General features: G+C 40.7%; 1 protein-coding gene across 1 annotated transcript; it reads right to left on the reverse strand.

Moving 5' to 3' along the window:
• Window positions 1-7,938: 7,938 nt before the first annotated feature.
• Window positions 7,939-8,820, reverse strand: LOC104216737 (uncharacterized). Its single transcript, XM_070149106.1, has 2 exons — window positions 8,509-8,820; window positions 7,939-8,382 (listed from the first exon to the last, which is right to left on the reverse strand). The coding sequence occupies exons 1-2, from the start codon at window positions 8,818-8,820 to the stop codon at window positions 7,939-7,941; spliced, it is 756 nt and encodes a 251-aa protein (XP_070005207.1).
• Between the last annotated feature and the right edge of the window lie 135,359 nt (window positions 8,821-144,179).

Below are 144,179 nucleotides of genomic sequence, written 5' to 3' on the forward strand. Positions count from 1 at the left end.
ACTTGCCTTTCTTCCCAAATCTCATAACACCCTTCATGGGCGAAACCTTCAGCAAAACCTTCTCACCGACCATGTAGGACACATCTCGAACCTTCCGGTCCGCATAACTCTTCTGACATGACTGCGTTGTACGAAGCCTCTCCCGAATCACCTTTACCTTCTCTAAGGCATCCCGAACCAAATCTGTCCCCAATAGTTTAGCCTCGCCGGGCTCAAACTAACCAACCGGAGATCTACACCGCCTCTCGTACAAAGCCTCATATGGAGCCATCTGAATACTCGACTGGTAGTTTTTGTTGTAAGCAAACTCTGAAAGTGGTAGAAACTTATCCCATGAACCTCCAAAGTCAATAACACAAGCACGCAACATGTCCTCCAATATTTGAATAGTACGCTCCGACTATCCGTCCGTCTGAGGATGAAACGCTGTGCTCAACTCTACCTGAGTACCCAACTCTCTCTGCACGGCTCTCCAAAACTGCGAAGTAAACTGAGTACCTCTATCTGAGATGATGGAAACAGGAACGCCATGCAACCGAACAATCTCCCGAATATAAATCCCTGCCAACCGCTCTGAAGAATAGGTAGTACACACAAGAATGAAGTGCGCAGACTTGGTCAGCCGATCCATAATCACCCAAATAACATCGAACTTCTTCAAAGTCCGAGGAAGTCCAACCACAAAGTCCATAGTGATTCTCTCCCACTTCCACTCGGGAATAACCATCTGCTGAAACAAGCCACCCGGTCTCTGATGCTCATACTTCACCTGCTGACAGTTGAGACACCGAGCTACAAATCCCACGATATCTTTCTTCATTCTTCTACACCAATAGTGATGCCTCAAATCCTGATACATATTCGCGGCACCCGAATGAATGGAATACTGCGAGCTATGGGCCTCCTCCAAAATCAGCTCTCTAAGCCCATCCATATTGGGCAAACAAATCCGGCCCTGCATCGTCAACACACCATCATCACCGACGGTCACATCTCTGGCATCATCATGCTGGACTCTGTCCCTAAGGACAAGCAAATACGGATCATCATACTGGCGCTCTCTGATGCGATCATATAAAGAAGACCGAGAAACCACACAAGCCAACACCCGACTAGGCTCCAAAATATCCAACCTCATGAACCGATTGGCCAAGGCCTGAACATCAACCACAAGAGGTCTCTCCCCAACTGGAATATATGCCAAACTCCCCATACTCACTGCCTTTCGGCTCAAAGCATCGGCCACCACATTGGCCTTTCCCGGATGGTACAATATAGTGATATCATAATCCTTAAGCAACTCCAACCATCTCCGCTGCCTCAAATTAAGATCCTTTTGCTTGAACAAATGCTGAAGACTGCGATGATCAGTGAACACCTCACAAGATACGCCATACAAGTAATGCCTCCAAATCTTCAATGCGTGAACTATGGCAGCCAACTCCAAATCATGAATGGGGTAGTTCTTCTCATGGGGCTTCATCTGCCGAGAAGCATAAGAAAAAGCTCTACTCTCCTGCATCAACACACAACCAATCCCAACTTTTGAAGCATCACAATACACAGTATATGAACCTGAAGCTGATGGCAAAACCAACACTGGAGCTGTGGTCAAGGCTGTCTTGAGCTTCTGAAAGCTCTCCTCACACTTGTCCGACTATACGAATGGAGCACCCTTCTGAGTCAACTTGGTCAAGGGCGATGCAATGGTTGAAAGTCCCTGAACAAACCGGCGATAATAGCTTGCTAACCTAAGAAAGCTACGAATCTCTGTGGCTGAGGACGGTCTGGGCTAACTCTGAACCGCCTCTATCTTCTTCAGATCAACCTATATACTTTCGCTGGACACCATGTGCCCAAGAAAGCCACTGAACTGAGCCAAAACTCACACTTGGAGAATTTTGCTTAAAGCTTCTCCTCCCTCAGCCTCTGCAACACAACTCTCAAATGCTCTGCATGCTCCTCCTGACTATGCGAGTACACCAGAATATCATCAATGAATACAATAACGAACGAATCCAGATAAGGCTGAAATACACTGTTCATCAAATGCATGAATGCTGCTGGGGCATTAGTTAGCCTGAGGGACATAACAAGAAACTCATAATGACCATATCTGGTCCTGAAAGCAGTCTTAAGAATATCTGAATCCCTGATCTTCAACTGGTGATAACCTGAACGGAGATCAATCTTGGAGAACACCCTCGCTCCCTGAAGCTGATAAAATAAATCATCAATGTGAGGCAAATGATACTTTTTCTTGATTGTCACTTTGTTCAATTGCCTATAATCAATGCACATTCTCATCATGCCATCCTTCTTCTTCACAAACAAAACCGGTGCACCCCAAGGGGACACACTAGGCCGAATGAACCCCTTATCTAGGAGTTCCTGAAGCTGTTCTTTCAATTCCTTCAACTCTGCTGGTGCCATACGATATGACGGAATAGAAATGGGCTGAGTGCCCAGCACCAGGTCAATATCAAAATCAATATCCCTGTCCGGTGGCATGCCCGACAGGTTTGCAGGAAAAACATCGGGAAAATCCCTCACAACTAGGACAGAATCGATACTAGGAGTCTCAGCTCCAACATCCCTCACAAATTCTAGATATGAAAGGTAACCCTTCCCAACCATACGTTGGGTCTTCAAGAAAGAGATCACTCTACTAGGGATATAATCAGTCACACCATGCCACTCGATCCGCGGTACACCCGGCATAGCCAAAGTGATTGTCTTAGCATGACAGTCTAGAATAGCACGACACGGAGATAGCCAATCCATGCCCAAAATGACATCAAAATCCACCATGCTCAATAGCAATAGATCCACTCGGGTCTCTAGACCCCCAATAGTCACTACACATGACCGGTACACACAGTCTACAATAACAGTATCGCCCACTGGGGTAGATACGTGAATAGGTAAAGCACGAAACTCACGGGGCGTACCCAAATAATGAGAAAAGTATGATGACACATAAGAAAAGGTGGAACCGGGATCAAATAATACAGAGGCATCTCTGTGGCAGACTGAAACAATACCTGTAATGACAGCATCTGAAGCAATAGCATCTGGCCTGCCAGGAAGTGCATAGAAATAAGTCTGACCGCCCCCTGATCGACCTCTCCCTCTGAGGAGACCCCTAGCTGCATGACCTCTACCCCTAGCTGGTTGGGCGGGTGGTGAGGTAACTGGAGTAGTAGTCGAGGGTTGACCCCTCTGCTGAGATGAACTAGCCATACGATGAGGACACTGCCTCCACACATGTCCAAACTCTCCACACTCATAACAACTCCCAGGTGCTGGAGAAGGGGACTGAAGGGAACCCCTCATACCGGAGTGACCAGCTGATGCACTCGGCATAGAAGAACCCTGAGCTGACGGGGCACAAGATGAACTCTGGGCTGGAAGGGCACTAAGTGATGACTGGCCCCGTTGAGATCCATGATGACCATGGCCCGAAGATGCCCCGCGATACTCTGGGCAGGCTGATTGAGCATGCCTGAAAGAACGGCCTCTACCATGCTGAAACTGGCCCCTCGAAGAAGCACCACTATAACTGCCAGATCCTCGAGGCTTCTTGGCCTCCCTCTTCTCTCGATCCTGACGGTGAACCGTCTCAATCTCACGAGCGATATCGACCACCTCCTCGAACGTAGCACCCAACACCCTCTCTCGGGTTATAAGAATACGGAGGTGATAGTTAAGGCCATCAACAAATCTTCTGATCCTCTCACGATATGTCGAAACCATCCAAATGGCATGACGAGCTAACTCAGAAAACCTCGACTCATACTGTGACACAGTCATATCCCCCTGTCGCAACCACTCAAACTGTCTACGCAGCTCCTCTCTGCGGGACTGCGGCACATACTTCTCCAAGAAGAGAGTGGAGAACTGCTGCCAAGTAAGGGGCGCTGCTCCAACCGGCCTACGCCTCTCATACGCCTCCCACCATGTGAAGGCAGCCCCAATAAACTGAAAGGTGGTAAATGCCACACCACTAGTCTCAAGAATCCCTGCTGTACGGAGCATCCACTGACACTTATCAAGAAAACCCTGGGCATCCTCGCCCTCGGCACCACTGAATGATGGAGGCTGGAGTCTACCAAACCTCTCAAGACGACGTTGCTCATCATCCGGCATAACTGGCACAACAAACTCCTGAGCTGGTGCAACCGGCTAAGCTGGAGGTGCCCCCGGTATCTGTGGTCCCTACACTACCTGCTCAAGTGTGCGAGCAGCGGGGGTCTGATTGCCTCCCCCGGCCTATGAAGAAGCTGCTGCTGTATTGGCTGAAACTGCCTGAGCCAAGCCAGTGCAAACTGATAAGATCTGTGCCAAGGCCTCCTGAAGACCCGGAACCACGATAGGCACAACTGGTGCCTGAACTGGTGCTGCTGGAGCATCCATAGCGGGAGCCTGATCCGGAGCCGCAGCCGGTGCATCAACAGGTGCTGCCCTCGCTGCTCTGCCTCTGCCACATCCACGACCGCGTCCACGATCTCTGGTGGCCTCAGTGGGTGGCACTGGTGGTCGTCCACCTCATCCGGTAGCTCACGTCCTCACCATCTGTGAGAGAATGGAATATTAGAAGTTTAGTACTCGGACCAACAAGTTCACACGACAAGAGTTTCAAGATTATGAAATTTTTCCTAAAGGTTCTCCAGCCTCTCGAGGATAAATACAGACGTCTCCGTACCGATCCTCGAGACTCTACTAAACCTGCTCAAGACTCGTGAGACCTATGGAACCTAGGCTTTTATACCAACTTGTCACGACCCAATCCCCGAACCCGGTCGTGATGGCACCTCTCGTGAAGACAAGGCCAGCCAGACCAAAACGGAACACCTCTTTTAAACAGTTAATCATCATAAACAGTAATAACATATAATATAATGCTCATAAGTTGCGGAATTTAACGATAATAACAGCAGGAACCATCCCGACACAGCACAAACCGGGGTGTCACAAGTCATGAGCTACTACAGAATCTGCTATAGGTCTACAAAGTACGAAATCCGATACAACATTCTAAAAACATAAATGATAGAGGATAAGAGAGATAAGGGGCTGCAGACGTCAACAGCTACCTCGTAACTCCAAATCACTGCCTAGCCTGGAAGGAATCAGCGCTCAGGTGCGGACTCTGCTATACCTGAATCTGCACACACGGTGCAGGAAGTAATGTGAGTACTCCGACTCAGTGAGTAATAATTACAAATAATGGCTGAAAGTATGAAAACACGTAAAGGCACAAAGCAATTCCATATCAAATAGTAAAATCACTTAAAGCAATAAACCAGTGAAGAAATCAAATGATATTCCTTTTTAACAAGTAAAACAGGTAATTTAATAGGTAATTAACAAGTAGAAATCCGCCCATCGGGCACAGTATCAATCGCTCAGCATAGTATCAGCCCTTCGGGCTCACTCTCAGTACAGTATCAGCTCCTCGGGCTACCTCACAATCACTCAGCATAATGGTCAGCCATTGTTACCTGACCAAATTGCATCATACAATCTCATTGTTACCACTGTTTCAAATCACATGGGTACCCGCGCTCACTGTGGGTGTGCAGACTCCGGAGGGGCCCCTTATGGCCCAAGCGCTATATCAAGCCACCTCGTGGCATCATCACTCAGCATATCCTCACATCACGCAAGCCACCACATGGCGTAAATAGTATCTCAGGCCCTCGGCCTCATATCACTTAGCATATCCTCACATATGGCCCTCGGCCTCACTCAGTCCAGAAATCATCATAAGCCCCTTGGGCATTAGTAAAACAGTAGTTCTCAGCCCAAAACATGATGTAGAAATATCATTTAAGTTTTAAATCTGAGTAAAAATGGTTGAGTTTGTAAAACAGTAGATATCAACAGGACTGAGTTTAAATAATAAGTCAAGTAGTAAGGAAACAGTGATAAAAATCCCCGGAGGGTTCAAAAAGTTGGCACGAAGCCCAAATATGGCAATCAGCCCAAATCCTGATGATAACAAATGAATTTCAGTCAAATATTCAGTAAAGTCATCGATCGGGATGGACCAAGTCACAATCCCCAGTAGTGAAAGACCCCACGCTCATCATCCAGCATGTATCTTGCCTCAATTTAGCACTACGATGTGCAATCCGGGGTTTCAATCCCTCAGGACATCATTTACAACCATTACTCACCTCGAACTGGCTAATTCTCTAGCTCGCGATGCCTTTGCCCCTCGAATTGGCCTCCACGTACGTCAAATCTATCCAAAATCAAAACGATTATGTCACAATATGCTAAGGGAACAAAGCCCAAGCGAAAATATTCGATAAATATCAAAAATCTCGAAATTAGCAAAACCGGAGTCCCGGGCCCACGTCTCGAAATCGGGTAAAATTTACATTTTTAGAATCCTCATACCCTCACGAGTCTAACCATACCAAAATTATCCAATTCCGATACCATTTGGTTCTTCAAATCATCATTTTACATTTTTGAAAAGTTTCACAATTTTCTTCCCAAATTCCATCTCAAATCACGAATTAAATAATGAATTCAGTGATAGATTCATGTATTCTAGCCAAATCTGAGTTAAAATCACTTACCCCGGTGAATTTCTTGAAAAACCTTCGAACAATCGCCAAAATCGAAGCTCTCTAGGTCAAAATATTAAATAAAACCCAAAACCTCGTATTTATAGGTACCCCTCAGGTATCAGCTACCGCGGGCCGCACCAAAACTCACACGGTCCGCGCAAGCCAGTGCGGTCCGCGCAAAGGCAACGTGCGGCCGCACAGGCCTCCCTCTACAGTGATAGGCTTTAGTATGTTGGCCATAACTTTTGCTACAGATATCCAAATTGCGATATCTTTACCTTTCTGGAAACTAGAAACGAAAGTCTATAACTTTCCTTTTTAAATTACCTCAAAATTCTTTATAGATTAAAAGATATAATCTTCCGAAGTAGGACCAGCAGATCGTTCCCCACTCGGCCGCACACCATTTTGTGCGGTCCGCATGACACCTACTGCGGTCGCATCCGCTTTTGTGCGGTCCGCACGGAACTCACCGCGGGTGCAATCATTTTTCTGCGGACTGCATGGGTGAGTTCTGGGGCCTGCAACCCCTGTAGGCCTGCTACAACTATGATTTTTGCACTAAAACATCCCGGAACCTACCCGAAACTCCCGGAACTTCAAACCAATTGTACCAACACATCTCATGACATCGTTAAAACCTGCTCAAAACTTAGGAACGCTCACAACAACATCAAATCACCAATTTAACATAGGATTCAGGCCTAAGAACTCCAAGAACTCTTAAATTATCCTTTCGATCAAAAGGTCTATCAAATCTCGTCCGAATGACCTGAAATTTTGCACACACATCTCAAATGACACAATGAAGCTACTGCAACTCTCGGAATTCCATTCCGACCCCTATATCAAAATCTTGCCTATCAACCGGAATTTGCCAAAATATCAATTTCGCCAATTCAAGCCTAAATCTTCTCTACAACTCCAAAACCCATTCCGATCGCGCTCCTAAGTCACAAATCACCTCCCGAAGCTAACCGAACCATCGGAACTCACTTCTGAGCCTTCTAACACATAAGTCAACATCCTGTTGACTTTTCCAACTTAAGCCTTCTTAAAATGGACTAAGTGTCTCATTTCTTACCAAATTCTCTCCGAACTCGAACTAATAAACTCGATCACATATTACATGGATAACGAAGCATAAAGAAGCTGAAATGGGGAAAATGGAGCGGTAACTCATGAGACAACTGGCTGGGTCGTCACACAATATATGAAAGTATTATCTCATTATAGAAACATCCTAACTAACTACATTATGATCTTTAAAAAAACCAACGATTACACATCAACATCTGTTATCCAGAACTAACCAACAAATTTTCATCAAATATTCTGTTAACTACATAGAATTTTATTTCATTTTGGGTGCATTCTTGCAAGATCTTTTGTTATGCCCTTCTCCTCTGCAGTTGCCGCATGAAACCTTGTACTTCTTTGAATTTATTTCATCATATATTTTGTATCTTTCTTTCTGAGGTCTTCCTGGCTTCTTTTTCCCTCCTTTAGGTGGATTTACTACTTCTTCAGTTATATGTTGTGACACATTCCATTTTCTTTCATCTAGCAGCAGATTTACTGGTATTTCATATGTACGCAAGAGGTTTTCCCTTGTGTAATAAGGAGAAAAATATTCTTCAAAGGACTCATCCCTTTGTCTTAAAACAGCCAAAGCATGTGGATAAGGTAGTTCATCAAGCTGGAATTGCCCACAACTACATTTCTTATTTTCAAGACAAACAATATAGCGCCTCACACCATCTATTACTGTATGGATGTAGTCTGTTGAAGCCCTCACCTACGAGTACATTACAAACAAAAAAACAATTCATGTATGGTTAAAAACAAGTTATATAAAAAATATCTACAAAAAAACTACATTGTGCTTTTTATTAATTTGATTCAATAAATAATCAGATCTTACTCTAAGCTTGTGCGACAATGTTCTGTTGTCATCCAACTCTTTGTTGAATTTGTATCCAAGGTATGTGAATGTACTCTTTGCTTTCAATAATTTTTCTTTCGTCCAACGTTCAACAAGGGTCCTCATATACTCTAATAGTTCTACTATCGGCAGCTCTCTTGCATATTTTGTTACAGCATTCAACGACTCTGCAATGTTTGATGTCATAGTCCAAATTCTATTTACCATTGCATGTACTCGAGACCATCTATGATATCCAATATCGTATAAGTATGCTGTAACACGGGGGTCAATCTCCTCAATCTTTGACATCCTCTCATTAAATTCATCAAGTGTGTATGACCGCGCCGAGGCAAAGTATAATTCACTTAGCTTAAGATGTCCCTTCTTGAACTTTACCCGTATATTTGTCCAAATATGCTACATGCATGAATAATGTGGCATGCCGGGATAAACAATAGATGTTGCCTTCAAGATACTCTCATTCCAATCCGAAACAACACACATGTTTGCTCTTTCACCATACGCGAGCTTGAATTGCTCAAAAAACCACTTCCATGATGCGTCATTCTCTGAATCAACAACAACATATGCCAATGGTAATATGGTACCTACATTATGTGGCAATAAGCAATTAATTGGCTGCAGTAAAAATGCAGAAGAAGACATATGTATACAAACTATAATTATTCTATAATATATCTACAACTAATCTGCAAGTACTAAAAAAAACATACAAGCTACAATATTTCTACTAATAAAACTTCAGTACCTGCTGCATCCATTGTACTGGTTGTTAGCATTATTCCCCTGTACGCTGACTTTAAAAAGGTCCCATCAACTACTACAACTAGCCTACAATATTCCCAACCACTGATTGACGTACAAATCGCAACAAATACATACAAGAAACAGTCATCGTCTGTCTTCTTCAATTTAACTACAGACCCCTGATAAGTCTTCTCTAGAATATATAAATAACTAGGCAATTTGCTGTAGGAGTCAGCAAGATGACCTCTCAAAAACTGTAAAGCCTTTTCCTTTGCTCTCTAGGCTTGTATGTAGGTTAGATTCATACCGTGTTCAAACAACATGTCAAATTGAATGTCTTTGGGGTGTAAATTGTCTTAAGATTAGAATATTTTGGAATAACCATGCTACCAACTACCATGGCAGTAGGTTTGCGTTGTATGAATGTATTGTCCATTAAAGAGCATGTGTGTTGTTTGTCGAAATTTCTGACCTTGAACATTGCAGAATCATTTATGCTAGTTGCCTTGAAGTGCCATGTACAGTTTTCACCAACACATATCAGCCAATAGCTATAAAATAAATATATTTTAAATAATGGGTTAAAATTTAGATTAAAAAAAAACTTGTTTTATATTAAACAATCACATTATACAATAATAAATACAATATAACTACAATTTAACTACAATTCTGCTAAACATTATCACAAGGAAAATTGAAGAAGTAAAAAATTACAAATAAACTACAAAATTAAAAAAATAATAATATTTGACTATTCATATGTTCATACCTTCTAGCACTAGATCTTTTAACCCTGGATTAGAACTTGTGCATGACAGAATAGTGCTTCATTGCAGTTGCAATTGTTTCCTTGTCTTGGTATACTTGTCCTACTTCAATAGAACTTGATGTACTATTTGTTATTATTATACTTTCATATTCTTCTATAACGGGAGATGTTGGCATATCAAGTAACTTTAGTATTCCAGATGAACTTGCATGAAAATAAATATAAATATTGTTATCACCAGTTTGTATAAAATTTGTAGATAATTTGTAGAAAGGTTGAAATTCAATATTTCATATTAATTTTTCAAATTTTTTGTAGTTTTAATGTAGAATAAATATAGAAATTTTGTAGCTATTACAGCAATCCATACTGATATATATATATATGTATAAATTTTGTAGATATTACAGAAATCCATATATATATATATGTAGTTTATTTGTAGATACAATGTAGATAAATTGTAGTTCATTTACAATTTACCAGAATTTTATAGAAAAAATAATATCGCACACCTCTAGTTGTGTACTCATTGGTGATACTCAATTTCATATTGAAATCGCGAACAATTATACATAGCGGATATGATCCTAAGTTTTTGTTTTCCTTTTTCATCTCCATGTATACACGAACACCCATATCGTTCCTAATTTTCATTAGAGGACAATGCTCGTTGACAATGTATTTGATTTCTATAATTTTTTCGGATGTATCAATCATTAATTGCTATGCTATTGTAGAAATCAATAGACTATAAGTCGCATCGTCATCGACTACAATGCCATTGACCTCGAATTCTCTAAATCTCTCATAGTTATCCCAATTCTCATTCGATTGGAGTATAATTGGTATTTTCGCCATAATTGCTTTTGTTGCAGAAGAATTGTAGAAGATATTGTCTATTTTTATTTGTGAAATCAGAGAAAATGTTGAAACAGAGTTTAGCGCAAAAAACAGAGTACCAAAAGTTTGTAATGAAGTAGACGATAGTGATTACTGTGCGTGATTTGCGTTGGAAGATCTGGAAAATATTTAATTCCCCTTTTTTAGCTCACCTAAATAAGGAATCCTACAGCTATAATGATTCCTTATTTAATGCATTGTATATATTATGTAGAAATACTATTAGCATAAAGGGTAATATGCAAACTATGAACATATTTAGTAATATAGTTCCCTATATGGTATAGGAACGAAAATTTCCCAAAAAGAAAATAAACACATATGCCCAGCTTTGTGCAACTTATGATTCTAATTGGTGATTAAAATAAGGAGACTAATCCTCATAACATACACAATAAGATAGTTATTGCCATTCTGCTATTAAATTTCGACAGAGACGAAATTGACGCAATTGATTTTGAATGCAAGAAAAAAATGTTTAAAATAGCTGTAGCCCTTTGAAGTTTTGTGAGTGGCTTCTAAAATAAAAAAAATAAAAAAAAAGGAAGAAGATCTTTTCAGTTTAAACAGCACCCGAAAGCACTTCTCCACCAAAAATACAATCTTGACGAACTTACGAAAAAAAATTGGTTAAGCTTCACACAAAATTCTTTCAATTTCAATAATTTCGTTGTCGAAATGCGTTTTTGTTTTTCCTTCTAGTTGTCTAAATGCCTCCTTAGCACCTTAACATTCTCAAAAGGGTCTCTCTCTGAAAGTATCTCATTTATCGGACAAAAATACGAAAATTTTCTTGTGGCATCCAGTTTTGTGCCGCCCATTGAATTTGTACCTACTTTTTTTAAAAAGTTTAATTGATACTCAATTTTTAGATAATTTCAGATACATACTTTTTTTTCCTTTTTTTTTTGGTAAATAAAGACATTTAATTAAAACATAGTGCTTAATAGCCATTACAACATGAGATTTGTCTAGGCCACAAGGTGCCTATTCCATCTCTATCAAAAACTGAAATAGCAAAAACAGGTGGATAATAGTACAACATTAAATTAGCAAAAGAGTCCAAGTTGCATCCATTCTTGGCTAATGTATCTGCTACTCCATTAGTTTCTCTGAATGCATGATTCAAAGTTGGCTATCCGCCTCAGATAATAGGAACCTGCAGTCATCAAAAATATTTTGATAAAGACAGTTATCATTATTTATTAAGTTGATTAGTTCCTGACAATCCGTTTCAATGACTAGAGGGGTTAGTCTTTTTTGGATGGCTAGTTTTAGACCCTGTAGTAAAGACATGGCTTCCATTTGGATATTTGTAGCATGAATAAAGCCCATATTGAATCCTAGTATCCAATTGCCATTACTATCCCTGAATATTCTTCCTATTCCTTCCCTTCCTGGGTTTCCTAGGCAAGAACCATCGATGTTTAGTTTAAATAGCCCCGTGGTAGGGGGTTCCAATTTTATATGGATGGTTTTTTTAGGTATATTGGAGGGGCTCCATTTGCTCAGGAAGAGGAATTCCTGGGCACTCTTGGTTGCTAGGCTAATATTGGGATATGAGTTATTTTTTTGAAAGATCTTTTCATTTCTGGTTGTCCATATATACCAGAGGAGGAAGGGTAGGAAAACTGGCAAGCTGATGTAGTGATTAAAGCATTTATTTGATTTTAGTTGGTGTTTTAGCCAGGCAGGTAGTGAGCTCGTTGTCCGATTGGGGATAGTTGTGCTTTATGTGGCATTGTACACATATTGCCCATGAGTAAGTACGTCTGAATAGCAAGTGTTTGATATCCTCTTTTTCCAATCCACATATGCTGCACGTGTCAGAAGGACAGATCTTGCATTTTTCCAAAAGAGCGGCAGTTGGAAGTTTATTAAGGATGAGCAGCCACATGAAGTATTTTAGTTTGTTCAGGGTATTGTTTTTCCAGATCCAACTAAAGTCTAAGTTGTTGTCTAATTCAGTGTTGTCTTAGTTAGAGAGGACATCATAGGCAGCCTTGATGGAGAAAGAGTTGCACCCTGGAGAATTCTATGTAATTTTGTCCCTACTTGGTTGGAATTGTTGAATATAAGTGCTGTGGATTTTTTGAATTATGTCTTCCAGGAGTTCGAAAGATAATTTTGAAAAGTTAAAGTAGACGTCTTGTATAATGGATTTTACATTCATATCCAATTCTTCTTTTTTGAGAGGCTCCTGGATAAGATTTCTGAGTATGTCTCCGTGACTAATCCACCGGTTGTCCCAAAGTTTGATATTCTCTCCATTTCCTATGAGCCATTTGGTGCCTTTCTCACAGACCTTATTTCCTCCTGCAGATCTTTTTCCAAATGTGGGATGCCGAAGGTTTGGAGTTGAACTTGTTGTTTGAATTAGTTCTACTTTCATATTTGTTATGCGTCACTTGGATCCATAAGGCCTCCTTGTTACTAGAGTATCTCCATGCCAAGCTAGTATTGAAAGCATCTTTTTTTGCATTGAATTTTATATAACCCTAAGTCTCCCTTGCTTTTTGGCTTGGTGACTTTGTTCCAATCTAGGAGATGGCATTTCCTTTTTTCGACCGTACTTTCCCACAAGAAGTTTCGCTGTATGGAGTCAATCTTATTTAGGGAAGCTTTTGAGAGGCTGAATATTTTCATAGTATGATTAGGAATGGTTTGAAAGGGTTGCTTTAATGATGGTGGTTCTTCCTACTAGGTTTAGGAAGTGAGTTTTTCAGTCCTTTAGTCTGTTGTTGAGTCTATCAATGATGAATTGGAAGTATTTTTAGAAAGTCTTGAGTTTGTCATAGGAAACCCCAGGTATTTTCCCACTGAATCTGAGATTTTAATGTTGAGGCAATTGCTAAATAAGGATTGTTTGTCAGGTGGTGTATTTTTTGAGAAAACACCCTAAATTTGCTAAACTTTATGAATTGGCCAGAGAAAGTGCAGAATTTGTTGAGAGTATCTATGAGTAAATCACAACTTTTCTTATTAGCCTCCATCATAAGGATGAGATCATTTGCAACGAATACGTGAAATAGTTGGGGGCCATTTTTTGACAGGACTATAGGGTCCCATCTACAACAGTCTACTTCGCGGTTGATGAGTCCAGATAGCATTTCTATGCATATTATGAATAAATAGGGAGACATGGGATCCCCTTGCCTAATGCATCTAGTAAGGTTGAAGAAATCAGTTTTTGATCCGTTAATGAGTACGGAGGTGGAGGTGGAGGAAACACAGAGCATTATTCGTTCAGTTAGGTCGTTTGGGAAATTTAGGGATTTTAGGGAGAATATGATGAAAGACCATTCTAACTTATCTAAAGCTTTTTCTAAGTTAACTTTTACCATGATTTTCCCTTTTTTCCCCTTAGAGTTATTAAAGAAATTTTGAACTTCATGAACTATTGTGGCATTGTCTGAGGCTCTTCTCTCTTTTATGAAACTGGTTTGGGTTGGATGAATGATTTTATTCAGAAAGGGTTTGATTCTATTTACTATAATTTTTGTAACAACTTTATAGGCAGTGTTGCAAAGGCTGATGGGCTTATATTGCTTTAAGGACTCAGCATTCTAGTTCTTTGGGATTAAGCATATGAAGGTGCTATTCATATCTTCAGTCATTTTCTTGTTCTTAAAGGAATCTTTACAGAAGTTGATTAGAAGGTTATTTGTTTCTCCTCAGAATTTTTGGTAAAAGAAAGGGTGTAGCCCATCCGAGCCAGGTGCCTTTAGAGGCTTAAAGGAGAATAGTGCTTCCTTGATTTCCCCTCAGCAAGTTCTCTGATGAGAAGAGCATGATCATGAGGGCTAATTGAGGAAAGTGCAGGCATGTAAAGGTTTTTCTTATGGGAGATAGTATGCTCTGTGGTGTATAAATTTTTGTAGAAGTTCGTAATGATGGACTTTAGTTCCTTGGGATTATGGAACCAATTTTCTGCCTCATCTCTGAGACTAAAAATCCCATTCTTCCTTCTTCTTTGCATAGTTGTGAGGTGAAAAAAATTTGTGTTAGCATCTCCTTCTTGTATCTAGTGAATTCTTGATATTAGTTTCCAGAATTCTTCCTCAAGCTTGAGAATTTTTTTGTATTCTTCTATGAGATCACATTCTAGGTTAGACAAAAAAATACTAGTCGTGTAGTTAGGGGATTTTTGAATACCGTCTAACCTAGCAAGGATTTCATTATTTTTTTAATATGTTTCCAAAAGTATCTTTATTTCAGGAAATAGCCTTGTTAGTGAAGTTGTCAATAGCATGATATATTTTGCTGACTGATCCAGCAATCCTTTTACTAGCCTCTTAAAAGTGGGGTGTGATAGCCACATAGTCTCTAGTCTAAAAATATTATTATTTCGATTAGGTCTTTTAATAAGTTCTAGATGGATGGAGCAATGGTCAGAGTGAGTTCTTGTTAGATGTTTTACACAAGCTTCTTGAAATATATTGATCCAATCTCTGTTAGCTACAAATCTGTCTAGTCTTTCCATGATGAAAGTGTTCTTTTGTTTTTTCCTTTTGTTAGTCCAGGTATACCTGGGACCTTTAAAACCTAGGTCTAGTAACTTGCTATAGTCGAGGCAATAAATAAATCTAGATATTCTATTGTTATTGACGGGTAATCCCTTCTCACTAGCCCTATTAACTTCATTAAAGTCCCCTGGTACTAGCCAATGTCCTTTATAGTTGTTTGAAATAGTTTTTAAGTTATTCCAAAGGATTATTCTTTCTTCTAGTAAACTACTAGCATATATAACTGAGCAAAGCCATATTTTAGGAAGATTTTTTACCTTAACCATTGTATGAATCTCTTGGTCTGTCCCCCCAATTTGATCTACGTTGACCTCATTACTGTTCCATATTAGTGCCATTCCTCCCGAGTTACCTTGTGCTTCTACCTGAAAAACCAAAGTCCTCCGTTATGTTATGATGATCAGTTAGCCTTGTTTCCAATAGTGCAGCCACAGTGGGTTTGTGGTAATCGAGCATTGATCTAAAAACTCTCTTAAAATTAGCATTCCCCGCTCCATGGCAGTTTTAAGATATGAGACTCATACTAATGTTTCTATTGTTTGAACTCATCCCCTGATTGGGGGGAGAGTTCCCCATGCTCGATGTTCCTTCCTGGTTCATCCAAAAGTTGGAAAACATTGTCGGAACCAGCACCATCGCGTATTGGTATATCCCTGTCGCCCTCAGCTTCTTTATAATTATTGAGTATCTCCTCAAATCCAGTGGGCAACTTAAGATGTACCTTTTTTCTTTTCTTACTTTGAACACTAGGGTTTTTGGTGTTCTTAATGCCCCATGCTCCACCACCCTTTTCGTTGGAGATTCTTCCTCTTCTTCCTCCTCTTCCCTCTGCGCTTGGGCTGGGTTGATCTGTTGTATGGGCGGGGGAGACAATGCTGGAGTATTATTATAGGGATTCTAGGTTCTTGGGGTTGGTATCATCGCTGGTGCATGGCTCATTATCAAGCCATGCATACTCTGAAAAGTAGTAGTTGGGTTTGGGGGTGGTTGGACGTCTGGAAATAGAGGTGAGTTCGAGTTTAGGAGGTTGTAGGGATGGGAAGGTACCCATGGCTGCTGGTTTTCCCATGCATGGTGACTCCATGGTGATGGTATCCCTTAGTATATGGTTGTGGTATGAGCTATCCATGGATTGTTCATTATATTTCCCATAGCTATTCTCAAACCTTCAGCAACTATTTGAGCTAGATAGCATGGGTCCTCGATCTGAATGATTATGTCCTCCCCGTTGATTTTTTGGCTCAAGCTCAGGCTGTGACCCATTAGACCCTTCTCTAGCCAGATTTGGGGAACATGATTTGGGTGTAGTGGTAGGGTTGTGAACAAGGTTGGTGCATGAAGAGTGTGTAGTGTTGTTTGGGGTGGATTGATCACATGGTTGCTCCTTTGGTGTTGGTCCCTTACCCACACATTCCTCCTTGTCCTTACATTCCTTCTTTGGTAGTTGTTTGGAAGTCTCGTCATCTTTGGTATAGTTAATGTTAGATTCAGGAAAATTGTTTGAGTTTTTTGTAAGAGGTAAGAGGAGTGAGAGAGTGGAATATAAGGGGTTATTTTGATTTGGGGTAGTAACCACTGGAAAGTTTAAGCAGTCTTGCTCATTAATGCTCTCAGGTATGTCCATATTAATTGTATTATTGGGATTAGTATCTAGGGACATGGGGGAGTTGGATTGATGTGAGGTTCAGGGGGTTGCTATGGTGGAAAAGCAATTATCCAAGGCTATGCTGCCGATTTTTTGGGTAGTACTAAGGTACTTTGTTCCTAGCTGTTGACTTGTAGTATATAGGTCCATGGAAAAGACTTCATAGTCCATTGATATGGGGTAATGGTGAGGGGCATGTTGAGTGTTTCCCGTGTTGGTATTCCTAGGTTCGCTAGTTTGACTTGTTTTGTTGCTAGTTTGTTTGGCATGAATTGATTAAGGGGATGTTGTAGGGTTTTGTTTCTTGTCCAGTGGGTTTTTGCCATTTTAGACTAGGGTATTATGGTGCCCTATACCATTTGGAGGGCTTACGTCTGAGGCTTTTGTCATAGGGTTAGGTTTGTATTGGTTTGGGGTCTTTATGAGAGAGTGGTCTTTACCTTTTGTGTGCAATTGATTTTTTATGATCGGGGTATCCTTTTGTCCAGTGGGTATTTTGTTTGGAGTTTCCCTTGCACAAAGCCTGTCATTTGTTTCCCTCGTTCCTGTTTGTTTGTGCTTCTCATTAGTGAGATGTTGAGGGTTATTGGATTTCCAGGTGCTAGATTTCTCCAGCTCTAGATTTGTTTTTCTTCTTTGGTGAGAGACAATGGTCCAATTTTCAACTTTTGTGGTGATGGAGTCTATGTCCTGGGTGGTCCTTTTGTTAGGGATATTAGGGCAGTTTTCGCTTAGGGATTCCATTTTCTTGTTTGGGCATGCTGGTAGGTTGCGACCTAGGCGTCCACAGTTGGTGCATAGGACATTAAAACCTTCATATGCAATCTTTTGATAGTGTTTTCCTAGCACAATGTGAGTCTTGAGAGGCTTCTCGATCGGTAGGAATGAAAGCCTAGCATATTTCCCTCGAACTGCTGAGGAGCTACAGGCGTCGATACAAATGAGTTCACCTAGTTTATTCCCTATTTTTTGAAGAATGTCGTAGTTGTAAAACTCCGTAGGGAGCTTAGGCAATCTGGCCCAAACGGCCGAGTAGGTTAGAGAAGCTTCCGATGCCACAAATCTAGGTTCCCATTTCCTAACAGTGCGGAATTAGTTTCCTATGAACCAAGGTCCCTCATGAAAGCCTTTTCCCAAAGACTTTGACGATAAGGGCTATTTCCTAGTTTTTATAAATGCGCTCTTTGTCCTCGAAGGTTATAGGGATGAAGACATCGGACTCTTCTTCAAAGAAAGGGTTTTCAGTTTCATCTGAGATTATTAGGTTGTCATTTATGTCGTTTTGCATACAAATGTTGTTTGAGTAGCTAGAATTTTGAAGGTTGTTGTTAAGAATGTTTGGGAATGTTGGTTTGTTCGTGAGAGGATGCCTAAGTTATAAGGGTTGGGTAACGTCCAAATCTAAGTTCGTTTGGTAGTATGTATTAGGCGAGATGGAAGCACCACTGCTTGAAAGTGCAGTTGAGACCTCCATGTGGTTTGGGTTGTTCATGGTAGGGGAATTTCATGGTTTTGAGAATTAGAGATAGTACTGTGTAACATGGGCTTAGGGTTTTGCTAAGAAAAAAAAGGGTAATGGATGGGGTCTTATTTTAGAGAGAGGGCAAAAGATTTCTCACTTTAACCCATTTTTACGAAGCCTACAAAGTATAATAGCTAGATACATACACTTTCTCGTCTTCTTTACTGTTATTTTCTTCTTTGTGCTTAGAGTTTCTTCTTCTTCTTAGTTGGAAAATGAGTTTATTAAATTTATTGTTGTTTTGACAATTTAATTATTGAGATTTGTTCTTTATAATATTTGAAAGTTATGTTTCAAAGTTGAGATCATTTGGAGTAGATTTTGGGGTTGAATCGTGTATCGAATTTTAACAATTGGAAGAACAAGTTTATGTTTGAGAATTTAAGATTTAAAATCTGAAGTTGCATTCAATAGATTGAACTACTTAAGAGTCGTATTCTTGAAGTTTTATCTGAAAGAAAGAAGAACTTCATATTTAATTTCTGAAGTTGCATAGAAGAGATTGAACTACTTCATATTTGAGCGAGTATACTTTGTAAATTTTGTGCACTATGGGTATAACTTCAATGGTAACCTAAAAGTGGGTATAAATGAAAATACCAAAAAATAAATAACTAAGTTGCTACCAAAAATGGGCTATTAATATAGTGATCTCTTACAAGGGATTTTTACCTAGCTATATTATAATAGAAACATATTTACTACCTTTATTTAGGTTCTTTATTAATTACTTTATATACCTATATTTACTAGTTTTATACTAAATCATAAAAAAAAGGAAATGACATACCTTAAATATAGCGTATCAGTTACACATAATCCCCTACATTTAAGATTCTCTTCATTTTCCGAAAGGATTACAAAAACATCTTCCAATTTTGTAATTACTCGCCGTAAGAATTCTCCCTTACCCACTAATGCCCAAAATCTTTCTAACCAAAAATCTTGCTTACTCACTCCTCTTCCAAAGCTTTTGATATCCAATTTCTTTCTTTCAATCATTCACTGTTTTCCCCCCAAAATTGCATATTCTTTCTTCTTCCAAATCTTTTGATATCCGATTTCTCTCTTTCAATCATCCAAAATCTCAATACAGAAGAAATTCAAAAATTTGCTCTACAATCAAGTTGTGGGTAAGTTGTGGATACAATACTAATATAATTATAATACTATTATATTAAATTTTTAGTGTAGAGTTGTGATTGAAACTTGAGGAAAATAAAGTTCATAATTGTGTGACAATTTTTTAGAAATGTATGTCGATTGTATTATAATTGTATATGTATCATAATTGTTACAGGAATTGTATTACAAATATATATGATAATTGTATATTGTTACGAGCAGTTGTGAATTTGTGACGAATTTCACAATTTGTATCACAAATATGATAATTTTATATTAATTTATTAGTATTGTATCAGGTATTATTTTGGTTATTAATGTACCAGATACAAGTTAGATACAAGTTAGATACAATTGTGATACAAGTATGATACATTTATGTTTTAGGCATTGATGTATCTGCTATAATTCAACTACAACTATGATACAATTATCATACAATTTTTGAATATATTTTAATAATATAAAGTTGTAGGCAATGGTGAAGAGAGAAGATGGAAATTCTGGACATAGATTAAGGGATTTTGATTTTTTTTTAAAAAGGAGAGAGAAGAGGAGAAGGGAAAAAAAGAGAGGAAAGGATGTTTTGAATCCCTTAATTGAAGACACTAATAATGGGGTGAGAGCCTTTTAAGAAACAATGTATACAAGTTGTAAGAAAACCTAAATACTTATTAACTACTGCAAAACATAAAAAACATAGGTAAATAAATTTCTAATATAGTATAACTAGGTAAAAATCCTCTCTTACAAGAAGTGTACCAGCCCAGAAGAAAAACCTACAATTGTTGGGCTATGGGCCACACTCATACACCGTTACACCAATCATGGGCTAAAAAAGTTTGGGTCAACCTCTTGGGCAAAGCTCTTGTGTCCTCGGTGGTCATGTAACCTTTTCTTCTTTACTTTTTAAATTTTTATTTTTAGTCCGTGTCAGAAACTATTTATATTTGATAGTCGAAAGAGTATAAAAATTATATAATTTTTGCATATAGTATAAAAAATATATATACATACAATTTTTTTCCTGCTATTATTTTGAGAGCGGTTATACAATATCATTTTTCTCTTTTTTAAATGTAAAATTACTGCTAAAATGCAAACTAATTTGAGTAATGTATATTTTCAGCCACTTCTAAAAATAATAGCTGACAATATATATTTGTGTGTATTATATTATGTGTGTGTGGATTATATACAAATAATATACGCATTTATACAACTTTTTATTATAGGCTCGAACGTAAGGTTTTACTTTAATTATGTATTGAGTTCTTCTGAAACGGAGACTCGCTGTTGTATAATATAACAGATCAAATATATGATTTAGCTTATGACAAATGTTTAGGAGAATTTTTGATAAAATCAGTGTATACGGGTGAACTCGGGGTCGGCACACACCCCAAATTCTCAACGAATCAAACGAAGTACGAATATATGAGATAGAGACCGAATTTGACAACTCTTTGGTTCGAGCCTGGAACGGATACTCGCCACCGGGCCCGATAAGACAACACCCCCTGAACCCGAAACGAGTTCCAAGACCTCAGAAAACATCACAAATTGTTGCACACAATTAACAGAGGGTCGTGATAATATCTGCACCCAACAGGATATCACGGCACGGATCTCGCCTGATGCCGGTAGCGTTTCAGTGATTGATGTGCAAGGAGGTTTTTTTACCTTTTTAGAATTGTAATAAGGGTAAAACTCCCCTACTATATAAAGGGGAGGTTTCTTATTCAATAGACAGGTTATAAGACGCTTATACGGGCAATACAAACTTCTTTCTCTGCTTTCTAGCTAGAGAAATATTCTTGTTTTAATCATAGTTCATCATATATATATATATATATATATATATATATATATATATGGCTTCGAATCGAGGGTCCGATCTGGAGCAAAATCATTGTTCAGCTTAAACTGAGCCCGAACTCAACGTTACAACTGGTTTGGTTATTTATTTTATCCTTAATTTATTTATTTAGCATTCTCGATTTCTTGTATTGAATTAATCCACATATCCTCAAATTTAATTGTTATCCGTTTTAAGGGTAAACAGTTTGGCGCGCACCGTAGGGCTAAGGATAATAGTGGTGGTTTAATACAAATCTCCATAACATACCCTATTTTCCACGTGTTCTTTAAGATCTCAATTTTAGGCCAGCCTAAAAATGTCAAATTCTCAACCTGCTCACTTGAACGTTGAGGATGGGTCTGGCTATCATGGCGAAAACTACAATTTGGCGCCTATTAATGAGGTGCCCCTTGCTGATCCCAACGGAGTCCCAGTTACAGACCCAGTCGATGCTAACTCATAGTGTTCATCGACGTTGACCTGCCTACCGACCCTGAGAATAGTGTTCGTGGAGGAGCCCGATCAACGGCCTGAGCTGCACCACAAATATGAAGGCAACAGGATCAGTCTGCGATTGATCTTCGAAATGTTGCAGGCCCAACAAGCGGAGATATCGTAGCTACAAAATAAAAGTCGCGCCCTATGTAGGGTTGAGCCCAAACCATCCCGGGAAAACACCTGAAGAAATGAGCAGATCACCGAAAGGCTGGGTGAAACTAAGACCGGTGTCAGCCCCGAAGGAATGAAAATGCTTGAAGCATTAGCAAAACCGGTAGATGTGATGGCCCGATAGGTCATCTATGGTTTTACCTTTTATTTCTGTACTCCAAAGGCCTTGAATAGCTCCGATTAGCCTTCCTTAATTTTCGTGCATAGTCTGTGTCTCTTTCCAAAAGGTTTTTATGTGAAAAATGATGAAAATGTATAATCGTGCCTTAAAACTCATTTGAGTTGACTTCGGTCAAGGTTTTAAGCAAATGTATTTGGATTAGTATTTTGACGGTCCCGATGGATTCGTATCACGATTTGGGACTTGGGCGTATGTCCAAAATCAAATTCGGAAGTCCTAACTTGATTTATCGTAATTTGTTGAAAACTAAAAATTTAAAGGTTTAAAGAATTCATAAGTTTGACCGTAGTTTGACTTTGTTGCTATCGGGTTCAGATTTCAATTTCGGAACTTGGTATATGTTCATTATAGTATTTATGACTTGTCTACAAAATTCGGTGCAAAACAGAGTTGATTTGACGTGATTCGGACGTCCGATTGAGAAATTGAAAGTTCTTAAGTTTCATTAAAATTTCATTCCTTTTGGTGTCTGATTCATAGTTCTAGGTTTTATTTTAGTTGTTTGATCGCGCGGGGCAAGTTAGTATGATATTTTTACACTTGGTTGCATGTTTGGTTTGGAACCCCGAGGACTCGAGTGAGTTTTGAATAGGCTACGAATAATTTGAATTAAGAAGATTGTTGGTTTTTGAGCTTCTGCTGTCACCTGGTGCTTTGTGCTTCGCAATCATGAAGCCACTCTCACGATCGCGAAGGGAAAACTGGGGCTGGGGTGGTTTTCTTCATCGCAAACACGATAGCTTGGTCGCGAACATAGAGCATTGGGGGATTTACACTTCGCGAACACGTCCAGCTTCTCACGAACGCGTAGGGGTTAGGGGCTTGGAAGGGGGGAACGAACAATTACTCTTCGCGAACACGGCATTACGACCGCTAATGCGAGGGTAGGTGGGTGTAAGCCTTTGCGAACGCGTAGGCCAATTGGGCCGCTATGCATCGCGAATGCGGCAGCCATTTCGCGAACGCGAAGAAGGCCTGACGCACAGATCTTAAAACATTTCAAATACAAGATTTCACTCATTTTCACCATCTTTTCATTAGAGCTCGGCCTAGAGGCGATTTGGAGTAGAAATTTAATCACCCTTTCATAGGTTAGTGTACTTTAACTTATTTTCTTCCATTTCCACTATCATCCATTAATTTCTAGCCTTGATCTTTGTTTTTTCGTGGTAGAAAATTAGGGATTTGGAAAGAATTCAGGATTTTTGCAAATTTGGGATTTAAACCTCAATTTGGGGTCAGATTTCAAAACTAATTACATAATCGGGCGCGGGGGTAAATGGGTTTTGGTTCGACTTGGGTTTTGACCAATCAGGTCCGGGGTTGACTTTTGTTGACTTTTTGAAAAAAGAGTAATGATCTTAATTTTATGTATTGTAATTGATTTCCCTAGCATTATTTAATATTAGTGAGTCAATTTTGGTTAGATTTGATTGGTTTGGAGGCAGATTTTAGAGGAAAGACCCCGGTAGAGCTTTGATTTGCTTGCAGAGTGAGGTAAGTATTGGGTCTAACCTTGGATTGAGGGAATTAGGAACCCTTGAGCTATGTGCTATGTGAAATTCATGTGTAGCGGTGTATGCTAGGTGACGAGTGTATATATACTGTCAAAATACTTATTTTCATGCTTTTCCGTATTTCATTAATTATTTTATTCCATGTCTTAACTGTTACATGCTTTAATTGCTTCTTATACCTTAATTTGCTACTTATCATTTATTATTCTCGTATTAAAATGTTAGTTTCTCCCATGCTTCCATATTTAATTGCTACTTGCCTTAATTGACTTACTTGTACCCTTTAGTTGTCAGTTATTTGACTTGTCTTGCTACTTAGTATTAATTTTAGCAATTCTTGATTTGGTACAAGATTTCCCTTATGGTTCTGCTCTCATATTTGCTAATCGTAGAGATTCTTGTGATTCGAGTTGTTGAATTAATTTCATTTATTGATATGGTGGGATTGGGTTGCACCCCGCAACGGGTGGGAATAAGGAAGGATTGATATGGTAAAATAAGAGAGGATTATGATATTGATTTTGATTATATAGTAGGATCGAGTTGCGCGCCGCAACATATTTTTACTTGTTATTATTGACATTTACATGGTGGAATAAGGGAGGATCGTGTTTGTACGATAGGATCGGATTGTGCGCGCCGCAACGGTTTATGTGTTTTGTATTCCTTGTGGTATTGTGTTGGCTTCGGTGTTTTCATATGAGATTCTGAGGATTTGGTATTTCTGGTTTCACTGGTTTTCGAGAATTGAGTTTATTATCATGAGTTAACTGCTTTATTTTCCATATTCCTTTCCTGTCATTATTATTACACTGCGTACAAGTTATTGTAATTGACCCGCCTTAGCCTCGTCACTACTTTATCGAGGTTAGGCACAACACTTGCAGAGTACATGGGGTCGGTTGTACTCAAACTACACTCTGCACTTCTTGTGCAAACTTTGGAGTCGGTCACAACGACGGTCAGTAGGTTGCTCGGATCGGGCAACTGACGGAGACTTGAGGTACAGTTGCTCGACGTTCGCAGTCGGGAAGTCCCCTTCTACTCTATCCTAGTTGTTTACTTCTTCTCAGACAGTTTTACTTTTATTTTGACCATTATATTCAGTATTTTAGTCACTTGTGCACTTGTGATACCAGTTCTGGGTTGTATTTAGATATTTCGGTTGTTATGAGTTTTCACACTTTATTTTAGTTCTATTACAGTTATTTCAGTTTAATTGGCATCGGTTAATTTGATTTGATACAAATGGCATAAAACTATTCTAACGTTGGCTTGCCTAGCAAGTGAAATGTTAGGCGCCATCACGGTCCCGAAGGTATTCCCGGCCGTGACAAGTTGGTATCCGAGCACTAGTTTGCGTAGGTCTAACGAGTCACGAGCAAGCTTAATAGAGTCTGGATGATCGGTACGGAGACGTTTGTGCTTATCTTCCATGGGCTATGGAGTTTAGGAACAATTTCACTTCTTTATTTCTCTATCGTGTGATTTTTTTTCTATCATTGATGATTGAACCATTCTATTCTTGTTCTTTCGCATATGGCAAGATCACGCACTACATCTATAGCCGGGCAGGAGCTGGAGCCCCCTGTGACAGCTACTACCAGGGGTAGAGGCCGAGGCAGAAGCAGAGCTCAGCCTAGAGTTTGAGCAGTAGTGCCCGTAGTGGAGCCTTATGTAGATTTTGAGGAGGAGGTTCCAGCTCAGACTATACCCGTCGGACCAGCTCAAGTTCTGGTGGGGTTCATAGCCACTCCAGTGCTTTAGGATACGCTAGTCCATCTAGTGGGCCTTCTGGAGAGTGTGGCCCAGGCTGGTACATTCCCGGTGGCACCAGCCGTTTCTCAGTCTAGGGGAGGAGCACAGACTCCCACTACTCTCACTTGGGAGCAGGCGGCTCCCAATGTATCAAACTCCAGCAACCCCACCAGTTGGGGTAGTTCAGCCGGTTGTTGCGGCACAAGCCAGTGACAGGCCTGCTATATCTTCCGAGGCTTTGTTGAGGTTGGATAAGTTTACCAAGCTCTTCCCTATTCACTTCAGTGGCACATCTTCTGAGGACCCACATGATTACCTGGACCGTTGCCATGAGGTGTTGCGCAACATAGGTATAGTTAAGACCAATGGGGTCGATTTTGCAGCATTTCAGAAGACTGGTACTGGCAAGAGATGGTGGATTGATTATATGTTGGCTAGACCAACTAAGTTGCCTGCACTTACCTAGAATCGGTTCTCATAGCTATTTCTAGAGAAGTTCATTCCGGTCACCCTGAGGGAGGAGTACTGCAGGCAGTTTGAGCGTCTTCAGTAGGGTAGTATGACTGTTACCTTGTACGAGATCGATTTGTGGACCTAGATAGCCATGCCACTATCTTTCTTCCTACAGAGAGGGAGAGGGCAAGGATATTTATTGATGGGATCACTTACACTATCAGGATTCAGATGTCCAAGGAGATAGGGAGTGATATTTCTTTCCAAATAGCCGTGGATATTACTAGACGGATCGAGTTGTTTCGTGCTCAGGAGAGAGAGTCGGTGTCAGATAAGAGGCCTCGTCATTCCGGTAGTTTCAGTGGTGCCTCACTTGGAGGCAGAGGTACTTATGGTATGGGCCATTCTCCTAGGCCATTTCATTTAGCGCTTTAGACATCTCACAGTGCTTCATGGAGTCATGGTCCTTATGTGCCCTACTCTAGGCAGCCAGCATACAGTGCACTATCAGCTCCTATCAGTACACCTCCGATTCAGAGCTATCATTATGGTTATTAGGCCCGTTCAGCTTCAGCTTTAGCAGCCACAATAGTAGGATGGGTGTTTTAAGTGTGGTGGTATTGGTCATATCAGGAGGTTCTGTCTAAGTTTATTGGGCAACACACCACAATAGAGTTCTCGTGCCATAGTTCCACCAGCGGTTGCTCCACCGCCTGCTCAGCCAGCTAGAGGCAGAGGTCAGGCAACCAGAGGTGGAGGTCAGGCCATTAAAGGTGGAGGTCATGCCGTTAGAGGTGGAGTCCATCCAGCTAGAGGCCATCCCAGCAATGTAGTTTAGAGTGGTGCGGCCTAGCCCCGATGTTATACTTTCCCAGATAGGCCTAAGGCCGAGTCATCTGACACCGTTATCACATGTATAGTTCTAGTTTTCCATAGAGATGCTTCAGTTTTATTTGATCCGGGATCTACTTATTCCTATGTGTCATTAATAACTAGGGATTCTAGTCTAGTTTATGCTCCCTTTTACTTGAGTTTTGGACTAAAATGTGTACAAGTATTCCCCAAAAGCTAACTTGTTGTGCTTGTTTGCATTGTTTGATCAAAAGGAGACAAGGATGTCATAACCAGCTCAAAAAGGAGTGAAACCTGCACAAGTTCAAAACCAAGTCAAAGCAGTGCTACAATGGAAAACCCACCGCAGCCGCAGAAGACTCTCCACGCCCGATGTCCTTTTAGTGCGGTCCGTGGTGGCAAGGTTCAGAGAGATACCAGTTGAGGCATTTCAAGTTACCGCGGTCCGCGATGATTTTATGTGACCGCAGTACCCCTACCGCGATAGCGGTCCTTTTACTATGGTCCGCAGAGGAGAGATTCAGAGAGCCTGGAGTTTGAGCAAAAGCGGAAGACTGCGGTCCGCGGTAGCCTCACCTCTGCAGCGGTCGATTTTCTGCTGTCAGTGGTACCTCCGTCGGGAGAATTTTTGTCCGAAAAATTTAGTTGTATATAAATACTTTCTTTTCAAATTTTTAGGCCATCTTACGTTAGCTGAGCACGTGAAACGCCGTATTTGACTATTTTGAGTAATTTTGTAGCTAGTTTAGCAATTAAACTTAGTTTCTTCTCTTGTAATTACAATTTATGGGTTATTCTTCATCTCAATCTATGATTTATTTTTCAATTATGAGTAGCTAGACCCATTAGCTAGGGTTGTGACTCAACCCTAGTGTGGGTATTTAATGAGTCTTTTATTTTAGGGCTTAGATGTTTATGGGTGATTGTTATTTGACCTGATTTATGCTTTCCATGTTGAATTAGTGGTTGCAGATGCTAATTTGTGCCTTTTTGACTTAGGCTCTTCTTGAGAAAGAGAGACTAAGTCTAGGAATTTCAGGCCAACAAAGAATTGGGGTGTATTCAAGAGATTGATAGCCCCAATTAAACGGTTAAACCTAGAGATAGTAATACCCAACTTGAGCCAAAATTGCTTGCACAAATTGAACACCCAATTGGGCTTGAGAAAGGCAATTAGGGCAAAGTCACTCTTACTACCAAGAGGTGTAGAGTGAGTAGCTTCGTGCATTGGCTATAGCATAATCCCAACTGTAACATTATTGCCCTAAGTTCTAGATCCCATTAGATACTCACCTAGGAGTAAGTCACTTCCCTAGTGCCTCTTTATCCATTTAGAAAACCCTACAAACATATCTACTTAGCTTAATTTCGCACATCTATAGTATAAAATTAGAAGTAACAAACAAACAAGAATTATTGGAAGTATAATTAAGAGCACTACACACTGCTAGGTTAGATAGGAATCCAACTCCAAACATTGTATTAGCTCCCTGTGGATTCGATCCCTACTTTCTCAGGTAAAAACTGCATCAACCGCTATTGCCACTCTGTAGTGGTGTAGAGTTGGACCCGACAACTTTTTGGCACCATTGCCAAGGTGCTAACGGTTTTGGATATCAATTTAAATAGTTTTGTATCTTGTTTTTCTTTCCTTCTGTGGTACTAATTTGTGTGTGTCGCCAATTCAAGTACAAAATGGCGAACAATAACAATGACCCTCTTGGAAATGCTATTCCGGGGGACGAGGTAGATGACAATATTGATGATGAGGTACCTATAATGCCTCAAGCTCAAAAGAGAGGCCGCCAGGCTAATGATAATATTCTAGACCCTCCCCCGCCACCTCCAAGAGTGGCTCCTCGGGTGCTTCCAAACCAAGGATATGCTAGTGCAACTGTCCCATCCCGGATCTAGGCGGGCAATTTCCAAATTACAAATGTGATGTTGACTTTGTTGGAGTAGCGAGGGTATTTCACATGTGCTCCCCATCAGAATGCTTATAAACATCTTAAAGGCTTCGTGGATACCTGTTGGGGAAGCAAGCAAACAAATTTGTCAGAGGATGCACTTCGGTTGAGATTGTTCCCTTTTTCACTTAGAGGGAAAGCTTTGGACTAGCTTGAAAGGCTTCCCAACCATTCCATCACTACTTGGGATGAGTTGGTGGACAAGTTTATAGCAAAGTTTTTCTCGCCGGGGCATATGGCAGCTTTGAGAGATGAGATTTTGGCCTTCAACACGAACCTAATGAACCACTTCATGAGATCTGGGAGAGATATAGGATAATGGTGAAAGAATATCCGAACAATGACATAACCGAAGCAATGATTTAGCAGAGATTCTACCGTGGCATTAACACAACCAATCAGTGTGTAGTGAACCAACTAGCAGGGGGAAATTTTATGAACACACCTTATGATCAAGCGTGTGAGATATTAGATGAGATGGCAGATACTTCCTCAGCTTGGCAAAGTCGAGCCAATGTGCTACAGGGTGACCCCATTGTCATCCACTTGCACAAAGAGCTCCATGATCATGGCCAGGCAATAACAGAGTTAACTACCACAATGAACCAGTTAGCGAAAGCTCAATTGCAACAGGTTCAATCTCCTAGACAAGTAAATGCTATGGAAGGTGTCAACATGTTGGCCAACAAGAGGCGAAAAAGAGGTCAACAAGGTCAAGGTAGTCCAGATCAATATGACCAAGGTAGTGGTGGTTTTAATCAAGATTAGGGCTATGATGAGCAAAATGAAGAAGTGCAATATGTGAACAATTACCAAGGACAAATGGGCAATGCTCCTAATCAACAACAACAATGGAGATCCCAAGAAAATTGGGGGAATCAAAACCAATAAAGAAATAGCAACTGGGGGAACAATAATCAAAATCGGGGCAACCAAAACAATTAGGGTAACTAGAGTGGCAACAACAACAATTGGGGAGGAAACAACAACCAAGGGGGTTTGAACAACGGAAATCAAGGGAATCAGGGGCAAGGCTTTCAAAGGCCCCCGATGTATCAACAACCAAATAACCCACCTCCATTTTCGTCCCAAGGTCCTAGCTCGTCAAACAATGAGATGGGAAGGATCGAGATGATGTTTGAACAAATGATGAAGAAGAACGCCGACTCCGATGCCTAGTTGGCATCCCACAATACTTCAATCCGGAATTTGGAGGTTCAACTTGGCCAGATTTCACAGTCTTTAAATACTCGCCCTAAGGGGGCTCTACCTAGTAATACGGTAGTAAACCCAAAGGGTGGGAACAACACCGGGCATGCAATGGCGGTGATTACTAGAAGTGGTCGAGGCGGTGATGTGAATACCTCCAAGCAAAAGGAAATTGTGAGTGATGAGATTCAAGTGCAAGATGATGATATTCCTTTAGTTGATGATCAAGTGAGAGAAGAGAATGTGAATGCGGAAGTGAGGATTGATGTTCATGATGATGAGGTGGAGACCCAAGATGATGTGAACCCATCTAGGGAACATGTAATATACATGCCGGAAATGGTAGTGCCCAAGGTTAAGGCTCCCTTGCCAAAGCCTCCTCCACCTTACCCTCAAAGGCTTGCAAAGCAAAAGAATGAGAACCAATTTAGAAAAATTATTGACATGATGAAGAGCTTATCAATCAATGTTCATTTGGTGGAAGCTCTTGAGCAAATGCCAGGTTACGCCAAGTTCATGAAAGACTTGGTGACTAAAAAGAGATCCATAGACTGTGAGACCATTAAAATGACTCATCAAGTAAGTGATTGTGCACTCGATGGCTCCAAAACTTGAATATCCCGGTGCTTTCACCATTCCGTGTACCATTAGGAGCGCTAATTTTGCAAAGGCATTGTGCGATTTGGGTGTAAGTATCAATTTGATGCCTTACTCCGTGTTCAAAACTTTGGGTATTGGGAAACCGATGGCTACTTTAGTGAGGTTTCAAATGGCAGATAGAACAATGAAGATGCCGCTTGGTATTGTAGATTATGTTCTTGTTCGGGTGGACAAGTTCATTTTGCCCGCTGATTTCGTGATCTTGGACTGTAAGGTTGATTATGAGGTTTCGATCATATTGGGAAGACCTTTCCTTGCAACTGAGAAAGCCTTAGTTGATGTAAAAGCAGTGGAATTCACCTTTCGGGTGGGTGATAAAAAAGCGGTCTTTCATGTGTGCAAGTCAATGAAGCAGCCCAACAATACTGAAGTGTGCTCTTTTGTGGATCTTGTCACGACAGTGATAGTTGATGATACCAGTGCAATGATCAATGTGGAAAACCCTCTAGAAGCGGTATATTTCAATCTTTATGTAAATGAGGATGAAGGTCGGGTGGAGTATGTCAATACTTTACATGGAATGGGCTCTTACTCTTATGAGCCTCAGAAGCTCTCTTTGGATCTTGAGAATATGAAGCCTCCACCAACAAAGCTATGAGTATGGATTATATACTTATTTTGTGAAACCAATCATTTTATATTTACCTAGTAAGACCCCAGGAGTGTGCAAGTCAGTAGATGACGATTGAAAGGAGTTATATGAATGCAGTAGTTTACAGATTCGGGTCATATTTTTATTTGAATCAATTTCATTAATTGTAGATAATTTGATATTATGAATTTGAGATAAGAAAGTATGAACTTCAAGTAGAGAAGACTATTGTATGATGATTCCTTTAAGTTGATGATTGAACCTGTGGTAGTAGCTTCCTGACATGAGAAACGTGACTTGAATTATTAGTCTCTAACTGATTTGAGCTTCCAACTTCAGGTAGGTATACCTTTGGTTCCTTGTTGCCCATTTAAGTTTCACTCTAGGTTTAAATTAATTATAAACCCCTTTGAAGTGCTCATACAATTGTTGCTTCAAGTGTTACAATTAGGTAACATTTACAAAACCAAATTCGTTGGCAATTAAGTTTCTATTTATCATATTGTTGCTTCAAGAGAAGTTGGTCCAGTGGCGTCATTAGTGTGGCCTTAACAAAATTGTTGTTGCTTTGTTCTTCGATAATTATATTTTGCCAAAAGTAATTACAAAGTTAATCCTCCCATAACAATCTTCCATAACTTTAGTCTTACAATAATCTCAAATATAGGAAAATAATTATGAACATTCGTAGCTTTGCTTTAGGCGCGATTAATAAATTATCGTGACTGTGGGTACGGTTCCCGTGATATAGTTATGATACCTAATTCCCAAATTCGTGTGTGCATTTCATGTGACCCAATCATAACAACCTTGAACATTAATAAAAATAAACATATCGCGAATCACGGGCGCATTTCATGTAGCGTGGTTTGCGGTGTGTCCCAAAACGGCAAGTATACGACAATCGTAACTTGTTCAAAAAATAATTTCATAAATCCTAAAAAGCGGTTAAAATAATTAAAGAGCGGTTATAAAGCTAAAAATGCACAATATGCTTAAAATGTGTAGTAAATCAGATAATAGGCCAATTATTAATAGTTTAAGCGATCGTGCTAGAACCACGGAACCCGGGAGTGCCTAACACCTTCTCCCGGGTTAACAGAATTCCTTATCTAGAATTTCTGATTCGCAGACTTTTAAATAAAGTCGAAAATTTCCTCGATTTTGGATTTAAAAATAAACCGGTGACTTGGGACACCAAAATAAACTATTCCAAGTGGTGACTCTGAAAGAATAAATAAAATAATCCCATTTCGAATAATGTCACTTAAATTGGAAAAACTCTCTTTATATCTCCTCGGGTGTGTAAAAAGGAGGTGTGACAACCCTCAACTCAAATGCATTATCATTAGCACCATGGCTATAGTGTGAAAATTATCAAGAGTTGACTTAACTCATCAAGGAAATTCTTTTGTTACATTGGTCGTTGTGGAACCTAAACTCATACTCCTCAACTCTCCATAAGTAAACCTCACTTATAGATTGTACCACTCAGAACGGGGATTGTAGAAAATACACTCATCTCTCTCAAAGGAACGTCGCAAGTCCAGCTCTAATTACCATAAGCTTGCCTTATGTGAGTCACCACTAATGTAAGCTCACCCAACTCAAGATCATATAGGGCTTTTGTGGGAATGTAATGAAGGTTTTTGGTTCAAGGTAGGACGTATTGGTCTAAGAAGGTTTCATTTTCCCTTAAGCACTTCATTTTCTTCATTTTGGCACACATTTTCTCGACTCTTTGAGTCATTTACTTCTTCTTTAGGGGTTAGAGAGACACACTGTCTCTCTTTCTTGTTCATTTCAATTCTTTTCTCCTTTCAAATTTTTCCATATTTCATCTTTTGCTTTCGTTGAATCCCTTCATTTCTTCTACATTGTTAATTTTTTTTTAATCTTTGGCTTTTCTTTCTTTTTCTTTTTCTTTGCCTTTCCTTTTCTTCATTTTGTACCTTTTATCACTTTTGCATTCCTCGTATCTCCCCCCAAACTTATGTTTTTGCCATGTACTAAGGAAAGATAGGGTACCAAGAGAGGATCATTTAGAACGGATAAAGGTTTGTATCATGGTTATTAAAAGAATAAGGGCTAAGGCTCAACGAGGTTGACTAAGGATAACATCATTGGTAGGCTATAGATATTTTCAAGTTTCAATTGGGATCAAGGAGAGCCTATAATCACTTCTCAAGCCGAGCTACACTTAGCATTTTACCTAGACAAACATTCAGGGCAAGTTCTAGACTCATTGGCACGGGACTTGGACTTGCAAATCAATACCTCACCACACAAGCTATAGGATTGCTAAAGAAACAGAGTCGGGAGCCCACAACAACCATAGCTAACACTACAAGAAAAGTGATCTTTAGCGAGGGAAAATCCAGTCGTTAAAAGCCCAAATATGATCGCTATAGGCCATTAACGACTGGGCAAAAACTGGTCGTCAGCGGTCACTAAATGCGCCGTCGTTAAAAGTTAACGACAGTATTGGAGGTCGGTCATTAAAGATTCTTTAGTGACGACATAATTTATGGTCATTATACCTACTCTATTGTGACTGAATTTTTCCCTCGTTGATTTGTCATCCGGTCATTAAAGCTCTTTAAAAGCAACTACAAATTTGATTACTATAATTACTTTTAGCGACCAGAGTTCCCCGTCGTTAATTTTATGTTACTTTTAACAATAGTATTTTTAATGGCCAAATTTATTTTCGCTAATACCTATTTAATAATTCAATCGTTGCTAATATGAATTTTAATAAATGCAATTAGATAATATCATAATTTTTCCGGTGTTTGCACAATAATATTCATTATTCCATATACTTTCACACACGTATCAGAAAAAATAATAAGTAATCAATATATATTCACATAAAATTAATATGTTAATTAGAAAGAACTAAAAAAACACATTACTAGAATATATACCCATCTAAACTGTATGACTTTCTCGCTATCAATTCCCAAAAGAGAGAAAATGAAATAGTAACATATGTACAAATGATAACATCCCTACACAACCGCTAAGAAAGCTATAAAATTTATTATGCATAACTTGCTTTGCACTTTCTTCAATGACATCTTCATAATTCAAAATTTTGATATGCTAAAAGAACAAGTTCATGTCAGTTTAGCAAAAACTTCTCTAGCTACTTTATTTGAAAAATAAATGAACAACTTTAATCAGCATGTTGATTGAACAATTGAAGTAAATAAATCAAGCTTGGCCATTATAAATATAAATGATAAGAGATTTCCTGGAATTCAAATAACCGTGAGTGAAAAGTCCCCAAAAGCGAAACTACAGTCAAGTGTAAGAACCATCTCCGGTAATGGTGTGCCTTTGTTAACACTTTTTCTTTTTTTCCTAATACCAAAGAGGGGGAGGGGGCAGACAACAACAATGAAGAGACAAATTCCTAAAAAAAAAGAATCTTAAAAAGCAAACAAATCATATCAGTACACATAATTACATTGAGAAAAAATACCAAACAAACTAATTTATAAAATTTCTGTCATCTTTTTCCTACTACTGTTATGTCTATTTGTATTTTAAATGAGACTATCTAACACTAGTCAATATCAATAAAGAGTCGAAAAGGAAAATGAAAAATGGCGCAACTACATATGGTAGAGACACTACCATTTATTTTTGTACCTAGAAGTAGTTGCTACTAATTTTTTATATAGTGCTAATAAAATAATATGCTAAAGCATACAAGAAAGTTACACTTCTAAAGAACAAAATAGAGATCATCTGACTAGTTGACTGCTATCCACTAATATGCCAGTAGATTAGAATTTTCTAGATACTTGAAATAAGCTCATTGTCTATGCAAAAATATTTACAGAATTTTTATAGCACATTGTTGAGTGTAGAAAAGTATCAAAATTAGATAAAATATCATATAATCTTGTTGATTTAACCCAAAAGAAAAGGGAAAAGTTCAGCAAAGGACAAATAGATTCTATAAATGATCAAGAAAAATGGATTAAGAAATATAGAAGGCTTTCATAGTGAAGTAGGATGGTGATCACTCAGTTCATGAAAAGCAGTTATTTATTTATTTCATCCTTCAACAACAAAGAGCGAGGCACATGAGTTGTTGACATGAAATATAGAAGAAAGTTTTGTTTATTCATTTGATTAAGAAATACTCATCATATCATAAGTGAAATTATAATTTGCATAAAGAAAGATATGGCGGTAGAAAGTGACAGGGTGACTAGCTAAATAAATGAATATGACATATGATAATTGTAAAGGTTGGTAAAAAGTTTACTAACCTGTCAGATGCCTGTATCTGATTCACTTGAAGATGGTGTCGATAAAGGCTGACTAGAAAATTTGCTTGCAAGTTGTGCAACTGTACTCTCTAAGTTATCTAGGCGTCTTTTTAGTGATAGGTTTTCTTTTTGAGTTGCATTCAACTCATCCAACAGTGCAGCTTTAGAGGAGTTACCGCCTTTCAGCTCCTTAGCGGTTATTCCACCTCTAAATCCAATCACATGACTCTAGCATTGAGGTCCAAAGTACCTTTCTACAACCTCAATATTTGTAAGGGACGGCTCAGATCGTACCAGCTCTTGAATTTCAGCCTAAAAAATTATAAGCTTTGAGATAATGCAATGTTTTTAGTCAAAGGAAGGGGTAAAATAAAATTTATCAATAAACATACATATTTTTCATTAGTTTCAGGTTCGACAAGTTTATCGTCGTTCTTATGAGTTTCAAAGAAAACAGTTGCCATATCTTGTGGATTACCATCTTTGCCTCCCTTCGCGTTTAAATAAACAAGTCAAACAAATCATTTAAACAAAGAAGGGGTTTCTTAACACAATAGCACGATTTACTTACCAGTTCATAAATGATCTTTCTGATAGGCTTGCTGCCCGTACGATGAGGCATAATCAACTTAGACCTATTCATTGAGTTTCTTGTACTTCTTTCCTATATTAACAACAGAACATAGAAGGTATGGTCTGCCGCTTAAAAAAACTAAGATTCTATAAATTGTTATGAAGCCATACCTTAAACTTTTCAGATAAGAAGTGCTCCTTGACCAACCATTCCCAATCACTCTTGTCGACCCCCTCCGGCACATCCTTTAGAACGTCGCGCAATGGCTTAGATTTTACAATCATGTGCAATGATCCTCTCCAATTATTCCATAACCTTTTCATATATTTCAAGACATGATCTCTTTGACCATTTATATCAGCACTATCAAATTTGTCCTATAATGAATATCATCAAACATAAAACTCAAAGGGCTTTAACTAAACAAAAAAGAAAAATTCAACCAACAATATTAACAGCTATGTTGGAATATTGCACATACGACCAAACAATGAGTGCTGAAATGCAAATGATAACAGCTATGTTAACATCAACAGGTCCACATTAGAAATAGATTCAGAAGATAGCCAGTGATTTGGCCAGTGTTAGGAGCATATAAGAAATGCAATATCTGTCATCACAGATAATCCCAGGTACATTACTGATTTTCAGAGGGCTTCGAAATGAAATTCTGCTGCGTGTCTGAGGCAAATTATCTAAACACTGTTAGATTGACTCCCAGTAGTATTAGCATGTTCTCATGCTCAATCTGCAGGTGATCTTATGGTGCAAGGAGAAGTATTTCAAAGCAGCAGATGCAATGTCAATGCACACCAAAAGCCCAAACAAACATCTTATGATGCAATTGTCTACAGAAAGATGAAACAGGATACACAAAGGTAATGGGTCTAATAAGGAGAGTTCAATTATCTAGTTGATGCTTTCGTACCTTTTCTACACTCTTTATGATTTTGTAATAACTGGATTCTTGTTTTGGATTATTATTTATATATTCACCATAAGGCATCAAGCCGAATGGTTTATTTGCCAAAAAAAAAAAAACTGAGCGTTACTAGTGACAAATTAATTGTTAGAACCAAAACACTTTAAGATGAAATCCTTCATCTTTTAAATAATAATTATTTTCTTTTGAATGTTATATGAAAGAATTAAACTATAATAATAATATTTTGGCTGTAGCCATACATGCCAGAAACGATGCCAACAACATTAAATTACTGTATCCAAAGATTAAAGAAGAAACAAAATACACCTTATGCCTGAATGGAGATAAAATCTCCCAAACATTTAGTTTAGTTTTTTACGCTGCAAAAGAGCTTCCTTTGCCTATCTTGATTTCATTCTTCCTTATTTCTTTTAACACACAAAATTTTAGTGATCTAACTTCAACCAAAGCAGAAATCTTCAAATGGCATATAGACTGAAATCTTATGTCGCAAAGCGACAATACACCTTAAGGAGGCCATGCCTCCATTCCCGGCGATATCATGCTGTAGATGTGCCGATCAAACTTTTATTGCTATTATTAAAATTAACAGCAATCAAAAAAATTAAAACTAAAAAGTCAAATTCTTTTCTAGCAGCAAGCATAAAGAGGCAAACATCCAGCCTTTATTCTAGAAGTATCTGTGCTGCAAAATTAACTGCTCTAAAATATATTTTCTTTTTATTACTCTTAAACTAAAACTCAATGATTTAACATGATTATTATGTAAGATTATAAGGTTCAAAATTAATTTTTCTTTTCATTTGTGAAAGAAGAAAAGAAAAAGACAAAACAACAAAGTAATACTTTAAATTCTTACAGTAACAGCTTCCCACATGTAGTCTAGCTTATATTCTTCGATATCCGTCCATGAGTGTACGCGCAATGGATACATATTACGATCACGAACTAATATACCTAAGTGTCTCACAAATGTGGCTGAATGCTTCCCAACAGCTCGATTGTGGTAGAAAGTGACGCTCAACTTTTATCCAGCTTTGAGTCCTAGAACATTTTTACATCTGTTCTTTCCTCTCACTTTTTTTGTCTTTTCAGATTCACTTGGACCTGCTAATTTCAAATTTAAGTTAATCACAAAAAAGGGCCAGTCCAATAACAGCAAAAAACATATTACAAACTGAGATAGAAAAATACTTATTTTGCTTATTTGAGTGTCTTGCATCACTTCAACTTCTTGAGGAAGGGAAACATCATCTTCTAGTGGATCAAAACCAGGAGGTGCTAGATTCGTATGCTGAGCTAGCTCATTCAGATAAGAAGCTGCTGCATTACGATTTTTACTATTTCCAATCGGGAGTCTCTGTTCAGCATTTACCCTTACTGAACCCAAAGATCTAAAGCTTTGCCCTCGTCCCCTTGCTAAGGCACCTGGCACAACGTATGAATGCTTAACAGTCTTTGAAGTTGATTGCATTTCAAACTTCCGAGATTTTGATGGATTCATGTCAACCTAATACAACAAAAGAAAGAAGAGTATTATTAAGCTACCCCAACAAGAAAAATATTTCAGCAAGTTGTCAATAAGAAAATGAGAGCACATTCCGGCCTAAATGTATTAACTAGAAACAATATCTGGAAGATACAATATGCAAAATAAGTTTTATATTTCGACGAACTTCGATCTTGAAAGATGCTTCTTCAGATGAATCATCCTTATGTGAATGGCTTGAAAATAAACTAGAAGGTTGGCAGGCAACAAACATAGTTGTACACATGTAAACTAACCCCAAGTGGGCAAAAGAAATGCTCTAAGATGGAAAATACATTTTCTTATTCCAGTCTTCTATGTGAAGAAGAACACACACTGATATTATCTGAAGAAAATGGTGATGAATATATACAAATTTTGATCGATAGAGAAATTGCCAGTTTTGGACTCAGAGGTCAAAAATCTTCACATGTTACCAATTTTGACTGGATTCAACAAGCTCATTTGGCAGCAGTTCAGTATATTCTTAAAACAGGAGAATCATTTGGATTTAGATTCCAAACAGTTTATATAGCAGTGACATATTGTGACGGATTTCTTTCAAGAAGGTTTCTAGATGATTTTTGTAGGGTGATAAACAGTGGGCGGTAAAGTTACTAGCAGTGGCATGCTTATCTTTGGCTGCAAAAATGGAGGAATGCAAAGTGCCAACACTAACAGAATATCCCAGGGAAGAATATATTTTTGAGAGCGGAGTGATTTGGAGAATGGAGCTCTTGGTACTTAATACACTGGAATGAAGAATGGGGTGTATCACTCCTTTTAATTTCATAAATTATTTTGTATCAAGATTTTGCATAAATGATTCAAGGAAATGTGTGATCTCCAGAACTATGGAAATCATCTTTGGTGCTCTCAGAGATATCAAGTTAATGAGTGTGAGACCATCTGTACTAGCAGCAGCGGCTACATTATTGTTGTTGTTGAGTAGCTAACTGAGATTAATATAATGAAATAAGTCTGTATGTTCCCAACATATACAAGAAGTAGTGCTTCGAGTTATCTTTCGGCACTTTGTAATAGTAGATATACATAGGACATCAAATAGTTAAGAAAATAAACTGAATTTTCTATTTCAAAAGCTATCTAGCTGATTTTTTCCTATCGAGTTTGGGAGCAAAATATTTCTAGGATTTTCATTCTGTCCATACCTTATACAAAAGTAAGAGGGATAACACCATATTTATTCACATAAAGAGAACAAGGAGAAGGAAAATAACATACCAGGAGGATCCAAAATCAATGCATAACCTTAGCTTTATCGATATGACGATAATGATGACCCAGATAATTATATGGTTTTAATGGAACTGTATTTCTCCTAATTTTGCTTTAAAAATGTTTTACTTTTGCACACCATAATATAGACTTCTCCTACAATAATAATCTTATTTGAAATAGAAAGGCAACTAAAGTTGTGACGACCCAAAGGGTCATCACCTGTTTTCTTACCCATTATGTGCTTCCGAGGCCTTGAAAACCTCATTTAGAGTTGATTTGATTTGCGTGCGCAGTCCGGGCGCGTAGCCGAAAAGCTTAAATATGAAATTCTGTGAAAAATGCTAAGTTTTGATATTAAAATGAATAAAATTTGACTTCGGTCATATTTTGGGTAAACGGACCCGGACCTGCGATTTGACGGTATCGGAGGGTCCGTAGGAAAATATGGGACTTGGGCGTATGCCTGGAATCGGATTCCGAGGTCCCAAGCCCGAGAAATGAATGTTTGAGTAAAATTATTTTCTGAAATTGTTAAGGAAAATTGAAATGAAAATTGATTAGAACGTGTTGGTATCGGGCCCGTATTTTGGTTCCGGCGCCCGGTACAGGTCTTATATGTGATTTAAGAGGTTTCTGTAAAGTTTGGTTAAAATCGAACGTCGTTTGACGTGTTTCGGACTTGAATTCCTAAATTTGAACTTGATGGAGTTTTTGAAAAATTTCATTGATCTTGAGGTTTAATTCGATGTTCATGATGTTATTTTGGCGATTTGGTTACATGAATATGTTCGTAGAATGTTTTGAGGTTGTGTATATACTTGGGTTAGAGTTTCGATGGGTCGGGTGAGTTTCGAGTAGGTTCCGGGATGCCTTAGGAAATATTGCAGGTCTCTGAACCCTCTTGCGCGGTCCGCGAGAAATCGCGTGCGGCCGCGGTCGCCTTTGTGCGGTCCGCGGTGGGTGCTGTGCGGCCGCGGTCAGCTTTGCGCAGTCCGCGCGGGGAAAAGATCTGTAGGTCTTCAGGAAGGGCCAGCGCGGCCGCGTTCGCCTTTGCGCGGTCCGCGGTAGGTACTCTGCGGCCGCGGTCGGCTTTGCGCGGTCTGCACAGGGGGCTTCAGAGGGGTATAAATACACGTGCATTTCAGTTATTTTTACACTTTTCAAAACCCCAAAACATAAGAGGCGATTTTCTAAACAACTTTTCTTCTCTAAAACGATTGGTAAGTAATTTCTAACTCATTTTCTTCACTCTTTAACATCTTTTAACATGATTTCAACTTCAATCAATGATTTTCATGGAGGAAATTGGGTGTTTTGGGTAGGACCTAGGTTTTTCTAAAATTGGGGAGTTGAACCTTAATTTGAGGTCCGATTTCAAAACAAACCATATATTTGGATTTGTGGGGGAATGGGTAAACGGGTTTTGGTCCGAACCTCAAGTTTCGACCATGTGGGCCCAGGGGTGATTTTGACTTTTTGAGTAAAACTTTGGGAAAACTCATTTTCATGCATTGAAGTAGATTCATTTAGCACTTATTGATGTAATTATGTAACTTATGACTAGATTCGAGCGGATTGGTGGTGGAATCAAGAGGTAAAGCTATAATTGAGACTTGAGTGGTGTTCAAGGCATCGAGGTAAGTGTTTGGTCTAACCTTAACTTGAGGGATTAGGAGTGGAGTTATATTTGCTACTTGCTTCTTGTTGAGTACGACGTATAGGCATGGTGACGAGTATCTATACATTGGTGTCGAGCATGACCGTGAGTCTTAAATTGAAAGTGATTGTGTCCTTAAATGACATTTCAGATGCTTTAATTAATGATCTTTTATATTGCGCAAAGAATTGTTTAATCCTCGCAGATCTTATTTATGTTTGAGCATTGTCATTATTTGGGCCGAGTACAAGCTAAGTTAAGATTGGTTATAGCCGATTCTCCCTTGCCGGGATGATTGTTTCGATATCTTTGTTCCCTTGCCGGGAAACTATTATATTGCTTTTGTTCCCTCGCCAGGAGGTTATTATATCGCTTATGTTCCCTTGCCGGGATTTCTTGTAATTGTGTGATGAAATGGGAGCGAGTGGTACGCCTACCACAAGATATTATGAAATGGGAGCGGGTGGTACGCCTACCATAAGATATTATGAAATGGGAGCGGGTGGTACGCCTACCACGAGATATAATGAAATGGGAGCGGGTGGTACGCCTACCACGAGATATGAGAAATGGGATCGGGTTGCATGCCTGCAACAAGATGAAACTGACAGTGAAAGTTGCCTTTATTTCCTTCATTTGTGATAGGAGTTATATTGCTAGCTTCCTTATTATTCCCTGTTATTTTCTTTTAACTGCTATCCCAGAAGCATGTTTCCCTTCCACAGAGCTTTAACTGCTTATTACTTGTTTACTTTTTCGCCATATATTGTATAACTGCACAGGTTTATATGGAGTCTAGTCCTAGCCTCGTCACTACCTTGCCGGGGTTAGGCTAGACACTTACCAACACATGGGGTCAGTTGTGCTGATACTACACTCTGTGCTCTTTTGCACAGATCCAGGTCTTGTACAGCAGCAGTAGCGCGGGAGCCAGCCTTCAGTCCAGTGAGACACCGAGGTAGCCTTGCAGGCGTCCGCAGGCCCGGCGTCTCCTCTATCTTTTATTTCAGTCTGTTATCTCATGTATTCGAGACAAACAGTTTATATTTTCTTTCAAACGGTTGTATTTAGTACTCTTAGAAGTTCGTGAGTAATGTGACACCAGTACTTGGGTAGAGGCATATGTCGATTCTCGTATTATTGTTTCGTCTTCTTTAATTTAAGTCTTCTACATAATTATTTAATTCCGGTGTTTTCATGTTATCACTGATAATTGTTAAAAGAAGTAATTGTTAATGAAGTAAGCAGTTAAGGATTGGCTTGCCTAGCTCACATTAGTAGACGCCATCACGAATCCCGAGGATGAGAAATCCGGGTCGTGACAAGTTAGTATCAGAGCTCTAGGTTACATAGGTCTCACAACTCACGGACAAGCTCGGTAGAGTCTGAGGGATCGGTACGGAGACGTCTGTATTTATCCCCCAGAGGCTATAGAGTTAGGAAAATCTCACATTTGTTCTTTTTTGTCGTGCGGATTCGTTCCTCAAATGCTAATTGAACTTCTACTCTGTTCCTCGCAGATGGCGAGAACACGCGCTTCTTCATCTACCGCTCAGCAGCCCGAGCGCCCTGTAGCAGCTCCCACTAGGGGTAGAAGGAGAGGCAGAGGCCGTGCTAGAGGCCGAGGTAGGGGCAGAGCTCAGCCCCGAGCAGCAGCACCAGTGGCGGAGCCTCAGGTTGATTTCGAGGAGGAGGTTCCGGCCCCAGCAGTTCTAGTGGGCCCAGCTCAGGTCCCAGAGGGGTTTATTGCCACCCCAGTTCTTCAGGACGCTCTGGTCTGATTGGTGGGCCTTATGGAGAGTGCCACTCAAGCAGGTTTGCTTCCAGTAGCACTAGCCACTTCTCAGGCTGGAGGAGGGGCTCAGACTCCCGCTACTCGCACTCCGGAGTAGGTAGCTCCCCAGATTCAGGTTCCAGCGGTTCATCCAGCAGTGGCAGTTCAGCTGGGTGTAGTGGCTCAGACCGGCGATGGAGCGGCTATGTCCGCCGATACTTTGTGGAGACTGGACAGATTCACCAAGCTCTTCACTACTACTTTCAGCGGAGCTTCTTCTGAGGATCCCCAGGATTTCCTATACAGCTGCCATGAAGTTCTCAGGAACATGGACATTGTTGAGACCAATGAGGTTGATTTTGCTACCTTTCGACTGCCTGGATCCGCCAAGACTTGGTGGCGGGATTATTGCTTAGCTAGACCAGCCGATTCGTCATCTTTGATATGGGAGCAGTTTTCAGTGTTGTTTCTGGAGAAGTTTCTCCCCATGACGCAGAGAGAGGCCTATCGGAGGCAGTTTGAGCGCCTCCAACAGGGTTCCATGACGGTCACACAATATGAGACCAGGTTCATTGATCTAGCTCGCCATGCTCTTGTCATACTTCCCACTGAGAGAGAGAGGGTGAGGAGGTTTATTGATGGTCTTATTCAGCCGATTCGTCTTCAGATGGCCAAGGAGGCCGAGAGTGAGATCACATTTCAGGAGGCGGCCAATACGGCCCGTCGAGTTGAGATGGTTCTGTCACAGGGAAGTGGTCATGGGTCGGATAAGAGGCCCCCTCATTCGGGCAGATTCAGTGGTACCTCGTCTGGAGGTAGAGATTCATATGGTAGAGGCCATGCTCCTAGGCCCTTTCAGTCAGCTCTTCAGGTCTCCCATGGTACTTCAGGTGGTCGTGGTTCTCAGACGCACTATTCTGATCAGCAGCCTTACAGTGCACCATCGACACCTATCAGCGCACCGCCGCTTCAGAGTTTCCAGGGTCGTCAGCCCAGTAGCCGAGGGCTTGTTTTACTTGTGGTGACACGAGGCACATTGCTAGGTATTGCCCTCGAGCTTCGAGCAGTTCTCCGCATCAGGGTTCTCGTGCTATGGTACAGGCACCAGATGTCCCACAGCCTGCCCAGCCAGCTAGAGGTGGGGGAAGAGGTGTTAGAGGCGGAGGTAGAGGTCCTAGAGGTGGAGCTCAAGCCGCCAGAGGTGGAGGCCAACCAGCAGCAGGCCGTCCCAGAGAGGCAGTTCAGGGTGGTGGGGCCCATCCCCGATGTTATGCACTTCTAGCTAGGCCCGAGGCTGAGGCTTCAGATGCAGTTATTACAGGTACTATTCTGGTTTGTGATAGAGACGCTTCAGTGTTATTTGATCTGGGGTCTACGCATTCGTATGTGTCAACTTATTTTGTACCGTACCTGGTCATGCCTAGTGATTCGTTGAGTATGCATGTTTATGTGTCTACACCGGTGGGTGATTCTATCGTGGTCGATCAATTTCATCGTTCTTGTATTGTAGTGATTGGAGGTCTTGAGACTCGTGTTGATTTGTTGCTTTTAGATATGGTCGATTTCGATGTTATATTGGGGATGGACTGGTTATCCCCGTACCATGCTATCTTGGATTGCCATGCCAAGACTGTGACCCTAGCATTACCGGATTTGCCCCATTTAGAGTAGAGAGGGACTCCTGGTCATTCTACCCGCAGTGTTATCTCGTATGTGAAGGCTCGGCGTATGGTCGAGAAGGGGTGTTTGGCCTATTTGGCGCACGTTCGCGATTCTAGCGCGGAGGTCCCTTCTGTTGATTCTGTGCCCGTTGTTCGGGAGTTTCCTAAGGTTTTCCCTTCAAACCTACCGGGTATGCCGCCCGACAAGGATATTGATTTTTGCATTGATTTGACTCCGGGCACCCAACCCATTTCTATTCCGCCATACCGTATGGCCCCGCCTGTGTTGAAAGAATTGAAGGAGCAGTTACAGGACTTGCTTGAGAAGGGTTTCATTAGACCCTGCATTTCCCCTTGGGGTGCGCCGATGTTGTTTGTTAAGAAAAAGGGTGGTTCGATGAGGATGTGCATTGATTACCGACAGTTGAACAAGGTCACAATCAAGAATAAGTATCCACTGCCAAGGATTGATGATTTGTTCGATCAGCTTCAAGGTGCCAAGGTATTTTCAGAGATTGACTTGAGATCTGGCTACCATCGGTTGAGGATTAGGGCATCCGATGTCCCTAAGACAGCATTCCGTACTCGGTACGGGCATTATGAGTTCTTGGTTATGTCATTTGGGTTGACCAATGCCCCAGCAGCCTTTATGGATTTGATGAACCGAGTGTTCAGGCCTTATTTGGACTCGTTCGTGATAGTATTCATTGATGATATTTTGATATATTCCCGCAGCCGGGAGGAGCACGAGCAGCATCTTAGAGTGGTTCTGCAGACCTTGAGGGATAGTCAGTTATATGCTAAGTTCTCGAAGTGTGAGTTCTGGTTGAGCTCAGTTGCATTTCAGGGTCATATCGTATCCGCAAAGGGTATTCAGGTTGATCCGAAAAAGATTGAGGTAGTCAAGAACTAGCCTAGACCAGCATCAGCTACAGAGATTCGGAGTTTCTTGGGATTGGCAGGCTACTATCATCGGTTCATGGAGGGGTTTTCATCTATTGCAGCCCCGATAACCAGGTTGACTCAGAAGGGTGCCCAGTTCAGATGGTCAGACGAGTGTGAGCCAAGCTTTCAGAGGCTTAAGACAGCTCTGACTACGGTACCAGTGTTAGTTCTGCCCACAGGTTCAGGGCCTTACATAGTTTATTGTGATGCTTCCCGTATTGGGCTTGGTGTAGTGTTGATGCAGGATGGCAAGGTCATTGCCTATGCTTCGAGGCAGTTGAAGATTCACGAGAAGAACTATCCGATTCATGATTTAGAGTTGACAGCCATTGTTCACGCATTGAAGATTTGGAGGCATTACCTGTATGGCGTGGCATGTGAGGTTTTCACGGATCACAAGAGTCTTCAATATTTGTTCAAGCAAAAGGAGTTGAATTTGAGGCAGAGGAGGTGGTTGGAGTTGTTGAAGGATTATGACATCACTATCTTATATCATCCGGGGAAGGCCAATGTAGTGGCCGATGCTTTGAGTAGAAAGTCAGCCAGTATGGGTAGTCTTGCTTATATTCCGGTCGGTGAGAGACCGCTTGCTTTGGATGTTCAGGCCTTGGCCAATCGGTTCGTGAGGTTGGATATTTTTGAGCCTAGTCGAGTATTAGCTTGCACGATAGCTCGTTCTTCTTTATTGGAGCGTATCCGTGATCGGTAGTATGATGATCCCCATTTGTGTGTCCTTAGAGACACGGTGCAGCGCGGAGGTGCCAAGCAGGTCACCTTAGATGATGATGGAGTTTTGAGATTGCAGGGTCGAGTTTGTGTGCCTAATGTGGATGGACTTCGAGAGTTGATTTTAGAGGAGGCCCATAGTTCCCGGTACTCTATCCATCCGGGCGCCGCGAAGATGTATCAGGATTTGCGACAACATTATTGGTGGCGTAGAATGAAGAAAGATATTGTGGCATATGTGGCACGGTGTTTGAATTGTCAGCAGGTTAAGTACGAACATCAGAGGCCTGGTGGTTTATTTCAGAGGATTGAGCTTCCCGAGTGGAAATGGGAGCGGATCACTATGGACTTTGTAGTTGGACTCCCGCAGACTCGGAGGAAGTTCGACGCAGTATGGGTCATTGTTGATATGCTGACCAAGTTAGCGCATTTCATTCCTGTGGCAGTCTCCTATTTATCCGAGAGGTTAGCTGAGATCTATATCCGGGAGATTGTTCGCCTTCATGAGGTGCTGGTATCCATCATTTTGGATCGAGGTACGCAGTTTACCTCGCGCTTCTGGAGAGCTGTTCAGCGACAACTAGGCACTCAGATTGAGTTGAGTACAGCATTTCATCCTCAGACGGACGGGCAGTCCGAGCGGACTATTCAGATTTTGGAAGATATGCTCCAACCTTGTGTCATTGACTTCAGAGGATCGTGGGATCAGTTCTTACCTTTAGCAGAGTTTGTATACAACAACAGCTACCAGTCGAGCATCCAAATGGCTCCCTATGAGGCTTTATATGGTAGGTGGTGTCGATCTCCGGTTGGATGGTTTGAGCCGGGAGAGGCTCGGTTGTTGGGTACAGATCTAGTTCAGGAGGCCTTGGGCAAGGTCAGGATTATTCAAGATAGACTTCGTACAGCTCAGTCCAGGCAGAAGAGTTATGCAGACCGCAAGGTTCGAGATGTGGCTTTTATGGTTGGTGAACGGGTGTTGCTCCGAGTGTCGCCTATGAAGGGCGTGATGAGATTCGGGAAGAAGGGCAAGCTTAGCCCTAGGTTCATTGGTCCATTTGAGATCCTGGATCGAGTGGGAGAGGTGGCTTATAGACTTGCATTGCCTCCTAGCTTATCGACCGTGCATCCAGTGTTTTATGTGTCCATGCTTCGGAAATATAGCGGTGATCCACCCCACGTGTTAGATTTCAGCACTGTCCAGTTGGACAAGGATCTGTCATACGAGGAGGAGCCGGTGGCTATTCTAGACTGACAGGTTCGCCAGTTGAGGTCGAAGAGTTTTCCTTCGGTTCGTGTTTAGTGGAGAGGTCAGCCTCCTGAGGCCTCGACCTGGGAGTCCGAGTCCGATATGCGGGACCGTTATCCTCACCTTTTCCCCGACTCAGGTACTTCCTTCTTCTGTCCGTTCGAGGACGAACGATTGTTTGGAGAATGTCACGACCCAAAGGGTCATCACCTGTTTTCTTACCCATTAGGCCTTCAAAACCTCATTTAGAGTCGCTTCGATTTGCGTGCGCAGTCCGGGCGCGTAGCTGGAAAGCTTAAATATGAAATTCTGTGAAAAATGTTAAGTTTTGATATTAAAATGAATAAAATTTGACTTCGGTCAACATTCTGGATAAACGGAGCCGGACCCGCGATTTGACAGTCTCGGAGGGTCCGTAGGAAAATATGGGACTTGGGCGTATTCTCGGAATCGGATTCCGAGGTCCCAAGCTCGAGAAATGAATTTTTGAGTAAAATTGTTTTCTAAAATTGTTAATGAAAATTGATTAGAACGTGTTGGTATCGAGCCCGTATTTTGGTTCCGGCGCCCGGTACAGGTCTTATATGTGATTTAAGAGGTTTCTGTAAAGTTTGGTTAAAATCGGACGTCATTTGACGTGTTTCGGACTTGAATTCCTAAATTTGAACTTGATGGAGTTTTTGAAAAATTTCATTGATCTTGAGGTTTAATTCGATGTTCATGATGTTATTTTGGCGATTGGATTACACGAATATGTTCGTAGAATATTTTTGAGGTTGTGTATATACTTGGGTTAGAGTTTCGAGGGCTCGGGTGAGTTTCGAGTAGGTTCCGGGATGCCTAAGGCTTAAAAAGATCAGATGTTGCAGGTTCAGGAAATATTGCAGGTCTCTGAACCCTCTTGCGCGGTCCGCGAGAAATCGCATGCGGCCGCGGAGGGGCGAACGCGGCCGTGGTCGCCTTTGCGTGGTCCGTGGTGGGTGCTGTGCGGTCGCGGTCAGCTTTGCGCGGTCCGCGCGGGGCAAAGATCCGTAGGTCTTCAGGAAGGGCCAGCGCGTTCGCCTTTGCGCGGTCCGCACAGGGGGCTTCAGAGGGGTATAAATACATGTGCATTTCAGTTATTTTTACACTTTTCAAAACCCCAAAACATAAGAGGCGATTTTCTAAACAATTTTTCTTCTCCAAAACGATTGGTAAGTGATTTCTAACTCATTTTCTTCACTCCTTAACTTCTTTTAACATAATTTCAACTTCAATCAATGATTTTCATGAGGGAAATTTGGTGTTTTGGGTAGGACCTATGTTTTTCTAAAATTGGGGAGTTGGACCTTAATTTGAGGTCCGATTTCAAAACAAACCATATATTTGGATTTGTAGGGGAATGGGTAAACGGGTTTTGATCTGAACCTCGAGTTTCGACCATGTGGGCCCGGGGGTGATTTTGAATTTTTGAGTAAAACTTTGGGAAAACTCATTGTAAGCACGTGATTTTTGACCCTCACCGGGAATTTTTACGTTCTTAAGCTTAAATATCTAATTTAGGACTAATATAGCTATTTTAACTATTTTTACTTTATTTCGTTGCAAAAAGAAAATTTCAAAAATATATATATATATAAATTTTAGTTTATGTATTTCTCATAAACTTGAAAAATACAAAAATTGTACTTTATTTTGGTACTTTATATAAATTCGAAAATTACAAAAAATATAATTCTATTAATGTTTTGTAGTCGTTTTAATTTTGGAAAAATACAAAAAAATATTACTTTATATTTTTGTCTTTATTAAAAAACGAAAATTACAAAAAATAGTTTTATTAATATTCTATAGTCATTTTAACTTTGAAAAATACAAAAAAAAATTACTTCATATTTTATCTTAATATTTAAAAAACGAAAATTACAAAAAATAGTTTCATTAATATTTTGTAGCTATTTTAAATCTTGAAAATATTTAAAAAAGATATAGTTTTGTTTAAATACTAGTCTTATTTTTGGTAGTTATTTTGCTTACATAGGACTAGTTAAGCAACGTGTTCCTATTTCTCGGGTCCGGGCAAAAAATAATATTCGGGTTCAAACTACCCGATTTTAGGCCTAATTTTCGGACCTAGCCCATAATAAACCGTGTCCAGGACACGTGGGGAACCCCACCACGCGTGGGGGACATATGCCTTGAACCCCACCACGCGTGGGGCTCATTTTTATGGGCATTGTGTTACAAAAACACGGGAAAGGCCAAAGGAACGAGGAGGAGATTTTGAAATTTTGGAAAAGGGGTACCGTACATCTTCTTCTTCAAAAGAAGAAGAAGAACCCTACTGAACGAGAGCCCCCCCCCAACGCCTAAACCCAGCTCCCTCCCGTTCGTCACTGCCCTTCGACACCGTCCAAACACCTTCCCCATCACCCTCCATCAAAACCCAACCAGCCCGCCTTCATCTACACCACCCAAACCTCCAGTAAACCACCAAACGAACAACCTTAACCACCTGCTTCCACCTCCGTCGACCACTGTCCAAACGAACGCCGGAAAACACGACCATTCCTCCTCCTCCGAGCTCCGTAAAACCAGTCCGGCGATGCTCCATTGAACCCGACATCCGCTGCTCATCGTCTTCCTCCTCCTACTGAAGAAAACCTAGGGAAAACCCTAGCAACCATAACCCAAAACCATCAGCTCCCACCCCCCGTCGCAGCCCCAGTCCCGTCGACCTCAACCAAAAACCCAGCAACACCCATCGACCACCCGTCAATGCGGGAATACATTTAAGTTCTAGGTCGCCCACCAGTATAATGCGGGAATACATTTAAGTTCTAGGTCGCCCACCAGTATAATGCGGGAATACTTTTAATTTCTAGGTCGCCCACCAGTATAATGCGGGAATACATTTAAGTTCTAGGTCGCCCACCAGTATAATGCGGGAATACTTTTGAGTTCTAGGTCGCCCACCAGTATAATGCGGGAATACTTTTGAGTTCTAGGTCGCCCACCAGTATAATGCGGGAATACTTTTGAGTTCTAGGTCGCCCACCAGTATAATGCGGGAATACATTTAAGTTCTAGGTCGCCCACCAGTATAATGCGGGAATACATTTAAGTTCTAGGTCGCCCACCAGTATAATGCGGGAATACATTTAAGTTCTAGGTCGCCCACCAGTATAATGCGGGAATACTTTTAAGTTCTAGGTCGCCCACCAGTATAATGCGGGAATACATTTAAGTTCTAGGTCGCCCACCAGTATAATGCGGGAATACTTTTGAGTTCTAGGTCGCCCACCAGTATAATGCGGGAATACTTTTGAGTTCTAGGTCGCCCACCAGTATAATGCGGGAATACTTTTGAGTTCTAGGTCGCCCACCAGTATAATGCGGGAATACTTTTAAGTTCTAGGTCGCCCACCAGTATAATGCGGGAATACATTTAAGTTCTAGGTCGCCCACCAGTATAATGAGGGAAGGCAGTTGTTTGAGTCATTGAGGTTTTATTTTAGCAGACGCATTTTCTAACAAAAGTTTTGTTTTACCCGTAGGAGATGCACATCCTAGCCTAGTCTTTAGTTTACTCATCATTGCATCAGTAGTATAAATGAGTTACAATTTTTCTAACGACTCACGAATCTTCCCAGTACAAACTGGGTTAGGAAATTTTGTTTGTTTTGTTTGTTTTGGTTGTCAGGGACCCGCCTGTAGAATGGAGGAACAATTTTCAAGATCAAGCAGTGACCCACTGGAAAGCAGAATGTTACAACAGAAATCCCCAGCATTCAATCCAAGTTAGAAGCTCGCCTCAAGAACGCAAGTCAACAGTCTGGGATGATCAGCAGAAGCTGGTCACCAAAAAAAAGAAAAAAAAAAAGAAAAAAAGAAAAAAGAACCCAAATTACGGAAGTGGAGAACAAATGTGGTCTGCTCAAGAACTAGAACCTACAACTAGCAAGTATCAAGGTTCAGATCCAAAGTCTGTATGAAGCACCATTCAAGACTCAAGACCAAGTTTCAGAAGACTTAAGAGATAGGAACCCTTGTAACTAGTAGCTGATAGGCTTAGTTAGTCTTTTTCAGTTTTCACTTTATTTTTGTTGTAATGACAGGACCGCGGACCGGAACCTCAACGGAACGGCACCTCGATCGGCTCTCCACCTCGGTACACTTCACTATCTCTCTCATTCCCGAACTACACGTGGCCTGATTCCTGTATAACCAAGGATATGTAGGCAGCTCAGATATACCAGGGCTCGGTCACATTCCCTCCCTTTCCTTAGTGTAGTCCGTCCAAGTAATGGTCGGGTCAAAAACACGTCTAGTCGTTCTTTGTCGGAAAACTCTTCGTGTTTCCAGTCAAAGAGGGGCAGCTGTAAGCACGTGATTTTTGACCCTCCCCGGGAATTTTTACGTTCTTAAGCTTAAATATCTAATTTAGGACTAGTATAGCTATTTTAACTATTTTTACTTTATTTCGTTGCAAAAAGAAAAAATCACAAAAATATATATATAAATTTTAGTTTATGTATTTCTCATAAACTTGAAAAATACAAAAATTGTACTTTATTTTGGTACTTTATATAAATTCGAAAATTACAAAAAATATAATTCTATTAATGTTTTGTAGTCGTTTTAATTTTGGAAAAATACAAAAAAATATTACTTTATATTTTTGTCTTTATTAAAAAACGAAAATTACAAAAAATAGTTTTATTAATATTATATAGTCATTTTAACATTGAAAAATACAAAAAAAAAAATTACTTCATATTTTATCTTAATATTTAAAAAACGAAAATTACAAAAAATAGTTTCATTAATATTTTGTAGCTATTTTAAATCTTGAAAATATTTAAAAAAGATATAGTTTTGTTTAAATACTAGTCTTATTTTTGGTAGTTATTTTGCTTACATAGGACTAGTTAAGCAACGTGTTCCTATTTCTCGGGTCCGGGCAAAAAATAATATTCGGGTTCAAACTACCCGGTTTTAGGCCTAATTTTCGGACTTAGCCCATAATAAACCGTGTCCAGGACACGTGGGGAACCCCACCACGCGTGGGGGACATATGCCTTGAACCCCACCACGCGTGGGGCTCATTTTTATGGGCATTGTGTTACAAAAACACGGGAAAGGCCAAAGGAACGAGGAGGAGATTTTGAAATTTTGGAAAAGGGGTACTGTACATCTTCTTCTTCAAAAGAAGAAGAAGAACCCTACTGAACGAGAGGCCCCCCCCCCCAACGCCTAAACCCAGCTCCCTCCCGTTCGTCACTGCCCTTCGACACCGTCCAAACACCTTCCCCATCACCCTCCATCAAAACCCAACCAGCCCGCCTCCATCTACACCACCCAAACCTCCAGTAAACCACCAAACGAACAACCTTAACCACCTGCTTCCACCTCCGTCGACCACTGTCCAAACGAACGCCGGAAAACATGACCATTCCTCCTCCTCCGAGCTCCGTCAAACCAGTCCGGCGATGCTCCATTGAACCCGACATCCGCTGCTCATCGTCTTCCTCCTCCTACTGAAGAAAACCTAGGAAAAACCCTAGCAACCATAACCCAAAACCATCAGCTCCCACCCCCGTCGCAGCCCCAGTCCCGTCGACCTCAACCAAAAACCCAGCAACACCCATCGACCACCCGTCAAGCAGCAGCCATCGCTGCTGCGTCGTCCAACCACCCCCTTCGTCAACTGCCCAAACGACCCCTCCAACTGCGGCTTCACGTACACAGGTGTCGCGCCGGAAAAATACAGCAGCAACCAAACAATCCCTGGTCGTTGACAGTTGTGGGTCCGAGCTTTCTGTTCGTCGAGGTCCGGTACGTCGAGGTGTTTGTCCGAGGTTTCATCGTTGTTCCTCGTCCAGTGAGGTCCGGCTTGAGTTCCGTCGGGGTCGTGTTTGTCGTCCTAAGTTTGCCGGGGTTCAAAGGTTAGTAAACTTCAAGCATTAGACGAGGAAATGTTACGGAATGTTCAAAAATGCAATATAGAAATTGGTATGATAATTTTCTGCTTATGTTTTCATCGTATGCATTTTTGCTCATTTTGCGTTATGTTATTATTGTTTACTTGATGTCATTTGATTTAGTTGTATTAGTAGTCCTAAGACACAGTTTGACGTCGATTCGCTCGGCCCTTCATTGTCTTAGTTTATTTGGACAAAATTAGTATTAGTACCTGTTGTTACTACGCCTGAAACACTCATTCGCTTAACTTCTTTTATTAAATCTTGACAAAGTTATGAGATTGTATTTGTAAAAAAGCTGTAAGGTTTAGTATGGTTAAAGGCGTAAAAATGGCATCCCTTTAAAAATATAAAAAAAATAAAAAAATAAAAAATAATAATAATAATAAAAAAAAAATGAGACGAGCCTCGCCAAATAAAAGGGACAAATTGCGGGGCCCTCACAAAATATATGTATTAAATACTTAGATTCCGGGATGGGTCGTTTAGCAAATTTCACGGCCCTACCCAAAATAATAATGCGCTAGTTGCTTTAGGCGCGCCTTTAATAATGTTATCTCCCTAAACTCGGGTGCACATTTATGTGACCCAAATCCAAATCTCAACGGAGTCGAAATATGTCTCTAGTCACGGGCACATTGATTGTGACGTGGCCCGAGATGCATGTCCATGACGTTGCAAATTCCTTTTAAAAAATAAGAATGAGATGAGCCTCGCCGAATAAAAACACAAATTGCGGGGCCCTCAGTAAATACTTGTTTAAAATTACTTAGAATTCAGGAGGGTCGTTTAGCGAATTTCACGGCCTCCGCAAAATAATAACGCGATAGTCTCTTTAGGCGCGTGTTTAATAATTTACTTTCTTAAGCTCGGGTGTGCATTTCATGCGACCCAAATCCAAATCTCAAAACATCAAATAAAATGCGTTCCGGATTGTGGGTGCATTTCATGTGACGCAGTCCAAAGACGTGTTTTAAGCGATGTTCACATTCTTGTAAAAACAATAATAATAAAGCGGTTAAAAGTTAAAATTTGCACATAAGTTCATATTCGTATAAAATCAGATAATCAAGCCAAATATAACAGTTGAGCGACCGTGCTAGAACCACGGAACTCGGGAATGCCTAACACCTTCTCCCGGGTTAACAGAATTCCTTATCCGGATTTCTGGTACGCAGACTGTAATATAGAGTCATTCTTTTCCTCGATTCGGGATTAAAATTGGTGACTTGGGACACCCTAAATCTCCCAAGTGGCGACTCTGAAATAATTAAACCAATCCCGTTTCGATTGTCCTTTAATTGGAAAAACTCCCTTGCGCCCTATCAGGTGCGGAAAAAGGAGGTGTGACAGCTCTGGCGACTCTGCTGGGGAATTGTAACCTAGAACCACTGGTTCAGGGTTAAGAATTCGAGCTTAGAATAATTGTTGTTATTTGACTTTATTTATTATCTGATTTTTACATGATATATGCTTAATGTGCTAAATGATGCTTTTACCGCTTTAATATTATCTGAATTGTGTATATAAAACTGCTACGAAACCCTTCTTTCTGAGTCTTCTGAATTTATGGTGTACACGTGCGCGTGACCCACCTTTCTGTTAAAGTCATACCAAATAAGACGGAGTTGGGACAAGTAACTAGGCCGGGCAGACTTTCGTGCTCCCGGTACGTTGCCCCCGCTTCGGCTCAAACTGTCCGTTTGGGTAAGCCAGGTCTAGAACAAATACCCAGGTTATGAGCTTAGTATAACAAAGCCACATGTCGGATCCCTAGTAGGAGCGTTTATTTGCATCATGTGCATTTGACTTAGGGGACTCAACACAGGGGTTGGGTCCGTCTAGGACAAGCAACCTGAAAATAATAGACCATCTTTTGGCATCCTATGTGCTACATGTTGTACTTATTCAAGGGTGAATGGGTCGTTTGGCGGACCAATAATAGTTGCGGACAAATAACACACCTTGTTAGGTTGATCACATTTAAATAAGAAGGCCGCACGTTTTTCCAGCATGATGTTATTTTAATCAAAGCATGGGGAACATTTGTGGAATCCAAGAATTCTTGGAATTCCCTATGTCCCCCACGCTTGCTTTTTGGGAAAGCACATGGGGAACATTTGTGGAATCCAAGAAGCCTTGGAAATCCACTATGTCTCCCACGCTTCATTTTTGGGAAAAGCACATGGGGAACATTTGCGGAACCCAAGAAATCTCGAAATTCCCTATGTCCCCCATGCCACATTTTTGAAAATATAATAAATATAAAAAATAAAATATATATGTATATATATATATATATATATAAAAAAAACGTTGAAAAATTCAAAAAAAAAGATTTTGTATGTTTTCATCATCATCCACAAGTTAGAAATAGTGGAAAAGAGGAAAAAATAACACCTCGGTAAATGTGAAAAAACAAAAAAAAAACAAATGTCCAAGTAGTGTCGAAACTCTGCCGAATTTTTGAGAAAATAAGAAAAATATATGTCTTATTAGTTAGTTTTATTAACAACAAAGGAAAAGTAGAAAAAATCATCATTGTTTTGTTTTGTTTTTCAAAAAAATAGTTTGTCTTGCCATAAAAAGTAAAAGTAAAAAAGGGTCTTATTTTTAAAAATATGTTTATTTATTTGTTTACGAAAATGCTGAAATTATAATAATCCAAAAATACTTTCCATTATTGATTTCTTTAGAAATTCTTTCTAATTGTTTAAAAAAAAACATGTATATATAATAAAAAAAAATCCGAAAATATTTTGATTCTTCTTTCAAAATTGAAAAGCAAATTCAAAATTCAAAAAAAAAACATTTTGAGAAGCATTTCTTTTATTAAAGGTAAAATTCCGAAAAATATTTTCTTCTTTTCTTTAGAAAAAAAAACGAAAATTCAAAAAATGTCTTAGAAGTCTTTGTTTTAAAAAGAAAATCAATCAAAAAAAAATAATACTTCCTTGCTTCTTTTAAAGTAGATCTTTCGCAAATTAAAAAAAAATCTGCTTATTTCTTATTTGCCTACTTATTCTCATTTGCCCGAACTACGCGGGTTTGATTCTCACCGGATGTGAGATACGTAGGCAACCCTCATCGGGTCCAACCCCACCGTTTTGCTAAAAAACCAAAAACAAACAAATAATAATCATAAAAAAAAACGTGTCAAATTTTAGTTTTTGTCATAAAGAAGTCGGGTGACGCTGTTTTATCAAGACATAGCCGAATGTGCCCGAAAGGGACGCCGGAAGGCTGACTTTGCATAAACAGCAACCTTTGGGTCATTTTGAGTTGACCCACACAGCCTTATAAATCTTCGTCCCCGAGGCGCTGAAGGGTCGTGTTTGCAACACCAGATTTTATTATAATTTGAAAAAAAAATAAAGAGTCGGCGGTCAGGTGAATACCGTTTGAGTTTTGTCATAATAAGCCGAGCCAGCTTCGGCCGCGTCTTAAACCGTTCTTGCCAAAATAGCCTTAGAGTATCTTTCAGTTGTCAAAAGGTTATTTTCGTAAAAGAACGGACAAGTTTGTAAAGTGTCATAAAATAATCCTCCTCGGCCTCAAAATTCATGTGAAAGTCGGAAGGGGCCACGTTTGCAAAAACAACTATTTGGTTAAAATTAGCAAATGGAGGAAGGAAGTTGGCCATTTGTTTTTGAAGTTTGCAAGTATTTTGACTGGAATATGAGGGTTGTTTGATTTTTAAGTTTGTAGGTCATCTTTAAATCTTTGAAACCGAGTTTGTTTTCGAAAACTGATAATTCCAGAAAAAATGTCTCATTGTTGCTACCTTTAATTTTGCACGAACTACGCAAGGTCTGATTCATGCGGGGTCATGATACGTAGGCAATCTCCATAAGATTCGACCACAACAAAAGAAAAAAGAATGAAAAAAAAGAGAATGAAAAAAAGAATGAAAAAAACGAAATGAGAAAAAAAAATGAAAAAATGAAAAGAAAAAAGAATGAAAAAAAAAGATGTTGTCAATAATGAGGACCGACTGAGTCCATTCTAACCTGTTTGTTTTGCAAATAAGTTAAGGTGGTTGGTTTGTGGTAAGCCGGACAATGACACCCAGAATCCTTTACTTGCACCTCCTGATGCACACTCTGCGGGGATCAGGCCTGATGACGGAAGCATTCGAGTCCTATTGGGAACTTGTTGACTAAGGGTAATGATATGGAAGCTGGCAATGGTCATTGCAATACTAATGCAAAGCTCAGTGGCTACGATGCCAAGTTTGATAAAATGGGAGAACGCTCCGTTCCTTGGTTAACAAGAAAGAAGCAGTTGGTAGCTTATTTTGTTGTCATTCCTGTTTGTTCGGATTATTAGGATTGTAATTCGGATTTTGTTTTGTGTCAATAGCTTTCCGCTTATCTTTCCGTTTTGTTGTAGCGGTTTGTTTAAGTTTTGTCCAGGTTGTTTAGGATTTTATTTCGTTTGTTGTTATGCAAACCATTTCACCGGTAGTCTAGCACAAAATCCAATCTTTTATTATTTCTATTCACCTTTTTGTTTAGTCTTTTTATCATTTTTGTCCAGCGCCGATTCTAGTGACATGACATGCGCACACAGTTTGGGCCTAATCTTTAAAGTTAATCATAAAACCCTGGAAAGGCGATCAGACCATTTAAAGAAAATAAGGACGGTTTGAGATTATTCAGAGCTCGAGTCATGTGAAACTGGGGCAAGTAAAATATGAAGAAAAACCGTTAAAAGCAAGATTCGCCAAATTGGCATGAGGGGCGTTCATGATAATGAGAGTATCGCCCAACGGTGCTTTAGAAAGGACCAATGAAAAAGCAAATGTTGAATATAATTGTCAAGTCCAGCACCCTCAAAAGAGAGTACAAATTTAAATTGTGTTGTTTGCACTTGGCATGTTTGGAAGACTGGAATGACGAAGGCATTTTGTTCTGCTACCCAAACACTTTATCCTTCGTTACCCCTTTTGAGCCTTGGTTATTTTCTTTCATACCCCTCGTTCGGAATTAGTAGCAACGAATACAATATGCGAGCATGGAAGGTAAGAGAAAAGAAAGAAAAGAAAACAACAAAATGGAAAAAGAAGAATAAAAGAAAAAAAGAGAGAAAGAAAAAACGACAAAAAGAAAGGAGAAATGAAGAGAAAAGAAAAGAAAAGAAAATGGTAACAAAAAAAAAAAGTCAAATGAAAAAGAGGAATTGGGAACTACGTTTGACCTGATTCCTCAAAGAGGATACGTAGGCGCTTCACGGCTCGGTCATAGTTTTGAAAAATAAAAAAGGGAAAAATCGATTAAAATATCCCCAAGCAAGAAACTGGGGCAGAGGTTGCGTTCGTTATAAATAAATCTGATTCCGAAGGTTGTAACTAATAACCCAAAATTAATGTATTTTTGAGCCTTTCATACCCTTTTTTCTAGCCTATCCAAAACCCACATTACGGTCCAAAGAAAGACCTTCTGATCAGTCTTCAAGAGATGCCAAGTCAGACAAATGAGAGTCTTACCGGCAAACATAACATTCTGTTCCACAGCAGAAAGGACTCTAATCTCCAGCAGAGAGAGTCATACCGGCAACACTCTAAATCCCCAGCTGGAAAGAGATATAAAACGAGAGAGTCTTATTGGTGAAAACCTTCACAGGCACCTTAAGGCGATGAAAGCTGAGAGAAGAACCCAAAAATGAGAGAGACTTGATAGTGAAAACCCTTCGGGCACTACAAGTCGAATAAGATTGAGAATAAGATGGGGAATCGCCAATTGAAGATCTTGAAAGATGATTGACGGTAAAGGATAGGCCACATACGCATGTCATGGCCATTAGAGTCGGTATCTGCATTTGATAGGTTTTTTATAGTTTCTTTTGTTAAAGAGTCATCTTTTTCCTTTTGTCCTTTTATTCTGTCCCCTTTTATCTATCTCCTTTCATAGAAAATTCCCCAATAGAGTCAGTTTGATCAGAACAAGTGTGAATTGACTTCAAAATAGGCCATCAGCTTTCCAAAATGAGATCTGACTAGTACATCCAAGTGGTATAGTCAGCAGGGAACAAACGCGAGGCCAGTGTCAAAAAGATATCCCCAGCAAAAGGGAATTGACAGAAGGATTGACAAGTGTCAAGAGGGATACCCTTGCCAAAGTCAAAGGTTATAAATCCCAAGGCCAAGGCCCATAAACAAAGCAAGGAGAGAAGTGAACATATTTGGGAAATTCATGCTAGACTAAAAGGTCGGGGAAATACCAGTTTCCGAGCTATGTCACAAAAGAAGAGGGATATCCCCAGCAGGAAGGGATTATCCCCAGCAAATAATATCATCCCCAACAAGTTGCGGAGCACAGAGCAAGGAAGGAGAAAGGGAAAGCCCTCCCAGTAGGAGTATCACAACCAACCACCATGTTTTAAACTAACAAATTTTGTTTGATTTGACAGAGGTAAAGGAAATGGCATTGATGCAGAAACGCATGCCACAAGAGATATTATCAAAATGGGGCAGAAAATTTTCCTTCCATTTAGAAAATTTTCTGGAGGTCGGGTACCCCCAGCTGATAACATTTTACCCCCAACAGGTAAGTAAATAATCCCCACCAAATTTTCCAGATAAGACATTTTCAAGTCTTAAGGATATGTCGGGTTCATCCGCCCTCAAATAGGATCTGTCGGGTTCATCCGCCCTCAAATAGGATATGTCGGGTTCATCCGCCCTCAAATAGGATCTGTTGGGTTTATCCGCCCTCGAATAGGATATTTTGGGGTTCATCCGCCCTCGAATAGGATCTGTCGGGTTCATCCGCCCTCAAATAGGATATTTCGGGTTCATCCGCCCTCAAATAGGATCTGTTGGGTTCATCCGCCCTCAAATAGGATCTGTCGGGTTCATCCGCCTTCAAATAGGATATTTTGGGTTCATCCGCCCTCGAATAGGATATGTGGGGTTCATCCGCCCTCAAATAGGATATGTCGGGTTCATCCGCCCTCAAATAGGATCTGTTGGGTTCATCCACCCTCAAATAGGATATTTTGGGTTCATCCGCCCTCGAATAGGATATTTCGGGTTCATCCACCCTCAAATAGGATATTTTGGGTTCATCCACCCTCAAATAGGATATTTTGGGTTCATCCGCCCTCGAATAGGATATGTCGGGTTCATCCGCCCTCAAATAGGATCTGTTGGGTTTATCCGCCCTCGAATAGGATATTTTGGGGTTCATTCGCCCTCGAATAGGATCTGTCGGGTTCATCCGCCCTCAAATAGGATATTTCGGGTTCATCCGCCCTCAAATAGGATCTGTTGGGTTCATCCGCCCTCAAATAGGATCTGTCGGGTTCATCCGCCCTCAAATAGGATATTTTGGGTTCATCCGCCCTCGAATAGGATCTGTTGGGTTCATCTGCCCTCAAATAGGATCTGTCGGGTTCATCCGCCCTCAAATAGGATATTTTGGGTTCATCCTCCCTCGAATAGGATATGTCGGGTTCATCCGCCCTCAAATAGGATCTGTTGGGTTCATCCACCCTCAAATAGGATATTTTGGGTTCATCCGCCCTCAAATAGGATATGTCGGGTTCATCCGCCCTCAAATAGGATCTGTTGGGTTTATCCGCCCTCGAATAGGATATTTTGGGTTCATCCGCCCTCGAATAGGATATGTCGGGTTCATCCGCCCTCAAATAGGATCTGTTGGGTTTATCCGCCCTCAAATAGGATATTTCGGGTTCATCCGCCCTCAAATAGGATATGTCAGGTTCATCCGCCCTCAAATAGGATATGTCGGGTTCATCCGCCCTCAAATAGGATCTGTTGGGTTTATCCGCCCTCGAATAGGATATTTTGGGTTCATCCACCCTCAAATAGGATATTTTGGGTTCATCCGCCCTCGAATAGGATATGTCGGGTTCATCCGCCCTCAAATAGGATCTGTTGGGTTTGTCACACCTCCTTTTTCCGCACCCGCGGGGGCGCAGGGGAGTTTTTTCCAATTAAAGGACAATCGAAACGGGATTTGTTTATTTATTTCAGAGTCGCCACTTGGGAGATTTAGGGTGTCCCAAGTCACCAATTTTAATCCCGAATCGAGGAAAATAATGACTCTATATTACAGTCTGCGTACCAGAAATCTAGATAAGGAATTCTGTTAACCCGGGAGAAGGTGTTAGGCATTCCCGAGTTCCGTGGTTCTAGCACGGTCGCTCAACTGTTATATTTGGCTTATTTATCTGATTTTTAATACAATATGAACTTATGTGCAAATTTATCTTTTAACCGCTTTATTATTATTGTTTTTACAAGAATGTGAACATCGCTTAAAATATATCTTTGGACTGTGTCACATGAAATGCACCCACAATCCGAAACATATTTTATTTGATGTTTTAGGATTTGGATTTGGGTCGCATGAAATGCACACCCGAGTTTAAGAAAATTAAATTATTAAAGACGCGCCTAAAGCAACTAGCGCATTATTATTTTGCGGAGGCCGTGAAATTCGCTAAACAACCCTCCTGAATTCTAAGTAATTTAAAACAAGTATTTACTGAGGGCCCCACAATTTGTGTTTTTATTTGGCGAGGCTCATCTCATTCTTATTATTTATTATTATTTATTTTTTTTTTTTTATATTTTTAAAGGGATGCCATTTTTATGCCTTTAGCAATACTAAACCTTATAGCCTATTTACAACTGAAATCTCATAACTCGTTACAATTTTAATAAAAGGAATCTAGCAAGATGAGTGTTTTGGAAATAATAACAACAAGTAATGCTAGTTTTGTCCGAATGAACTAAGCAAGAGAAAAGACGAACAAATTAACGCTAAACTGTGTCATGGAACAACTAACCCTACTTAATTAAATGATATCAAATAAACAAAAATACGTAACACCAAAAATGAACAAAACGCCTATGGTGAAAACATAAGCAGAACATTATCGCATCAATTTGTATATTGCATATTCGAACATTCAACGTAACATTTCCTTATCTAATGCTTGAAGTTTACTAACCTTTGAACCTCGGCAAACTCAGGACGACAAACACGACTCCGACGGAACTTAAGCCGGACCTTTCTGAACGAAGAACAACGACGGAACCTCGGACAGCGCCTCGACGTACCGGACCTCGACTCAACCTTTGGACCTTGGACTGGAACTCGACCTCAACACAAGGTCGAGCAGCTCACCTCCATGAACTCCGGCTCAACTAGTGGTGTGAAGCTGACGGACCGTTTAGTCGATGATTGTGGGGGTCGACGGGCGGTGTTTAATAGTGACGGGGTGATGGTTGTCGACTGGACAATGACGAGGGCATTAGTTGCGACAGTAGGGTGGGTTGTTTGAGCAGTGGTTAATGGCTGGAGCCCGGACGTGAGAGAGTGGAGGTTATGGCGTTGTGGGGTGTTCGTCACTGGTGGTGGCCTCAAGGTGGGTTTGGACGTGGCGGTTCCGGCATCGTTGGGTCGTGACTGGTTTTTGACGAGTGAAGCAGCGAGGGTTATGGGGTTTCTGGGAAGGTGAGGATGGTGGTCTGTCGGTGATGGTGGAGCTGGAGGAGGGGCTGTTTGGTCGTTGATGGAGGTGCGTGGAGGTGAGACTGGTTGTTTGGTCGTCGGGCAGTTGACGGAGTAGGGTTTCTTAGGTTCTTTCTTTTTCAGTAGGATTTTTGTTCCCCTCCTCCCCTGTAGGGTTTGCTCACCTCTTTCTTTTAAGAAGAAAGAGGAACAGTAGTCTATCCCGTTCCCTTCTGTTTTTTTTTTCTTTTTTTTAAAATTTCCCCCAGTCCCTTTTCGTTGGTCCCCCCTCTTTTCAAATTCTGTTCGTGTTTTGTAATGCAATGCCCATGAAAATGAGCCCCACGCGTGGTGGGGTTCGAGGCATATGTCCCCCACGCGTGGTGGGGTTCCCCATGTGTCCTGGACACGGTTTATTATGGGCTAGGTCCGAAAATTAGGCCTAAAACCGGGTAGTTTGAACCCGAATATTATTCTTTTGCCCGGACCCGAGAAATAGGAACACGTTGCTTAACTAGTCCTATGTAAGCAAAATAACTACCAAAAATAAGACTAGTATTTAAACAAAACTATATCTTTTTAAATATTTTTCAAGGTTTAAAATAGCTACAAAATATTAATAAAACTATTTTTTGTAATTTTCGTTTTTAAATATTAAGATAAAATATGAGGTAATATTTTTGTATTTTTCAAAGTTAAAAATGACTATAAAACCTTAATAGAACTATATTTTTTGTAATTTTCGAAATTATATAAAGTACAAAAATAAAGTGCAATTTTTGTATTTTTCAAGTTTATGAGAAATACATAAACTAAAATTTATACATATTTTTTTTGAAATTTTCTTTTTGCAACGAAATAAAGTAAAAATAGTTAAAATAGCTATACTAGACCCAATTTCACATATTCACGCTAAAAATGTGAAAATTCTCGGGGAGGGTCAAAAATCACGTGCTTACAGCTGCCCCTCTTTGACTGGAAACACGAAGAGTTTTCCGACAAAGAACGACTAGACGTGTTTTTGACCCGACCATTACTTGGACGGACTACACTTAAGGAAAGGGAGGGAATGTGACCGAGCCCTGGTATCTGAGCTGCCTACATATCCTTGGTTATACAGGAATCAGGCCACGTGTAGTTCGGGAATGAGAGAGATAGTGAAGTGTACCGAGGTGGAGAGCCGATCGAGGTGCCGTTCCGTTGAGGTTCCGGTCCGCGGTCCTGTCATTACAACAAAAATGAAAACTGAAAAAGACTAACTAAGCCTATCAGCTACTTGTTACAAGGATTCCTATCTCTTAAGTCTTCTGAAACTTGGTCTTGAGTCTTGAATGGTGCTTCATGCAGACTTTGGATCTGAACCTTGATACTTGCTAGTTGTAGGTGCTAGTTCTTGAGCAGACCACATTTGTTCTCCGCTTCCGTAATCTGGTTTTTTTTTCTTTTTTTTTCTTCTTGTTTTTGTTTTTTTTGGTGACCAGCTTCTGTTGATCATCCCAGACTGTGGACTTGCATTCTTGGGGCGAGCTTCTTGTTGCTTTTGTCTTGGATTGAGTGCTGGGGATTTTTGTTGTAACCTTCTGCTTTCCAGTGGGTCACTGCTTGATCTTGAAAAATGTTTCCCCGTTCTACAAGCGGACTTCTGACTTCTTCTATCTTCGACACGCAACAACCTCCGTTCTACAGGCGGGTCCCTGACAATCAAAACAAACAAAACAAACAAAATTTCCTAACCCAGTTTGTACTGGGAAGGTTTGTGAGTCGTTAGCAAAATCGTAACTCACTTACACTACTGATGCAATGATGAGAGTAAACTAAAGACTAGGCTAGGATGTGCATCTCCTATGAGTAAAGCCAAAACTCTTGCTAGCAAATGTGTCTGCTAAAATAAAAACCTCAATGACTCAAACTAGAAAGTGTGTCTTCTATGGTTGAATCGGAATGAGCTAAACTAGGAAGTGCGTCTCCTAAGGGTGAAAACTTCAGTGACTAGAACTAGGAAGTGCGTCTCCTATGAATAAAATCTCGATTAGGAAGTGCGTCTCCTACGGGTAAACTTCAAAAAACTGGACTAGGAATTGTGTCTCCTATGGTCGAACTTAAAATGAATCAAACTAGGAAGTGCATCTCCTAGGGGTGAAATCTCAATTCCGGAAGTGCGTCTCCTGAACTAAAATATAATCTAAAAAGCCAAACTCAGGAGTGTGTCCCCTAAAGCAAAAGTATAACCTGAGTGAACCAGACTAGGAAGTGTGTCTCCTAACAATGAAAACTTAATTCAGGAAGTGCGTTTCCTGTGCATGGAATTAAACTTAGGAAGTGCGTCTCCTAGGGGTAAAACTAAACTTTAGGAAGTGCGTCTCCTATTGGTGAAACTTGCTTTAGGAAGTGCGTCTCCTATGGTGAAACTGAACTTTAGGAAGTGCGTCTCCTATGGTGAAACATATCTTAGGAAGTGCGTCTCCTATGGGTGAAATGAACTTAGGAAGTGCGTCTCCTATGGTGAAACTGAACTTTAGGAAGTGCGTCTCCTATGGTGAAACTGACTTAGGAAGTGCGTCTCCTATTGATGAAACTTGCTTAGGAAGTGCGTCTCCTATTGGTGAAACTTGCTTTAGGAAGTGCGTCTCCTATGGTGAAACTGAACTTTAGGAAGTGCGTCTCCTATGGTGAAACATATCTTAGGAAGTGCGTCTCCTATGGGTGAAACTTGCTTAGGAAGTGCGTCTCCTATTGGGTGAAATAAACTTAGGAAGTGCGTCTCCTACTGGTGAAACTTTTTAGGAAGTGCGTCTCCTACTGGTACAATGGATTTTAGGAAGTGCGTCTCCTACTGGTGAAACTTGCTTAGGAAGTGCGTCTCCTACTGGTGAAACTTGCTTAGTAAGTGCGTCTCCTACTGGTGAAACTTGCTTAGGAAGTGCGTTTCCTACTGGTGAAATATTTTTAGGAAGTGCGTCTCCTATTGGTGAAACTGAACTTAGGAAGTGCGTCTCCTATGGTAAAACCGAACTTAGGAAGTGCGTCTCCTATTGGTGAAATATTTTTAGGAAGTGCGTCTCCTATTGGTGAAACTGAGCTTAGGAAGTGCGTCTCCTACTGGTGAAACTTATCTTAGGAAGTGCGTCTCCTACTGATAAAACTTGCTTTAGGAAGTGCGTCTCCTATGGTGAAACTGAACTTTAGGAAGTGCGTCTCCTATGGTGAAACTATTCTTAGGAAGTGCGTCTCCTATGGTGAAACTATTCTTAGGAAGTGCGTCTCCTATTGTGAAACTGACTTAGGAAGTGCGTCTCCTATTGATGAAACTTGCTTAGGAAGTGCGTCTCCTATTGGTGAAACTTGCTTTTAGGAAGTGCGTCTCCTATGGTGAAACTATTCTTAGGAAGTGCGTCTCCTATTGTGAAACTGACTTAGGAAGTGCGTCTCCTATTGATGAAACTTGCTTAGGAAGTGCGTCTCCTATTGGCACAATGGATCTAGGAAGTGCGTCTCCTATTGGTAAAACTTAACTTAGGAAGTGCGTCTCCTATTGGTGAACCTATTCTTAGGAAGTGCGTCTCCTAATGGTAAAACTGAACTTAGGAAGTGCGTCTCCTATTGGTAGAACTAAACTTAGGAAGTGCGTCTCCTATGGGTGAAATGAACTTAGGAAGTGCGTCTCCTATGGTGAAACTGAACTTTAGGAAGTGCGTCTCCTATGGTGAAACTGACTTAGGAAGTGCGTCTCCTATGGGTGAAATGAACTTAGGAAGTGCGTCTCCTATGGTGAAACTGAACTTTAGGAAGTGCGTCTCCTATGGTGACAATGGATTTAGGAAGTGCGTCTCCTACTTGTGAAACTTGTTAGGAAGTGCGTCTCCTACTTGTGAAACTTTTTAGGAAGTGCGTCTCCTACTTGTGAAACTTAGGTTAGGAAGTGCGTCTCCTATTGGTACAATGGACTTAGGAAGTGCGTCTCCTATGGGTGAAACTGAACTTAGGAAGTGCGTCTCCTATTGGTGAAACTTTTTAGGAAGTGCGTCTCCTACTTGTGAAACTTAGGTTAGGAAGTGCGTCTCCTATTGGTACAATGGACTTAGGAAGTGCGTCTCCTATGGGTGAAACTGAACTTAGGAAGTGCGTCTCCTATTGGTGAAACTTTTTAGGAAGTGCGTCTCCTACTTGTGAAACTTAGGTTAGGAAGTGCGTCTCCTATTGGTACAATGGACTTAGGAAGTGCGTCTCCTATTGGTGAAACTGAACTTAGGAAGTGCGTCTCCTACTGGTAAAACTAAACTTACTTAGGAGGAAATACATCTCCTATGGGTAAAGACGTGGAATGTATGCCTCTGTTATCTGGGCGGGCTCCCAATTTCAACATTTGAAAAGTAAAGACTGAATTTATGCCTCTGTTATCTGGGCGGGCTCCCAACTTCAATACTTGAAAATAAAGACTGAATTTATGCCTCTGTTATCTGGGCGGGCTCCCAACTTCAACACTTAAAAGTAAAAACTGAATGTATGCCTCTATTATCTGGGCGGGCTCCCAATTTCAACGCTTGAAATAAAAGACTGAAATGTATTCCTCTCGTTATACAGGTGGGCGCCTGAAACATGAAATGCAAATACTGAAATGTATTCCTCTCGTTATTCAGGTGGGCGCCTGGTGGTGAAATTTAAAGACTGAAATGTATTCCTCTCGTTATACAGGTGGGCGCCTGGTGAGAATTTTAAAGACTGAAAGTATTCCTCTCGTTATACAGGTGGGTGCCTGGTTGTAAAGATATGAAAAATGATATGCCCGTATTATACTGGTGGGTGACCTCATACAGATATGAAAAGACAGAAATGTATTCCCGCATTATACTGGTGGGTGACCCAGAACAAAAAATGAAAAGACAGAAATGTATTCCTCTCGTTATTCAGGTGGGCGCCTGTCTTTAACAATAACTTTGAAAATAAGATCCTATTTGAGGGCGGATGAACCCGACATATCCTATTTGAGGGCGGACGAACCCAACATATCCTATTTGAGGGCGGACGAACCCAACATTTCCTATTTGAGGGCGGATGAACCCAACATATCCTATTTGAGGGCGGATGAACCCGACATATCCTATTTGAGGGCGGATGAACCCAACAGATCCTTATTCGAGGGCGGATGAACCCAACATATCCTATTTGAGGGCGGATGAACCCAACATATCCTATTTGAGGGCGGATGAACCCAACATATCCTGTTTGAGGGCGGATGAACCCGACAGATCCTATTTGAGGGCGGATGAACCCGACAGATCCTATTTGAGGGCGGATGAACCCGACAATATCCTTAAGACTTGAAAATGTCTTACCTCGAATACATGCTGGGGATTGGGATGAATTTTCCTTTTCTACCTTCCCCAATTTTTATTATTATTAATTTTTTTTTTATTCCTTTTTTTTTTGTTTTTGCATAGCTTCTTCCTTCAAAGACTACCTCCCTTGATTTACTTACTTGTTGGGGGGTAAAATGTTATCAGCTGGGGGTACCTGCCTTCCAGAAAATTTTCTAAATGGAAGGAAAATTTTCTGCCCCTGTTTGATAATATCTCTTGTGGCACGCGGTTCTGGCATCAATGCCATTTCCTTTACCTGTTTCAAATCAAACAAAATTGTTAGTTTAAAACATGGTTGTTGGTTGTGATACTCCTACTGGGATGGCTTTCCCTTTCTCTCTTCCTTTCTCTGTGCTCCACAACTTGTTGGGGATGATATTATGTGCTGGGGATAATCCCTTCCTGCTGGGGATATCCCTCTTCTTTCGTGGCATAGCTCGGAAACTGGCATTTCCCCGACCTTTTAGTCTAGCATGAATTTCCCCAAATCATGCACACTGCTTTCCTTGCTTTGTTCATGGGCCTTGGCCTTGAGGTTTATAACTTTTGGTAAAGGCGAAGGTATCCCTCTTGACACTTGTCAATCCTTCTGTCAATTCCCTTTTGCTGGGGATACCTTTTTGACACTGGCTTCGCGTTTGTTCCCTGCTGACTATACCACTTGGATGTACTAGTCAGATCTCATTTTGGAAAGCTGATGGCCTATTTGAAGTCATTTCATACTTGTTCTGACCGGACAGACTCTATTGGGGAAATTTTTATGAAAGGAGAAAGATAAAAGAAACAAAATAAAAGACAAAGGAAACGAATGACTCTTTTACAAAAGAAACTATAAATAAAAATCTGTCAAACGCAGATACCGACTCTAATGGCCATGACATGCGTATGTGGCCTATCCTCTGCCGTCAATCATCTTTTAAGATCTTCAATTGGCGATTCCCCCTCTGATTCTCAATCTTATTCGACTTGTAGTGCCCGAAGGGTTTTCACTATCAAGTCTCTCTCATTTTTGGGTTTTCTCTCAGCTTTCATCGCCTTATGGTGCCTGTGAAGGTTTTCACCGATAAGACTCTCTCATTTGTATCACTTTCCAGCTGGGGATTTGGAGTGTCGCCGGTATGACTCTTTCTGCTGGAGATTAGAGTCCTTTCTGCTGTGGAACAGAATGTTATGTTCGCCGGTAAGACTCTTCATTTGTCTGACTTGGCATCTTTTGAAGGCTGGTCAGAAGGTCTTTCTTTGGACCGTAATGTGGGTTTTGGATAGGGCTAGAAAGAAAGGGTATAAAAGGCTCAAAAAATGCATTAATTTTGGGTTATTAATTACAACCTTCGGAATTAGATTTATTTACAACAAACGCAACTTTTGCCCCAGTTTCTTGCTTGGGGATATTTTAATTGATTTTTTTTCATTTTTCAAAACTATGACCGAGCCGTGAAGCGCCTACGTATCCTCTTTGAGGAATCAGGTCAAACGTAGTTCCCAATTCCTCTTTTTTTCTTGTGACTTTCTTTTCACTCATTCTTATCTTTGTTTTCTTTTTCTTTTGCCTTTTTCTTTTCTCATTTCTCCTTTCTTTTGTCGTTTTTTTTTCTCTTTCTCTCTTTTTTTCTTTTATTCTTCTTTTTCCATTTTGTTGTTTTCTTTTCTTTCTTTTCTCTTACCTGCCATGCTTGCGTATTTTATTCGTTGCTACTAATTCCGAACGAGGGGTATGAAAGAAAATAAATAAGGCTCAAAGGGCTAACGAAGGATAAAGTGTTTGGGTAGCAGAACAAAATGCCTTCGTCATTCCAGTCTTCAACACATGCCAAGTGCAAACAACACAATTAAACAATAGATTTATAGTCTCTTCCGATGGTGCCGGACTTGACAATTATATTCAACATCTGTTTGTTCACTTGACACTTCTAAAACACTGTTGGGCGACACTCTCATCCTCATTATTATGAACGACCCTCATGCCAATTTAGGCGAATCTTTCTTTAACGGTTTTCTTTGTGTTTAACTTGCCCCAGTTCCACATGACTCGGGCTCCAAATAATCTCAAACCGTCCTTATTTTCTTTAAATGGTTTGATCGCCTTTCTGGGGTTTTATGATTAACTTTAAAGACTAGGCCCAAACTGTGTGCGCATGTCGTGTCACTAGAATCGGTGCTGAATAAAAATGACATAATGACTAAACAGAAAGATGACTGGGAATAATCAAAGACTGAATTTTTTTTGCATTGGACTGAACAAATGGTTTTAAAAACAAAGCAAAACGGAATAAAATCCTAGACAACTTGGGCAAAACTTAAACAAACCGCAATGACAAAACGGAAAGATAAGCGGAAAGTCATTGACACAAAACAAATCCGAATTACAATCCTAATTATCCGAACAACGGAAATGACAACAAAATAGACCATCAAAGATCCTCTCTGGTTGACCCAAAATGGAGTGTCTTTCCAACTATCCAAGCACGGCATCTCCGGCTGACCCAAAATGGAGTATCTTCCAACTGCAAAGCATGACATTTTAGCCATTGAGCTCTATATCAACATTGCCAAGACCATCCCCAACTTCAGTATTATCAACATCAATCAACAAGTTCTCAAGATGATTCGCCTGCTCCCTGTCACTGTCGTCGATCACAATTGCCCCTTCCTGAATCATTCTTTCGATTTCCTTTTTCAAAGAACGACAATCTTCAATGCTATGTCCTTGGACATTAGAGTGGTACATGCATCGTACAGCAGGATTGAACCCTTTTGCATATGGATCTGGAGTATAGCCAAGGAGCGGCTCAATCAGTCCTGAAAGCTTTAGCTTTTCAAACAAACTTGCGTAGGACTCCCCAATTGGCGTGAAATTGTTTCCTTGCCTTTGTTTTCCCCCATGCCCCTGTTTTCTAGGGTCGTTGGGTGCTTGGAAACGATGTGAAGGCAAGAATGCATTACGTGGTGCTGGCTCTCGCCAGCGGGGGTGACCTGATGGTTGACCCTGCGACCGGACCTTGTTCGGAGGATAATATTGAGGCGGATTATATGGAGCTCGGGGGCAGGCTTGGGCATGATGGTCTGAAAAGAGTGGCTCTGATGGTGGATAGTAGGGTTGTGGAAGGTTGTATGGAGTGTGGGGCCTGGGCTGGTAGTGAGGGGAAGGACCTCTGAATTTGGACCCAGTACCTGCTTCGACTGATGCGACCTCGAGCACACCTCCCGCGCCGCTCTGAATAGCTTGGGTCGTTGCCTTGAGCGCTGAGTAATTTAGGATTTTGTCAGACCTTAGGCCCTCCTCTATCATGACCCCTATCTTTACCACTTCATTGAAGGATTTCCCAACCGTTGTCACCAAGTGACCAAAGTAAGTTGGATCAAGTGTTTGCAAGAAGTAGTCCACCATTTCTCCCTCTTTCATGGGAGGATCAACTCTGGCCGCTTGTTCTCTCCAGCGGAAACCAAACTCACGAAAACTTTCCCCGGTCTTCTTTTCAGTCCTCAGCAATGTGAGACGGTCAGGGACTATCTCGAGATTGTACTGGAAATGACCTGCGAAAGCCTGCGCCAGATCATCCCAAGTGTACCATCTGCTGGAATCCTGCCTGGTATACCATTCTAGTGCCGATCCACTCAGACTTTGGCCAAAATAAGCTATCAGCAGCTCATCTTTGCCACCTGCCCCTCTCATTTTGCTACAAAATCCCCGCAGATGTGCCATGGGATCACCGTGCCCTTCGTACAAATCAAACTTAGGCATCTTGAACCCAGCCGGGAGTTGGACGTCCGGGAAAGGGCATAGATCTTTGTAAGCTACGCTGACTTGATTGCCCAATCCATGCAGGTTCCTAAAGGACTGCTCCAGGCTTTTGAATTTCCTCAATACCTCATCTTGTTCTGGGGCTTTAACCGGCTTTTCAATTTCTGCCGGTGCCTCCAAATGTGGATTGTAGGCATGTGGTTCGGGGGCATGGAATGTAGGCTCAGGGGGATAGTATTGCGTATCGTGAGCCTGAAACAATGGCTCGCTGGTCGTTCTGTGCAAGGGGGCTGATGTGGGTCCCACAAAAGTGGGAATATCGGGTGTGGGGAGAGGTTGATGGGGTGGTGGAGCCTGGGAATCATGAGGGCTTCTTTCTTGATGGTAACGGGGATTTGGGAGGCTTGTTGAAGGGCCGGAGTGAGGGTATTCCGGCATGTGCCCCAATGGCTCAGGGCTCTTTTGTGCTTTGGCTAGAGCTACCTGCATTGCATTCATATCTAGTCCCATCCTTTCTATCTTTCCCATCGCTTCCTTTAACAACTGGCTCATCGGCCTTTCTTCCTCGGTACTATTCTCTGAAGTAGCCATGCTTGTTGTTATCGGTCCTTTGGATATAGTTTGGTAAGGGTGTGTTGCCAGAATTCTTTAACAACTAACTGTTTGAGATTCGGAAAACAACAAACTTGTTAGCGTTTAGAGTTTAACAGATTTGACAACAACACATTGAGGATGCAATGCCCCTAGGCAGTTAACCGTTTCTAACATGCTTTGCTTTAAACAACATGCGTCACCCCGACTTGTTTATTTGCCCCTTTGAAGTACTTTGGGAACCCCTGTATTTATTTTGTATTTCCTTTTTCTTTCGATCTTTTTTTCTTTTCTCTTTTTCGATTTTTTTCATTTTTCCTTTTTTTTATTTTTTTCTTTTTGTTGTGGTCGAATCTTATGGAGATTGCCTACGTATCATGACCCTGCATGAATCAGACCTTGCGTAGTTCGGACCAAATAAAGATAAACAATAATAAACACACATTTTTTTTTGGAATTTCCCAATTTTCAAATTAAAACAGACTTGATTGCAAAAACAGACTTTTGACAAGAGACAACAAACGGACCCGAAAATCAAAATAATTCGCATACTCTAATCAACAATTACAAACTCAAACGGACGGATTGTTCCTTTCCCCGTTTGCCAAATGCAACCGGACGGTTATTTTTTGCAAATGTGGCCCCTTCCAAATTTCATATAAATTTTGAGGCCGCGGGGGATTATTTTATGACACTTTAACAAATTTGTCCATTCTTTTACGAAAATAACCTTTCGACAACTGAAGATACTCTAAGGCTATTTCGGCAAGAACGGTTTAAGACGTGGCCGAAGCTGGCTCGGCTTATTACGATAAATTTGAACGGTATTCACCTGACCGTTGACTGGTTGTTTTTTTCTTTTTCTTTTTTTGTTTTTCTTTTCAAATTATAATAAAACCCTGGTGTTGCAAAACGGCCCTTCAGCGCCTCGGGGACGAAGATTTTTAAGGCTGTGTGGGTCCATATCTCAAAATGACCCAAAGGTGGCTATTTATGCCAAGTCAGCCTTCCGGCGTCCCTTTCGGGAACATTAGGCTATTTATGACAAAACAACATCACCTGACTTATTTATAACTCTTTTTTATCGTTCTTCAAATTAGAAAAGTCAATATTGCAAACACGGCCTTTCAACGTCTCGGGGACGAAGATTTTTAGGCTGTGGGAGTCAACTGGACCAAGTCTTAAAAAATGACCCAAAGGTGGCTGTTTATGCAAAATCAGCCTTCCGGCGTCCCTTTCGGGAACATTCGGCTATTTATGACAAAACAACATCACCAAAAATTAAAATTTGACATATATTTTTGTTATTTATTTATTTTTGGCTTTTTAGCAAAATGGGGGTTGGACCCGATGAGGGTTGCCTACGTATCTCACATCCGGTGAGAATCAAACCCGCGTAGTTTGGTCAAATAAGCTATTTTTTAGAAGACCCTTTTCCATTTCTTTTTTTTATTATTATTCTTTTTTCACAACAATCAAATAGACTATTATTTTTCATTCATAACAAACAAACAAATTAACGAAAAACATAAAACATTCCTTCTTTTTGAGAAGGTGGGGTTGGACCCGATGAGGGTTGCCTACGTATCTCACATCCGGTGAGAATCAAACCCGCGTAGTTCGGTCGAATAATGAATAAGAAAATGAACTAACACATTCTTTTTTTTTTAATTGAGATTTGTGAAAGAACTACTTCAAAATAAAAAAGGAAGTATTATTATTTTTTTTGATTGATTTTCTTTTTGAAAGAAATAATTCTAAGATATATTTTGAATTTTCATTTGCTCTTTTTTTTTTCTTTATTATAAAGAAGAAAATATTTTTCGGAATTTTGCTTTTAATAAAAGGAATGCTTCTCAAAATGTTTTTTTTTGGATTTTGAATTTTCTTTTCAATTTTGAAAAAGAATCAAAATATTTTCGGATTTTTTTTTATTATATATACATGTTTTTTTTTAAAAACAATTAGAAAGAATTTCTAAAGAAATCAATAATGGAAAGTATTTTTGGATTATTATAATTTCAGCAAATAAATAAACATATTTTTTAAAAACAAGACCTTTTTTTACTTTTTTTTTTATGGCAAGACAAACTATTTTTTGAAAAACAAAACAAAACAATGATGATTTTTTCTACTTTTCCTTTGTTGTTAATAAAACTAACTAATAAGACATATATTTTTCTTATTTTCTCAAAAATTCGGCAGAGTTTCTACACTACTTGGACATTTGTTTTTTTCACATTTATAAACTGTTATTTTTTCCTCTTTTCCACTATTTATGACTTGTGGATGATGATGAAAACATACAAAATCTTTTCTTTTTTTTTGAATTTTTCAAAGTTTTTTTTTATTTATATATATATATATATATATACATATATATTTTATTTTTTATATTTACTATATTTTCAAAAATGTGGCATGGGAGACATAATGATTTCCAAGACTTCTTGGATTCCGCAAATGCTCCCCATGCGCTTTTCCCAACATATGAAGCGTGGGGGACATATGGGAATTCCAAGACTTCTTGGATTCCACAAATGTTCCCCATGTGCTTTCCCAAAAAGCAAGCGTGGGGGACATAGGGAATTCCAAGGCTTCTTGGATTCCACAAATGTTCCCCATGCTTTGATTAAAATAACATCATGCTGGAAATGACCAAATGACCCATTCGCCCTTGACTGAATATAACATGTAGCACATAGGATGCCATAAGATGGTCTATTATTTTCAGGTTGCTTGTCCTAGACGGACCCAACCCCTGTGTTGAGTCCCCTAAGTCAAATGCACATGATGCAAATAAACGTTCCTACTAGGGATCCGGCATGTGGCTTTGTTATACTAAGTTCATAACCTGGGTATTTGTTCTAGACCTGGCTTACCCAAACGGACAGTTTGAGCCGAAGCGGGGGCAACGTACCGGGAGCACGAAAGTCTGCCCGGCCTAGTTACTTGTCCCAACTCCGTCTTATTTGGTATGACTTTAACAGAAAGGTGGGTCACGCGCACGTGTACACCATAAATTCAGAAGACTCAGAAAGAAGGGTTTCGTAGCAGTTTTATATACACAATTCAGATAATATTAAAGCGGTAAAAGCATCATTTAGCACATTAAGCATATATCATGTAAAAATCAGATAATAAATAAAGCCAAATAACAACAATTATTCTAAGCTCGAATTCTTAACCCTGAACCAGTGGTTCTGGGTATCTTCCCCAGCAGAGTCGCCAGAGCTGTCACACCTCCTTTTTCCGCACCCGCGGGGGCGCAGGGGAATTTTTTCCAATTAAAGGACAATCGAAACGGGATTTGTTTATTTATTTCAGAGTCGCCACTTGGGAGATTTAGGGTGTCCCAAGTCACCAATTTTAATCCCGAATCGAGGAAAATAATGACTCTATATTACAGTCTGCGTACCAGAAATCTAGATAAGGAATTCTGTTAACCCGGGAGAAGGTGTTAGGCATTCCCGAGTTCCGTGGTTCTAGCACGGTCGCTCAACTGTTATATTTGGCTTATTTATCTGATTTTTAATACAATATGAACTTATGTGCAAATTTATCTTTTAACCGCTTTATTATTATTGTTTTTACAAGAATGTGAACATCGCTTAAAATATATCTTTGGACTGTGTCACATGAAATGCACCCACAATCCGAAACATATTTTATTTGATGTTTTAGGATTTGGATTTGGGTCGCATGAAATGCACACCCGAGTTTAAGAAAATTAAATTATTAAAGACGCGCCTAAAGCAACTAGCGCATTATTATTTTGCGGAGGCCGTGAAATTCGCTAAACAACCCTCCTGAATTCTAAGTAATTTAAAACAAGTATTTACTGAGGGCCCCACAATTTGTGTTTTTATTTGGCGAGGCTCATCTCATTCTTATTCTTTATTATTATTTTTTATTTATTATTATTTATTTTATTTTATTTTATATTTTTAAAGGGATGCCATTTTTATGCCTTTAGCAATACTAAACCTTATAGCCTATTTACAACTGAAATCTCATAACTCGTTACAATTTTAATAAAAGGAATCTAGCAAGATGAGTGTTTTGGAAATAATAACAACAAGTAATGCTAGTTTTGTCCGAATGAACTAAGCAAGAGAAAAGACGAACAAATTAACGCTAAACTGTGTCATGGAACAACTAACCCTACTTAATTAAATGATATCAAATAAACAAAAATACGTAACACCAAAAATGAACAAAACGCCTATGGTGAAAACATAAGCAGAACATTATCGCATCAATTTGTATATTGCATATTCGAACATTCAACGTAACATTTCCTTATCTAATGCTTGAAGTTTACTAACCTTTGAACCTCGGCAAACTCAGGACGACAAACACAACTCCGACGGAACTTAAGCCGGACCTTTCTGAACGAAGAACAACGACGGAACCTCGGACAGCGCCTCGACGTACCGGACCTCGACTCAACCTTTGGACCTTGGACTGGAACTCGACCTCAACACAAGGTCGAGCAGCTCACCTCCATGAACTCCGGCTCAACTAGTGGTGTGAAGCTGACGGACCGTTTAGTCGATGATTGTGGGGGTCGACGGGCGGTGTTTAATAGTGACGGGGTGATGGTTGTCGACTGGACAATGACGAGTGCGTTAGTTGCGACAGTAGGGTGGGTTGTTTGAGCAGTGGTTAATGGATGGAGCCCGGACGTGAGAGAGTGGAGGTTATGGCGTTGTGGGGTGTTCGTCACTGGTGGTGGCCTCAAGGTGGGTTTGGACGTGGCGGTTCCGGCGTCGTTGGGTCATGACTGATTTTTGACGAGTGAAGCAGTGAGGGTTATGGGGTTTCTGGGAAGGTGAGGATGGTGGTCTGTCGGTGATGGTGGAGCTGGAGGAGGGGCTGTTTGGTCGTTGATGGAGGTGCGTGGAGGTGCGACTAGTTGTTTGGTCGTCGGGCAGTTGACGGAGTAGGGTTTCTTAGGTTCTTTCTTTTTCAGTAGGATTTTTGTTCCCCTCCTCCCCTGTAGGGTTTGCTCACCTCTTTCTTTTAAGAAGAAAGAGGAACAGTAGTCTATCCCGTTCCCTTCTGTTTTTTTTTTTCCTTTTTTTTAAAATTTCCCCCAGTCCCTTTTCGTTGGTCCCCCCTCTTTTCAAATTCTATCCGTGTTTTGTAATGCAATGCCCATGAAAATGAGCCCCACGCGTGGTGGGGTTCGAGGCATATGTCCCCCATGCGTGGTGGGGTTCCCCATGTGTCCTGGACACGGTTTATTATGGGTTAGGTCCGAAAATTAGGCCTAAAACCGGGTAGTTTGAACCCGAATATTATTATTTTGCCCGGACCTGAGAAATAGGAACACGTTGCTTAACTAGTCCTATGTAAGCAAAATAACTACCAAAAATAAGACTAGTATTTAAACAAAACTATATCTTTTTAAATATTTTTCAAGGTTTAAAATAGCTACAAAATATTAATAAAACTATTTTTTGTAATTTTCGTTTTTAAATATTAAGATAAAATATGAGGTAATATTTTTGTATTTTTCAAAGTTAAAAATGACTATAAAACCTTAATAGAACTATATTTTTTGTAATTTTCGAAATTATATAAAGTACAAAAATAAAGTGCAATTTTTGTATTTTTCAAGTTTATGAGAAATACATAAACTAAAATTTATACATATTTTTTTTTGAAATTTTCTTTTTGCAACGAAATAAAGTAAAAATAGTTAAAATAGCTATACTAGACTCAATTTCACATATTCACGCTAAAAATGTGAAAATTCTCGGGGAGGGTCAAAAATCACGTGCTTACAGGGTTTATCCGCCCTCGAATAGGATATTTTGGGTTCATCCGCCCTCGAATAGGATATTTTGGGTTCATCCGCCCTCGAATAGGATATGTTGGGTTCATCCGCCCTCAAATAGGATCTGTCGGGTTCATCCGCCCTCAAATAGGATATTTTGGGTTCATCCGCCCTCGAATAGGATATGTTGGGTTCATCCGCCCTCAAATAGGATATGTCGGGTTCATCCGCCCTCAAATAGGATATGTCGGGTTCATCCGCCCTCAAATAGGATCTGTTGGGTTTATCCGCCCTCGAATAGGATATTTTGGGTTCATCCGCCCTCGAATAGGATATGTTGGGTTCATCCGCCCTCAAATAGGATATGTCGGGTTCATCCGCCCTCAAATAGGATATGTTGGGTTCATCCGCCCTCAAATAGGATATGTTGGGTTTATCCGCCCTCGAATAGGATATTTTGGGTTCGTCCGCCTTCGAATAGGCTAAAGTTCCCTCCTAGGTTCAGTTTTCACTTATAGGAGAGGCATTTCCTCCTAAGTTTAGTTTTACCCAGAGGAGGTGCATTTCCTCCTAAGTCTAGTTTTATCCAGAGGAGGTGCATTTCCTCCTAAGTTTAGTTTTCACCCGTGAGAAAGGCATTTCCTTATAAGTTAGTATTGAAGTTGGGAGCCCGCCCATACAACAGAGGCATACATTTCTGTCCTTCCACATTTAAGTTCTAGGTCGCCCACCAGTATAATGCGGGAATACATTTAAGTTCTAGGTCGCCCACCAGTATAATACGGGAATACATTTAAGTTCTAGGTCACCCACCAGTATAATGCGGGAATACATTTAAGTTCTAGGTCGCCCACCAGTATAATGCGAGAATACATTTAAGTTCTAGGTCGCCCACCAGTATAATGCGGGAATACATTTAAGTTCTAGGTCGCCCACCAGTATAATGCGGGAATACATTTAAGTTCTAGGTCGCCCACCAGTATAATGCGGGAATACATTTAAGTTCTAGGTCGCCCACCAGTATAATGCGGGAATACTTTTAAGTTCTAGGTCGCCCACCGGTATAATGCGGGAATACATTTAAGTTCTAGGTCGCCCACCAGTATAATGCGGGAATACATTTAAGCTCTAGGTCGCCCACCAGTATAATGCGGGAATACTTTTAAGTTCTAGGTCGCCCACCAGTATAATGCGGGAATACTTTTAAGTTCTAGGTCGCCCACCAGTATAATGCGGGAATACATTTAAGTTCTAGGTCGCCCACCAGTATAATGCGGGAATACTTTTAAGTTCTAGGTCGCCCACCAGTATAATGCGGGAATACATTTAAGTTCTAGGTCGCCCACCAGTATAATGCGGGAATACATTTAAGTTCTAGGTCGCCCACCAGTATAATGCGGGAATACTTTTAAGTTCTAGGTCGCCCACCAGTATAATGCGGGAATACATTTTAAGTTCTAGGTCGCCCACCAGTATAATGCGGGAATACATTTAAGTTCTAGGTCGCCCACCAGTATAATGCGGGAATACATTTAAGTTCTAGGTCGCCCACCAGTATAATGCGGGAATACATTTAAGTTCTAGGTCGCCCACCAGTATAATGCGGGAATACATTTAAGTTCTAGGTCGCCCACCAGTATAATGCGGGAATACATTTAAGTTCTAGGTCGCCCACCAGTATAATGCGGGAATACATTTAAGTTCTAGGTCGCCCACCAATATAATGCGGGAATACATTTAAGTTCTAGGTCGCCCACCAGTATAATGCGGGAATACATTTAAGTTCTAGGTCGCCCACCAGTATAATGCGGGAATACTTTTAAGTTCTAGGTCGCCCACCAGTATAATGCGGGAATACTTTTAAGTTCTAGGTCGCCCACCAGTATAATGCGGGAATACATTTTAAGTTCTAGGTCGCCCACCAGTATAATGCGGGAATACATTTAAGTTCTAGGTCGCCCACCAGTATAATGCGGGAATACATTTAAGTTCTAGGTCGCCCACCAGTATAATGCGGGAATACATTTAAGTTCTAGGTCGCCCACCAGTATAATGCGGGAATACATTTAAGTTCTAGGTCGCCCACCAGTATAATGCGGGAATACATTTAAGTTCTAGGTCGCCCACCAGTATAATGCGGGAATACATTTAAGTTCTAGGTCGCCCACCAGTATAATGCGGGAATACATTTATGTTCTAGGTCGCCCACCAGTATAATGCGGGAATACATTTAAGTTCTAGGTCGTCCACCAGTATAATGCGGGAATACATTTAAGTTCTAGGTCGCCCACCAGTATAATGCGGGAATACATTTAAGTTCTAGGTCGCCCACCAGTATAATGCGGGAATACATTTAAGTTCTAGTTCGCCCACCAGTATAATGCGGGAATACATTTAAGTTCTAGGTCGCCCACTAGTATAATGCGGGAATACATTTAAGTTCTAGGTCGCCCACCAGTATAATGCGGGAATACATTTAAGTTCTAGGTCGCCCACCAGTATAATGCGGGAATACTTTTAAGTTCTAGGTCGCCCACCAGTATAATGCGGGAATACATTTAAGTTCTAGGTCGCCCACCAGTATAATGCGGGAATACTTTTAAGTTCTAGGTCGCCCACCAGTATAATGCGGGAATACATTTTAAGTTCTAGGTCGCCCACCAGTATAATGCGGGAATACATTTAAGTTCTAGGTCGCCCACCAGTATAATGCGGGAATACATTTAAGTTCTAGGTCGCCCACCAGTATAATGCGGGAATACATTTAAGTTCTAGGTCGCCCACCAGTATAATGCGGGAATACTTTTAAGTTCTAGGTCGCCCACCAGTATAATGCGGGAATACATTTAAGTTCTAGGTCGCCCACCAGTATAATGCGGGAATACTTTTAAGTTCTAGGTCGCCCACCAGTATAATGCGGGAATACTTTTGAGTTCTAGGTCGCCCACCAGTATAATGCGGGAATACTTTTGAGTTCTAGGTCGCCCACCAGTATAATGCGGGAATACATTTAAGTTCTAGGTCGCCCACCAGTATAATGCGGGAATACATTTAAGTTCTAGGTCGCCCACCAGTATAATGCGGGAATACATTTAAGTTCTAGGTCGCCCACCAGTATAATGCGGGAATACTTTTAAGTTCTAGGTCGCCCACCAGTATAATGCGGGAATACATTTAAGTTCTAGGTCGCCCACCAGTATAATGCGGGAATACTTTTAAGTTCTAGGTCGCCCACCAGTATAATGCGGGAATACTTTTAAGTTCTAGGTCGCCCACCAGTATAATGCGGGAATACATTTTAAGTTCTAGGTCGCCCACCAGTATAATGCGGGAATACTTTTAAGTTCTAGGTCGCCCACCAGTATAATGCGGGAATACATTTAAGTTCTAGGTCGCCCACCAGTATAATGCGGGAATACTTTTGTTTGAGTCATTGAGGTTTTATTTTAGCAGACGCATTTGCTAACAAAAGTTTTGTTTTACCCGTAGGAGATGCACATCCTAGCCTAGTCTTTAGTTTACTCATCATTGCATCAGTAGTATAAATGAGTTACAATTTTGCTAACGACTCACGAATCTTCCTAGTACAAACTGTATATATATTTTTTTGAAATTTTCTTTTTGCAACGAAATAAAGTAAAAATAGTTAAAATAGCTATACTAGTCCTAAATTAGATATTTAAGCTTAAGAACGTAAAAATTCCCGGGGAGGGTCAAAAATCACGTGCTTACAGCTGCCCCTCTTTGACTGGAAACACGAAGAGTTTTCCGACAAAGAACGACTAGACGTGTTTTTGACCCGACCATTACTTGGACGGACTACACTAAGGAAAGGGAGGGAATGTGACCGAGCCCTGGTATCTGAGCTGCCTACATATCCTTGGTTATACAGGAATCAGGCCACGTGTAGTTCGGGAATGAGAGAGATAGTGAAGTGTACCGAGGTGGAGAGCCGATCGAGGTGCCGTTCCGTTGAGGTTCCGGTCCGCGGTCCTGTCATTACAACACAACAAAAATGAAAACTGAAAAAGACTAACTAAGCCTATCAGCTACTAGTTACAAGGATTCCTATCTCTTAAGTCTTCTGAAACTTGGTCTTGAGTCTTGAATGGTGCTTCATACAGACTTTGGATCTGAACCTTGATACTTGCTAGTTGTAGGTGCTAGTTCTTGAGCAGACCACATTTGTTCTCCACTTCCGTAATTTGGGTTCTTTTTTTTTTTTTTTTTTTTTTTTGGTGACCAGCTTCTACTGATCATCCCAGACTGTTGACTTGCGTTCTTGAGGCGAGCTTCTAACTTGGATTGAATGCTGGGGATTTCTGTTGTAACATTCTGCTTTCCAGTGGGTCACTGCTTGATCTTGAAAATTGTTCCTCCATTCTACAGGCGGGTCCCTGACAACCAAAACAAACAAAACAAACAAAATTTCCTAACCCAGTTTTAGTTTATGTATTTCTCATAAACTTGAAAAATACAAAAATTGTACTTTATTTTGGTACTTTATATAAATTCAAAAATTAAAAAAAATATAATTCTATTAATGTTTTGTAGTCGTTTTAATTTTGGAAAAATACAAAAAAATATTACTTTATATTTTTGTCTTTATTAAAAAACGAAAATTATAAAAAATAGTTTTATTAATATTCTATAGTCATTTTAACTTTGAAAAATACAAAAAAAAATTACTTCATATTTTATCTTAATATTTAAAAAACGAAAATTACAAAAAATAGTTTCATTAATATTTTGTAGCTATTTTAAATCTTGAAAATATTTAAAAAAGATATAGTTTTGTTTAAATACTAGTCTTATTTTTGGTAGTTATTTTGCTTACATAGGACTAGTTAAGCAACGTGTTCCTATTTCTCGGGTCCGGGCAAAAGAATAATATTCGGGTTCAAACTACCCGGTTTTAGGCCTAATTTTCGGACCTAGCCCATAATAAACCGTGTCCAGGACACGTGGGGAACCCCACCACGCGTGGGGGACATATGCCTTGAACCCCACCACGCGTGGGACTCATTTTTATGGGCATTGTGTTACAAAAACACGGGAAAGGCCAAAGGAACGAGGAGGAGATTTTGAAATTTTGGAAAAGGGGTACTGTACATCTTCTTCTTCAAAAGAAGAAGAAGAACCCTACTGAACGAGAGGCCCCCCCCCAACGCCTAAACCCAGCTCCCTCCCGTTCGTCACTGCCCTTCGACACCGTCCAAACACCTTCCCCATCACCCTCCATCAAAACCCAACCAGCCCGCCTCCATCTACACCACCCAAACCTCCAGTAAACCACCAAACGAACAACCTTAACCACCTGCTTCCACCTCCGTCGACCACTGTCCAAACGAATGCCGGAAAACACGACCATTCCTCCTCCTCCGAGCTCCGTCAAACCAGTCCGGCGATGCTCCATTGAACCCGACATCCGCTACTCATCGTCTTCCTCCTCCTACTGAAGAAAACCTAGGAAAAACCCTAGCAACCATAACCCAAAACCATCAGCTCCCACCCCCCGTCAAGCAGCAGCCATCGCTGCTGCGTCGTCCAACCACCCCCTTCATCAACTGCCCAAACGACCCCTCCAACTGCGGCTTCACGTACACAGGTGTCGCGCCGGAAAAATACAGCAGCAACCAAACAATCCCTGGTCGTTGACAGTTGTGGGTCCGAGCTTTCTGTTCGTCGAGGTCCGGTACGTCGAGGTGTTTGTCCGAGGTTTCGTCGTTGTTCCTCGTCCAGTGAGGTCCGTCTTGAGTTCCGTCGGGGTCGTGTTAGTCGTCCTAAGTTTGCCGGGGTTCAAAGGTTAGTAAACTTCAAGCATTAGACGAGGAAATGTTACGGAATGTTCAAAAATGCAATATAGAAATTGGTATGATAATTTTCTGCTTATGTTTTCATCGTATGCATTTTTGCTCATTTTGCGTTATGTTATTATTGTTTACTTGATGTCATTTGATTTAGTTGTATTAGTAGTCCTAAGACACAGTTTGACGTCGATTCGCTCGGCCCTTCATTGTCTTAGTTTATTTGGACAAAATTAGTATTAGTACCTGTTGTTACTACGCCTGAAACACTCATTCGCTTAACTTCTTTTATTAAATCTTGACAAAGTTATGAGATTGTATTTGTAAAGAAGCTGTAAGGTTTAGTATGGTTAAAGGCGTAAAAATGGCATCCCTTTAAAAATATAAAAAAAATAAAAAAAATAATGATAATAAATAAATAAATAAAAAAATGAGACGAGCCTCGCCAAATAAAAGGGACAAATTGCGGGGCCCTCACAAAATATATGTATTAAATACTTAGATTCCGGGATGGGTCGTTTAGCAAATTTCACGGCCCTACCCAAAATAATAATGCGCTAGTTGCTTTAGCGCGCCTTTAATAATGTTATCTCCCTAAACTCGGGTGCACATTTATGTGACCCAAATCCAAATCTCAACAGAGTCGAAATATGTCTCTAGTCACGGGCACATTGATTGTGACGTGGCCCGAGTTGTATATCCATGACGTTGCAAATTCCTTTTAAAAAATAAGAATGAGATGAGCCTCGCCGAATAAAAACACAAATTGCAGGGCCCTCAGTAAATACTTGTTTAAAATTACTTAGAATTCAGGAGGGCCGTTTAGCGAATTTCACGGCCTTCCCAAAATAATAACACGATAGTCTCTTTAGGCGCGTGTTTAATAATCTATTTTCTTAAACTTGGGTGTGCATTTCATGTGACCCAAATCCAAATCTCAAAACATCAAATAAAATGCGTTCCGGATTGTGGGTGCATTTCATGTGACGCAATCCAAAGACGTGTTTTAAGCGATGTTCACATTCTTTTGAAATAACAATAATAAAGCGGTAAAAAGTTAAAATTGGCACATTGGTTCATAATTGTATTTAAAATCAGATAAATAAGCCGAATATAACAGTTGAGCGACCGTGCTAGAACCACGGAACTCGGGAATGCCTAACACCTTCTCCCGGGTTAACAGAATTCCTTATCCGGATTTCTGGTACGCAGACTGTAATATAGAGTCATTCTTTTCCTCGATTCGGGATTAAAATTGGTGACTTGGGACACCCTAAATCTCCCAAGTGGCGACTCTGAAATAATTAAACCAATCCCGTTTCGACTGTCCTTTAATTGGAAAAAACTCCCTACGCACCTCGCGGTGCCGGAAAAAGGAGGTGTGACAGCTCTGGCGACTCTGCTGGGGACTTAACCCAGAACCAATTGATGTAATTAAGTAATTTATGACTAGATTCGAGCAGATTGGTGGTGGAATCAAGAGGTAAAGCTATAATTGAGACTTGAGTGGTGTTCAAGGCATCGAGGTAAGTGTTTGGTCTAACCTTAACTTGAGGGATTAGGAGTGAAGTCATATTTGCTACTTGCTTCTTGTTGAGTACGACGTATAGGCATGGTGACGAGTATCTATACGTTGGTGTCGAGCATGACCGTGAGTCTTAAATTGAAAGTGGTTGTGTCCTTAAATGACATTTCAGATGCTTTAATTAATGATCTTCTATATTGCGCAAAGAATTGTTCTATCCTCGCAGATCTTATTTATGTTTGAGCATTGTCATTATTTGGGCTGAGTACAAGCTAAGTTAAGATTGGTTATAGCTGATTCTCCCTTGCCGGGATGATTGTTTCGATATCTTTGTTCCTTTGCCGGAAACTATTATATTGCTTTTGTTCCCTCGCCAGGAGGTTATTATATCGCTTATGTTCCCTTGCCAGGATTTCTTGTAATTGTGTGATAAAATGGGAGCGGGTGGTACGCCTACCACAAGATATTATGAAATGAGATCGGGTGGTACGCCTACCACAAGATATTATGAAATGGGAACGGGTGGTACGCCTACCACAAGATATTATGAAATGGGAACAGGTGGTACGCCTACCACAAGATATTATGAAATGGGAGCGGGTGGTACGCCTACCACAAGATATTATGAAATGGGAGCGGGTGGTACGCCTACCACGAGATATAATGAAATGGGAGCTGGTGGTACGCCTACCACGAGATATGAGAAATGGGATCGGGTTGCACGCCTGCAACAAGATGAAACTGACAGTGAAAGTTGCCTTTATTTCCTTCATTTGTGATAGGAGTTATATTGCTAGCTTCCTTATTATTCCCTGTTATTTTCTTTTAACTGCTATCCCCGAAGTATGTTTCCCTTCCCCAGAGCTTTAACTGCTTATTACTTGTTTACTTTTCCGCCATATATTGTATAACTGCACAGGTTTATCTGGAGTCTAGTCCTAGCCTCGTCACTACCTCGCTGGGGTTAGGCTAGACACTAACCAACACATGGGGTCAGTTGTGCTGATACTACACTCTGTGCTCTTTTGCACAGATCCAGGTCTTGGACAGCAGCAGTAGCGCGGGAGCCAGCCTTCAGTCCAGTGAGACACCGAGGTAGCCTTGCAGGTGTCCGCAGGCCCGGCGTCTCCTCTATCTTTTATTTCAGTCTGTTATCTCATGTATTCGAGACAAACAGTTTATATTTTCTTTCAAACGGTTTTATTTAGTACTCTTAGAAGTTCGTGAGTAATGTGACACCAGTTCTTAGGTAGAGGCATATGTCGATTCTCACATTATTGTTTCGTCTTCTTTAATTTAAGTCTTCCGCATAATTATTTAATTCCGGTGTTTTCATGTTATCACTGATAATTGTTAAAAGAAGTAATTGTTAATGAAGTAAGCAGTTAATGATTGGCTTGCCTAGCTCACATTAGTAGGCGTCATCACGACTCCCGAGGGTGGGAAATCCGGATCGTGACAAAAGTCTTGGCTAACTTTCATGGACAAAACTATATTTTTAGTTGAAATACTCAAATGCAACAACTAAAGTGTGTAACTACTAAAAATAATGTTTGAATGAGGGTGTCTTTTTTTATTTATTTATGTGGAGACAGAGGGGATCCCACTCCAGGAATTAATTTGACAGAGCATTAATCTAAACACATACAATTCCACTCTTATAAAAATTAGTACCATTTGCTTTATAGTATAGAAAACAAACGTGATCATGGTGAGCTCTACATACTTGTTCGATTCTTTTACAATATAATAAAAGAAGAACTAGAAAGTCAAAAAGAAGATGGCTAAAAAATAAGAAAATCCAGGAAACGAACTACTCCAATTAATTCATACAATGTGGGAATGTCTTCAGATGAAGTCAGTCCATCAAGAGGTGAGGAAACAGGGGATTTGGCCATGATTTGATTGCTTTGGTAAGCGGGAGCTAATATAAATGGTCTTATTGCAGGCATAACCTTTTTAATCTTACAAGTATCCTAACAGAACTATCATTGTCCTTTTGTACGTAGACTTTACCCCTACCCTGGGGTAGAGAGGCAATTTCTGATAGACCATCGGCATCCCTCCCTCCAAAAACTCCCCACGTTGCTCTTGGGGTGACTCGAACTCACAACCTCTTGGTCGGAAGTGGAGGATTCTAGCAACTCACTTCTTCATCTAAGACCACATAGAACAAAGTTCAAAACATGTGAAAAGCGCCTTTTTTAATAAGTTAAACGGGCTGTAGAAGAGCAGCAACACAATCTGACAAGGCACAGACTATTTAGGTATCCTAACTCATCGAAAGGTATTCTATTGAAAGTGACATTTATACTACTATATCACATTGGTGCACATATCATATGCACAAAACAAAAAGTAATCAACCAATTATTTTAGAAGAAATTTTTGAAGGAAAGAAATCCTACCACACTCTACGGAGACACCCAATAATTTTATGTTCCCCTTAAAATTCTTCATAACGATCACTGAAAGCAGTGATCTCTACAGTAGCAGGAATAGATAATAGCGAAAAAATACATTAAGAAACAACCGTAATCAGTTCAACTTCATTATAAGAAAGTGAAAGTAGCAGCTGAGTGATTTTAGGATGCAAGCTAACCTGTTGGGCAAACAAATGTGGAGTCTAGTGGGTAGAAAAAGAAAATCACGTATTTCTTCCCAATGTACTCAGAAAGTTTAATTAAGGAGAAAGTTAGCGAATTCTTATTTCACACGAAAATTTTACAATACAATCACGACTAGATATTGAAAAAACTTTTCTTCCAATAATAATGTGCAATCAAACCCAATTCCAAAACATAATCTGCTTTACAAGACGAATACACATAATTGACCTATAACGAGCAATATTCAATGAAAATAAAGAACGAACTTCTGCGAATTCATCAGCAATATCATAAAACCTACATGTAATTATAAGTTTGGAGCATATTTAATTATAAGATGCAACCCATTATTTGAAAAATTGAGAGAGAGCCGATAACATAAAAAATGCTCAATTTCAAACCATAAAAATAATTAGTTCTTACAAAGCACCCTTCAATAACTCCATAGAGATGCTTTAGAATCAGCTCTAATGAATTTATGGAACAAGGATTAAAGAAATTTCCAATGATTTCCAGAAAATTCTATCATGAATAAGGCTCTGACGGGGTGATTTAGACATTCCTTCAACAACTAAAATGCAAATTTGGCAGCACACTAGACTTGGTATAAACACAAACATAATTTTAAGAGATTTTGGACAGCATGTTATACTCCGTATGAAAAAATAAGATAATCTTAAGTCATTCCTTCAACAACTTATACGCAAATTTGGACAAAATAATTGACTGAAAGTTTAGAGCTTACCTTGACGAGAAGGATATTGAAACCCTAGGTTGCAGAGAAGAACCCAAATTGTGATTCTTTGAAGAGTTCAATTTGTGACATACTAGCTCTGTGCTCTGTACGTATGTAACTGTAAGTTTTCTAGTTCTAAACTATAAAGATATATTCTTTCTTTTTTTTTTTGGGGGGGGGGGGGGGGGGGTTTGGGGGAGGGAAGAGAGTTGAGGGAGTGCGTGGGCTGATGTGGGTTGCAAAAAAAGAGGAAAAAAATTAGAGCCAAATATTTTATATTTAGCGTCCAGATTTTATGATTTTTAAAGACCAAAAATTATCCTTTCGTTAATATTACACGAAAAATTAATTTTGACGACCGGAAAAAAAATTGGTCATCATAAATACACTTATAACGACCGGATTCAAATCCCTTCGTTAGACTTTGATCGCTAAAAGTCAATATTCTTGTAGTGTAAAATTTGAGCAACACAAATGGTTCCGAGAAATCACTCGATAATTGTTTAGCCAACACAAGAGTCTCAAGGTCACAACTATCACCATCCTATACACAACAATTTGTTTTTAACCATAAGGACAAAGGTAAATGTGTTAGGCATAAGTGAAGCTTGGCCTGAGGTACCATTGCTTACTAACTACTATTTACACAAAAACGAAAAGAAAAACAGATTCAAACCCTTAAGAAGGTTGTCATGCCATCCATCATCGGGAAGAGCCACCCGGTTCACACAAACTCCACCTTTGAAAGAACCGTGGCATTACGAAAACCAAAGGCTTATTGATCATTGAAGCTTGAAAAATAAGAAGCTATGAACCGAAAAAGAAGCTATCAAATGAAATAAGAAGCTATACTATTAAGGAAATTGCAAAAGAAGTTATGAAGTAAAATACAGAAAGTAAACTAAATATGTACAAAAGGGGAGTTTAGATGAATATACATAAGAAGAGATGAATATATACATGAGAGTAACTTTATATACAGACCAAACTAGAACAACAACGGAAAGTAAAATAAAAGGTAAAGTTATATACATATCAAAAGTGAAAAATAAGCATAAAGAAAGAAAATAATGTCATAATTACAGTCCAACTATCAAATCAAACTACTAAATCGAAAATCAAAGTAGGGTCACCCCCTCAAATGAAAGCTAGCATTGTCCTCAATGCTAAATAACCAAAAATAAGCTCAAAAAGAAAGATAGAGAGTGAAGAAAACTCCCTATAGATCCTCCATCTGCATGGGGTCCTGTAGTAGCATGGACTCCTGTGACTGAGTGGGGTCCTGTGGTAGCACGGGATCTTGTGGCTGGGCACTTGGATCATCTGTCCCGGGGGCCTGTGGCTGGAAAGAAGCAGCATCCTCCGTCTCCTCCAACTCAATCTCAACATCATCCACCTGGGGGATCATCCTCCTCCTCTTTGGATCTCTCTCAATTAAGGTTGTATTGTGGTCTGGGCCCGGCCCAGGATCGGCCCAGGACCGGGGGCCAAATGGGCCGGTTCAAGCGGGCCCGGTCTCTAGTGGTGCATAAGACCGTAGCGGGTCGGTCCAACCCAAATAGCCAGTGATCCCGGGACGGGCAAGCGGGTCTGGGCCGATTCAACCGGGCCCAACGGGCCAAACGCGCCCCAACGACTATTTTTTAATTTTATTTTTTTAAAAATGACCAACGGTCAGATTTTTAAAATCTAGTCGTTGGCCATCAAAATTCAACCGTTTGGCACTTTAAAAAATAGTCATTTGGCCACCAAACTTTGTTTTAACCCCAAACTTTTTATAATTACACTTTTTTCCAATTCTCAACTATAAATACCCCCGCCTCATTCGTTCATTTTTACTCACAAATTCATCAATCTCTCTCAATCTCTCTCTAATTTTTTTCTATAATTGCTTACTTTATTATTGCAATTTCATGAAAAATTGTGAAGTTGGTGAATTGAAGTATTCAAGTCTTCAACGATATTCAATTATCAAGAAGTTGTTCGTCAATTCGGTAAACTCGTGTAGGTGATGGTGATGATGATGATGATGATGAGCACCTTACAAATCAAGATTGGAGTAATGTTAAAATGTTTGTAGACTTTTTAGAACAATTTCATATTGCTACAAATGAATTATCTGGCCAATATTATCCTACTATTTCTAACTGTTTAGTTTATATTGCAGCACTTGTAGATTTATTTACTCAATTTTCAGAGGGTTCTCTAATTTATCAAGAAGCTATTAATTCTATGAAAGCTAAGTTTAACAAAATATTTTTTCCCTATCCCCCTATTTTTGGTGTTGCTGCATTGTTAAATCCTACAATGAAATTAGGAGGTCCTCACTTTTGGTATTCAAAAATTTATAACGCTTTATCACTTTCAGCTGAGGAATTTGCTACACTTGGAGATGCAAAAGCCTCAATTAAAATAAATGCTCAAACAATTTATAATGCTTATCAACTTGCCTTAGATCAAGCTAGACCAATGTTCCAACTCCTACTTCGTCTAGTTCGCAAGCATCTAAAAGAACTGCAGGCCTAAAAGCCCTTAGTTCTTGGACGGAGTTCAGGGGTTTTCAAGGTGATAATTTTTGTGATAGTTCACAACTAAATGAGCTTCAAATTTATTTTTCACAGGGACTTGAATCAGAGAATCTCAACGGCTCCTTCGATGTTTTGGAATGGTGGAAGGACAAAAAAAAATACTATCCGGTTCTTTCAAGGATGGCTCGAGATATTTTAAGTGTTCAAGCTTCAACAGTGGCATCGGAGAGCGCATTCAGTCAAGCGAAACTTCAAATTGGTGATCATAGAGCGTCTATGAGGGAGAGCTTGGAAAAATCAGTACTCTTCAGACATTGGATCCGTTTGGAAAGAAGAAATTTTGGACTTGCAGAATTACAACCGGAGATAGATGAAGCTTATGAAGAAATGCTAGCGGAACTTGCGCAGGATGCTGCTTCGCCTGGAAGCGGTAATGAACAAGCTTCTTTTCCACCACCACCAATGGAAATTCCTCCGGACCTTAAAGGATTTATGAGATTTGTTAGAGATAATACATAGACTAACACGTAACTTGTATTTTGGCACATCTTCCTTATTTTTTTCCTTTTAATGGTGGTATTAGTACCTTGTTGTGCTCATTCCATTGGGGGAGGAAGACTAAGAAAGATATTGTCATTCTTTGTTAATGTCGTAATAGTAAAATATATAAGACATTCTCTTGAATATTTATTTGCAATTTATTTTATGTTTAAATTTGATATAGTATATATATTATATATCTAATACATATAAACTATATATGTATATATATATATATATACATATATATATACATATACATATATATAAGGCAATACATACTATACATACTATATATACTATATATATTTATATAGCTATATATAAGCAATTTGTACTAGTATATACATATATAGTTTACAAAAAAGTGCCTTAGATAAAAAAAAAAATTAAAAAATAGCCTATATATATGTGTGTGTGTGTATGTATATAATATATATATATATATATATATATATATATATATATATATATATATATATATATATATATATATATATACTACATAAGGCAATATATAATTATATATACACATAATACACCTTTATATATACATATTGTATATACTATACATATTTATATAGCTATATATAAGCAATTTATACTAGTATATACATATAAAATTTACAAGAAAGTGCCTTAGATAAGAAAATTAAAAAAATAGCCTATATACATGTGTGTGTGTGTGTCTATATATATATATATATAGGCAATATTATTACATAAGGCAATATATAATTATATATACACATAATATACCCTTATATATACATACTATACATAGTATATATATTTATATAGCTATATATATAAGCAATTTATACTAGTATATACATATATAGTTTACAAGAAAGTGCCTTAGATAAAAAAATTATAAAAAATAGTCCGGAACGAAAAAAGCCCGTTAGGCCCGCGGGCCCGACCCATTTAGCCCGGGACCATGTGGGCTTAGGACCACTGTGGGCCGGTTCCACACATTGGGACCGTGAAGCTCGGGACCATTTGGCCCGGGCCCACCTCAGCCCGGCCCGCCTAAAGCCCAGGCCCGTTTGGCCTGGCCCGAACCACAATACAGCCTTACTCTCAATCTCCTGCTCCGGAACCTGCTCTATCTGAGCTGCTGGAGGCTGATCATGCAATAGTAGCTCCAAAGGCAGATGGTCAGCTGTCTTCATCTTCTCCACTTCTCCCCTCAATTCCTTAACCGACTCCTTTGATGCCCGTGTATGCTTCAGCTTCTTTGTTTATTTGCTCAACTCCTTAAGTGTTTTCCCTTGTTCAGCAAGAGCATCTATTATCAGCTTTTGGTTATCAAGGAGCTTCTTCTGGTTGTCCAGAAGCTCCTTGAGAGTCTCCTCTACTAAAGTTGGCATCTGTGGCTGTGGGGGTACTAACTGCATTGCCACTAAACTAGAAAGTACAGATAGCTTAGAAGTTGCTGCCGACATCCAGTTGTTGATACTGGAGAGTGTTTGGCTCAATCTATGGGCAGTCAATGGGTATGCTGAGGAAGATGGAATATCTGGAGGGGTGGAAGTAGATGGTCCGGATGTAGACTCTGGTATGGCAGTGGGGGCTGAGAAGAAGTGACTACTACTACTGGCTTTTCAGACTGGCCAGTAGAAGCAGTTGCTTTTCCTTTGGCATCTTTGGCTTTGGGGTTGTCATCAGCCTTGAGGCTGTACCATGAAAAAGGCATCTTGGATTTACCTTCATGTCAAAGTTCCTTTTCTCCACATCCTGGTCTTCCAAATATATTGTAAGGAAATTTGGGAAGGGGTATGATCTGTCACCCTTATTGACCACCCTAGTGATCACCCTAGACATAACATTCCCGACATTGATCGGGAACCCTGCCATAATAGCCGTTTGGGAGACCGACATGGAGTTTTCATGGGTAGTGGGGTCCAACCTGCTGCATAAAAAGTCTCTCACCCCTTCGCCTCAAAGTTTAATGTTTTCCTCAAGATTGCAACTCCTGATGTCAACCATGCTGGGGTGGTGCCTGGGAGAGCCAAATATGAGGCTAACCATGGAGGGGCTGCCTCATCAAGTGCCAATTTCTCCAAGTACAATGATTCATCTTCCTCATTAAAGCCCAGGAACTCATTTATTGTCTTCCCATCAAACTTCACTTTCAAGTTCCGCACTTTAGTCACTTTGGTATCCTTCTTGATGTGGGGAGCATTGGCATAAAACTCTTTGACTAAGTGCTTGTTTGCCTCTAACACCCTGCTGGTGAAGTAATCTCACCTCACTCGTTCATTGAATTGATGTTTCACGTTAGGGTTGTATGGTAGGAGATCACTCTCTATGAATTAGTGCTCAACAACAAGCGACCTTAGAGGCCACCATTCCCAAAACGTGTGATAAGCTAGCTCACTAACGAACTAATTTTGCCATACCTCGGGGTTTCTAGTTCTCTCCACACCCCCGGGTTAGGGCACACCCCCTCCCTCTTCATCCGGTACCCTAGCATCTACAACTTGTCCAGGTGACAAAGGTGTAGGTGAGGTTGAAGCTGCACTATCACTGCTCTTAGCTAATCCCTCAAATGACTTAGAAGAAATCTGAACTGAAGCATAAGCAGTAGGAGAGGCCAGAGGTGTAGGTAAATATCTCAAACGATATCTCTCTGGGAAGTCAGGTACATACTCCGGCACCGAACTAGACTCAGAAGCCTCCCAGGAGGGTAAATACTCACTTCCCTCAAAAAGGGAAGCAACTCTATCTGTAGCTTTGATGAGTTTTCTGGTTTTCCCAATTGCTTTCCGAGCCACTGGGGTCAATTTGTTCATGCCTTGTCCCCTACCCCGGGAGGACTTTACTCTACCCTTTTGTTTATCACCATCTCTTTTAGATTTAACCATTGTCTGCAAGTATATCAGGTGAACTTGTTAGTGCCAAGACTAGAAAAAGTAGTACAGAAAAATAGTTGACAGTGTAAAGCAAAACTTCAGACTGCGGTTCGCGAAAATGCACTGCGGCCGCGAAGGCTGCACTGCGTACCGCGAAAAATCAACCGCGGATCGTGAATCGCGAATTGCGGAGAGGTGGGATTCAGACTACCCACTCTCTGATTCAATGGAACTGCGGACCGCGAAAAATGGAGCGCGGCCGTGGTAAGTGCTCCGCGGACCACGAACAATGTCGTCGCGGACCGTGGTTAGCAAGCCTTGAAAATCTCTCAAAAGATAGCTGACCATGGACCGCGGAAAAACAACCGCGGACCGTGAAGGTTAAATTTTGGGCTCAACACCTAGGGTTTCAAATTTTCGTGCATTTTAGCATTAATCAACACATTATCGACCTACTAGGTAGTTAATCACCATTTCTGACTAATTAAAACCTAATCTAATTAACACTATCGAACCCAAAATTAGAATTGAAAGAAAAAAGAAGAAGAAGAAGAAGTAATAACTATCAAATTAAAAGAAAATAAAAACAAAATTAAAGACTAAAGATAGATTTGAATTACCAGAAGTGAGATGTAATAAAGATTAAATTCAGTTCTTGTATTGTGTAAATTAGGGCATGAGTGAACAGTAGTCTATATTGTTTGAGAATGCAAAGAGCAAAAAGTGAAAAGGGGGGCCCTGAGGGTCTATTTATAGACAAGCCCTGGGACCCACTCATTCTTACATATTGCGGCTGCGGTAAATGCACTGCAGACCACAATAAATGCACCGCGGACCACAGTTGTGAAACTCAGAAGGGATGTTGCTTTAAGACCACCGCAGACCGCGAAAAATGGTTCACGACAGCGGTAACCCACTGTGGTCCGCGAAAAATGCATCGCGGCAGCGGTTAAAACTTCAAAGAGCCTCCGCTTTTGACCTTTTAGCACTGAGGACCGCAATCAAGTTCCGCCCCCGTGATTAGGCCACCGCGGACCGCAAAAAATGGAGCGCAGCCACGGTCCAAACATCAGAGAGACACATTTTTGCCAGCGTAGTCCTACATTGCATCAAACATCCATATACACATCTCACAACCAGTTAGTCCAAAAACAAATCCTATACAAAGAGAAAAATCAAAGAAAAATAGAAGAAAAACACATGGGTTGCCTCCCAAGAAGCGCCTGATTTAACGTCGCAGCACGACGCAGGTTACCATCAATCACTTGAGATGGATCATTGCCACCACGTGGTTGTCATCAAACCTGCCAAGATAGTGCTTGACTCTGTGCTCATTGCCTCCACTCCATTTTGATTTAAGGCATACTTGTCATGACGGTACTTCATCTACACCCACTCTTTGACATTCATCACATTTCTTCACTAGTTCACTTGCATCCTTGTACAATGTGGTCCAATAAAAATCACAACTCAACACCTTTGAAGCTGTCCTCGCCCCACCATGATGACCACCGTAGGTAGAGGAATAACAAACATCCAGAATACTCAATTGCTGTGACGACCCGAAGGGTCATCACTGTAGTTCTTCCTTGTTCCGCGCTTTTGAGTCCTTGAAAACCTTGCTTTTAGTTTCCTTGATTGGCGTGCACAGTTCGAGCGCATAGCCGGAAAGTTTTTATGTTAGAATATGTGAATTATGTGAAACATTTGATGAATTTTGGTATTAATATGCATAATGTTGACATCGGTCAACATTTTGGGTAAACGGACTCGGACCTATGTATCGATGGTCCCGGAGGGTCCGTAGAAAAATATGGGACTTGGGCATGTGCCCGAAATCAAATTCTGAGGTCCCAAGCCCGAGAAATGAATTTTTGAAAGAAATTATTTTTTTGAAATTTGATATGAAAATTTGAAATGAAAAGGAGTTAGAAAATATAGGTATCGGGCTCGTATTTTGGTTCCGACGCCCGGTACAAGTCTTAAATATGTGTTAAGCACTATCTGTAAAGTTTGGCTAAAAACGGACGTCATATGACGTGTTTCGGACTTAAAATGGGGAAGTTGAGTTTTTGTGAAAGTTGAAAGAAAATCATGTGTTTGAGGCTTGATCCTATGTATATGATGTTATTTTGGCGATTTGATCGCACGAGTAAGTTCGTAAGATGTTTTTAAGGTTGTGTGCATGTTTGGTATCAGAGCCCTGAGGGCTCGGGTGAGTTTTGAATGGGGCCCGGGAGGTCTTGGACTTAGAAAAACAATATTCAGGTTCAGATGTTGCAGGCCCAGCGCGGCCGCGGCCATTTTCGCGCGGTCCGCGCTGGCAGCCACGCGGACGCGGTACTTTTCTGTGCGGTCCGCGTGGTGGGGTTCAGAGGGTCGACCAGCGCGGCCGCGCACCAAATCAGTGCGGTCCGCGCTGGGTGGTTTCAGAGAGAGCCCACTTCTTCCCTCCCTCGGCGCGGCCGCGGTACATTTCCGCGCGGTCTGCGCTATTAACCACGCGGCCGCGGTGCATTTCTGCATGGTCCGCGCCAGCCCCTAGCATATATATAAATTCGAGATTTTCAGTCATTTTTTCCACTTTTCAAAAACCCAAAACCTAAGAGGCGATTTTCCAAACAACTTTTCTTCTTCAAAACGATTGGTAAGTGATTTCTAACTCATTTTCTTCACTTCTTAACATCTTTTAACATGATTTCAACTTCAAAACAAAGATTTTCATGGGGGAAATTGGGTGTTTTGGGTAGAACCTAGGTTTTCTACAAATTGAGGATATACTTGGATTCGTGGGAGAATGGGTAATCAGGTTTTGGTCCGAACCTCGAGTTTCGACCACGTGGGTCCGGGGGTGTTTTTGACCTTTTTGGGAAAAACCTTGTAAAAATTATTTTCATGCATTGGGATTGATCCATTTAGTAATTATTAATGTGATTGAGTAACTTATGACTAGATTCGAGTGGATTGGTGGTGGAATCAAGAGGTAAAGCTATACTAGAAGCGTGAGTTGATTTTGAAGCATTCAAGGTAAGTGTTTGTTCTAACTTGGGCTTGAGGGAATAGGATTAGGATGATATTTGCTCCTTGCTAATGTGCAGTACGGTGTATAGGCATGGTGACGGTTATCTATGCACCGGAGTCTAGCATGACCGTGAGTCTTGTTTGCTTTTAATTCGAATAATGTAACACAAGCTCCTTGTTTATTTGATAAGTTTCATATAATGTGAATGGTTGAGGAAGAATGATATAAAAGGAGAATGTGTTGTGAATACTCCCTTGCCGGGATGTGTAGACTAATATATATATATATATATATATTCTCCCTTGTCGGGATATTTTGGGTTGTTAACTGTACCCTTGCCGGGTTAAAGGTATTGAGTTGTTATTCTTCCCTGAAGGGGTCTACTATATGAAGTCAGATATTATATATGCTATTATGGGATCATGTGGCACGCCGTCCACTTGGTTATTGGCCTCTGTTGCCGGTGACATATTGTGCACTGTGATAAAGATGAATTGGGATCGTGTGGCACGCCGTCCACTTATATATGATATTATGGGATCGTGTGGCACGCCGTCCACTTATATATATGATATTATGGGATCGTGTGGCACGCCGTCCACTTATATATGATATTATGGGATCGTGTGGCACGCCGTTCACTTATATATATGATATTATGGGATCGTGTGGCACGCCGTCCACTTATATATGATATTACGGGATCGTGTGGCACCCCGCCCACTTATATATATATATATATACATCATGGGAACCGGAGTCTCTTCTGCTTATTTCCGATATTTCATTTTTATCTGTTACTCCCCGATAGCATGTCCCCTCCCAGTTTTACTTTGTATTATCTTGTTATTGTTTTCTTGCACTTGTTGTATATATATCTGTATAGGTTAAATGTGGTAGGTACTGTCTAGCCTCGTCACTACTTCGCCGGGGTTAGGCCAGGCACTTACCAGCACATGGGGTCGGTTGTGCTGATGCTACACTATGTGCAAATTTTTGTGCACAGATTAGGGAGCAGCTTACGGACCACAACAGTAGGATTTCTGGGAGCTGTCTTCAGTCCAGGGACTCTCGAGGTAGCCTAGCTGGCGTTCGCAGGCCGAAGTCCCTTTCCATGTTTTTCGTTTGTTCATCTTGTATCAGACAAACATGATGTATTTCCTTTCAGACATTGTTTGTAGTATTCTGTAGTAGTCCGTGAGCTAGTGACACCAGACCTTGGGTAGTGATGTGTATTAAACTTCCACACTTTTGGTTTTCAGTTGCTTTAGATTTAAAGTCTTCCGCTTAAATTTTGTCTCGTTTATTATATTGTTTGAAAGAAAGCAGGAAAGGTGTTTTAAATATTTGGCTTGCCTAGCTCCGATAGTAGGCGCCATCACGACACCCGATGGTGGGAAATCCGGGCCGTGACAAGTTGGTATCAGAGCCCTAGGTTACTTAGGTCTCACAACTCACGGACAAGCTCAGTAGAGTCTGAGGGATCGGTACGGAGACGTCTGCATTTATCCCGCAGAGGCTACTGAGTTAGGAAAACTTCACCTTGTTCATTCTTGTCGTGTGATTCTGTTTCTCAATTACTGATTGTCTTTCCACTCTGTTCTCTCGCAGATGGCGAGGACATGTGCTTACTCTTCTATCGCGCAGCAGCCCGAGCCCCCAGCAGCAGCTCCTATTAGGGGCAGAGGGCGAGGCCGGGGCAGAGCTCAGCCCCGAGCAGCATTTCCAGTGACGGAGCCTCAGGTCGATTTTGAGGAGGAGGTTCCGGCCCCAGCTATTCTAGTGGGCCCAGCTCAGGTCCCAGAGGGTTTCATAGCCACTTCAGTGCTTCAGGACGCTTTGGTCCGACTGGTAGGCTTTATGGAGGGCATTTCTAGAGCAGGTTTGCTTCCCGTAGCTCCAGCCACATCTCAGGCTGGGGGAGGAATTCAGACTCCCGATACTCGTACTCCAGAGCCGGTAGCTCCTCAGGCTCAGGTTCCAGCAGTTCAGCCAACCTGTGTTCAGATGGCCATGAGTGCCGGTAGTGAGATTTCATTTTAGGAGGCAGCAGATGGTGCCCGCCGGATAGAGATGGCACTTGCTCAGGGAGGTGGTCATGGGTATGATAAGAGGCCCCGTCATTCTGGTAGATTCAGTGGTACCTCGTCTGGAGGTAGGGATTCTTATGGTAGAGGCCATCCTTCGAGGCCCTTTCAGTCAACTCTCCAGGCTTCTCATGGTACACCAGGTGGTCGTGGTTCTCAGCCGCAGTATTCTGACCAGCAACTCTTCAGTTCACCATCAGCACCTATCAGTGCACCACCACTTCATTATTCTCAGCAGCCGAGGGCTTGTTATACTTGCGGCGATGTGAGTCACATTGCCAGATATTGCCCTCGAGCTTCCAGCAGCTCGCAGCAGCAGGGTCCTCGCCCGATGATCCAGGCACCAGTTGCCCCACAGCCTGCCCAGCCAGCTAGAGGCGGGGGTAGAGGACATAGAGGTGGAGGTAGAGGTCTTAGAGGTGGAGCTCCGACCGCTAGAGGTAGGGGTCAACCAGCAGCAGATCATCCCAGGGATATGTTTCAGGGAGGTGGGGCCCAACCCTGTTGTTATGCTTTGCCAACCAGGCCAGAGGCTGAGTCATCAGATGCTGTGATTACAGGTACTATTCTGGTCTGTGATAGGGATGCTTCTGTGCTATTTGATCCCGGATCTACGTATTCATATGTGTCGTCCTATTTTGCACCCTATTTGGTTATGCCTAGTGACTCGTTGAGTATTCCTGTTTATGTGTCAACACCGGTGGGTGATTCTATTGTGGTCGACCAAGTTCATCGTTCTTGTATCGTAGTGTTTGGGGGTCTTGAGACCCATGTTGATCTGTTGCTTTTGGACATGGTCGACTTCGATGTTATATTGGGGATGGATTGGTTATCCCCGTACCATGCTATCTTGGATTGCCATGCCAAGACCGTGACCTTAGCCTAACCGGATTTACCCCGTTTAAAGTGTAGAGGGACTTCTGGTCATTGTACCCGCAGTGTTATCTCGTATGTGAAAGCTCGGCGTATGGTCGAGAAGGGATGTTTGGCCTACTTGGCGTATGTTCGCGATTCTAGCGCGGAGGCCCCTTCTATTGATTATGTGCCCGTTGTTCGGGAGTTTCCTAAGGTTTTCCCTTTAGACTTGCCGGGTATGCCGCCCGACAGGGATATCGACTTTTGTATTGATTTGGCCCCGGGCACTCAGCCCATTTCTATCCCGCCATATCGTATGGCCCCGCCGGAGTTGAAAGAGTTAAAGGAACAGCTGCAGGATTTGCTTGAGAAAGGTTTCATTAGACCTAGTATTTCACCTTGAGGTGCGCCGGTGTTGTTTGTTAAGAAAAAGAATGGTTCGATGAGAATGTGCATCGATTACCGGCAATTGAACAAGGTTACAATTAAGAATAAGTATCCACTGCCGAGGATCGACGATTTATTCGACCAGCTTCAGGGTGCGAGGGTGTTTTCAAAGATAGATTTGAGATCTGGCTACCACCAGCTGAGGATTAGGGCGTCTGATGTCCCTAAGACAGCATTTCGCACTCGGTATGGGCACTATGAGTTTTTGGTCATGTCATTTGGATTGACTAATGCCCCAGCAGCGTTCATGGAGTTGATGAACCGAGTGTTCAGACCTTATTTGGACTTGTTCGTGATAGTCTTCATTGACGATATTCTTATATACTCCCGCAGTCAGGAGGAGCATGAGTAGCACCTCAGAGTGGTCCTTCAGACCCTAAAGGATAGTCAGTTGTATGCTAAGTTCTCGAAGTGCGAGATTTGGTTGAGTTCGGTCGCATTCCTGGGTCATGTCGTATCAGCAGCACGTATTCAGGTAGACCCGAAGAAGATAGAGGCAGTCAAGAACTAGCCTCGACCAGCTTCAGCTACGGATATTCGGAGTTTCCTGGGGTTAGCAGGTTACTACCGTCGGTTCGTGGAGGGGTTTTCATCCATTGCAGCCCCTATGACTAGATTGACCCAGAAGGGTGTCCAGTTCAGGTGGTCGGACGAGTGTGAGGCGAGCTTTCAGAAGCTCAAGACGGTTCTGACTACGGCACCAGTATTGGTTTTGCCCACAGGTTCAGGGCCATATACGGTCTATTGTGATGCGTCTCGTATTGGGCTTGGTGCAGTGTTGATGCAAGAAGGCAACGTCGTTGCTTATGATTCGAGGCAGTTGAAGATCCACGAAAAGAATTATCCGGTTCATGATCTCGAGTTGGCAGCCATTGTTCATGCCTTGAAGATCTGGAGGCATTACTTATATGGTGTGACGTGTGAGGTTTACACTGATCACAAGAGTCTTCAGTATCTGTTCAAGCAGAAAGACTTGAATTTGAGGCAAAGGAGGTGGTTAGAGTTGCTAAAAGATTATGATGTTACTATCTTATACCACCCGGGGAAGGCCAATGTGGTGGCCGATGCATTGAGCAGGAAGTCCGCCAGCATGGGTAGTCTTGCTTATGTTCCAGTCAGCCAGAGATCGCTTGCTTTGGATGTTCAGGCCTTGGCTAATTGTCTTGTGAGGTTGGATATGTCTGAGCCTAGCAAAGTGTTAGCTTGCACGGTTGCTCGTTCCTCACTATTAGAGCGTATCCGCGAGCGGCAGTTTGAGGATCCCCATTTGTGTGTCTTGAGAGACACAGTGCAGCGTGGAGGTGTCCAGGTCATTTGGATGTGGTTTGGTTGGGTTTTTTATCAAAAGCGTAATTCGGAAGATTTTAGAAAGTTTGGCTTGAATCCGATGTGTTTTGGGTGATTTGATGTTGTTTGAGGTGTTTTGATGATTGGAACAAGTTTGAATAAGGTTTTAGGATATGTTGGTGCCTTTGATTGAGGTCCCGGGGGCCTCGGGTGAGTTTCGGGTGGTCTATCGGATTCTTTTTTGAGTTAGGAAATTGCAGAAAATCTGTTCAGCTGTTGCAGAGATTTTACCCTTCGCGTTCGCGAGTGGAGCCTCACGTTCGCGAAGAGGCAGTTGAGGATGGAAAGGATTAAGCCTTCGCGTTTGCGATAAGGGCTTCGCGTTCGCGGAGGGCTGTGAAGTGGTGCATCGCATTCGCAAGAAGGTCTTCACGATCGCGTAGAGCAATTTGGGTCAGATGAGTTCGAGGTCAAGCGTTCATCGCGTTTGCGGAAGGGTGAGCGTGTTCGCGAAGGGAAAGGTAGACAAAGCATCGCGTTCGCGATGGTCATGTCACGTTTGCATAGAGGAAAAGTTGGTCAAAGTAAGTTTTTGCTTCGCGAACGCGAGGGTTTGACCGCGTTCGCGAAGAAGGAAATTAAGGTCTGGGCAGAATGTTTTTACCTCGTCTTGTCCACGATTTTGGGGCTCATTTCCTCCATAGTTGGCCATTTTGGGAGATTTTTGAAGGAGATTGAAGAGGGATTCAAGGGGAATCATAGGGAGGTAATTTTCTTGGACTTAAAACTCGATTATTATGTGAATTACACCTAGAAAATCATAGAATCTAAGCCTAAAATTGAAGAACTAGGGCTTGAAATTGGAGACCAAACATTTGGGATTTGTAGGGCCATTTGTGGATGGAATTTGATGTTCTTGGTATGTATGAACTCGTGGGGAGATAAGGGATCCATTGATGTAAAAATTTTAGAATTTCGAGACGTGGGCCAGGGGGTCGGGTTTTGATAATTTCGGGATTTGTGCCTTTTGTTGATTGTTTTCACTTGGTCTTTGTTCCCTTAGCATATGTTGACGTACTCGTTCTGATTTTGGATAGATTCGACGCGCGTGGAGGCCGATTCGAGGGGCAAAGGCGTCGTGAGCTAGAGATCTAGCCGGTTCGAGGTGAGTAATGATTGTAAATGATGTCCTGAGGGTTTGAAACCCCGGATTTGCACATCGTAGTGCTATATTGAGGTGAGGCACACGCTTGATGACGAGCGTGGAGTCCTTCACTATTGGGGATTGTGACTTGGTCCATCCTGATTTATGATTTTACCGCGTATTTGATTGAAAACTATTTGCTATTATCATTACTTGGGCTGAATGTCATATTTGGGCTTAGTGCCAATTGTTTGAACCCTTGTGGATTTTTATTCAGGATAGACTTCGTACAGCTCAGTCCAGACAAAAGAGTTATGCAGACCGCAAGGTCAGAGATGTTGCTTTCATGGTTGGTGAGCGGGTATTGCTCCATGTATCGCCTGTGAAGGGCGTGATGGGATTTGGGAAGAAGGGCAAGCTCAGCCCTAGGTTCATCGGTCCATTTGAGATTCTTGATCGTGTGGGAGAGGTGGCTTATAGACTTGCCTTGCCACCTAGCTTGTCAGTTGTGCATCCCGTGTTTCATGTATCTATGCTCCGGAAGTATCGCGGAGATCCATCGCACGTGTTAGATTTCAGCACTGTCCAATTGGACAAGGATCTGTCATATGAGGAGGAGCCGGTGGCTATTCTAGACCGGCAGGTTTGACAGTTGAGGTCGAAGAGTTTTCCTTCGGTGCGTGTTCAGTGGAGAGGTCAGTCTCCCGAGGCATCGACCTGGGAGTCCAAGTCCGATATGCGAAGCCGTTATCCTCATTTATTTCCCGACTCAGGTACTTCTTTCTTTTGTCCGTTCGAGGACGAACGGTTGGTTTAGAGGTGGAGAATGTGACGACCCGAAGGGTCATCACCGAAGTTCTTCCTTGTTCCGCGCTTTCGAGTCCTTGAAAACCTCGCTTTTAGTTGCCTCGATTGGCGTACATAGTTCGGGCGCGTAGCCGGAAAGTTTTTATGTTAGAATATGTGAATTATGTGAAACATTTGATGAATTTTGGTATTAATATGCATAATGTTGACATCGGTCAACATTTTGGGTAAACAGACCCAGACCTGTGATTCGACGGTCCCGGAGGGTCCGTAGAAAAATATGGGACTTGGGCATGTGCCCGGAATCAAATTCTGAGGTCCCAAGCTCGAGAAATGAATTTTTGAAAGAAATTGTTTTTCTGAAATTTGATATGAAAATTTGAAATGAAAAGGAGTTAGAAAATATAGGTATCGGGCTCGTATTTTGGTTGCGACGCCCGGTACAAGTCTTAAATATGTGTTAAGCACTATCTGTAAAGTTTGGCTAAAAACGGACGTCATATGACGTGTTTCGGACTTAAAATGGGGAAGTTGAGTTTTTTGTGAAAGTTGAAAGAAAATCATGTGTTTGAGGCTTGATCCTATGTATATGATGTTATTTTGGCGATTTGATCGCACGAGTAAGTCCGTAAGATGTTTTTAAGGTTGTATGCATGTTTGGTTTCAGAGCCCCGAGGGCTCGGGTGAGTTTTGAATGGGGCCCGGGAGGTCTTGGACTTAGAAAAAAAATATACAGGTTCAGATGTTGCAGGCCCAGCGCGGCCGCGGCCATTTCCGCGCTGTCCGCGCTGGCAGCCACGCGGCCGCGGTGCTTTTCTGTGCGGTCCGCGTGGTGGGGTTCAGAGGGTCGACCAGCGCGGCCGCGCACCAAATCAGTGCGGTCCGCGCTGGGTGGGTTCAGAGAGAGCCCACTTCTTCCCTCCCTCGGCGCGGCCGCGGTACATTTCCGTGCGGTCCGCGCTGGCAACCACGCGGTCGCGGTGCATTTCTGCGCGGTCCACGCCAGCCCCCAGCATATATATAAATTCGGGATTTTCAGTCATTTTTTCCACTTTTCAAAAACCCAAAACCTAAGAGGCGATTTTCCAAACAACTTTTCTTCTTCAAAACGATTGGTAAGTGATTTCTAACTCATTTTCTTCACTTCTTAACATCTTTTAACATGATTTCAACTTCAAAACAAAGATTTTCATGGGGGAAATTGGGTGTTTTGGGTAGAACCTAGGTTTTCTACAAATTGAGGAGTTGGACCTCAATTTGGGGTCCGATTTCAAAACAAAGCATATACTTGGATTCATGGGAGAATGGGTAACCGGGTTTTGGTCCGAACCTCGAGTTTCGACCATGTGGGTCCGGGGGTGTTTTTGACCTTTTTGGGAAAAACCTTGTAAAAATTATTTTCATGCATTGGGATTGATCCATTTAGTAATTATTAATGTGATTGAGTAACTTATGACTAGATTCGAGCGGATTGGTGGTGGAATCAAGAGGTAAAGCTATACTAGAAGCGTGAGTTGAGTTTGGAGCATTCGAGGTAAGTGTTTGTTCTAACTTTGGCTTGAGGGAATAGGATTAGGATGATATTTGCTACTTGCTAATGTGGAGTACGGTGTATAGGCATGGTGACGGTTATCTATGCACCGGAGTCTAGCATGACCGTGAGTCTTGATTGCTTTTAATTCGAATAATGTGACACAAGCTCCTTGTTTATTTGATAAGTTTCATATAATGTGAACGGTTGAGGAAGAATGATTTAAAAGGAGAATGTGTTGTGAATACTCCCTTGCCGGGATGTGTAGACTGATATATATATTATATATATTCTCCCTTGTCGGGATATTTTGGGTTGTTAGCTGTACCCTTGCCGGGTTAAAGGTATTGAGTTGTTATTCTTCCCTGAAGGGTCTACTATATGAAATCAGATATTATATATGTTATTATGGGATCGTGTGGCACGCCGTCCACTTGGTTATTGGCCTCTGTTGCCGGTGACATATTGTGCACTGTGATAAAGATGAATTGGGATCGTGTGGCACGCCGTCCACTTATATATGATATTATGGGATCGTGTGGCACGCCGTCCACTTATATATATATGATATTATGGGATCGTGTAGCACGCCGTCCACTTATATATGATATTATGGGATCGTGTGGCACGTCGTCCACTTATATATATGATATTATGGGATCGTGTGGCACGCCGTCCACTTATATATGATATTACGGGATCGTGTGGCATGCCGTCCACTTATATATATATATATACATCATGGGAACCGGAGTCTCTTCTGCTTATTTTTGATATTTCATTTTTATCTGTTACTCCCCGATAACATGTCCCCTCCCAATTTTACTTTGTATTATCTTGTTATTGTTTTCTTGCACTTGTTGTATATATATCTGTATAGGTTAAATGTGGTAGGTACTGTCTAGCCTCGTCACTACTTCGCCGGGGTTAGGCCAGGCACTTACCAGCACATGGGGTCAGTTGTGCTGATGCTACACTATGTGCAAATTTTTGTGCACAGATCAGGGAGCAGCTTACGGACCACAGCAGTAGGATTTCTGGGAGCTGTCTTCAGTCCAGGGACTCTCGAGGTAGCCTAGCTGGCGTTCGCAGGCCGAAGTCCCTTTCCATGTTTTTCGTTTGTTCATCTTGTATCAGACAAACATGATGTATTTCCTTTCAGACATTGTTTGTAGTATTCTGTAGTAGTCCGTGAGCTAGTGACACCAGACCTTGGGTAGTGATGTGTATTAAACTTCCACACTTTTGGTTTTCAGTTGCTTTAGATTTAAAGTCTTCCGCTTAAATTTTGTCTCATTTATTATATTGTTTGAAAGAAAGCAGGAAAGGTGTTTTAAATATTTGGCTTGCCTAGCTCTGATAGTAGGCGCCATCACGACACCTGATGGTGGGAAATCCGGGTCGTGACAATTGCTCCTCGTCCGGAACACATCTCCGGATCACACCATCATTACAGATTTTTAACAAGTACGGCTCATCCCATTAGTAGTCCAAGCTATCCCATTTAAGCTTCTTCCTTTGGTTATAAGAGAACTCATATAGAACAATACCGGTTACAAGGAAACTGGCAATATTCGCAAAACTAGGCATACTATTACATACAGAGAGAGGAGTTGCTCATCAGGAAATGAATCATTAATCTCGAGTCCATCACGGGGCCTCCCTTCCTCTTCCAAGCGGGAAAAGTGGTCCGCCACTTGGTTTTCACACCCTTTCCGGTCTACAATCTCCAAATCAAACTCTTGAAGCAATAAGACCCATCTCATCAACCGAGCTTTGGAATCCTTCTTCGTCATCAAGTAGCGGAATGTGGCATGGTCGGTATGAACTATCACCTTGGCACCCATGAGTAAGGCCTAGACTTCTCCATTGCAAACACAATAGCCAATAACTCTTTTTCTGTCACCGTGTAATTCATTTGAGCATCATTCATTATTTTGCTTGCATAATACACCGGGTAAAACATCTTATTCACTCTTTGACCCAAAACCGCTCCTACCGCAACATCACTTGCGTCACACATGAGCTCAAAAGGTAAACTCCAATTGGGTGCGTTAATAATGGGAGTGATTGTCAATTTGTACTTCAGGAGTTCAAAAGCTTTCATACACTCTTCATTGAACACGAACTTGTCATCTTTTTCCAATAACTTGCACAAGGGGTTCACTACCTTAGAAAAGTCTTTGATGAATCTTCGGTAGAACCCCGCATTCCCAAGGAAACTTCTAACCCCCTTGACTGAAGTAGGAGAAGGAAGCTTTGAGATCACTTCAATTTTAGCCTTGTCCACCTCTATGACATGCTTTGAGATCTTATAGCCGAGGACAATGCCCTACTCGACCATAAAGTGACATTTTTCCTAGTTAAGCACAAGATTGGTCTCTTCACACCAGGCCAACACCTTGTCAAGATTCATCAAACATTCATCAAATGAGTCACCCACAACACTGAAGTCGTCCATGAACACCTCCAGAATGTCCTCCACCATGTCGGTAAATATGGCCATCATACACCGCTGGAATGTAGTCGGTGCATTACACAACCTAAATGGCATCCTAGAATAGGCAAATGTACCATACAGACACGTGAAAGTGGTTTTCTCCTGATCTTCCAGAGCAATCAAAATCTGGTTGTACCCTAAGTACCCATCCAAAAAATAGTAGAAGGCACGCCCAACAAGTCTATCTAGCATCTGGTCAAGAAAAGGCAATGGAAAGTGATCCTTGCGGGTCACTTTATTCAGCTTGCGGTATTCCATGCAAACCCTCCATCCGGTGACAGTCCTGGCAGGAATCAACTCATTTTGCGCATTGGTAACCATGGTCATACCACCCTTTTTCGGCACACATTGCACCGGTGCAGTCAAAGAACTATCCGAGATGGGGTACACAACCCCTGCATCTAACCACTTGATCACCTCCTTTTTCACAACTTCTTGCATAGCCTCATTCAACCTCTTTTGATGTTCCACGGAGGGCTTGGCATCTTCCTCAAGAATAATCTTGTGCATGAAAAAGGTGGGGCTTATCCCCCGGATATCATGTGCCTTCTTCCATTTTTGGAGCACTGCCAATGTGGCATCTACCTGCATGTTAGTAAGACAAGAGGAAAGAATAACTGGCAAAGTTGAACAAGGGCCTAAGAATTCATACCTGAGGTGTGGAGGCAACGGCTTCAACTCCAACACGGGAGGTTCCTCAATTGAGGGCTTTGTTGGTGGAGGCTTCCTATTCTCAAGATCCAAAGAGATCTTCCGAGGCTCATAAGAGTAAGAGCCCATTCCATGTAAAGCATTGACACACTCCACCCGACCTTCATCCTCATTAACATCAAGATTCAAATATACCGCTTCTAGAGGGTCCTCCACATTGATCATTGCACTTGTATCATCAACTATCACTACCGTGACAAGATCCACAAAAGAGCACACTTCAGTATAAAAGGTACAAAATGAAGAAAAAGAAAGGCAAAGAAAAAGAAAAAGAAAGAAAAGCCAAAGATTCAAAAAAAAAAAATAATGTAGAAGAAATGAAGGGATTCAACGAAAGCAAAAGATGAAAGACATGGAAAAATTTGAAAGGAGAAAAGAATTGAAATGAACAAGAAATAGAGACAGTGTGTCTCTCTAACCCCTAAAGAAGAAGTAAATGACTCAAAGAGTCGAGAAAATGTGTGCCAAAATGAAGCAAATGAAGTGCTTAAGGGAAGATGAAACCTTTTTAGACCAATATATCCTACCTTGAACCAAAAACCTTCATTACATTCCCACAAAATCCCTATATGATCTTGAGTTGGGTGAGCTTACATTAGTGGTGACTCACATAAGGGGCAAGCTTATGGTACTTAGAGCCGGACTTGCGACCTTCCTTTGAGAGAGATGAGTGTATTTTCTACAATCCTCGTTCTGAGTGCTACAATCTAAAAGTGAGTTTTGATTATGGAGAGTTGAGGAGTATGAGTTTGGGTTCCACAGCGACCAATGTAATAGAAAGAGTTTCCTTGATGAGTTGAGTTAACTGTTGATGCTTTTGTGTCGCACTATAGCCATGGTGCTAAAAGGTTGTGTAGTGTTGATAATGTATTTGAGTTGAGGGTTGTCACACCTCTTTTTTACACACGCGAGGGGATATAAAGGGAGTTTTTCCAATTTAAGTGATATTATTAGAAATGAGATTATTTTATTTGTTCTTTCAGAGTCGCCACTTGGAATAGTTTATTTTGGTGTCCCAAGTTACCGGTTTATTTTTAAATCCAAAATCGAGGAAATTTTCGACTTTATTTAAAAGTCTGCGAATCAGAAATTCTAGATAAGGAATTCTGTTAACCCGGAAGAAAGTGTTAGGCATTCCCGGGTTCCGTGGCTCTAGCACGGTCGCTTAAACTATTAATAATTGTCCTATTATCTGATTTACTACACTTTTTAAGCCTATTGTGCATTTTTGGCTTTATAACCGCTCTTTAATTATTTTAACCGCTTTTTAGGATTTATGAAATTATTTCTTGAACAAGTTACGATTGTCGTACACTTGCCGTTTTGGGAGACACCGCAAACCACGCTACATGAAATGCACCTGTGATTCGCGATATGTTTATTTTTATTAATGTTCAATATTGTTATGATCGGGTCACATGAAATGCACACACGAATTTGGGAATTAGGTATCATAACTATGTCACGGAAACCATACCCATAGTGACGATAATTTATTAATCGGGCCTAAAGCAAAGCTACGAATGTTCATAATTATTTTCCTATATTTGAGATTATTGTAAGACTAAAGTTATGGAAGATTGTTATGGGAGGATTAACTTTGTAATTACTTTTGGCAAAATATAATTATCGAAGAACAAAACAACGACAATTTTGTTAAGGCCACACTAATGACGCCACTGGACCAACTTCTCTTGAAGCAACAATCTGATAAATAACAACTTAATTGCCAACGAAGTTGGTTTTGTGAATGTTACCTAATTGTAACACTTGAAGCAACAATCGTATAAGCACTTCAAAGGGATTTATAATTAATTTAAACCTAGAGTGAAACTTAAATGGGCAACAAGGAACTAGAGGTATACCTACCAGAAGTTGGAAGCTCAAATTAGTTAGAGACTAATAATTCAAGTCACGTTTCTCATGTCAGGAAGTTACTACCACAGGTTCAATCACCAACTTAAAAGAATCATTATACAATAGTCTTATCTACTTGAAGTTCATACTTTCTTATCTCAAATTCATAATATCAAATTATCTACAATTAATGAAATTAATTCAAATAAAAATATGACCTGAATCTGTAAACTACTGCATTCATATAACTCCTTTCAATCGTCATCTACTGACTTGCACACTCCTGGGGTCTTACTAGGTAAATATAAAATGATTGGTTTCACAAAATAAGTATATAATCCATACTCATAAAATACAAATGTGAACAGAGATCATTGCAACTAAGGATTCACAGAAATCATAACAGTTTATTTATATTCCTCATTCATGTTTCAACCCTTTTATGACAGTGCATTCAAAGTCAGTTTGTGTTATTACCTAAACCTGCTAGTTCTAGCAGATCAGTGACCTTTAAATGCAAATAGCAAACATGCTACCTCAACAAAATAAGATCTGGACATATGTAAACGCACACAAAAAAACATCACATGAAAAAGCAGTAATATATATGAATTTCATAGAGGAACAGAGAAATGTGATTGTGCTACAATTCAAAAAATTATATAAGTGCATAAGATGTGTACCTCAAATGCAAGATAAGATAGAGATACAATGCCACATAAAGGCGAAAAGAAGAAGAAGCACGCCCAACACACTGGGACAACAACAATCAACAACTTCTTATACACCACAGCTCGAGAATCCCAAAAACTATGCAGCGACAACTCATAACTTTATTTTTAATCCTAAGAATAGAGCCCTTATTTTTAATCCGAGAAACAGCTGAAGCAAAAAACAAAATAACTGGCCAAGGACCCAAGTTGTAGACGAATTTTCGGGTGATCTATAATGGCAGACGATGTTGGTGGCTTATTCCTAGTGTTTTGAGGTGATTTCCATGGAGATTTTGTGGGGGGAATTGCTAGGTTTTCAGACTGATTCAAGGATTTTGTTAGAGATGATCGGAGGATGAGGGCGTCGTTGCTGGTTTTTTGAAAGGGAGGGGGTCTTCTGCTTAGCTTCTTTAGAGAGAGAGATAGATATTCATTTTTGGGGTAAAACGGCGTTGAAGCTTAGGAGCCAAAGATCTCATGTTAGGTCTAGGGATTTTAGAGGGGAGGGGTCCGGTTGGGCTCATGGGTTTTAAAATTAATTGGGCCAATTTTAAGGATTGGCCCAATTTTAAAAGAAACAAGAACAAAAAATATATTCTTCCTATTTTTCTTTTCTCTTTTTTTAATTAATTAAAATCCTAAATTAATCTAATTTGTAAAAATGAAAAAATTATATATAAAAATAACTAATTAATGTAAAACTAAATAAAAACACTAATTTCTAAAGACTAAAAGCTAAATATGTAAAAATAAATATTTTTTGTGATTTTTCCTTAATAATGCAATTAACTTAATGTAATTAATTTCTAAATGCAAATTGAACCTAAGATGACATGAAATTAAAACGTGACAATTTTTTATGATTTTAAAAATATTAAAAATGCATGAAATGCAACTAAATAAAGAAAAACTCCTAAAAATGAATTAAAATTATTTTTGGTCTATTTTTAGGAGTTATTTTCATGTAGGGAAAAAATTAGGTGCTCACAGCTGCCGCTCTTTGATTGGAAACATGAAAAGTTTTTCGGCAAAGATAAAGTGAGCAATTACGAGCAATTTTTGCCCGTTTGATACTCCATTTGGAAGCATTTTGAAAAAGTTTGACCGATCCTTGCTTCAGAGGTTGCCTACATATCCTTGGCTATAAAGGAATCAGGTCGGTGTAGTTCTGGAAGTTTTGGTAGCTGGGACTACCGAGAAACTGTGATTTTACTGCTGTTTCTGCTTGCTGAGCTCCTTATTACACCAAAATGAAAAAATAAAAAGCTAAACTAGCTAAGCCTATCAGCTACGAGTTACAAGATTCCTATCTATAAATCTTCTAAAGCTCGATCTTGAGTCTTGGCTGGTTCTTCTTTCATACTCTGATCTGAATCTTGATGCTCATTATCTGCGAATGCTGGTTCATTTTTCTTCAGATCTTCGGATCAAAGCGGGACATGCAAAGCTTGTGACTTCAGTCATATCTTGAGCAGTCCGCATCTTTTCTCCTCTTCTACACTTAGAGCTCATTTATTTTTCATCTTTTTATTTTCTTTTATTTGGGTTGAGACTTCTTCTTTTGGTCATCTCAAACCTTGTGCCTCACGGTGAAAACCTGTTTAGGCACCAAAGCAAACAAACGAACGAAATTTTTCTGCCCCAGTTTTTACTAGGAAAATTTCGTGAGTTATTGTAACAAAATCTAAGCTATTTCATTATTGAAAGCAATTGCCATCGGGATTGTGTATCCCTGAGAAAAAGAGATTAGGGAGTAGAGACCCTATATACAATCAAATGGGGATCGGAGGCCCCAAGTTGGGAAGATTACCAGGTTATGCTGGAAAAATGACCGGGTTATGTCGGAAAAGGAAAAGGTCCTCGGGTTATGCCATGGAGGTCCACGGGTTATGCCAGAAAAGAAAAAGGTCCTCGGGCTATGCTGGGGAGGTCCACGAGTTATGCCGGAAAAGGTCATCGGGTTATGCCGGAAAAGAAAAAGGTCTTTGGGTTATGCCGGGGAGGTCCAGGGGTAATGCCGGGAAAGGTCATCGGGTTATGCCGGGGGGATCCGCGGGTTATGCCGGGAAAGGTCATCGGGTTATGCCAGAAAAGAAAAAGATCCTCGGGTTATGCCAGAAAAGGTTATCAGGTTATGCTGGAAAAGAAAAAGGTCTTCGGGTTATGCCGGCGAGGTCTACGGGTTATGCCGGGAAAAGTCATCAGGTTATGCTGGAAAAGAAAAAGGTCCTCGGGTTATGCCGGGGAGGTCCACGGGTTATGCCGAGAAAGGTCCTCGGGTTATGCCGGGAAAGGTCATCGGGTTATGCCGGAAAAGAAAAAGGCCCTTGGGTTATGCCGGGGAGGTCCACGGGTTATGCCGGAAAAGGTCATCGAGTTATGCTGGAAAAGAAAAAGGTCCTCGAGTTATGCCGGGGAGGTCCATCGGGTTATGCCGGAAAAGGTCATCAGGTTATGCCGAAAAACAAAAAGGTCCTAGGGTTATGCTGGGGATCAACTAGGGAGTGGAACCCTATACTGAAAAAGACTACCAGGTTATGCTGGTGGTGACTAGGGAATAGAACCCTATGTAGGTAAAAGATTACCAGGTTATGCTGGCATCGACTAGGGAATGGGACCCTACGTTGGAAAAACATAGCTAGAGATTGGGGACCCTAGACTACCATGATTTTTTTGAATTTTTCTTCTTATCTTTTTTCTTTCTTTTTTTTTCATTTTTTTTCTGTTTTTTTATTTTAAGAAAATGAGTAAAAATGCAGGAAAAAATTCGGAGGAGACTTCCCTTTTGGATTGATTATTGATGCAAAGCTATTTCTAGCCCTTGCGCAGTTTCTCTTTGGTTGCACCTGCTTCTTGTAAGGTTGCTTTGGATTGCACCTGTTTCCTGTTGTTCAAATAAAGAACAATTTGTCAGTTTGAAACGGTAGTTGGTTTTGTAGCCTTGATTATTTCAACCACTTGATCCCGGCCCCTTTCATCTGCAACCGGTTGTTTCCTGAATGCCGATTGCATTTCTGACTCTGGAAAAATCTGGCTTTTCCATACTTTGCCATAACGATTGGTCGATAGGACTCCACCTTTTCGACTTTATTTTGCCTTCGTAGGCCTTTCCTTTCTGACTTCCTTTTCTTCCAACTTCAATTTCAGATCATTTGGGTACTTTGGCTTTTCAAACCTTTGTGAGGATCCTCTTTTTGATCAGGGGCGCCCTTTGCGGGTTTTCACGAGATGACCTCTCTCATTTCTCTTCTCTTATCGCCTTATAGTGATCTTCGCAAGTTTTCACTAACAAGACTCTCTCATTTCAATTTTTCTGCTTATTGTCGCCTCACGGTACCCGTGTGGATTTTCACCATTAAGACTCTCTCGTTTTGTTTCTCTGCTTACCATCGCCTTACGGTGCTCGTGTAGGTTTTCACCAATAAGAATCTCATTTTATTTCTCTCATTTTGTTGTATCAGATCCAAGTAACTCTATCCTCCCATTTCGAACCTCTTTACCGATTAATCAGAAGGACTTGAACAGGATTTTGGGATATAAAGGATTTGGATTGAGTTACAACTTTGGAACCTTTCAGGCGAACCCATCGCTGGACCATTATAACTTCTGCTCCAGTTTCACTTTTTGGGGGATTTTGAATTTTTATTTTGGTGTAACTGAACCCTAGAGATGTTGCCTACGTATCCTTACGGAATCAAGTCAAACGTAGTTCAGGGAACTTTGTTTTTTATTTTCTTTTATTTTTCTATTTTGTTTTGTTTTTATTTCTTTTTCCTCTCTCTTTTGTTTCATTTTTTTTATTTCATTTTCTTTGTCTTTTTTTCCTCTTTTTTTGTATATTTTTTTTCTTTTTTTTCTTCTTTTTTTTTCGTTTCATTTTTCAATAATATTTTCAGGTTCCAAAGAAGGTAATCAAAGAATGGGAGCCGGCTCAAAGGTTTGCAAAGGGTTGATAGTGTTTGGGTAGCGAGAATGAAAGCCTTCGTCATCCCAATCGGAGAATATTAGTACTATATGGAGGATCCAACATAGTACCTTTTGACTGCATTTGCATTGACAGTTATTTCAATGACATTTCCTTCGATGTGTCCCAAGTACAACGCACTCTTTTGGCAGTATTCTTGTTGCAATGTATGGACCTTTCCAATTCGGAAACCAATTTTCCTTCAGTTGTTCCACCTCTTTGTTTTATTTCCTTAAACTTTATCTTCATTGTGATCTAATCCTTTATTCATTATTTTGCGGTCTGACAGCTTTTAGGATCTTGGGCATGAAGTCCGCAAGCATGTCATGTTATTGAAATCTGCATTTAAACAGAACTGAAAAGAGAATAGGAAAAACGACAAGATTAAGAAAAGAGACATCCCTAGACAATGAAATATTAATTTCATTTGATTTTTTTGATTTTTGATTTCTTGATTTTTTTTCAATTTTTGAAGATAGAAGGGTTTACATCGGAAATTAAGATAATAAAGTAAAACATCCGGATCACACCTTGAGATAATCCGGATGCAGAAAGGATAGCAAGACTGGCTACCGAGACGCCCGTCTAATAGGGAACTTTTAGGCTTCGCAACCTTTTTTTGGCTTTCCTTCTATCTCGGCAATGGCTGCAATGGCCTTCAGTGCCGGATCAAGTTCCTTATCTTCGCAACTCATTCCGACTATTGGCCTGATAGTGTGAGCAGGCAACAGATTGTTTATCACATCAAGAGCTTCTTCATCCCGAAAAACAATTCTTTCAGCTTCAATCAAATCTTCAACTGCCCTTTTGAGGGTCCATTAGTCCTCTGTACTGTGTCCCACTGCTCCAGAGTGGTATTCACATCTAGTATCAGCTCGGTACGAGGGGACTCGGGGTTCGCCGATTCGGGGCCACTAGATGCAATAGATTTAGCCTAATTAGCTTTAAGAACAAGCTTGAATACGATTCACCAATAGGGGTGAACTGATTCTTTCTAAAAGGCTCTCTTGGGCGAGGATTGTATTGGGGATCATTTGATTGAGGATTATATGGAGCTTGGTAAGGATGGGCATTTATATGAGGTGGAACTCGGTTTTGTGTATAATGTTGTGGCTGCGTGTAAGATTGCGCGCTCATCACCGCATAGGAAAGCGGTGCCACATCATAAGCATCATCTTGAAGGGGATAATAGTGTGGTGGGACCATAGGAGGCACATATGACTGGCTGAATGACCTGCGGGCCCCCCTCGAGCTTGAAACCATCATGGCTCCCTCTTCACTCCCATTTCTGTTCATCAAACCCTCCAAACCATTTTGAACATCTGGTGATGTGACTTTAAAAGCAGCATGACTCAAGATTCGGCCCGTTTTTAGACCGTTTTCAACCATTTCCCCAATTTTGATAGCCTCAGCGAACGGCTTACCCACAGTAGACATCATGTTCTGTAAGTAGTCAGCCTCCTAGGCCTGCAGAAAGACTGTAACCATTTCAGTTTCGTCCATTGGAGGCTTTACCCTGGTAGCTTTCTCACGCCATTTGACAGCATATTCGTGGAAGCTTTCCGCAGTTTTCTTTTTCAAATTGGACAAGGAGTTTCTGTCGGGAGCGATGTCCACATTATATTGGAACTGGCGGACAAAATCTCAAGCCATATCGTCCCACACATGCCTACGTAATTTCTTGATCCGTATACCACTTAAAAGCGATTTTGGTGAGGCTTTCTCCAAAATAGGCCATTAGCAACTCCTCTTTTCCACTAGCACCCCTTAACTGGTTACAATATCATTTCAGATGAGCAACCGGGTCTCTGTGCCCGTTGTACTTTTCAAATTTTGGCATCTTGAGGCCAACTGGCATGTGGACATGGGGAAACATACAGAGGTCAGAGTATGAGACACTCTTTTGACCACTCAGACCTTGCATGTTTTTTAGGCTTTGTTCCAAGCTCTTCATCTTTCGAACCATTTCCTCTTGCTCGGGATTTTTAACAACCTTTTCTTGCTCCACCAAGAGATCATATTGTGGAGGTTGAGTGAAGGAGTATGGGGTCACATATGTTATTTCTGATTGAAGCTGTACACCCCTGGAAACTGGCACCTGGGAGCGAACCACAGAAGGCATGACAGGAACATTGGACAGCATTAGAGGGTGTCTGGAATGAGCGGGTTGGGCACAGAGGCGTTGGTAACATCACCTGACCTGGGGATCAACTCAGTGAACCCAGAGTTGAACTTGGCGGTTCCCTACCATTAGATCAGGCATCCCACATTTCCAATATGCGGAGACGCAACATCTTATTCTCTTTAGCAGCTGTTGATTCTAGCTGCAGAATAGTCGATGTCGGGCTATCCTCAGGACCGATGATTGGTAGATTGCTTGCGGAGGCCATGTACGCCTTTGGATTTTGTGAAGGAGGGGAGGCTAGACTACCAACAAAACCAACCACCTGAACAGAACCTGGCTAATTTGCACACCCAACAACTTTTTTAGTTTTGAGACATTTAACACATAGGGAATCGCATGTTGGGATGCAATGCACTTAAAAGTTAAACGCTTCTACCATGTGTTTGAACGGTTGCATGTTTCATACCGGTCTTAACTAACTCTTTCAGTATGTACCTCTTTCTTTTAGTCACTCTTTTTTTTTTCATTTCGTTTCTGTTGCTTTCTTTATTTATATTTTTTTTGGCACTCACTTTTCTTTTTTTTTCTTTTTCTTTTTATTTTTGTCACTCTTTTCTTTTCTTCTTTTTTCACTCAATTTTTATTTCTCTTTTTTTCAGTTTATTTTTTACTCTGTTTATTTATGGCTATGATCGAATCTGATGGGGATTGCCTACGTATCATGACGCCGCATGAATCAGATCTTGCGTAGTTCAGGAAGATTAGGAATGGAGTAAATAAACTAACTCTTTTTTTATAACACTCAAACCATGAAAGCTTTGAGGCAAAAGAAACATTTTTTTTCAATTCTTTGTTTTTTGTTTTGAATTTTCGAAAGAAATACTTTAAAACAAGAAAGGAAATATTTTTTTGGATTTTTGATTTTGACTCTTTTTTTGAATGAAAGACTTCTGAAAATTCTTTTTCTTTTGATTTGAACTTTGGGAATTTTAAAAGGAAAAGGACGATATTTTTTTTTGAATTTTCATTTGTTTTCTCTTTTTCTAAAGAAGAAAGAAATTATTTCTTTTAGATTTTGCCTCTTAATTTTCGAAAGAGAGACTTTTAAGAAAATATTTTGGATTTTTGAAATTATTTTTATTTATTTGCGAAAGTACTTCTAAAGAAAAGCAAAAATATATTTGGACTAAAGAAATAGTTTTAAAGAAAGAAAAAAATAGAGCCCCCTTTTTTTGTTTTTTTTTTAAATTTTTGAAAAAAAGGAAAAAAAATACTTCAAAATAAAGGAAACCCGTATTTCGGATTTTTATTCTTTTTGATTTTGATTTTTTTCCGTATGAAATAGTTCAGAAAGAAGGAAAGTACTTTTTTTAGTTTTAAAAACTTTTTTTTTAATTTTCTAAGGAAAAATTTCCAAAGAAGGAACTAAAGGAAAATATTTTTGGATTTTTGAAAATCGGGGTTGGAACCGATGAGTTTTGCCTACGTATCTCACATCCGGTAAGAATGAGACCCGCGTAGTTCGGTCAGTTTTGACGGAACAAGGAAAACATGACACTTGAAAATTTTGGCTAATTTTGAAATGACTTTTCTTTTTCAGAATTTCGGCAGAGTTGGTGAATTTTCTAGATACCTACCTCTCACCTTTTTTTTTTATTTTCTTTTTTCTTCTAGAAGCCGGTCAACATGCAAGCCGAATCAAATAATTATACAGGTAGCAAGTATTATACATCAGGATGGTCTTTTTGATTTCGGGTACACCTGTCCTAGACGGACCCAACCCCCGTGTTGAGTTCCAAAATTCAAATGCACGTGATGCAAACAAACGTTCCTACTAGGGATCTGGCATGAGGCTATGTTATACTAGGTTTAAAAACCTAAGTGTATTGTTCTAGACCTGGCTTACCCGAGCAGACAGCTTGAGCCGGGGGGGGGGCAGCGTACCGGGAATACAGAAGCTTCACCGGCTTTGCAACTTGTCCGAACGTCGTTCTAAAATTGGGATGACTCTAACAGAAAAGAAGTTACACGAAGTGCACACATCCTAGATGATTTAGAAGACTCAGAGAAAGGAGGGTTTTGTAGCAATTTATATACAGTCCAAAGAATATCAAATCGGTAAAAAGCAACAATTAGCACATTAGGCTCAACATGTAAAAATCAGATAAAAACAAGCCAACTATAACAGTTATTCTAAGCTCGAATTCTTGAACCCTGAACCAAAGTTTCGGGTTTTGATCCCCAGCGGAGTCGCCAGAGCTGTCACGCCTCTTTTCTACACACCCGAGGGGATATAAAGAGAGTTTTTCCAATTTAAGTGACATTATTCGAAATGGAATTATTTTATTTATTCTTTCAGAGTCGCCACTTGGAATAGTTTATTTTTGTGTCCCAAGTCACCGGTTTATTTTTAAATCCCAAATCGAGGAAATTTTCAACTTTATTTAAAAGTCTGCGAACCAGAAATTCTAGATAAGAAATTTTGTTATCCCGGAGAAGGTGTTAAGCATTCCCGGGTTCCGTGGTTCTAGCACGGTCGCTTAAACTATTAATAATTGGCCTATTATCTGATTTACTACACGTTTTAAGCCTATTGTGCATTTTTAGCTTTATAATCACTCTTTAATTATTTTAACCGCTTTTTAGGATTTATGGAATTATTTTTTGAACAAGTTACGATTGTCGTACACTTGCCGTTTTGGGACACACCGCAAACCACGCTACATGAAATGCATCCGTAATTCGCGATATGTTTATTTTTATTAATGTTCAAGGTTGTTATGATTGGGTCACATGAAATGCACTCCCAAATTTGGGAATTAGGTATCATAACTATGTCACGAGAACCGTACCCATAGTCACGATGATTTATTAATCGTGCCTAAAGCAAAGCTACGAATGTTCATAATTATTTTCCTAAATTTGAGATTATTGTAAGACTAAAGTTATGGAAGATTGTTATGGGAGGATTAACTTTGTAATTACTTTTGGCAAAATATAATTATCGAAGAACAAAGCAACAATAATTTTGTTAAGGCCACACTAATGACGCCACTGGACCAACATCTCTTGAAGCAACAATCTGATAAATAGCAATTTAATTGTCAACGAAGTTGGTTTTGTGAATGTTACCTAATTGCAACACTTGAAGCAACAATCGTACAAGCACTTCAAAGGGGTTTATAATTAATTTAAACCTAGAGTGAAACTTAAAATGGGCAACAAGGAACCAGAGGTATACCTACCTGAAGTTGGAAGCTCAAATCAGTTAAAGACTAATAATTCAAGTCACGTTTCTCATGTCAGGAAGCTACTACCACAGGTTCAATCACCAACTTAAAGGAATCATCATACAATAGTCTTCTCTACTTGAAGTTCATACTTTCTTATCTCAAATTCATAAATTATCTATAATTAATGAAATTGATTCAAATAAAAATATGACCTGAATCGGTAAACTACTACATTCATATAACTCCTTTCAATCGTCATCTACTGACTTGCACACTCCTGGGGTCTTACTAGGTAAATATAAAATGATTGGTTTCACAAAATAAAGTATATAATCCATACTCATAAAATACAAATGTGAACAGAGATCATTGCAACTAAGGGTTCACAGAAATCATAACAGTTCATTCATATTGCTCATTCATGTTTCAACCCTTTTATGACAGTTCATTCAAAGTCAGTTTGTGCTATTACCTAGACCTGCTAGTTCCAGTAAATCAGTGACCTTTAAACGCAAATAGCAAACATACTACCACAACAAAATAAGATCTGGACATATTTAAACACACACAAAAAACATCACATGAAAAAAGCAGTAATATATATGAATTTCATAGAGGAAAAGTGAAGTGTGATTGTGCTACAATTCAAAATATTATACAAGTTCATAATATGTGTACCTCAAATTCAAGATAAGATAGAGATACAATGTCACATAAAGGCGAAAAGAAGAAGAAGAACGCCCAACACACTAGGACAGCAACAATCAACAACTTCTTATACCCTACAGCTCGAGAATCCCAAAAATTATGCAGCGACAGCTCATAGCTTTAATTTTAATCCCAGGAATAGAGCCCCCATTTTTTAATCCGAGAAACAGCTGAAGCAAAAAACAAAATAACTGGCCAAGGACCCAAGCTGTAGACGAATTTTCTGGTGATCCATAATGGCAGACGATGTTGGTGGCTTATTCCTAGTGTTTTGAGGTGATTTCCATGGAGGTTTTGTGGGGGGATTTCTAGGTTTTCGGACTGGTTCAAGGATTTTGTTAGAGAGGATCGGAGATGAGGGCGTCGTTGATGGTTTTTTGAAAGGGAGGGGGTCTTCTGCTTAGCTTCTTTAGAGAGAAAGAGAGAGATATATATCCATTTTTGGCGTAAAACGGCGTTCAAGCTTAGGAGCCTAAGATTTGATGTTAGGTCTAGGGATTTTAGAGGGGAGGGGTCCGGTTGGGCTCATGGGTTTTAAAATTAATTAGGCCAATTTTAAGGATTGGCCCAATTTTAAAAGAAACAAGAACAAAAAATATATTCTTCATATTTTCCTTTTCTCATTTTTATTTAATTAATCAAAACCCTAAATTAAATTCTAAATTAATCTAATTTTTAAAAATTAAAATTATTTATCTATCAAAACAACTAATTAACTTAAAACTAAACAAAAATACTAATTTCTAAAGACTAAAAGCTAAATATGTAAAAATAAATATTTTTTGTGATTTTTCCTTAATAATGCAATTAACTTAATATAATTAATTTCTAAATGCAAATTGAACCTAAGATGGCATGAAATTAAAACATATTTTTTTTTATGATTTTAAAAATATTAAAAATGCATGAAATGCAACTAAATAAAGAAAAAATCCTAAAAATCAATTAAAACTATTTTTGGTCTATTTTTAGGAGTTATTTTTATGTAGGGCAAAAAATAGGTGCTCACAAGGGTAATTGTTAGTTCCAATTGATTGTTGATGAGGTTACTTTAGAACAACTGAATTTTCCTTTCTATCATCGTGAGGAGGTAGGAATTACTTTGTTTGCTTGAGGACAAGCAAAAGCTTAAGTTTGAGGGAGTTGATAACTAGGGATTCTAGTCTAGTTTATGCTCCCTTTTGCTTGAGTTTTGGACTAAAATGTGTACAAGTATTCCCCAAAAGCTAACTTGTTATGCTTGTTTGCAGTATTTGGTCAAAAGGAGACAAGGATGTCATAACCAGCTCAAAAAGGAGTGAAACCTGCACAAGTTCAAAACCAAGTCAAAGTAGTGCTACAGTGGAAAACTTACCGTGGCCGCAAAAGACTTACCGTGACCGCGGTCCTTTTATTGCCGTCCGTGGTGGCAAGGTTTAGAGAGATACCAGTTGAGGCACTTCACGTTACTGCGGTTCGCGATGATTTTATGCGACCGCGGTACCCCTACCGCGATAGCGGTCCTTTTACTGCGGTCCGCGGAGGAGATATTCAGAGAGCTTGGATTTTGAGCAAAAGCTAAAGACCACGGTCCGCGGTAGCCTCACCGCTGCAGAAATCCATTTTCCTCTGTCAGTGGTACCTCCGTTAGGGGCAATTTTTGTCCGAAAAATTTAGCTATGTATAAATACTTTCTTTTCAGATTTTTAGGTCATCTTACGTTAGCCGAGCACATGAAACGCCGTATTTGACTATTTTGAGTAATTTTGTAGCTAGTTTAGAAATTAAACTTAGTTTGTTATCTTGTAATTGCAATTTATGGGTTATTCTTCATCTCAATCTATGATTTATTTTTCGATTATGAGTAGCTAAACCTATTAGCTAGGGTTGTGGCTCAACCCTAGTGTGGGTATTTAATGGATCTTTTATTTTAGGGCTTAGATGTTTATGAGTGATTGTTATTTGGCATGATTTATGCTTTCTATAATAAATTAGTGGTTGCAAACACTAATTTGTGCCTTTTTGACTTAGGATCTTCTTGAGAAAGAGAGACTAAGTCTAGGAATTTCAGGCCAATAAGGAACTGGAGTGTATTTAAGAGATTGATAGCCCCAATTAAAGGGTTAAACCTAGAGATAGTAATACCCGACTTGAGCCAACATTGCTTGCACAAATTGAACACCCAATTGGGCTTGAGAAAGCCAATTAGGGCAAAGTCACTCTTACTACCGAGAGGTGTAGAGTGAGTAATTTCGTGCATTGGTTATAGCATGATCCCAACTATAACATTATTGCCCTAAATTCTAGATCCCGTTAGATACTCACCTAGGAGTAAGTCACTTCCCTAGTTCCTCTTTACCCATTTAGAAAACCCTACAAACATATCTACTTAGCTTAATTTTGCTCATCTTTAGTATAAAATTAGAAGTAACAAACAAACAAGAATGATTGGAAGTGTAATTAAGAGCACTACACACTGCTAGGTTAGATAGGAATCCAACTCCAAACATTGTATTAGCTCCCTATGGATTTGATCCCGACCTTCTCGGGTAAAAGATGCATCGACCGCTCTTGCCACTCTGTAGTGGTGTAGGGTTGGACCCGATCAGTCATCCTATTTTGCTTCATATCTGGTTGTGCCTCGTGATTCTTTGAGTGTTCCTATGCATGTGTCCATGCTAGTAGGAGATTCTATTATTGTAGATCATGTTTATCGCTCGAGTGTGATTACTATTAGGAGTATTGAGACTAGCGTAGATCTTCTACTTCTTAATATGTAGGATTTGATGTTATCTTGGGTATGGATTGGTTGTCACCTTATCATGCTATATTGGACAGTCACGCTAAGATGATGACCTTAGCCATGTCGGGCTTACCTCGATTAGAGTGGAGAGGAACTCTTTGCCACTCTACCAGCAGAGTTATTTCTTATGTGAAGGCTCTACGTATGGTCGAGAAGGAATGTCTAGCTTATTTGGCCTATGTACGTGATTCTAGTACGGAGGTTCCTTCCATGGATTTAGTACCAGTTGTTTGTGAGTTTCCAACAGATCTGCTGGGGATGCCACCCGATAGGGATATTGACTTTTGTATTGATTTGGCTCTGGGAACTCAGTCCATTTCTATTTTGCCATACCGTATGGCCCCATCAGAGTTGAAGGAATTTAAGGAGCAATTGCAAGATTTGCTTGATAAGGGCTTTATTAGAATTAATGTCTCGCCCTGGGGTGCACCCATGTTTTTCATGAAGAAGAAAGATGGGTCGATGAGGATGTTTATAGACTATCAGTAATTAAACAAAGTCACTATTAAGAACAAGTATACGTTGCCGAGGATTGATGACTTATTTGATCAGCTTCAGGGTGCCAAAGTGTTTTCGATGATTGATTAGAGATCTGGCTACCATCAGTTGAAGATCAAGGCATCTGATGTCCCTACGATGGCTTTTCGGACTCGGTATGAGCATTATGATTTCCTAGTGATGTCATTTGTGTTGACAAGTGCCCCAGCAGCGTTTATAGATTTGATGAACCTGGTGTTCAAGCCCTATTTGGATTTTTTTCTGATTGTATTCATTGATGATATCTTGATCTACTCCCCCAGTCGAAAGGAGCATGAGCAGCATCTACGGATTGTACTTCAGACTCTGAGAGATAAACAGTTATATGCCAAGTTTTCAAAGTATGAGTTTTGGTTAGACTCAGTCGCCTTTTTGGGGCATGTTGTATCAACATAAGGCATAAAGCTGGATCCTAAGAAGATTGAGGCAGTTTAGAACTGGCATAGACCTGTTTCAGCAATAGAGATTCAGAGTTTCTTGGGTTTGGCGGGTAATTATCGTTGGTTCGTGGAGGGGTATTCGTCCATAGCAGCCCCACTGACTAGATTGACCCATAAGGGTGCCCCATTCAGATGGTTGGATGAGTATGAGTTGAGCTTTTAGAAGCTTAAGATTGCTTTGACTACGATGCTAGTTTTAGGTGTTGCCCATAGGTTCAAGATCCTACATGGTGTATTATGATGCAACTTGAATTGGGCTTGGTGCAGTATTGATGCAGGATGGCAGGGTGATTGCACACATGTCACAGAAGTTGAAGGTTCATGAGAAGAACTACCCTGTGCGTGACTAGAGTTGTCAGTCATTGTTTATGCGCTGAAGATTTGGAGGCACTATATTTATAGCATGTCGTGCGAGGTATTCACAGATCATCGGAGTTTACAATATTTGTTCAAGCAAAAGGATCTCAACTTGAGGCAAAATAGATGGTAGCAGCTGTTGAAAGAATATGATATCACCATTTTGTATCATCTCGGGAAGGCTAATATGGTGGCCGATGCCTTGAGTAGAAAGGCAGTGAGTATGGGTAGCCTTGCGTATATCCCAGTTGGTGAGAGACTGCTTGTAGCACATGTTCAAGCTTTGGCCAATCAGTTTGTGAGGTTAGATATTTCAGAACCCAGTCGTGTGTTAGCTTGCACAGTTGCTCGATTTTCCTCGTATGAGCGCATCAGAGAGCATCAATATGATGATCTCCATTTGCTTGAACTCAAGGACACGATGCGGCACGGTGGTGCCAAGCACGTTACTGTTGGATATGATGGGAGTTTTGAGGATGCAGGGTCATGTTTGTGTGCCCAATGTGGATGGACTTTGTGAGTTGATTCTTGAATAGGTCCATAGTTTTCGGTATTCTATTCATCCAGGTGCCGCCAAGATGTATCGGGACTTGTAGTAGCATTATTGGTGGAGGAAAATGAAGAATGATATAGTTGCATATGTAGCTTGGTGTCTAAATTTTCAGCAAGTAAAGTACGAGCATCAGAGGCCTGGTAGTTTGCTTTAGAGGTTAAAGATTCTTGAGTGGAAGTGGCTGCGTATCACAATGGATTTTGTTGTTGGACTCCCACAGACTCAGAAGAAGTTCAACACGGTATGGGTCATTGTGGATAGGTTGACAAAGTTAGTACATTTCATTCCAGTGGTAGTTACCTATTCTTCAGAGTGGTTAGCTGAGATCTACAGGCGCAAGATCGTCCATCTTCACGGTGTGCCTGTGTCTATCATTTTTGATCGAGGTACGCAGTTCAGCTCGCATTTCTTGAGGGCCGTACAGTGTAAGTTGGGCACGCAGGTTGAGTTGGGCACGCAGGTTGAGTTGAGCACAACATTTCATCCCCAAACTGACGGACAGTCTGAGCGCACTATTCAAATATTGGAGGATATACTTCGTGCATGCATTATGGATTTTGGGGGTTCTTGGGATCAATTCTTACTGCTTACGGAGTTTACCTAGAATAACAACTACCAGTCGATCATTCAGAGGGCTCTTTATGAAGCATTATACGGGAGGCGGTGTCGTTCGCCAGTTGGATAGTTCGAGTCGGAAGAGGCTCGGTTGTTGGGTACCGATTTGATACAAGATGCCTTGGATAGGGTCAAGATTATTCAGGATCGGGTTCGCACCGCTCTAGGCAGAAGATGTACGTCGACCGTAGAGTTCGTGATGTTGCATTCATGATTGAAGAGAGGGTATTGCTCCGGGTTTCACCCATGAAGGGTGTGATGAGGTTTAGAAAGAAGGGCAAGTTGAGCCCTAGGCACATTGGACCCTTTGAGATTCTTAAGAGAGTGGGTGATGTCGCCTACAAGCTCGCATTGCCACCTAGTTTATCAGCAGTTCATCTGATGTTCCATGTGTCCATACTCTGGAAATATCATAGCGATCCTTCCTATGTGTTAGATTTCAGCTCAGTCCAATTGTACAAGGATTTGACTTATGAGGAGTAGTCGGTGGCTATTCTAGCCCGACAATTCCGATAGTTGAGGTCTAAGAGTTATCCTTCTGTTCGAATGTAATGGAGAGGTCAACAAATCGAGGCGGCCACGTGAGAGTCCGAGTCGGACATGCGAAGTAGATATCTACACCTTTTCACCAATCTAGGTACTTTTCTACGTCCGTTCGAGGACGAATGTTTGTTTTGAAGGTGGAGAATGTGATGACCCGATAGGTCATCTATAGTTTTATCTTTATTTCTGTGTTCTAAGACCTCGAATAGCTCTGTTTAGCCTTTCTCAATTTGCATGTGCAGTCTGTGTCTCTTTTCGAAAGATATTTATGTGAAAAAATGATAAAAATATGAAATCGTGCCTTAAAACTCATTTGAGTTGACGTCGGTCAATGTTTTGAGCAAACATACCCAGATCAGTATTTTGACAGGCTCGGTGGGTCCGTATCGTGATTTGGGACTTGGGCATATGCCCGGAATCGAATTTAGAAGTCCTTAACTTGATTTATCGTAATTTGTTGAAAACCAAAAGTTTAAAGGTTTAAATAATTCATAAGTTTGACCGTAATTTGACTTTGTTGCTACCGGGTTCAGATTTTGATTTCGAAACTTGGTATAAGTTAAGTACGGTATTGATTTGGTGTAAAACGGAGTTTATTTAAGGTGATTCACACGTCCAGTTGAGAAATTGAAAGTTTTTAAGTTTTTTTGAAAATTTCATTTGTTTTGGTATCCGATTCATAGTTCTAGGTGTTATTTTGGTGTTTTGATCACGCGAGCGAGTTAGTATAATGTTTTTACACTTGTGCGCATGTTTGGTTTGGAGCCCTAAGGGCTCGAGTGAGTTTCAGATATGCTACAACACACTTAAATTTAAGAAGATTGTTGGTTTTGAGCTTCTGATGTCACCTGGTGCTTTGTGCTTTGTGATCGCGAAGGGAAAACTAGGGCTGGGTTGGTTTTCTTGATCGCGAATGCAGAGCATTGGGGGATTTAACTTTCACGAATGCGAACAGCTTCTAGCGAACGCGTAGGGGCTAGTGGCCTGGAAGGGGGGAACGAATCGTTACTCTTCGCGAACGCAGCATTAGGACCGCGAACGCAAGGACAGATGGGTGTAAGCCTTCGACGCGAAGCAGGCGCTTCGCGAACGCGTAGGCTAATTGGGCCAATGTGCATCGCGGATGCGACAGACCATTTGTGAATGCGAAGAAGGCGGGACGCAGGCCTTAAAACATTTTAAATATGGTATTTCACCCTCTTTTCACCATTTTTTCATTAGAGCTCAGCTTAGAGGCGATTTGGAGAAGACATTTCATCACCCTTACATAGGTTAGAGTACTTTAACTTATTTTCTTCCATTTCCATCATCACCCTTTAATTTCTAGCCTTAATCTTTGTTCTTTTATTGTAGAAAATTAGGGATTTGGAAAGAAATGGAGGGTTTTATTTTTGCAAATTTGGGATTTAGACTTCAATTTGGGGTCGGATTTCAAAATTAATAACATAATTTGGATCGGGGATAAATGGGTAAATGGATTTTGGTCCGAACCTCAGGTTTTAACCAAGCGTGCCCGGGGTTGACTTTTGTTGACTTTTTGGAAAATGAATAAAGATCTTAACTTTATGTATTGTAATTGATTTTCCTAGCATTATTTGATGTTATTGAGTCGATTTTGGTTAGTTTCGATTGGTTTGGAGGCGGATTTTAGAGGTAAGACCCCGGTACAACTTTGATTTGCTTGCGGAGCGAGGTAAGTATTGGGTCTAACCTTGATTTGAGGGAATTAGGAACCCTTGAGCTATGTGCTATGTGAAATTCATATGTAGCGGTGTATATGCAAGGTGACGAGTATATATACGCTGTAATAATACTTATTTCCATGCTTTTTCGTATTTCATTAATTATTTTATTCCATATCTTAACTGTTCCATGCTTTAATTGCTTCCTATGCCTTAATTTTTCTAATTGTCATTTATTATTCTCGTATTAAAATATTAGTTTCTCCCATGCTTACATGACTTAATTGCTACTTGCCTTAATTGACTTACTCGTACCATTTAGTTGCCATTTATTTAACTTGTCTCTTTGCTTAGTATTAATTTTAGCAATTCTTGATTTGGTATGAGATTTTCCTTATGGCGCTGCTCTCGTATTCGTTAATCGTAGATATTCTTGTGATTTGAGCTGTTAAACTGATTTCATTTATTGATATGGTAGGATGGGGTTGCACTCCGCAACAGGTGGAATAAGGGAGGATTGATATGGTAAAATAAGGGAGGATTATGATATTCATTCTGATTATATGGTAGGATCTGGTTGCTCGCCGCAACATATTTTTACTTGTTATTATTGATATTTACATGGAGAAACAAGGGAGGATCGTGTTGATACGGTGGGATCAGGTTGCGCGCCGCAACGATTTATCTGTTTTGTATTTCTTGTGGTATTGTGTTGGATTTGATGTTTTCATACGAGATTTTGAGGATTAGGTATTTCTGGTTTCACTGGTTTTTGAGAATTGAGTTTATTGTCATGAGTTAACTGCTTTATTTTCCGTATTCCTTTACTGTCATTATTATTATATTGCGTACATGTTATTGTAAGTAACCCGCCTTAGCCGCGTCACTACTTCGTCAAGGTTAGGTTCGACACTTACAGAGTACATCGAGTCGATTGTACTCATACTACACTCTGCACTTCTTGTGCAGACTTTGGAGTCGGTCCTAGCGGCAGTTAGTAGGTTGCTCAGATCGGATATCTGTCGGAGACTTGAGGTACAGTTGCTCGTTGTTCGCAACTCTGAAGTCCCATTTTACTTTATCCTAGCTGTTTACTTCTTCTCAGATAGTTTTACTTTCATTAATACCACTATATGTATTATTCTAGCCGCTCGTGTACTTGTGACACAAGTTCTGGGTTGTATTTAGATATTTCTGTTATTATGACTTTTCACACTTTATTTTAGTTCTATTACAATTATTTCAGTTTAATTGGCATCGGTAAATTTGATTTGTTACAAAAAGCTTAAAACTATTCTAATGTTGGCTTGCCTAGCAAGTGAAATATTAAGCACCATCACGATCCCGAGGGTGGGAATTTCTGTTCGTAACAGTGGAGTCATGTGAAAACAAAATTGAGGCAAACGACAAGAAGGTAGAGATATATAATTCCCGGGTCAATTAAATCCCAGGAGCGCCTCCAATATTGAAAGGTCCGGACTCCAAAAAATTTGTCAAAAGCCTTTTCCTCCGAGCGCGGCACCGAAGCCAATCCCTAAGAGTTTTTGTATGCCTGATATTTCAAAATATAATGGAATCACGGACCCAAATGAGCACTTGACCTCCTACATACGTGCCATCAAAGGTAACAACTTGGAAGACGACGAAATCGAGTCAGTGTTATTGAAGAAGTTCGGGGAAACTCTGTCAAAAGGAGCAATGATATGGTACCATAACTTGCCCCCAATTTCCACTGATTCGTTCATATGCTCGCAGATGCTTTCGTAAAGGTTCATGCCGTGGCAATCAAGGTCGAGACCAGAAAATTGGATCTTTTCAAGGTTAAGCAAAGGAACAACGAGATTCTCACGAAATTCGTGTCAAGATTTCAAATAGAACAGATGGATTTACCTCCGGTTGCGGAGGATTGGGCCGTTTAGGCATTCACTCAGGGACTTAACCCCGGAAGTTCCTTGGCTTTGTAGAAGCTAAAATAAAACTTGGTAGAGTACCCAGCGGTAACTTGGGCCGACGTCCACAATAGGTATCTGTTAAAAATCAGAGTCGACGATGACCAGCTCGGAGCCCCTTCTATGTCTATTTATCCCATCAGAACTGACGACATGCCTAAGAGAGACATCGATCATGAATCCAGGCCGATTCGAGATCCGTATCAACCATATAGCAAAGATCGAAGAGGAAATGGGTCCAAACGTCACCCTTCGAGGAACGAAAGAAGAAGCGATCAAGGGCCTAGTAGCCGAGGTCTAATGAGGAAAATGGTTTCGACAGGCCACTCGGGGCCAGGGAGCCGTCGAGATTGTCAGAATATAAATTCAACGTCAACGCTACAAGTATCTTGCTAGCCATCGGGCGCATCAAGTATACCCAACCCTACCTAGAGAGATCCTAACTTAATATGTCAGTATCATGGCGCTCATGGCCATAGGATTGAGGATTGCCGTCGATTGAGAGAAGAAATTGCCCGATTGTTTAATAACAGGCACCTAAGAGAATTCCTAAGTGATCGAGCCAAGAACCACTTTAAAAACAAGGAGGCCCACAAACAAGCCGAGCAAGAGGAACCTCAACACATCATCAAAATGATCATTGGAGGGGCCGATTTCCCTCAAGGGCCGATGATAAAATGCACTAAAGTATCTATCACGAGGGAAAAATGAACCCGAGATTATATCCTGGAGGGAACCATTTCATTCAACGATGAGGATGCAGAGGGCATCGTTCAACCTCATAATGATGCACTGGTAATATCCGTACTTATCAATAAGTCTCGAGTTAAACGTGTGTTGACTGATCCAGGTAGCTCGACTAACATTATCAAATCAAGGGTCGTAGAGCAGTTGGGGTTACAAGATCAAATAGTGCCAGCAACTTGGGTGTTGAACGGATTTAAAATGGCATGCGAAACCATTAAGGGGAAATAACCCTACCGGTGAACACCGTCGGGACCATCTAGGACACAAATTTCCATGTGATCGAAGGAGATATGAGATATAACGCTCTATTCGGAAGACCATGGGTTCGCAACATGAGGGCGGTTCCTTCGGTCTTGCACCAGGCATTGAAGTTCTCTACACCAGGAGGAATCAGGATGGTATATAGAGAATAACCAGCTACAAAAGAGATGTTTACGGTCGATGAAGTACTCCCGGTACCCTCCATTTTGACATTATAGATCACGGGGCCGACCGGAAAGGTGGAAGTTAAATAGAAATCATCTATGTCGGTCCCGGTCGGATCAGAGGAACGGGGAGTCGATGAGGAGGATGATTATGGAGTTCCGAGATAGTCATAACTCCTGATGATACCGACACCAAATCAATGGTCAAATAGTTGGAGCAAGTCATATTGATTGAGCACCTACCAGATCAAAAGGTATACCTGGGCATGGGGTTAGCCCTCGAGCTTAGAAAAAAACTTATAATTTTTATAAAGCTAACGTAGATTGTTTCTCTTGGTCCCATCTTGACATGACACAGATCCCACCGGAGGTGACCACTCATAAGCTGAGTTTGGACCTGAAGTTCCACCCAATTAAAAAGAAGAGGAGACCTCAATCCGAGGTCAAGAATGCATTCATAAAAGACGAGGTATCTAAACTCCTTAAAATAGGGGCCATTGGAGAAGTTAAGTACCTAGACTGGTTCTCTAACGTAGTAGTAGTGCCTAAAAAGGAAATAAGCTAAGAATGTGTAAACTACAAGGACTTAAACAAGGCATGCCCTAAGGACTCTTTTCCTTTTCCTAACATCAATCGCATGATCGACACGACGGCCGGGCACGAGATACTCAACTTTCTCGATACCTATTCTGGGTACAACCAAATTCGTATGGACCCGGACGATCGGGAAAAGACTTCTTTTATCACTAAATTCGACACCTATTGTTATAATGTAATGCCCTTTGGATTAAAGAATGTCGGTGCTACCTATCAATGCCTAGTAAACTAGATGTTCGAAGGACAGATAGGAAAGTCAATGGAAGTTTATATTGATGATATGTTAGTCAAGTCCTTGCGAGCAGAGGACCATTTAAACACTTGCAGCAAACCTTCGACATATTGAAGAAATACAATATGAAGCTAAATCCGGAGAAGTGCACATTCAGGGTTGGAGCGGAAAAATTCCTTGGGTTCATGGTATACAACCGGGGAATCGAGATCAATCCCGACAAAATCAAAGCCATAGAAGACATCACCGTGATGGACAATGTTACGGTCGTTCAAAGGCTAACCGGGTGCATAGCCTCCCTGGGTCTGTTCATATCAAGATCCTCCAATAACATCCATCAGTTCTTCTCACTACTGAAGAAGAAGAATAACTTCTCCTGGACTCCGGAGTGTAACAAAGTTTTGGAAGAACTCAAATGGTACCTATAAAGTCCGCCCTTGCTCCATACTCTGATGAGTAGTTGTACCTTTGTTTGGCGATATTCGAGGTGGCGGTAAGTGGATTCTTAGTCTGGGAAGAAGGAGGTATGCAATTTCCTATTTATTATATCAGTAGAACTCTAGGTGAGGCTGAAACAAGGTACCCTCACCTAAAAAAATTGGAGCTCTCTTTGCTAAGCGCCTCCCAAAAATTAAAACCGTACTTCTAATGTCACCCGTATGTGTCGTAACATCTTACCCATTTGATGAACATCATGCACAAACATCAAGCTCTCAGGCTGGTTGGCTAAATGGGCTATCGAAATCAGCGAGTATGATATCGAGTATCGACCTCAAACCGCTATCAAATCACAAATTTGGCAGACTTCATGGCCAACTTTACGCCGGCCTTAATACCCAATGTCGAAAGGGAATTATTGTTAACCTCGGGGACTTTCTCGGTAATCTGGATCCTTTTACAGATGGTGCCTCAAACACAAAGGGGTCCAAACTCGGCATCATATTGAAGCCACCTAAGGGGAGTATAATTAGGCAATCTATTAGAACTATGAAATTAACCAACAATAAGGCCGAATATGAGGCCATGATTGCATGTATCGAATTAACTAAAAGCCTTAGGGCCGAGGTGATCAAAGCAAAGTGTGACTCCCTCCTTATATTAAATCAATTCAATGGAATGTTCAAAGTGAAAGAGGAACGGATGCGGAGGTACTTGGACAAATTACAGGTAATGTTGCATCAGTTCAGCGAATGGACCCTACAATAGGTACCACGAGATCAGAACAGTGAGGCCGATGCTCTGGCTAATTTAGGGTTGTTGATAATTACCGATGAGTTCACCTCTGGAACAATAGTACAACTCATGAAATCAGTGATAGAAGAAGGCCATACCGAAGTAAACGCAACAAGACTAACTTGGGATTGGAGAAACAAGTACATAGATTATTTGAAAACTGGAAAATTGCCCTCGGACCCCAAAGAGTTGAGAGCTCTACGTACGAAGGCTTCCAGATTTAGCTTGGCTGAAGGGACTTTGTTCAGAAGAACATTTGACGGCCCGCTAGACATATGCTTGGGGCCGGGAGATACTGAATACGCCTTGAGAGAAGTTCAAGAAGGCACTTGCGGGAACTATTCGGGGGTAGAATCTTTGGTTCTAAAATTAATATGGGTCAGTTATTACTGGACTGGAATGGAGAAGGATGCGAATGACTTTGTACGAAAATGCAACGGTTGTTAGAGACATGCACCAATGATCCATCAACCGGGAGAGCTACTCCATTAGGTTTTGTCCCCATGGTCATTTATGAAATGGGGAATGGACATCGTCAATCCCCTGTCATGGGCACCCGACAAGGCTCAATTCATACTATTCATGATTGATTATTTTTCCAAATGGGTCAAAGCTCAAACGATTGAAAAAGTCCGAGAAAAAGAAGTCATTGACTTCATCTAGGACCATATAATATGTCGCTTTGGCATACCGTCTGAAATCATTTGTGACAATGGGAAACAATTCATCGGCAGCTAAGTAAATAAGTTCTTCGAAGAGCACAAGATTAAGAAGACACTATCAATACCTTACCACCCTAGTGGGAACGAACATGCAGAATCGACAAACAAGGCCATACTTCAAAACTTGAAAAAGAGATTGACCGATGCCAAAGGAAAATGGAAGGAAATCCTGCCCGAAGTCCTGTGGGCATACCATAAGACCTCAAAGTCTAGTACCGGGGCGACCCCATTTTCATTGGTCTATGGTACTGAAGCCCTAATATCAGTCGAAGTGGGAGAACCGAGGCTCCGATTCCGATAAGTGACCGTAGAGTCGAGTGGTGAGGCCATGATCATAAGCCTGAAACTATTGGATAAAAGGTGTGAGGAAGCCCTAGTCTGGTTGGTCGCCTAGAAACAACGTATAGAAAGATACTACAACAAGAGAGCTAACCTCCGACACTTCAAGATTGGTGTTTTGGCTTTGAGTAAACTGACATTACAACCCGGAACCGAACGAGGGAAAGCTGGGACCAAACTGGGAAGGACCATATCGAGTCATCGGAATTACCAACAAAGGCTCATACAAAGTCGAAGTAGGAAACGGTGTGCAACTACCAAAAAACTAGAACGTGATGCACTTAAATCGAATCTACTGCTAATGTATGATTTCAATTACTCTATAATAATATCATGATCGGACTAAGACTTGCAGGCAATGGACAAGGATGAATGTGGTTGTTAGGCTTGAAAGCACGCGGTGCACTCTTTTTCTCTTGAACTGGTTTTATTCCAAAAATAATTTTTCCGCAAGGTTTTTAACGAGGCAACAGTAAATCGTGCTAACTTAGGTTTGAAGGCCAGTCTCAAACCGGAGTCAATGGGCGCATAAATGAAATCAGAGACTTCCCAAGCTCGACCTCGAATACTGGGTTCCATTACCCTCAGGTTAAGGTTCTTAGTAAGGAAAGAAAGAAACTTTGTACTCGAGTAGCTAAGGCTCGGTGGTTAGGACTCATTGTAAGGTCCAAAAGATCGTGAGAACTGTGCACACGTAGTCCATTTTAGCTATGATACAAACTTTATCATGTCTTTACACATTGAAATGAAAGAAAGTTCCGCCTTGCTATTATGCATTCTCTCGCCTCTTAAAACCTGGATCCTAAGAGCCCACGGGCTACCTTTAGTCGGGGACTATCGAGCCCAAGGGATGCCCCTTCTCAGGGACTATCGAGCCCAAGGGATACCCCTAGTCGGGGACTATCGTCGAAAAAAAGTCGGATAAACGGGCTACCAAATCCCGAAATCACAAAACCTATTAGGCGGTGCCCAAAAACAAAAGGCTACGGCCACCCAAAAAATGGCTCGGAGACATTCGAAGCTCGTAATCAAAAGTAAGGCCTTTATAAAAATTCAAAACCTGCTAAAAGGTCACCCTCAACAAAACATCGTCTAAAATCACTTAAGCATCTTGAAAAAACTTCCGGTAACATCGAGTTTTCAAAACCTCAAGCAAACAAAGTTGTATCGAAGTCAGGTTCCGTTCGGACCTCCGAAAAATGAACTCCCTATAGCTACATTTGATTCTATGCTAAGGCATCAAAAAAATTGCAAGAATAGAAATTATGAAAAGATGTTGAAAAAGTAAAGACTTGAAATTTCCAGAAAGGGAAAGTTTTATATATATTCTGGAATATACTTACAAAAGCCTAAGAAAAATGGCCTCAAAATAAACAAAAAATGTACATAAGATAAAAATTTAAAAAGTACTATGTCATCTACACCTAATCTTCACTAGGGCCTGACTCTTTGATAGAGCCGTCGGAACCTTCGGATCCCTCCGAGCTCTCGGAACCCTCAGAGCCTACAACACCTTCTGGCTCATAAAGCTTCTTCACCTTGGCCTCGACGTTTTTTGCTTCTTCGATCTCAATTGACAGGTCCAAACCTCAGGCATGGATCTCCTCGAGGGTCTCTCTTCGGGATAACCACTTCATATATTCGGCCTTTGCCTTCAACCGGACTTCGGCTGCCTCCACATTGTCCTTGTATTGGGCCAAAATTTCATCAGCGGGGGTGGAGGTTGTATCAAATTGGATTTCACTACCTCGTATTCTCTACTGAGGGCGTCCCGCTCCATGACATCCAAGCTTTGCTCGGAGGTCATCATTCAGCTGAGACAACTTGCCAGCTTTCTCCTTCGCCACCCAGAGTTGAACCTCTACCGATTCCAGCTTCGCCTTAGTGTTTTCCTTATCCGAAACCAGCAGGTCCATTTTGCTTTTCCACCCATCAGCCATGGCTTGGACCTCATTCACCTCAGCTCGGAGTTAATTGATCAGGTCGATCTTTTATTGGACCTGCGAGGTTGTGTTGTTAGTCACCAAGACTAGCTCCTCATTTTTAGCTTCAAAGACCTTTACTTTTTCAACCAGGTCGGCATGTTCCCACCTCAGGGTTGAAGCTTCCTTCTGAGTCCTGTCTAGCTCGGCCTGAAGATCCTTGAAGGGCCCATCCTGTTGCTTACTGAGGAGCTTAAACATGTCCTTTTTCCGGGCCTGCTCCTTAAGCTCGAACTCGAGCTGATTGATTTCGAAGAGGTACCATAGAAAGCTCTCATGGTGAAGTATCGAGGCCTGTAAAACAACAAATATTGCAAGAGATATCGAAACTTGAGTGGAATTCAAGAGGGAGTATTGATGCCTTACTCGGCTCAGCGCCTCCTACGCCTCGTTGAAGAGACACGATGTGACCACCTCGTTTATCTTTGCCTGGTCCTCTTCGGTCACCAGGAATCAAAGGCAACTGGCTATGCTCACGGGAGCAGACAGAACTCACACATTCTCCGGGACCATAAGAATGACTGTTCTCTTACGGCCGGGGTCCACACACGAAGCAAGAAACTGCTTTACCAATTTTGGGCTCCTTCTTCGAGACCTCTAGGACGCCTAGCTCAAAAAAATCTTCTAAAGTGGACGAGTCCATGCCATCGAAGAAGGAATGAAAGGGGTCGTCCACTCTGTGAACTCCTTCAATTGACTTCTCTTTTGTTGGTCGGGACTCTTCAAGCGTGGACTCGGTGCAAGAGGGCATCTCCATAATGTCTATTATGTTGGTCGCTTCCTTCATAGCAGAAGCGGCTTCTCGGGAGGTCTCAGCCCCCGTCTCCATCTCGGCCTCTTGAGTTGGAGGGAGGTCGGCCTCAAGGCTCTCCCCCTCAGCTGTCGCCTGTTCCCCGACAAGGGTCAGTCCATGAGCAACAAAAATATAATCTTTTTTAGACTCATCCCTGAGTCCCAGAAGTGAGTCAGAATCCGGCACACAGGAGTTGGTGCTCTTGTTAGGCTTACGAGCCCGGAAAGCCACCCTCTTTTTTGGTTTCACCTCCATACCCGAGGAGCTCAAAGACTTTCTTTTCCTCTTCCTCTTCTCCCCCGCGGAAGCCCCGAGCTGTCGCATAATGAAGGGATCAATGGATAGGGACGCGTCCTCGTCCCCTTTCAGCGGCCTAAATTTGGTGGTCTTAGGCAAACCTTTGAAAGAAAGAGAAAGGGTCAACATTGTATAAGTTCGAGGCGTAATAGTAACTATTCTAAGAAGAGCCTTACCATGAGAACGAGCCTTCCATCGGCCCTTCGAGAGCTTGTTCCACCAGCTCTCAAAATATGACATCTGCTCGCAGATGCCTTCAATCCACTCCTTGAGCCGGGGATCGTATTGGAAACCCGAGCAACAGTTGCACAATCACTAATACTGATGGTGAGAAAGGGAACAAAGAAGCCTCGACACTTAAGGAAAGATTACATTTACGAGATGCATTCCACTTCTCGGGGAATGGCAGAAACTTGAGAGGGATCAAATCTTCAGTCTTCACCCAAATGAAGTGCCGCTGCCAGCCTCGGTCTCGATCCTCGTCAATTCTCAAAGAGGGGGCTTGCTGGCCCAGCGAGTGAACTTGATTAGTCCCCCTTAAAAAATTTGGGGATTGTATAGACGGAGTAGGTGGTCGAGGTGAACTAAGGAACTCAGTATTATTCGCAAAATAATGGAGGAGGATCAAGATCCTCCAAAGAGACTGGTGAATTTGCCTAAGGCACACCTCGTATCTCTTGCAAAAGTCCAAAACAACTGGGTCTACCGGGCCCAGTGTGAAGGGATAAGTGTAAACACTTAAATACTCCTCTACATGAGTGGTGATATCATCCTCAGGCCCGGGGACTACCACGTTGATAAGTGGGGATTTTAACCTATTATTTGCTCTTACTTGCGTTTTGGGCCTAAAATGTGTGAAGGTATTCGCGGAAACTAATGTAATATGCTTGCTTGCAGGAATTGATCAAAATAAGCCAAAAGAGGCATAATCAACTCATAAAGGAGTCAAAACTGGAACAAAATCCAAGACTGGGCCAGGAGACCTGAAACGCGGACCGCACAAATATTGTGCGACCACGGTAGACACAACGCGGTCGCGATCACAAATACGCATTTGTGAAAGGGAGATTCAGAGAGTGCATTTTCAGGCTAAATGTTGAGTGAGGTCCGTTCCAGAAAAGTGCGGCCGCAAAAGTCTCATCGCGGCCGCGATTGGAATTATGCGAACCGCGGTTGCTGAGATTTAAAGAGATCACATTTCAAGATAAAACAAGGAGTGTGGTCTACAGTAATCTCCTACGCGATCGTGATGCAAATTACGTGCCCCGCGAAATAATGTTCAACCCAAATCAAGAAGTTAAAAAAATAGACCGCGGTCAGATTTACGCGACCGCGAAACTCCGCAGGGGCATTTTTATCCGAAAATTTCAGCTTAGTATAAATAGATCGTTTTGACATTGTTAGGTTAGTTTTGTTTTAGCTGAGCACGTGAGACGACTGTAAATTTTGTTTTGGGCAATTTTGTACTAGAATTATCTCTCAACATTAGATTTTCATCTTTTAATCTAGTATTATGAGTTTTATCTTTATTTCATCTTTGATTTTTGTTATTTTCATGAGTAGCTAAACCCATAACTAGGGTTATGACTCAACCCTAGTGTGGGTATTTGATGGGTCTTGAATTTTAGGGCTTGAATGTGTATGGGTTAGTGATATTTAGCTTAGTTCATGCTAGAACTATTGAATTAGTGGTTGCAAATACTGATTTATGCCTTTATGACTTAGTCTCTACTTGAGAAAGAGGGACTAACTCTAGGAAAACTAGGCTAACAAGAAATTGGGGTGAACTCAAGAAATTGATAGCCCTAATTAAAGGGTTAAACCTAGAGATAGTAATACCCGATTTGAGCTAAAATCACTTGAATTGTATGAATACCCATTTGGACTTGAGAAAGCCAAATTGGAAAAAATCACTCAAACTACCGAGAGGTATAGAGTGAGTACTCGAGTGTGATAGTAATATTACGACCCCAATTAATCACAAGATTGTCCTCGAATCTTGCTACCTGTTAGATATCCACCTAGGTGGAAGTCACTACCCTAGTCCCTTTAAACCCTTGAAAATGAACAACAAAAATATTGTACTTAGTTTCAAATATTGCATGTAATAGAATAGAAGTAGAAGTAGAAAATAAATCAACCATTTGTGGAAGTGTAATTAAGAGCAATACCCACGTCTAAACTTTGATATAAACCTAATTCCAAATGTTAACTCCCTGTAGATTCTATCCCGACCTAGTTGGTTTAAAACTGCATCAACCATCCTTTCTACTCAATAGTAGTGTAGGCTTTGACCCGATCACACGTCCTTACCCCCTATTTACAGTCCTCTCGGACAATGGGGAGGGTAGCTTCGGTGATAGAGCATATATATCTCGATGCCCCTTCACCTCGGTCTTGTTTGGATGAGTCATTCTCGACCTTGAAGTCGTCTGCAATTGAACAAACCCCGAAAATAAAGCTTTTCACGGGGGGCTCTGGGGCCGATTCAGTGTTAGCCACTTCGGAAGCAACAACCTTGGGAGTACCGTCTCGAGAACAACTACTTCAGGAACGGCCGCCAATACCTGTGGCCGGGTGGGAAGACAAAGAGGTAGCCTGTTGAGGAACTGATTTAGAAGTCTTGGTCATCGTGATTTAGAGAATAAGAATATTTGAAGGAAGATATGAAGATTTGAAGGAAAGATATGGAGGTTTGAAGGAAAGGGTATGAAGGTTTGAAGGCAGAATGAAAATCTGGATAGAAACTTAAGAACAATTATGAAGATTTGAAGATCAAAGGTAAAGAGATGAAGATTTAAGAGAGTTGGAAGCTGCTAGGGAATTCAAAGATAAAAGTTAAGATCGAAAAGTGGAAGAGGTACAAAGGGTCGAAACTTTTATAAGAGAAAATGTAATTATTACGCGACGTTTCACATTGGGAGGCGACCAACCAATGGTTGACACGTGTCCAAAGTCAGAACAATGCGATGGGACGAAGGAAGGAATCGGGGAACATCTATCGTTTTCCATCATTTCGGCAAACTTACTCTTTGAGAAACGAGGAGACAATCTGTATACGAGTGAACTCGGGGTCAACACACACCCCGAGTTTTCAAGGAATCATACGAAGTACGAATGTATGAGATAGAGATCGCATCTGAGAACTTTTTGGTTCGAGGCTGGAACGGGGTGCTCGCCATCGGGCCCAACAAGACAACATCCCTGAACCCGGAATGAGTTCCAAGACCTTGAAAAACATCAAAAACAGTTGCACACGATTAACAAAGGGTCGTGATATCCGTCCCAACCGAATATCACGGTACGGATCTCGCCCGATACGACAGCGTATCAGTGACTGATGTGGAAGGAGGAATTTTACCTTTTTTACAATTGTACTAGGGGTAAAGTTCCCCTACTATACAAAGGGGAGGTTTCTTATTCAATAGACAGATTGTAACACGCTTATCAAGGCAATACAAACTTGTTTCTCTGCTTTCTAGCTATAGAAAGATTCTTGTTTTAATAATAGTTCTTCATATATATATTTGGCTTAGAATCGAGGGTCCGGTCGGGGGCAAAACTATTGTTCAGCTTAAATATGAGCCTGGACTCAACGTCACAACTAGTTTGATTATTTATTTTATCCTTAATTCGTTTATTTAGCATTCTTGATTACTTGTATTGAATTAATCCACATATCCTTAAAACTGCGTACAAATTTAATTGTTATCCATTTTAAGGGTAAACAAACAGAAAGTTGAAAAAATAAACTAATTACTGTGGATCATTTGATAATTAAAGAGAAAAGAAATTACTCACTCCTTGGACTTGTCTATTTTTTAATTTCTGATACCTTATTTTTAATTCCCTCACTTTCTTTTCCACCTTTTATGTTCTTCTATTTTATTGATAAAATTAGTCCACCCTTTGATGGGTATCCTTTTAATTAGCAGGGGGAATTGTTGGGTTTTTTATGTATTTAATTAATATATTAAATACTTAAAAGAGGGTGAATGGAAAATGGAGTGAAATGAAATTTTTGATTGAAATTTTAAGTTTCCTCCCTTGATATATGGACATTGTCCCATATTGGAAGAGGAAGAGGTTTTTTATGGGTATATAAGCAATTTCTCTTCTTCTATCTCTTAAAGAATTGAGAACAAAGCAAGCCTCGCGCTGCCGTCGTCGTCGTCATCACTCACTCGCTCGGCTCGGCTCCGGATTCAGATTTGGATTCGGATTTGGTCAAATGATCGATTGATTGATTAACCTTTTGGACCAAATTTATTTGTTAACAGTAAAATATTAACAGAAATGTTATTAAATATTTTTTTTAATAACAGAATATTAATATTAAATATTAAAATTAAATCCAATCCGTTTTTCTGTTTTGGTAACAGAAAATTAACTACCCTCTTCAATTTTCCCTCTTTATTGTTGAGTAAATAGCCATTTATGTAATGGTATTTATGATGTGGCCGTTTTGCAGAAACAACCATTTTGAAGAGTTGCACATCTTCAGATTTCAGCCCAACTTTGGCTATAAATACAAGGTTATTTTGCTCAGAATTTTCATACGATTTTCTGAGTTTCTCCTCCTTCTTGTGCATAGTTTAAACATCAAACAAAGCAACAGTAAGTGTAATTTGCTACCGAACTTTGTGTTCGCTGACAAACTGGGGTTTGAAGTACCACTACACCAATGTGTAATTCATTCTATCCTGGGAGGAAATAATCCATACTCTTGGGTTCTAGGAGGGAATTAAATTCCTT

This window comes from Nicotiana sylvestris, chromosome 6 (genome assembly GCF_000393655.2).
Source record: "Nicotiana sylvestris chromosome 6, ASM39365v2, whole genome shotgun sequence".
In the NCBI taxonomy this organism is placed as follows: Eukaryota; Viridiplantae; Streptophyta; class Magnoliopsida; order Solanales; family Solanaceae; genus Nicotiana; species Nicotiana sylvestris.

Bases quoted from the DNA above. Each gene is read 5' to 3' on its own strand.
- LOC104216737 (XM_070149106.1), bottom strand. From the start codon at position 8,820: ATGTCAAAGATTGAGGAGATTGACCCCCGTGTTACAGCATACTTATAC. The intron at 8,383-8,508 runs GTAAGATCTGAT...ATGTACTCGTAG, and splicing joins CATTGTCGCACAAGCTTAGA to GTGAGGGCTTCAACAGACTA.